At 49.8% G+C, this 138,862-nt stretch overlaps 6 protein-coding genes across 50 annotated transcripts in view; 3 read left to right on the plus strand and 3 right to left on the minus strand.

Moving 5' to 3' along the window:
- Positions 1-6,193: 6,193 nt before the first annotated feature.
- Positions 6,194-43,094, plus strand: CRY2 (cryptochrome circadian regulator 2). Of its 2 annotated transcripts, XM_004050996.5 has the most exons (12): positions 6,194-6,520; positions 14,807-14,915; positions 17,553-17,695; positions 19,691-19,875; positions 20,905-20,993; positions 27,484-27,624; positions 29,373-29,684; positions 29,920-30,071; positions 30,197-30,399; positions 30,709-30,801; positions 31,949-32,090; positions 40,765-43,094. In XM_004050996.5, exons 1-11 carry the CDS (start codon positions 6,243-6,245, stop codon positions 32,086-32,088), a joined length of 1,845 nt encoding a protein of 614 aa, XP_004051044.1. In that variant the 5' UTR covers positions 6,194-6,242; the 3' UTR covers positions 32,089-32,090; positions 40,765-43,094. The 2 variants fall into 2 exon arrangements, with proteins under 2 accessions (XP_004051044.1, XP_055210718.1); XM_055354743.2 differs by lacking the exon at positions 40,765-43,094 and having other exon boundaries at positions 6,201-6,520; positions 31,949-39,098.
- Positions 43,095-45,449: 2,355 nt separating this feature from the next.
- Positions 45,450-66,372, plus strand: MAPK8IP1 (mitogen-activated protein kinase 8 interacting protein 1). Of its 2 annotated transcripts, none has more exons than XM_031016242.3 (12): positions 45,450-45,771; positions 58,002-58,107; positions 60,072-60,386; positions 61,914-61,995; positions 62,306-63,118; positions 63,299-63,374; positions 63,923-64,095; positions 64,389-64,498; positions 64,652-64,768; positions 64,906-64,976; positions 65,086-65,184; positions 65,570-66,372. In XM_031016242.3, exons 1-12 carry the CDS (start codon positions 45,671-45,673, stop codon positions 65,640-65,642), a joined length of 2,136 nt encoding a protein of 711 aa, XP_030872102.3. In that variant the 5' UTR covers positions 45,450-45,670; the 3' UTR covers positions 65,643-66,372. The 2 variants fall into 2 exon arrangements, with proteins under 2 accessions (XP_030872102.3, XP_030872103.3); XM_031016243.3 differs by lacking the exon at positions 45,450-45,771 and adding an exon at positions 56,482-56,853.
- Positions 66,373-66,463: 91 nt separating this feature from the next.
- FREY1 (Frey regulator of sperm-oocyte fusion 1) lies at positions 66,464-67,539 on the minus strand. Its single transcript, XM_004050999.4, has 3 exons — positions 67,054-67,539; positions 66,776-66,849; positions 66,464-66,597 (listed from the first exon to the last, which is right to left on the minus strand). Exons 1-3 carry the CDS (start codon positions 67,152-67,154, stop codon positions 66,476-66,478), a joined length of 297 nt encoding a protein of 98 aa, XP_004051047.1. The 5' UTR covers positions 67,155-67,539; the 3' UTR covers positions 66,464-66,475.
- Positions 67,540-69,590: 2,051 nt separating this feature from the next.
- Positions 69,591-78,774, minus strand: PEX16 (peroxisomal biogenesis factor 16). Of its 3 annotated transcripts, none has more exons than XM_004051001.5 (11): positions 77,629-78,738; positions 77,387-77,422; positions 76,145-76,221; positions 75,621-75,754; positions 75,386-75,486; positions 74,522-74,602; positions 74,234-74,386; positions 74,049-74,121; positions 73,737-73,856; positions 70,819-70,883; positions 69,591-70,090 (listed from the first exon to the last, which is right to left on the minus strand). In XM_004051001.5, the coding sequence occupies exons 1-11, from the start codon at positions 77,738-77,740 to the stop codon at positions 70,002-70,004; spliced, it is 1,041 nt and encodes a 346-aa protein (XP_004051049.1). In that variant the 5' UTR covers positions 77,741-78,738; the 3' UTR covers positions 69,591-70,001. The 3 variants fall into 3 exon arrangements, 2 of the variants coding, with proteins under 2 accessions (XP_004051049.1, XP_004051048.1); XM_004051000.5 differs by having other exon boundaries at positions 70,088-70,225; positions 77,629-78,774; XR_008669464.2 differs by lacking the exon at positions 69,591-70,090 and adding an exon at positions 71,820-72,113 and having other exon boundaries at positions 70,818-70,883; positions 77,629-78,739.
- Positions 78,775-82,361: 3,587 nt separating this feature from the next.
- Positions 82,362-88,697, plus strand: LARGE2 (LARGE xylosyl- and glucuronyltransferase 2). Of its 7 annotated transcripts, none has more exons than XM_063711091.1 (15): positions 82,511-82,662; positions 82,755-82,898; positions 82,992-83,101; positions 83,491-83,627; positions 83,762-83,885; positions 84,112-84,283; positions 84,391-84,495; positions 85,641-85,753; positions 85,824-85,949; positions 86,044-86,199; positions 86,313-86,473; positions 86,917-87,195; positions 87,522-87,671; positions 87,779-87,974; positions 88,232-88,697. In XM_063711091.1, exons 2-15 carry the CDS (start codon positions 82,817-82,819, stop codon positions 88,445-88,447), a joined length of 2,127 nt encoding a protein of 708 aa, XP_063567161.1. In that variant the 5' UTR covers positions 82,511-82,662; positions 82,755-82,816; the 3' UTR covers positions 88,448-88,697. The 7 variants fall into 7 exon arrangements, with proteins under 7 accessions (XP_055210729.1, XP_055210722.1, XP_063567161.1 ...); XM_019037757.3 differs by lacking the exon at positions 83,491-83,627 and adding an exon at positions 83,408-83,490 and having other exon boundaries at positions 82,527-82,662; XM_055354747.2 differs by having other exon boundaries at positions 82,506-82,662; positions 82,755-83,101.
- A 3,461-nt stretch (positions 88,698-92,158) lies between these two features.
- Positions 92,159-138,862, minus strand: part of PHF21A (PHD finger protein 21A) — a 188,472-nt gene continuing 141,768 nt past the window's right edge. For 12 of the 35 annotated variants that reach the window (XM_019037307.4, XM_019037306.4, XM_063711095.1 and 9 more), the window contains 12 exons: positions 130,718-130,969; positions 129,415-129,504; positions 124,918-125,211; positions 113,156-113,254; positions 109,793-109,844; positions 108,987-109,066; positions 108,471-108,531; positions 105,431-105,594; positions 97,761-97,916; positions 96,097-96,172; positions 95,238-95,341; positions 92,159-93,823 (listed from right to left, as the gene is read on the minus strand). In XM_019037307.4, coding sequence (XP_018892852.1) covers positions 93,566-93,823; positions 95,238-95,341; positions 96,097-96,172; positions 97,761-97,916; positions 105,431-105,594; positions 108,471-108,531; positions 108,987-109,066; positions 109,793-109,844; positions 113,156-113,254; positions 124,918-125,211; positions 129,415-129,504; positions 130,718-130,969 — 1,686 coding nt within the window. In that variant the 3' untranslated portion in view covers positions 92,159-93,565. Of the gene's footprint in view, positions 93,824-94,722; positions 94,849-95,237; positions 95,342-96,096; positions 96,173-97,760; positions 97,917-105,430; positions 105,595-105,666; positions 105,690-108,470; positions 108,532-108,986; positions 109,067-109,792; positions 109,845-113,155; positions 113,255-124,917; positions 125,212-129,414; positions 129,505-130,717; positions 130,970-138,862 lie in introns of all 35 variants that reach the window. The other 23 variants (XM_055354767.2, XM_055354768.2, XM_063711099.1 and 20 more) reach the window with 7 other exon arrangements.

Consider the following 138,862-nt stretch of genomic DNA (forward strand, 5'->3'; position numbering starts at 1 on the left):
GGACGGGGCGGCTGGCCGGGCTGAGGGGCTCCTCACTTCCCAGTAGGGGCGGCCGGGCAGAGGCGCCCCTCACCTCCCGGAGGGGGCGGCTTGCTTGGCGGGGGGCTGACCCCCCCACCTCCCTCCCGGACGGGGCGGCTGGCCGGGCGGGGGGGGCTCCTCACTTCCCAGTAGGGGCGGCCGGGCAGAGGTGCCCCTCACCTCCCGGACGGGGCGGCTGGCCAGGCGGGGGGTTGACCCCCCCACCTCCCTTCCGGACGGGGTGGCTGGCCGGGCGGGGGGCTGACCCCCCCACCTCCCTTCCGGACGGGGTGGCTGGCCGGGCAGAGGGGCTCCTCACTTCCCAGTAGGGGCGGACGGGCAGAGGCGCCCCTCACCTCTCGGACCGGATGGCCGGCCAGGCGGGGGGCCGAACCCCCACCTCCCTCCTGGACAGGGCGGCAGGCTGGGCGGTGGGCTAACCCCCCCACCTCCCTTCCGGACGGGGCGGCTCGCCGGGCGGGGGGCTGGCCCCCCCACCTCCCTCCCGGACGGGGCGGCTGGCCGGGCGGGGGACTGACCCCCCCCCCACCTCCCTCCTGGACGGGTTGGCTGGCCGGGCGGGGGGCTGACCCCCCCACCTCCCTCCCGGACGGAGCGGCTGGCCGGGCAGAGGGGCTCCTCACTTCCCAGTAGGGGTGGCCGGGCAGAGGCGCCCCTCACCTCCCGGACAGGGTGGCTGGCCGGGCGGGGGGCTGATCCCTCCACCTCCCTCCCGGACGAGGTGGCTGCCGGGCGGAGACACTCCTCACTTCCCAGACGGGGTGGCTGCTGGGCGGAGGGGCTCCTCACTTCTCGGGCGGGGTGGCTGCCGGGCGGAGGGGCTCCTCACTTCTCAGACGGGGCGGTTGCCAGGCAGCGGGTCTCCTCACTTCTCAGACGGGGCGGCCGGGCAGAGACGTTCCTCACATCCCGGACTGGGCGGCAGGGCAGAGGTGCTCCCCACATCTCAGAGGATGGGCGGCCGGGCAGAGAGGCTCCTCACTTCCCAGATGTGATGGCGGCTGGGAAGAGGCGCTCCTTGTTTCCTAGATGGGATGGCGGCCGGGCAGAGAAGCTCCTCACTTTCCAGACTGGGCAGCCAGGCAGAGGGGCTCCTCACATCCCGGACGATGGGCGGCCAGGCGGAGACGCTCCTCACTTCCCAGACGGGGCGGCAGCCGGGCAGAGGCTGCAATCTCGGCACTTTGGGAGGCCAAGGCAGGCGGCTGGGAGGTGGTTGTAGTGGGCCAAGATCACGCCACTGCACTCCAGCCTGGGCACCATTGAGCACTGAGTTAACCAGACTCTGTCTGCAATCCCGGCACCTCGGGAGGCCGAGGCTGGCTGATCACTCGCGGTTAGGAGCTGGAGACCAGCCCAGCCAACACAGCGAAACCGCGTCTCCACCAAAAAAATACGAAAACCAGTCAGGCGGGGCGGTGCGCACCTGCAATCGCAGGCACTCGGCAGGCAGAGGCAGGAGAATCAGGCAGGGAGGTTGCAGTGAGCTGAGATGGCAGCAGTACCGTCCAGCTTCGGCTCGGCATCAGAGGGAGACCGTGGAAAGAGGGGAGAGGGGAGAGGGGAGAGGGGAGAGGGGAGAGGGGAGAGGGGAGAGGGAGAGCACAATCTTCTTAAATCTTTATTGTTTTACCCCTCACATTAAGCATATAATCTACCTGGAATTGATTTGTATGTTGTGAGATGGAGTCAAGTTTCACTTTTTTACAATGGAATATCTGATTGACCCATTACTTTCCCCACTTCTTTACGGAGACATCTTTGTCGTGAATAAAATGTCCAGATTCATGGGACCTGTTTCTGGATTCTCAATTCTGACTCATTAGTCTATTCACCTTTCCCTAATTTCATACTGTACTTTTATTATAAGTATCATCATCCCCATTTTACAAATGAGGAAACTAAGGCACAGAGAGGTTAAGTAGCTCGCCCAATTAAGTAATTTGCTGGTTAATGTCAGATCTGGAAATGGAACCCAGGGAGTTTAGTTTTACGGTCTGTGCTCTCGATAAGCTTTACTGCTTCTCAAGCTCAACAGTTCCAAGAACAAACATTTTACGTCACTACATCAAAATAGGCTTTGCATGAAGCCTTGGGAACAGGGATTGGTCCTGGTGTTCCCCGCCCAGCCGCAAACCGAACCGCCGCTGTCCCAGTCCTACCACTAGAGGGCGCGGGTAACTTAAACTGGCCGGGGACTTCCCTCCCGCCGCGCCTGGTTACCTTCAGCCAATCATCAAATATTTACCCAAAGCGCAGTTCAAAGCCAAAGTAGAAAGTTGTCTAATACAGTCTCCATGCAGGACATTAACAAAAAGAGACAAAACAGGACTGATCTATCTGCGTAAGTATCTTCGGGGGAGAAAGACGCCACTCAGTTCCTGGCTAATTCATCTCATCCTTAAAGCACCTTATCCTAAGAAGTCTCTCCAATCTTTCACTCTTCCTAGTGTAAACTAGGTTGTTCGGCATCCTCATGATAACCACTCTTTGGAGGTACTTTTTACAAGGTGTACACTAGAGTGCATTATTATGAGATCAAAAATTAGCTTTTATTTCTCTCGAAGAGACAGTAGTACCCCATTACATTTCACTTCCTTAGCAATGTACAGGTTTCTTTGGTCTCTGTCCAATTTCTCTGTGTCCCTTTTAAAGTGTAAAAACCCAAAGTGGACTTTGCACTCTAGTATTCTATCTAGTGTCAGATTTATTTCCCGATTCTTTTTTTTTTTTTTTTCCGAAGTCTCACTTCGCCACTCAGACTGAAGTGTGGTGGCGTGATCTTGGTTCACTGTAATCTCCACCTCCCGGGTTCAAGTAATTCTGCTGCCTCAGCCTCCTGAGTAGCTGGGATTACAGGCACGCGCCACCACACCTGGCTACTTTTTGTATTTTTAGTAGAGACGGGGCTTCACCATGTTGGCCAATCAACTCCTGACCTCAAATGATCCTCCTGCCTCGGCCTCCCAAAGTGCTGGGATTACAGGCGTGAGCCACTGCACCCAGCCTACTTCCCGATTCTTGAATGTTACACTGTTAATATACTGAAGCAATATGCAATTATTCAGTGAAGTATTAATAGTTCATCTTTATCAACTTGACAACACAAACCACAAAAAAACACAAAAGTAATGATGCAGCAATATACAACATGCTTAATATTTTAAGTTTTAAAAAAGCTGGGCCGGGTGCAATGGCTCATGCCTATAATCCCAGCACTTTGGGAGCCCAAAGAGGGAGGATCGATTGAGGCTAGGAGTTGATTACTTCAAGACCAGCCTGGGCAACATAGCAAGACCCCTGTTTTTACCAAGAAAAAAATGTTTTTTAAATTAGCTGGGCATGGTAGTGTGTGCCTGTAGTCCTAGCTACTCAGGAGGCTGAGGCAGGAGGATCCCTTGAGCCCAGGAGTTTGAAAATGTATTGAACTAGGGTCACAGCACTGCACTCCAGCTTGGGTGACAGAACAAGACCCTGTCTCAAAAAAAAAAAAAAAAAAAGAACAGGCTGGACACGGTCGGTGGCTCACACCTGTAATCCCAGCACTTTGAGAGGCCAAGGCAGGTGGATTGCCTGAGGTCAGGAGTTCAAGACCAGCCTGATCAATATGGTGAAACCCTGACTCTACTAAAAATACAAAAATTAGCCCAGCGTGGTGGCTCCCACCTATACTCCCAGCTACTTGGGAGGCTGACGCACGAGAATTGCTTGAGCCCAGGAGGCAGAGGTTGCAGTGAGCTCAGATCATGCCACTGCACTCCAGCCTGGGTGACAGAGCAAGACTCCATCTCAAATTAAAAAAAAAAAAAAAACCCACAACCCAGGGAGCACTGAACCTCTGCTTTGATTAAAGTTTTAAAACTTAGATGTTTGTGGACAAAGTCTAGAAGGCAACATGAAGATAAGAAATAATTGATTTGTTAGGTTTTGGGAACTGAGGTTGATTACTTGTTTTTTCATTATTGGCAGAATTTCAAGGACTTTAAAAAATGAGTAAAATATTTTATGTAGTCAGCAACTTATGGAGCCCACATTACATGTAAGACCCAGGGCTGAGCATTACAAGGAAGACAAAACCAGACACAGGTCCTGCTGTTCAGAATAACAGTAGCTGACACAGTACAAATGCTTACTATATCCTAAGTGCTATTATCACCCTATTGCAAAGATTAAGAAAGTGAGGAACAGAGAGGTTAACTAGCTTATCCAAGGTCACAGAGAATAAAAGCAGAACTAGAATTTGAACTCAGCAACTCCAATGTGCAAAGCCTCACGTTTAACCATTACACCACACTGCCTCTCATGATAGCTTAATAAGAGAGCGAGGGGAGGGGAGGGAAGTGACTTTTGATCATTCAATAAATGTTTTTTGAGCACCTACTATATGTTAGGTACCAGAGTACCAGCTGAGAAGACACTGAAAAGTAAGACAAGCACAGTCCCTGCCTCACAGGGCTCACAGAATACAGATATAGCATTATGGGAATTTAGAGGAGAAAAAGGGAAGAGGACCCATCTCTGAGGTTAAGGGAGAACCACCTCCTTACACTCTGTTTCATTCCTAGCAAAGCACCAACCTTGTGGAGAGAAGAGGGGATAGGAGAGGGGGAACACAAAACCTTAAAATAAAAGTAATGAAAGATTGCATCGATTTATTCAGCAAGCATTTGGAAAGGAAATTCAAAAATAAGGAAAGGGTCAGGTAAGGGGACTAGGATAAACCTTTAAGAGCCTGCCAGTATGAGACTCTAGTTCAATTTTTACTCAAATAATCCTTGAGCATTAGGTGCCAAGCCCTGAGCTAGACTTCAGACATACAACCGTATGTAAATAAGCCACAGCCCCTGCTCTCCAGGAGTTTATACTCTAATGGGGCAGAAAGACTTTTAAGCAAGAAATTCCAGTATCGTGTGCCAAGACAAGTGACCAAAAAGAAGCACAGAATAAGATGGGGCACTATTCAGGTTGGGATCAGACAGCAAGAAGGTGACATCTATACTGAACAATGATACAGAGCAAACTGGAGTTAGAAACAAAGACAGAAGAGGGAGTGTGATCTAAACTGCTGGAACAGCTCGTGAAAAGCCCTGGAAATGATAGAGAATGCCTAGGATTGCAGTGACACTGGTTTAGAGAGTGGTGCCAATTAATGCCACTAAATTGCAGACTAAATTACTAAATGCTTTCATCACTCTGTCCCAGGTCCAGGAAGGGTTCCAAGCATGGGCTCAACCTAGGGTCAAGTTGAAACAGACTGTTTTCCACCTGATAACCCCAAAGCTGCAGCTTGACTAAGCCATCTTAGCCCAAGAGGGTTCCACCTGGCGTCCCAGAAGAATGGGGACAGTGTCCTCCACATCTCTGAACCCTACCCGGAATCCAGTACAGTGCTTTGCACACACTGGATCTACTAAACAGACTAAAAGAAAATAAATTCATCTGATGGCATAATTACGATCTCAATTCAAGTCCCCCACATTCCCAGTCCTTACTCCCAAATCCTCTGCTGCTGCATATTAGGGCACTCCTTCCCCGTCCTTAGACTCTGCCACTTGGAATTACCAAGGATCTTCGCACAAAGAGAAGTATAGCTTCGTGGATAAAAGCAGAAATTTCGAAATCAGAATAATCTGGGTGAAATCCTCTTAGCAGCTTTATGATATTGAATAAGTCACTCAACCTGCGGCACCCTCCGTTTTCTTCATCTGTGAAACGAAAACAACAGCAGCTTTTTCACTGGGGTTCGCTAAATGAATGTAACTGGGCTGAGTTGAGAATAGTAAATGAGACCGTCTACGTAAGGAGATGATCATGTCTCTTGCCATATAAAGTGCACTTAATAAATGGCAGCTGTAGTAGAATGATGTAGATGGTGATGGTGACGATGTTGGTGATAATAGGAAGGCAGCTTCTTCTAGAAGCAGGCCCTGAACAGGACGTGGGTAAGAGATCCGCTGTCCCTCGAGACTTGGCCTACTCCCGGCCCTCCGCGGACAGCCCCAGCCTGCGTCACTTGTCCGCATGCCAGCTCCACCCGGGCGGACCCACACATGGTAGGAACGTGAGGGGGCGGGGCCTGTTCCGGCGCCTCTGGGCCAATCGCCGGGTGGGAGGCACTCAGCCAATGGCAGAGGGGCTCTGGGGCCCTGTGGGCGGGGACTAAGGGAGGAGTTGCGGCGTCATAGGTCACTGGGCGGGCTATGGGCGGGGTCCACGTCGCCTACCGGGGCGGAGCGGGGGTGGCCGGAGCAGTCTGGACAGTCATGGCGGCGACTGTGGCGACGGCGGCAGCTGTGGCCCCGGCGCCAGCGCCCGGCACGGACGGCGCCTCTTCAGTGCACTGGTTCCGCAAAGGGCTGCGACTCCACGACAACCCGGCGTTGCTGGCGGCCGTGCGCGGGGCGCGCTGCGTGCGCTGCGTTTACATTCTCGACCCGTGGTTCGCGGCCTCCTCCTCAGTCGGGATCAACCGATGGAGGTGAGGGGACCCGGGGCTGGGTGGCGGGGACGCAGCCAGGACCCTGACCCTGGGGTGACCGGCGAACAACACGATCCCCCCAACCCCGCCACGGCTGGAAGGCCAGAGGGGAGAAGCCGAGACCGGGGAAGTAATTCGTCATGGTCCTAACGCGCCGGTGGGCCAGGGTTCAGCCTCTGACAAAGCGCGTTCGCACTGTTACCCCTTTGAGCCTCACAACTGCCTGTGGAACGGAGATCATGATCCACGTTGTACAGATGAGACCCTTGAGCCCTGGAGACCCAAAGTCAACCTGCCCAAGGACTTGTAGCCAGTGAGTGGCAGAACAGGGGCTCCTGGTCTAGGGCTCTTACGGTCTACTTAGGGAGGGGCGGAAGGGAGATACCGTAGTGTGAGGGCGGGACGGGTTTTTGCTCGCATTCTTCAAGAGCCCATTGCTGGGCTCGGGGAGATCACTCCGAAGCCTCTGGCTCGTTTGAATCCGCCCTACTACCCGTCCTGGCTACCCTGCACCCAGACTGTCCTGCCTCTAGGGGTGTCAGGTGACCCTGGCTTAGCATTAAATAAGGTCTTCTCCCCTATATTATAAATAAAGAAGCCAAAGGCGTCTTCAGGTGGAGTCACTTTGTGTTCAAAGCTCCAGAGAATCCAGGGGATTCTCCAAAATGTTTTAAGCCCTGCTCTGGAGCTTTGACCTCGATAGAAAAATTTAAAAGAATCCAAAGTGTCACCCCGTCATCCTCTTGTCATGATTTTAGAGGACAGTAGAGCCATTAGAGATGAGACTTTTATGAACTGTTGTGGTAAGGTTAGGGAGCAGGAAAGCCATGATATCAAGAGCCCCTCTGATGACCCCCCAGGAGATGGAGTCGACATGATCATGGAAAAAGATGAACAGGTCGTTAGTGTATTTTCACTGTAAACAGTATTCAAACTAAAGAGTTTTGAGACATAATGTACCCATCGCTCTTCAGAACACCTAGTGGCAGTCGCTCGGTTTGTTTGCATTGTTCTGGGGAATGTTTGCTTGTGGCCTTGTTGCATCGATGGACAGGGTTATTTCCAGGATACCGTGGCTCTCGGCACACCATTCTTTTCTCTCCAAGGTGTGTGCCCTGCTAAGAGAGTGAGTGCTGCTAGCAGTGGGCCTGTTCAGTGTCCCCTCCTGCCCAGAAGGAACAACTAAGGAGTCCTGTGGAGAGCCTGCCCACAGTTTTCAGGCTGCCTTATTGCTCTGTCTCTGCTCCAGTTTTCTACAGATAGGAGGTTGGGTTTGACAAGCATCATCAAATGACCATCCCTAGTGTGCACATTAAGCCGAGCCTCAGACTTTGCCCTGCACCAGTCGGAGCCAGGCAAATGAAATCCGACTACCTTCTTGTTACATTGTCACAGAGTTTCTTCTTTTATTGGGTTTTCGGGGACATTGCATAGTACTGCCTACTCTTTTTTGATAGGGAAGATTAAAAATCAACAATAAAATTCCTGTTGATCAAACTCCAGTTTGCTAGGAACCAGGTGTTTATGGATTTTCGTGGGTCATCGTTTTGTGATTGTGCTATCAATCTAGTGAAGAAGAAAAGGAATGTGGCTCAGATGCCTGAGTCAAATCCTGAAGTCAGAGGCTGTGTAAGAATGCAGATATTAATTGATCACTTAATGAGTGCCTAATATCTGCCAGGTACTGCTCTAGATGTTGCTAGGGATACAGCAGTGAATAAGCAGATGTGTCTGTGCTCCAGAACTCCTGGAGCCTACATTTTATTGAAGGAAGACCAACAAACAACCATAATTTAGTGAAACGAAGTGCCATGAGAAACATAAGGGGACAGACTAGAGCAGTGGTTCTCAATCTTGGCTGCTGTGCATTGGAATCCCATAAGGGTCTTTAAAAGATACCTGGGCCCCTTTCCCCCAGTTCTTTTTTTTTTTTTTTTTTTTTTTGAGACGGAGTTTTGTTCTTGTTGCCCAGGCTAGAGTACAATGGCGCAGTCTGGACTCACTGCAACCTCCGCCTCCCGGGTTCAGGCAATTCTCCTGCCTCAGTCTCCCAAGTAGCCAGGATTACAGGCGGCCATCGCCACACCTGGCTAATTTTTTTGTATTTTTAGTAGAGACAGGGTTTCACCATGTTGGCTAGGCTGGTCTCAAACTCCTGACCTCAGGTGATCTGCCCGCCTTGGTCTCCCAAACTGCTGGGATTACAGGGCGTGAGCCACTGTGCCCAGCCCCTTTCCCCCAGTTCTGTTAAAATTGTTCTGGGTTATGGCCTGGGCATTAAGGTTTGGGGGTTTTTTGTTTTGTTTTGTTTTTTGGTTGTTTTTTTTTTTTGAGACGGGGTCCTGCTCAAGTGACAACCCAAGCTGAAATGCAGTGGCATGGTCATAGCTCACTGCAGCCTTGACCTCCTGGGCTCAGCGATCCTCCTGCCTTAGCCTCCCAAGTAGCTGGGACTGCAGGCATGCACCACCATGCCTGGCTAATTTTTGTATTTTTTGTAGAGATGGGGTTTCACCATGTTCTTCAGGCTGGTCTTGAACTCATGGGCTTAAGCAATCACCTGCCTCAACCTCCCAAAGTGCTGTGATTGCAAGTATGAGCCACTGTGCCCGGCCTTGGGCATTAAGATTTTTAAAGCTCTTATTGCAGCAAAGCTTGAGAAGCACTGGACTAGAGAACCTCAGTCCTGAGACGGGCAACCTAGGAAGTATGTTGCAGTGCATTGGCAGGAAGTCTAATTAATGTTGGCATTCAGAAGAAAGAGATGAAGTAACACAAACAGATTGAATATAATAACTGCTCCTGGGCCTGGAAACAGACACACTCCTACCACCTCCACCATTCTGCTTGCTTCCTGGATCAGTTGAAGGCAGAGCTGCATTCTCTTTTGTGCACAAAGTTGGGGATAGAGGGGAGGGCTGGAGCCAGCCATATCTTAACATGACTGTAGTATGTGTAATCGTCCCGTGGTTGTTTCTGGATTCCAAGAGTGGTCTAAGAGAATTGTGCTGCAGCATAACGTCCTAGCTCTGCAACTGCTTAAGTTGTCTCTGAGAAGCCTCCCTGGGAAGGGCAAGGGACCATCTGCAAGGAGGGGAGGACCCAAAATCTGTGACTCTGTTTCCCTCCTGCTCCTTCTACACTGACTCCCACACAGTGTTTTTCTGCAGAGGAAATCAGATTAAAATAACTATGAATGGCACTAAGAGTAAAAACGGACAGAGAAATGCAACCAAGAAATACACATATTGATTAGCAAGAAGAAGCCTAGCATACTTCTTGCCTTGGTGATGGTGGGAAGTTTATGGGCTAATTGTAGCTATATGAGCCTCAGGACTTTTTTTTTTTTCCAAGTGCTACTTGGCTAAGTGCTTTCGCATTTTCCCCAGCCTCACCTTCCCCAAATTTGCTACATCTGGAAGGAGGTACTGCAGCAAGAAGATAAACTAAAGGAAGATGTGAGCAGTTCCTAGATTTTAAAATGGCCTCTGTGGTTTTTCATTACCTTTCTTTCCCCACTGCAACTTGGGTAGGTGTTAGCAACAGTTCCTCTTCCACTTTATTTAAATCATTTTGTCCCTGGCTCTGTGCTGCGCCTCTTTCAGGAGCTTCTGGGACAGAGGGAATTTGTAGAAATAAAATATGTTCCCTCTCAGCCCATTTCTCTCAGAATTGGTAAATGAGGTAAACTGGGAACTTCCCAGGATGCCCCATGAGAACAAGTGTGTCTCTCTTCCCAGATGCTGAAAGCTGAACACTGTTGGACTGTTGGGAAGTGGATTGAGAACTGTAGTCTACTGGCAGGGAAACAGGAGCTTCTCTGAGCTATTCACATTGGTACCTGAGAGAGGCACTTTACCGTTCTGCTGCCAAGGAAATGTTTCTGTTTGCCCAAAGGGGATAAAAACCTTCATCTTTTTCTTTGAAATTAGGAAAGAATAAATATATTTTTAAAATAATAAGAATTTAATATTTAAGTATTTCTCAATATCACTCAGATACTTAGAAATAAATCCCTGCCAGAGATTGTGAGTTTAGGTTATCCTTTTCCATGGGGCTTAAGCTCTCTTAATTACTTAGGAAAAATTAATTTCTATTAATATCCTATGTAGCCAATCTGTGCCAGCCAATGGTATCATCATCGTTGTTAGATAACCTTGCCTTGAAGCAGAAGAACTTGGTCAAGGACAGCCTGGACCCAAAAGAATTCACTGTTATCCTCCCTCCCCCCATTAACAACAAATAAATAAAATATTCCTCAACACAGGATCAGCCATTCCTAGAGAAGGCCCTCCCTAAATATGAGTACTTAATCAAAGGATCTGCTTGTTTTATTCTAAAAGGCTAGCCTTGTAGAGTCCCTGAGTTATAGTGTCCTCTCTGTATTTTTGGAAATCCCAGTCTGGTTTTCTCCAGTTCTGCCTGCCTCTGGCTCCAGAGCACTTACATAATAATGTAATTCAGTTGCACATGTTGTCTAATCCAAAGGGTAAGCTTTGCTCTCCCAGGACCATGTGCTCTGAATTTTGGCCATGCGAGCTCAGCTAAGAGCTGCCAAGGGTGAAGTGCCAGCCCCCAACACCACCATCTCCAATGCCCAGGCCAGTTTCCTTCAGAGTCCCCTCATTGGAGTAAAGAGAAATTGTAGTAAAGAGGAGGGTTCTAAGGGACCACAGAAGGCCCAAGGTTCTCTCTGGTGAAAGAATGCATATACCTGCCCACTGAGCCTTTGCCCAGTCGCAGCACTGCTCCAAATGTGATGGACAGCTGTCACCTGGCAGGCCTCAAAGGTAGTACCCTAGTGGTGGCTTCTCATTCTCTGCATTCTCTGGCTGCCTGGAGTCTGGAGATACTGGGGACCCTCCTCACATCTCTGCCTGTTACCTCCGTGTGGTGGCTGTCCTGAGCCCTCCCTTCCCGGGTTGACTTGGGAGGGAAGTTGGAAGAAGCAGAGCATTTCTAGCAGGCCAAAGGGGAGGCAGAAATATGGATGCTCAAGAGAGAAAGTTTAGTACAAACAAACTAGAAGCAAAGAAAGGCAACTTGTAACAGAGGCTAGAAGTAAAGTTCAGTTTTCTAGAGTAGTGCTTGTGAAACTTCAATATGCAAATGAATCACCAGGGGATCTTGCTAAAATACAGATTCTAATTTTGGAGGTCTGGGTTAGAGCCTGAGATTCTGCATTTCAACAGACTCCTGGGTGTTTCACAGCCAATGCTGCTGATTGTCAGACCACATTCAGAGGAGGAAAGATCTGGCAGCAGAGGTGTTGCTGGCCTTTGAGTTGGCCTGTGGTGCTCCCTAATGGCTGAGCCCTGGGCAGCACAGCCTCGGTGCTCTGTTTGTTGAGAGGCAGTGGCTGGCTAAAAACGAACATGTCAAGCCTGACAGATTGCCTGGTTTGAATTCTGGCCACTTACTAGGTATATGATGTTGGGCAAGTTTCATAATCTCTCTATGCCTCAGTTCCCTCATCTATAAAATGGGAATGATAATATTACCTACTTGATTGGGCTGTTTGAGAATTAAATGAGGTAATGTATGTGAAACAAGTAGAATAGTGCCTGTCATTGTAAATGCTTATTAAATGTTAGTCATTGCCATTATTGTCATTATTTTTATTTAGTTGCTGGGTTCAGAGTTGGGCCTTCTACCAGCCTCACATCTCTGCTTCCTGCTATAAACATCTTTTGTGAAAGAAGAAAAGGGCTCTCATAGGATTAGCTGTACTTTAGAGATGCTACGAGGAATCTCTCCTTTTAGTAAATGAGGTCTAAAAATAAAGTTCTATAGAAGGCAGATTGCTACATGTTCTGGAACCTAGATTTCATGTGCATTCCAACCTTATTTATAGCTTCAAATCAAAGTCCTGTGCAGCCTGGTGGACTGTGAAGGAAAAGGCCCCCAAAGCGCACGGCAAGGACACTCCTGGGAGCTGCAGATGGAGGACCCTGTGTCCTGGGGTTATGAAATTTAAATCACTGCTCCTAGCCCTAGGCATTCTACCTGGCAGGGTCCAGGTTTCAGATGGCATGAGACCATTTGCATGGATTTCTCTTCTTTTCCTTCCAGAAGAGTGGTGAGGCTTGGGGGAGGCCAACACAAGTGACGCACTTGCAGCTCCCTGTTCCTTTTCTGGAGGTGTCAATTTTTCAAAAACAGAAATTCACAGAGGTGGAGCTTTTGGTTTGCATAAAGCAGCATTCAACCTGTTTGTCTTCCATCCCAACCTCTCAGAGAGTCTTCCTCATGCTCTTTTGCAAACATGATGCTTTGAGCCGAGCCCAGGGCTCAGCCCATGCTAGAATGTGGGTCGGTGGCATTGGCCGTGGGAGTGTGTCAAGTTGTGTACGTCAGAGGCAGCAGTGGGGGCTGGTTCTAGTTGGCAGCCTGGGAATAGTCACTGCTTCTGTAAGCCTCCAGTAGTCAGGGAATGTGACTGTGATGTGCCATTCCTATTGTTGACAGAGAAGAATGCTGGGGATGGGTGGAGACCCAGGGGGTAGATAGCAGGTGCCTCAGAGGTATCTGTGACATATGCAGATTGACCTGTGGGTTCTTGAAGAAGAAGATAAGAATGCCAGTGGATTACCTGTAGCCACATTGCTATTAGAGAAAAGGATTCCAAATTCCTGAGGGCCTGCAGAATCTCAGCCCCTGGAGCAGAGTTGGTGTGCAACTAGAAATCTTTAGAAATGGGGCACAGAGCCCTCACGGTGGCTCACGCCTGTAATCCCAGCACTTTGGATGGCTGAGGAGGGCGGATCACTTGAGGTCAGGAGTTCAAGACCAACCTGGCCAACATGGTGAAACCACATCTCTACTAAAAATATTGTTTAAAAAATTAATTGGGTGTGGTGCACATACCTGTAACCCCAGCTACTCGGAAAGCTGAGGCAGGAGAATCGCTTGAACCTGGGATGGGGAGGTTGCAGTGAGCCGAGATCACACCACTGCACTCCAGCCTGGGCGACAGAGCGAGACTCTGTCTCAAAAAGTAAATAAATAAATAAAAAAGGGCACAGAGAGGAAAATGTGGGTTTCAGAGTGACCACCCTAGGTTCCTGAATCCCCAGCTTTGTCACTTAACAGGTATGGTCTTAGGCAAATTAATTCACCTCTGAGTGTCTCAGTTTCCTCGTCTATAAAATAAGGATGGTACTATTTCCTTCAAAATAGTTGAGAGAATTAAATGCAGAAATGCACTTAAAAAGCATGACAGAACTAAAATCCCATTGATAACCTTGGTTGCCTCTGGGGAGGGAGGGAGGGGAAAACCCTTTTTACTATGTACCGCTTTGTCACTGGAATTTTGAGCTACATGAATAGTTTATCTGGTTATAATGTTAATTTAATTTAAAAATAAAACGCTGAAGGCACTCAGCAAATGTTAATGTCCTTTCCCTTTCCCCTGGTGATCCAGGTCTCCTGCTGAAGTTCTTGCCTAGCTGCGGTCTTCCCCACCCCCCACCCCCACAAAAATGTGAAGATAGCTATTGAGAAGTACCTTTTAAGGCCTTCTCCCTCTTGGGATGAGAACCTGATCACCAGAGCCCTGGAGAGGCCTGGAGAGTGAGCCAACTGCCAAACAAAGCTCTGGGAACTAGGGACCCATTGCAGGCTGTGAGGCTGTGGCAGCAGAAATACGCATGGCCCAGAGCATGCATGCAGAAAGTCAAGGAGTCTTTTCCACCAGAGTAAGGAGGATTTTCCCAGCTATGGCAGTCTAGTCCTCTGCTAAGAGGACCTTAATGCTTCATACCACAGTATTGCACTGGCTTTTCAGATGGCTCCCATGTGAGTCTCACAACAACCTCGTGCTGGGCAGATACTTATATCTAGCCCCAGAGACTGCGAGGGAGTAAGTGACTTGCCTCTGATCACACAGAAACACCACACTAGGAACAGCTCACATTTATCTCATGATGTCTGTGTGCCAGGCACAGTGCTAAATGTTTTTCACACATTATTCGATTTTCTTTTCTTAGCAATTTTATGAGATGGGTACTAACATCAGCTTCACATTACCGGCGAGAAAACAGGCAAAGAAGTTAGGTTATTGCCTAAAGTCACACAGCTAGTAAGTGGCAAGGCCAGGGTTTGAAGCAGAGCAGCGCTGATCCACTACCACATCCCTCCTGGGCTGGAACCCGGGCCTCTCCAACTCTAGTGATCATGAGGCTGCCTGTTGGGCATAAACAGCGAACCAGTTTCTCCCTGCTTTGTTAGGAAAGAGAGCCACTCTTCATGATGTTATCACTAACAAGGCCTGTGTGGACTCTGCAGGTTCCTACTTCAGTCTCTGGAAGATTTGGACACAAGTTTAAGGAAACTGAACTCCCGCTTGTTTGTAGTCCGGGGACAGCCAGCCGACGTGTTCCCAAGGCTGTTCAAGGTAAGCGTGCAGAGCCCCAGAGAAGACAGTGAGATTCTGTCCCTGAGGGTTTCCCCACAGCCTGAGTGATATGATATTCCGACTGAGGGAATGGAAACATCAGGGCTGGTCTGGCTGTTGCTGCTAGAGAAGTTGGGAGCAAAGGCAGCCAGTTAGCTTGCTCTTGGAATGGAAACTGTGTTAAGGAAAAAAATTCTGGGAAACCAGTGTCTTGTTGGAAAGCTCTCAGCTCAGTCCAGACATAGGATGTGGTAAGTCATTCCACTCTGGATGCCACTGGCTTCCTTCAATGTTTTCTTGGCTCAAGCCAGCCAGATTTATTAGGGTTCCTTCTAGGCCAAGACTTTGAGGGTGGGGTTTCATGTCTAGCAAGGTACATTTCCCATCTTGCTTTGCTCTGCTTATTGGGAAAAGTCAGCCTTTTCTGCCGGGCGAGGTAGCTCACACCTGTAATCCCAGCACTTTGGGAGGCCGAGGCAGGCGGATCACGAGGTCAGGAGATCGAGGCCATCCTGGCTAACACGGTGAAGCCCCGTCTCTACTAAAAATACAAAAAATTAGCTGGGCATGTTGGCCGGTGCCTGTAGTCCCAGCTACTCGAGAGGCTGAGGCAGGAGAATGGCATGAACCCGGGAGGCAGAGCTTGCAGTGAGCCGAGATTGCGCCACTGCACTCCAGCGTGGGCAACAGAACGAGACTCCGTCTCAAAAAAAAGGTCAGCCTTTCTGAAGAAGCTTTCTTGTTTCCCATGGGGTAAATGATTGATAGAAATCTTCATTTTGGTGCCACATAGGTTTCTGTTTGCAGTAACAGGGGGCCAGTCCACTTTTCCCTCAATCCCTTTAAAAAGTATATTCTAAGGCCCACATAGAAGCACAGGAACTCATGGACAGAGGGCTCTGGGACAGACTGCCATCACCCTCAGCAGCACACAATGATTGTCATGCCCCTCCCCACCCTAACTCCGAGACAAAAGGAAAAGTCATGTCAAGGCAAACAGCTTAGTGAATACATCATCCTTCAATTCCCCTCCCCGTACCCCCACACATAATTGTGCATACATGTACAAATCACACAGTGCTAGTAATTGCCCACATTCATTGAGGGCTGCCTATGAGTCAAGCGCTGTTCCCAGTGTTTGTTTACATCAACTGAGTTCTTCCTCACAGCAGGCCTAAGAGGTGGCTACTGCTATCCCGATTTACAGGAGAGGAAACAATCATTGGTTGTGAAGTTAATAAGTGACGATCTTGGATTCTGACTCTAGAGCTGTATCCTTACCCACCATACCATATAAATACATTTGCCTCCCTTCTCCCCTCGACATTGCCCTTTTTCTCCCCCAGCAACTCAGAGGCCAACCCACTTATATCCCAGAGATATAGCTAGGTCATCCATTCAGTCATTTAATGTATTTTTATTGAGCTTCTGCTAGGTACTAGGCCCCATACTAGGTATAAGGGTAATGATGATGAGTGAGACAACATGGTTTCTGCTCTGAGAGTTCACACTAATAGGGGAAACAGGCAAGTGTATCATTGTCATATAATACATGCTGCAGTGGAAAAAAGACAAGGTGCAGAAGAATTATATTGAAGGAGGAGGTCAAGAAGGCTTCTTGGAGAAAATGTCATTTAATAATATTGTTATCATTCACAGGTTACAATGAGTATTCAATGATGTAATCTATATGAACTATAAGCATGGTACCTGGCATATAGCAAGGGCTCAATCAAAGTTTAATGCTGATATCCTCGAATGAGGGATAACTGGCCCTGCTAAGGACCGAGTCCCCGGGCAGGGCTGAGTCAGGACCAGACCAGCCTGTGCATGGCTAGGACATTTGCCCCTGTGGTTCAGAGCTTTCAGAGACTATGAGCAGAGGCTTTGGAGAATGTGTTTTTCTTCTTGCAAGTTGCATGCTCTAGGGCTTTCTGTGGGTTGACTGTACAACCATTCACTGGGCCAGCTTGCTATGAGATCTAGAAATTCCTACCAGAAATGACTAAAGGCTTAGGAAAGAACTTCCTCCTTTTCAACATGTAGCCCCTCTGGTCAGTTTCCTCTGACCTCCAGACTAAGGATCGCTTCCCCTTTCCTGACTCTCTCAGGGCTGGAACCTATTAGCTCTGTTTGCTATTGGCCTCAGGAGTGTTGCTGTGGAAACAATTAAGACACTTCACATAGCACAACTCTGCCAAGAAAACTAGGCCACAAGTCTGCAGGGCTGTGAGAAGCTCTGGGAAAAGCTTGCTGAGCAGGCAGAAGGCTGTGGTCCTGTCCCACCTGTGAGTCAGTGCCACTCTCTGGGACTGGGGGTTTCCCAGGAGCGTTGTATTTATGGCCTCCTGCCGCATTCTCCTACCTCAAGGACACAGCAAGTGTACAAGGCTGCCTACCTCTCTCCCAACTCCACTGTTGCTGTGCTGTTGGCTTCGCCACACTGCCTGCCCTCCTCAAACTTTCTGAACCTCAGCTTGTTTGCTTTCCAGATCAAATCCCTGTTCCTAGTTTGTTCTGCTGCCCATCAGACAGGTCTCTAGACTAGCTCTGTTCTTTCCCAGGAAGGAACTGAGAGTCCAGCTTCCCCCTCCTCCCCAAACACAGTGTTGAGCATAACAGATCCTCTCCCCACAGGAATGGGGAGTGACCCGCTTGACCTTTGAATATGACTCTGAACCCTTTGGGAAAGAACGGGATGCAGCCATCATGAAGATGGCCAAGGAGGCTGGTGTGGAAGTAGTGACCGAGAATTCTCATACCCTCTATGACCTGGACAGGTAAGAGATGGGGCCCAGGGATCAGGTTACCAATTGTGAGAGTTAGTAATTTGGGCCCCTGCTGAGCGGAACTCGGAGAGGTTCAGCATTAGGGCCACCTGACCCAGGAGGCATGGCATCTTCTAGAAGCTGGAGGAGAATAGGCCAGAGTCAGGACCTGTAGAACAGGTTTACCCCATTGAGCTTTAGCCCATTGAGGTGGCAGAGAGGCTTGTTAGGCCCAAGGCATGGAAGCAGTGAGGACCCACACTCAGGGTATTTACAAATCTGCTCCTAGTATGCCTGAGTCCCACCTGTGCCTCATACTCCCACTTCCATCCTGCTCAACAGCTGCCTTTTGACCTCAGTGGACCCTGTCTGTTACCCCTCCAACAGACCTCTGTTCACACAGGTCCAGTTTTTGTACCTAAGATGAGTTCTAGGCTGGGCATGCTGGCTCATGCCTGTAATCCCAGCACTTTGAGAGGCCAAAGTGAGAGGATCGCATGAGTCCATGAGTTCAAGATCAGCCTGGGCAACATAGTGAGACCCCCGTCTCTACTAAAAATAAATATATTAGCCATGCATGGTGGGACATGCCTGTAGTCCCAGTTACTGAAGAGGCTGAGGTTGAAGGATCACTTGAGCCCAGGGGCTTGAGGCTGCCATGAGCTGTGATCATGCCACATCACTCCAGCCTGGGTGACAGAGCAAGATCCTGTGTCAAAAAAAAAAAAAAAAGAGTTCCCCAGGTTCTATGACTATCTGGGTTTCCAGGCCATGTTGCTTGGTGGTGGGGAGGGCTCTAGAGATCCCTGCAGGGAGCTGCTAACTACAGAGGAGTCTCCTCCCCTGGTGACAGCCTCTGTGCTTTCAGAGATTCTAGGAGGAAATCCTCTCCTCCCCTTCCCCTGCCATGCCAGAGCTGTCACCCTCCTGCTGCTGCTGCTGCTGTTGCTGCTGCTGCCAAGCCAGCAGCCGCCGCCGCTCCCCACCCCCACTTCCCAACCCAGTGCTGGCTGCCAAGAAGCCAGGTCACACAGCTGTGCACGTGAGCCGGGCCCTCAGGAGGAGAGGCTGGGTGTGGAGATCCTCCTCCTGCTGCGTGCCAGAGGAGGGGGAGGCATAGCAGAGGCAGCAGCCGACCATATATCTCCACTAACGTGGGGAGAGCAAACTGAGAAATGAACTCACCCAGCCAGATGGGCCTTGCGTAAGCTACTTCTTGGCCAAGAAGAGCCCCGGGAATGTGGCTCCATACCATCCCAATTCATCCTTATATAAACAGCCTCCGTTCTCTTCTTCGCCCTCTGATACTCCTTCCTTCTTGCATGAGTGCAGTTATGTTTTCCCTGGTCATGAAAAATACTTTGTAAACTACAAGACTCTCTTTAAGTATCAGTTGTGGCTATGAACTCTAGCTCCAATCTCTGAATTTGGGAGGATAAGCTGTCTTCCACCTCTCTGTTCAATGTTCTAATAAATGGAGGCTAAGAAGGGGATGATTTTCCAAGAAAGGAACATGTCTGCTATTCCTTATGATGTTAGAGTTAAAAAAAAAAAAAAAAAAAAAAACGTGTCTTCAGCTCTTATCAAAGAACTTTCTCCAGGGCTTACACGGGTGGTAGAGGCCTATGGGGATTCCCTTAGCTTGGACAGATAGGCCAAGTGCCAAGCAGGCTAGTAGGGATTTTTCTGTGATTAGAGATTTGGTCAGTCTCTGTCTTTAGGCGGCTCTGCGTCAACACCAGGGAGCCCGGAATTGAGTCCCAGCTCTGTCCCTGCCTTGCTCCATTACTGAGGCACCTGCTTCAGCTCTCTGGGCTTTATTTTCCCTCTCGGTAAAATGGAGATGCGGCCTCCCTTGCCGCCTCCTTTCCACTCAGGCGTGGGACCTGTGAGTGGATGAGGAAAGCCACCCTCAAAGCCTTCAGAGTCTGGGTTCTTTTTTGGGTGGGCAGGGACCCACATCACAGGGCCTTGTGGGTAACACTAGCTGTGCTTTGGGCTCCCCAGGATCATTGAGCTGAATGGGCAGAAGCCACCCCTTACATACAAGCGCTTTCAGGCCATCATCAGCCGCATGGAGCTGCCCAAGAAGCCAGTGGGCTCGGTGACCAGCCAGCAGATGGAGAGCTGCAGGGCCGAGATCCAGGAGAACCACGACGAGACCTACGGCGTGCCCTCCCTGGAGGAGCTGGGTGCGTACTTCCTGCCCAGAGCCGCTTGTGCTGGTGCCTGCTTTTGTGTAAAGAAATTCTTTGTGAAAGTAATGCATGTCATTATAGAAAGGTTAGAAAGCACAGGAAAACAAAAATGGAAATGGCAGTCACTATTACTCCACCACTCAGAGGTAACCACAATTAATTTTAAACTATGTCCTTCTAGTATTTGTTCTGTTCATACTCATACATGTAATCTTCTGTTTCTGGTTCTAGATCATGCCTCTATTTTTGTACTAACCTCTCACAGACAATACAGGCACTGCCTGGTGCTGGTGTCTGTGGGCTTCTCAGTAACAAGATAGCTAGTATTGCTTCTGTTTAAAGCAGGGAATCTGTCAGCCTCTCAGATTACTAACTACACTCTTTCACCCCTCCCTCTTTCTTGCCTTTTTTTTTTTTCTTTTTGAGACGGAGTCTGGCTCTGTTGCCCAGTCTGGAGTGCAGTGGCACAGTCTTGGCTCACTGCAACCTCCACCTCCCGGGTTCAAGCAATTCTGCTGCCCCAGCCTCCTGAGTAGCTGGGACTACAGGCGCCTGCCATCACGCCCAGCTAATATTTGTATTTTTAGTAGAGACAGGGTTTCACCATGTTGGCCAGGCTGGTCTTGAACTGGTGACCTTGAGTGATCCACCCACATCGGCCTCCCAAAGTGCTGGGATGACAGACGTGAGCCACACCTCCAGTCATTTCATCTGAACAAAGCTATTAGCCTTTTTCACCTGAAAACCACAGTTGTTGCCAGCTAATCTGAAAAGGCAGGAGGTCCGGGATTGTTGTCATCTACCTGGAGCGATGAGGGTGCAGGGGAAAGCAGAGGAAATAGTGACTGTGGGAAGAGAACCAAGTTGACCTAGAAAACGCTAAAACTTTAAGGATTATCTAACCCCCAGTAGCACCGAGACACTGTGGTTCAGTTCTCATAAAGTTCAAATAACAGAACAGCCGTGCCGGGCTATCACTGAAATGGTCAAACCTCCTGTCTTGTGACCTTTCCTTCTCTTCAGGGTTCCCCACTGAAGGACTTGGTCCGGCTGTCTGGCAGGGAGGAGAGACAGAAGCTCTGGCCCGCCTGGATAAGCACTTGGAACGGAAGGTATGGGCCGTTTCTGAGACACAGAGCTGCAGATACTGATATCCACACAGCAGGAGATACAGGTCATGTCCATGTCCTTTAGTCCCTCTTAGCTCACATTGGTTGGAAAATGAAAAATCCTCCTATCCTCCTGATGGCCATAACAACAGCAACACTAACAGCAACTACCATTTAGAGAGTACTTACCATGTGCTGGTCACTAGGCTCAGCATTTCTGGGTTAAGCACCTGCTGGCATTTCTTTTAATCTTTCCAACAGCCCTGCAAGGTAGGTACAAAGCTGTTCATTCTACAGATTACAAAATTGAGGCTTAGAGAGATTAAGTAACTTGCCTGAGGTCACAAAGTTAGTAATTACAGGTTGAGTATCCCTTATCCAAAGTGCTTGGGACCAAAAGTGTTTCAGATTTTAGATTCTTGAATTAGGAATGCTCACCTTATAACACAGTAAGACCTTGTTCTGTGTTATTCTAAAGCTATGTCGGATTGCTTTTCTTTCATCTGTGGGCAGGTTCCCCCTACTAAGAGGATATCTGGTTAGTAAAATCTATAAGATTATTTTGTGTTGATGTGTCTCCGCACCTTTTTGCTGGAACTCTTTCAGCGTGTTGATTTCCATTTGCTTGGACACAGAGCAAATGGCCCACCTCCCAGTGCAGTGAGAACTGGGGAGGAAAGAAGCCCAGGCCTCAGAGGCACAGTGTCACAAAATCCTCACTCCCCTGCAGCTAGAGGAGCAGAGAAAGTTCTCATGTCCGAGAACAGTCAGCTCCTAGTTTCCTGCCCCCCTGCAGCTGGTTTATAAAATCTCAGCTTTTTCTATGCCTGCTAAGATGGCTAGGTATTTTGCCTAGCAGCCAGATGATGACAATAATAGAACAAGGAGGCCAAGGCAAATCTACTTGGGAAGAATGTTCTCCAGCCCTGGAGGTGTCCAGTCAACAGTGAAGGCCCACAGCCTCGATATTTCTACCTGGTTGTTTCCTTCAGCCTGGGACGAAAGCAAGCCCCACAGACTTAAAGGATGAGACCAGCTATCTCTGTCCACATCAAAAGGTTCACCTAGAGATTCTTGGGCCCAGTTTGAAGACAAAGGTTCTGCCAAGGGGCAGAAGGGTGGAGATGACAAATGGGATTGCAGGAGTAGAATAAGGCTTAAACCTGTAAAGAGCTATCATCTATGGTTAGTTTTTATCAGCTGGAGAACATTTTGTAGAAGGATGTCCCTTAGGTCACCGACAGGAGCTCCTTTTCCACATACCCCCAGCGGGCGGGCCCCTTCTCTCAAGGGCCCTTATGCCATGGACACATTCAGACTCAGTGGTGCCCAGAGGAAATACTGTGTCCTGCACATCTGGGAGAACAAATGGTGCTAGAGATACAGGAGTTGAACCTGATTTCAGGATGTTTATTTTAGCTTCCTTCAGTTCTCCAAATCTGAAGGGAGCACCTACTCATGCCAGTTTAGCAATACTAGATAGAAGAAGGTATGTGCCTCTTTTCCGAAAGCACCAGGAAAAGTCCCAAGGCATGTTTTCATTGGCCTGGTTTGGGTCATGTGACTGTCCCTGACTCAATGACTGTGGCCAGGTATAGGAGGTGGTGCTTTCCCTGGCCAGACTTGCATCATGAGTCCGCTCCCAGAACTGGAAGGTAGGTTTAGCTCTGCTTTATCCACTCGGACTAGGATCAGGGAAGGCTGATTCTCCACAGGAATATGAGATGCTGTTACTGAAAAGCAGAGGAAGCTACATGATCTTTACCACTGGGTTACTCAATAGTAGATGAGGGCAAGCATCTCTCTATAAAAGTATTCTGATTATTAAATTAAAAAGGAATGATGGAATTTGAATACCACCATTTTGTAACTCTCAATGATGATGCATTATGTATTGGTGACTGCTGACACCATAGAAGGAGGCAAGCATTATGTGCCCCCTGTAGTCTTGTCAAAGGGATCAAACCTGAGTCCAGTCCAGTTTCTGGTACCAGCCACCAATGTGCAGGTGATACACAGGACACAGCACTTGTTGAACTGCACCATGAGTATACAGTCAGCAAAATCCAGACTGTGGGAGTCTTGGCAAGTCAGATAGCCTGGGTTCTTTCCCAGAACAATGGAAAGGAAAAGAAAAAAATGGCAGAAAATGTGCAGATTAAAAGAAAATTAAATAACATATTAAAGTTTTTTTTAAGGCCAGGCACGGTGACTCACACCTGTAATCTCAGCACTTTGGGAGGCCAAGGCAGGAGGATCTCTTGAACCTAGGAGTTCAAAACCAGCCTGGGCAACATGACAAGCCCTCATCTCTAAACAGAAACAAATTAGCCGGGTGTGGCAGCATGTGCCTGTAGTGCCAACTACTTGGGAGGCTGAGGTGGGAGAATCACTTAAGCCCAGGAAGTCATGCCACTGCACTCCTGCCTGGGTGACAGAGAGTGGGGTCTCAGAAATAAAAGAAAAAGAATCCCAGCACTTTGGGAGGCCGAGGCAGGTGGAGCACTTGAAGTCAGGAGTTCGAGACCAGCCTGGCCAACATAGTGAAACCTCATCTCTACTAAAAATACAAAAACTAGTTAGGCATGGTGGCGAGTTCCTGTAATCCCAGCTACTTGGGAGGTTGAGGCATGAGAATCGCTTGAACCTGGGAGGCGGAGGTTGCAGTGAGACAAGATCATGCCACTGCACTCCAGCCTGGTTGACAGAATGAGACTCTGTCTCAAAAAAAAAAAAAAAGAAAACTGAGTAGCTGGGATTACAGGCTCCCACAATCATGCCTGGCTAATTGTTGTCTTTTTAGTAGAGACAGGGTTTCACCCTGTTGGCCTGACTGGTCTCAAACTCCTGACCGCAAGTGATCCTCCTGCCTCAGCCTCCCAAAGTGCTGGAATTACAGGCATGAGCCACCACACCCGGGCAGAAATAAAGTTTTTTAAATGGCCAAGACTAAATTGTAACACCTAGGAATGCACATTTGGGTAAAAAAAAAGAAGCTACTTAAACACAAAGAATAACTGTGAAAAGATAAAGTCCTTCCTTTCAAACGTTTTGCAAAAATAGAAAAATGTAAACATTTCAGAAATGCAGAACGTGTTTATTATAAAAGCTGAGGTAGGGGTTGCATATACTGGGGGGCAGGAGGGAACTATTCCTAGGATGAGCACATAGACTCTTGGGGTGGCTGTCAAAGCTCTGTTTCCCAAACCTTGGTGGCGATTGCGTGGATGTTTGCCTTAGAATAATTCATTAAGTCACACATTTGTGTGATTTTCTGTATCCAAGTTTCATTTAAAATAAAAATATTTTAAAAGTTGGGGGCTAGCAAGGGTGTGTACATGCAAAAATACCTAGTGTCTGTTAGAAGTACTTAACCTGATACCACAGGGGTTACCTGCAGAGGAGGAAGCCTTGAGGTTGTGACTTGAAGGAAGAGTCTCAGTTAACCAGGTGAAGGTGAGGGAAGGGAAGACAGTGGTCCAGAGGCAGCTGCTTGTGCAGAGGCAAAGGCCAGTGAGAGCAGATGCGTAAAGAAGAGGGGCAGCAGGAGGCGGAGGGTACAGTGAGCCGAGATCACACCACTGCAGTACACCCTGACCCTGTCTCAAAAAAAAGGGGCAAGAGACAGAGCTGGAAAGGCCTGGGTGCTGGGGAGCCACAGAAGCTTTCATGAAGATTTGGGCTCTGTCCTCAGAGCAACAGGAAGCCCACTGTGTACATTATCCTGAGCAACAGTCATTACATCACTCTGGTCCCAGCGTGGAGAATGAGTTAGCAGGGGATGGGAGTGGATGCAGGGAGGCCAGTCAGGAGGCTGCCACAGTTGTCCAGTCTAGATATGACCTTAGCCTGAACCAGGTTGGTGGCAGCAGGGAATGGAAAGAAAAGGACAGATTTGGGAAATATTTAGGCAGTAGAATTGACAGGACTTGGTGAGGGGACAAAGGTGATGGCTAGGATTGTGCCTTGGGCAGCTAGGTAGCTAGCAGTATATTATCTGAGGTAGGGAGGTCAATGGAAGGGTGGGTTAAAAGAAAAGGGCGCATCTCCCTTGAGCTGCCGGAGAGGCAGCCAAGTAGAGGTTTCTAGCAGGCAGCTGGGTGGAGCAATCTGGGCTAGAGCTATGGATGTGGTGGTTGTCTGCAAAGGGGCGGAACTGGAAGCCATGGGCCTGGATGAGCTTGCTGAGGCACACAGTTGAGTAGAGAACCTAGAGCTGAGCCCTGGGTACCCACATTTAAGGGAGAGGCAGAGGAGGTGGAGCTGGTGAAAGACCAAGAGCGCCAGGCAGCTGGGAGATACCAGGAGATGTGGAGTCACAGAGGCCAAGGAATCAAGAGGATAAGACAGCACAGTCGGCAGGTATAGCGCTGCTGAGAGATACCAAAATACAAGGTCAGAAAGTGCCTGCAGGACTCAGTGGCACAGAAGTCACGGGAGCTTCTTGTGGGAACCAGCCTTGTGGTCAAGGAAGAAACCAGGATGGGGTTGGCAAGAAATTGGAGGTAGGGGAGGGGAAATGCAGAGAGGCAAGCTGTGAAGGAGGAAAAAGGACCCAAGTCTACAGGGTTGCCAGAAGCCCTTTGTTTTTATTTTGTTGTCTTTGTAAAGAGGAGAAATGAGATTATTTTCTCAATGTTTAGGGAGTGAAGACTATAGGAAGAAAGAGGTTGAAAATGCAAGAGAAGGAAGAGGGGGGCTTCCAGAGCAGCCGAAGGCCTTGGCCTTGGGAAGGGTCACAGGAGGGGAGGAGAAAGAGGGGTAGGTGTGGGTGCAGGTGAGTTTGTAGATTTAGTGGCTGAAAGCAGAGGTGTTTCCCACCTGATGGCTTCCATTTCCAGGAAAGTGTGGAGCAGGAGGCCTGAAGAGAGTCAAGGTTGTGAAACAGTATCATGGAGAGGAGGAGAGGATGTTGGGAGTTAAGAAAGTGAAAATAGGCCGGGTGCGGTGGCTCACGCCTATAATCCTAGCACTTTGGGAGGCCGAGGTGGGCGGATCACCTGAGGTCGGGAGTTCAAGATCAGCCTGGCCAACATGGTGAAACCCCATCTCTACTAAAAATACAAAAATTAGCAAGACGCGGTGTTGCACACCTGTAATCCTAGCTACTCTGGAGGCTGAGGCTGGAGAATAGCTTGAACCCTGGAGGTGGAGGTTGCAGTGAGCCAAGATCGCGCCACTGCACTCCAGACTGGGCGACAAAGCGAGACTCCATCTTAAAAAAAAAAAAAAAAAAGAAAGTGAAAATAGTTACTTGATGTATTGGAAAGAGAATAGAATCTGGAGTCAGAAGACAAGTTCACCCCAAGCCCTGTCTCTTACCATCTCAGTAACCCCCAAGAGAGTCATAGAACCCTTTGAACTTGGCTTCCTTATTTTCAAAAGGAGGTAGTGATAAATGATGCTTCAGAGGATTGTTAAGATCACGTGAGACTGGGTGTGATGCCTCACGCCTGTAATCCCAACACTTTGGGAGGCTAAGGTGAGTGGATCACCTGAGGTCAGGAATTCGAGACCAGCCTGGCCAACATGGCGAAACCCCATGTCTACTAAAAATACAAAAATTAGCCAGGTGTGGTGGCAGGTGCCTATAATCCCAGCTACTCGGGAGGCTGAAGAGAGTCAAGGTTGTGAAACAGTATCATGGAGAGGAGGAGAGGATGTTGGGAATTAAGAAAGTGAAAATAGGCCAGGCACGGTGGCTCACACCTATAATCCCAGCACTTTGGGAGGCCGAGGTGGGCGATCAGGAGAATCCCTTGAACCCGGGAGGTGGAGGTTGCGGTGAGCCGAGATCGCGCCACTGCACTCCAGCCTGGGCGACGAGCAAAACTCTGTCTCAAAAAAGAAAAAATAAATAAAAAAGTCATGAGAGACTGCATGGAACAGCAAGTCAGGAAAGTAAAGTCCTATGCCAGCAACGAGTGATGATAAAAACATGACCAGTAATGTTATATGACACATGGCCCCAGAAATGAATGATTCCACTGGTCCCCAGGAATGGATTGGAAGTTTCCTCCTTCCCCAGCTGCTGTTGAACAATAATGCAAAGTCCCTGGTGTCCGTGATACAACCTCAGGGCCGCTAGTGACTAGAGAAGGGACTGAGATATTCTTTTCTGTAACATAGAAGCCGTGTTTCCTGCTGTATAATTAGAGAGTTCATTCAGTGCTTTCAGAATTCTTTCATATCTCATTTTAATCCACAGAAGATTGGAAATTTTGTTCTTATTTAATAGATACGTAGCTGAGGGAAGTAACAACGTGTTCACAGTCACCCCACAAATTAAAGAGCAAGTCAGAGAATGACATAGACTCGTTGTTTGGTCTGATGGTGGTTCCGTCTCAAAATCGGCTGGACAAGCACAGTGTTCCATGGCTCCATGGCTGGCTGTTCTGTGACCGTAGGCAGATTCCTTAACCACCCAATGCCTCCATTTTTTCCTCTGTTACATCCAAGCCTTTCCTTTTGCCACCTTCTCTTTCTGCTGTAGGCCTGGGTTGCCAACTATGAGAGACCCCGAATGAACGCCAACTCCCTCCTGGCCAGCCCCACAGGCCTCAGCCCCTACCTGCGCTTTGGTTGTCTCTCCTGCCGCCTCTTCTACTACCGCCTGTGGGACCTGTATAAAAAGGTAAGGGGGACATACCTGCCCACATTGCAGCTAAGGCCTGCAGCCAGGCCTTTTGGGCTTGTCAGTCACCCTAAAAAAGGCACTGGTGGGTGGGGGTTTGGCTGTGGCCCCTGGAAGGGCCTAAGTGTGTGTGGATAGTCCAGAGGAAGAGAGAAGACTCAATATCCAAGAGGGCAGAGCCAAGCACAGAGTGAACTGCCCACCAGAATGAAGCCCAGACCATCATGTAGAGCAGAAGGATAGGCAGAAAAGCAGGCCTCAGGTGTCACCCTAGAGGTGGCATATCCTCTGGCAGCTGGTGGACAGGGGCGAGGTCCCCAGGGTGAGAGGCATGGAGAGGGTGAGGCTGGAGCCAGTCTGAAGTGGAAGAGCATAGCTGCCCGCTCTGGGGCTGTGTCCACAGCATTCAAAAGGGGAGTCCAGGAACAGCAGTTGCCCATCAGTGATGGAGGGAGTGGTCTGGAGGGGCTGCACACAGGGCTGTGCTATACAGACAAGAAGCAAATAAGCCTGTGTTAACTGTCCCCAGAAGGAGAGAGGGCAACACAGTCAGCATTCAGAGGGATCACCTCATCTTGTGCCTGTGTTTTTTGTTTCTGTTGTTTATTTAAGAGACAAAGTCTAGCTGTGTTACCCAGGCTAGAGTGTAGTGTGGCCTGATCACAGCTCACTGAAACCTCAGACTCCTCAGAGCAATCCCTCTGCCTCAGCCTCTCAAGTAGAGCTAATTTTTTACATTCTTTGTAGAGATAGGGTCTTGCTATGTTGCCCAGGCTGGTCTCAAACTCCTGGGCATAAGCAATTGTCCTGCCTTGGCCTCCCACAGTGTTGGGATTACAGCCGTGAGCCACCATGCCTAGCCGTTGTGTCTACGTTTGTTTTTTTGTTTGTTTTTGAGACAGGATCTCATTCTGTCACCCACGCTGGAGTACAGTGGTATGATCACAGCTCACTGCAGCCACAACCTTTCAGGCTCAGGTGATCCTCCTACCTCAGCCTCCCCAGCAGTTGGGATTATAGGTGCATGCCACCACACCTGGCTAATTTTTTGTATTTTTTGTAGAAACTGGGTTTTGCCATGTTGCTCAGGCTGATCTCAAACTCCTGGGCTCAGGCCATCCACCCACCTCAGCCTCTCAAAGTGACAGATGCGAGCCACCACACCTGGCTGTATCTAGGTTTTTAAATGTTATCTCCTCATCCTTGCCATTATTGAGATTTTGTGGCATGGGATAGCTTTGCCAGTTTGGTGAGTAATCTTGTGACTTTAGGGAAGTCATTATTTGCTTGGAGGTCTGACTTCTTAATTACCTTATGGCCCCAGGTCCAGGCTGTGTGTATAATTTATTCAACCAGAATCTAGACTGAGCATTTTTCATGTGTGCTGATAGGAAAATTCCTTTTGACTTTCTAGAAGGTGGAGCCAAACAGGGAACTCTTGAGGACAAGGAACATGACCAGTCTTGGGAAGTTTGAATCCTAGTGCAGAGTCCTGTGGTGAGGCCCCTTCCCACTGCCTGGCCCTCTGTAGCTTTCTTCTTGCTCTGAGCAGTGGCACAGTGCAGGCAGGGCCTGGGTGTTTCACATGCAGGCACGCTGTGCCACTTCTAGGGGATAGTCCCTCCACATCTGGGAGCTGAGCCACTAGGTCTTTGGAGGGCCCAGATTCCTTTGTAGAAGAGACCTGAGAGGCACCATGCTAAGAGCTGGGCGAGTGTTTGTATCCATGTGCCACCCCTACCTCTCAGGTGAAGCGGAACAGCACACCTCCCCTCTCCCTATTTGGGCAACTCCTATGGCGAGAGTTCTTCTACACGGCAGCTACCAACAACCCCAGGTTTGACCGCATGGAGGGGAACCCCATCTGCATCCAGATCCCCTGGGACCGCAATCCTGAGGCCCTGGCCAAGTGGGCTGAGGGCAAGACAGGCTTCCCTTGGATTGATGCCATCATGACCCAACTGAGGCAGGAGGGCTGGATCCACCACCTGGCCCGGCATGCCGTGGCCTGCTTCCTGACCCGCGGGGACCTCTGGGTCAGCTGGGAGAGCGGGGTCCGGGTGAGTGCTCTCTCAATGAAAAGCTGGCCTGTACCCTCTGGTCAGGCCCATCAAAGGGCAGCCCCCTTCTGGGCTAAGGGATGGGGTGGGATTTCTGGGTCCAGGAGATCCCCTCCAGATCCTCTGTGGCTTGCCTTCAGTGGAAGGGTTTTGGCTCCTGGGGGCACTGTGGTGACTTGGGAAAAAACATGGCTGCATGTCCCCAAGGAGGCTGATCATCCCCTCCCCTATCTAGGTATTTGATGAGCTGCTCCTGGATGCAGATTTCAGCGTGAACGCAGGCAGCTGGATGTGGCTGTCCTGCAGTGCTTTCTTCCAGCAGTTCTTCCACTGCTACTGCCCTGTGGGCTTTGGCCGTCGCACGGACCCCAGTGGAGACTACATCAGGTGAGGATACAGACCAGGCTCTCTGGCCTCTGACCACTGTGGCCTCCTACTAGGATGGGATACCCTGGGCCTTTTGAAGGAGGGTCTAGGTATGCTGACGGGTCATCTGGTGTATCTTATTTAAGGCGATACCTGCCCAAATTGAAAGCATTCCCCTCTCGATACATCTATGAGCCCTGGAATGCCCCAGAGTCAATTCAGAAGGCAGCCAAGTGCATCATTGGTGTGGACTACCCACGGCCCATCGTCAACCATGCCGAGACCAGCCGGCTTAACATTGAACGAATGAAGCAGATTTACCAGCAGCTCTCGCGCTACCGGGGACTCTGTAAGGAGACAAACACCTAGCTCACTGAAGGGAAGGACAGCACCTACAGGCTCAGGGGGCCAGATGGGGATGTCCAGATACTTGCAAAGGGAGGCTGAGTGCTGTCTTTCGGGTTGACACCTTCGCGGGGTATGGGACACTGCAGGCTGGGATGAACTGGGCCTCCCTGAGTAGTTGTGGGGCTGTGGGAAGAAATGGAACCTCACTGTCTTGCTCCTACCCTCCCCACCCCCGCTTGCTTCATCCTGCCCTGTAGCCCTCTGCAATCCTGCGAGACGGCACTCTGATTACTCCTCGCCTCTCTCCCAGGTCTACTGGCATCTGTCCCTTCCTGTGTGGAAGACCTCAGTCACCCTGTGGCAGAGCCCAGCTCAAGCCAGGCTGGCAGCGTGAGCAGTGCAGGTGAGCAGCAGCAGCCAACCTCCTGTGGCCTCCTGTGGCCTGTGCCACCACTTCAGTCATTCAGGACTGAGGCCAGAAGGAGGCCTTGCCCAGTGCAGCTTATATTCCACCTGGGGCAGTCAGATAGTAAAGAAACCAAGTTGGATCATTTCAGATAACAAGTGCTTTGGAGGAAAAGAAAGTTGAGTGTCTTGACAGAGGGACTGGGAAAGAAGGATTTCTTCTGCATCACTTGAGATTGGAGCAGTCAGGGAACACCTCTGTAAGCAGAGACCCACGTCATGAGCAGGAGCCAGCCCTGCCACACACTGAGAAAATAACATTCCAGACAAAGGGAGTAGCAAGAAAAAGCTCACAAACAGTACCGAGCTTAGTCCCTTCAAGGAACCGAAGGGAGGTCAGTGTAGCGGCATGTCCCAGTGAGGAGCTGGAATGAGATGAGGACAAGATACAGCATGAGCAGCATGTGGCAGGCCTGATGTCCGAGACGACGACTAGGATTCAGCCTTCAGTGCACTGAAGGATGTGCAGGGCATGATTGGACTTAGGTGTGAAAAAGCTCCCTGGCCTGCTGGATGGAGATTGGACAGTGTAGGCCGGAGCGGGCACAGGGAGGCCAGAGAGGAGGCAGCACAGACAGGGTGGTGGCCGCAAGGAGAAAGACTGGACAGATTCGCTGCATTCGGAGCCTCCTCCCTTCCTGGGGATGAAGATGAGTAACATGAGATGGGAAGAACACGGTTTTTCTAGTTGGCCCAGCTAGGCTGCCTCCATGGGCAGCATGACTCCTCCACAGGGGCCCTGCTCTTTGCTGCTTGGGGAGGCTGATTCAGGGTTGCAGAGGGAATGCCTCACCTTCAAAGCAGGACAGCAGGCAGGCCAAATCAGTCTCTGGCCACAGCCCATGCCATTTGGGGCCCAAAAGCTGGTCCTGCTACCAGCAGGCCTGCTTGGTCATGTCCTCCTTGGACATTTCCAGGCAAAGTCACTGCTGATAGCAAGGCTGAGGGGCAGGTCTGAGGAGCAGCATGCTGGCATTCCATTGATAAGTGTGCTCCCTGTCCCCTAAAGAGCTGCTGCTGCATAGTGTGGGATCATTTTGGCTGCATGCACAGTCTGTGTGACCCTTTGACACGCTTCCCTACAGGCCCAAGACCACTACCCAGTGGCCCAGCATCCCCCAAACGCAAACTGGAAGCAGCCGAGGAACCACCTGGTGAAGAACTCAGCAAACGGGCCAGGGTGGCAGAGTTGCCAACCCCAGAGCTGCCGAGCAAGGATGCCTGAGAGTGAGTGACAGCAGTCTAGATTCAACCTCAGGAAGGAAGTTGGGAGTGGGGGGGCCTATTGCCCTGCCAGCTGCAGGTTGAAACATAGCAAACTAGATGAAAATCTGGTGGGACCACCCAATGCTCAGCCACTAAAGCTTTACCATTTTACAGTGGTAGCCGGGTTCCATCCTGGCTTAGGGAATGAGTACTTTCTGGTTGATATCTGTGTGACCTTTACCACTGGGCCGGCTGTGGTGGCTCATGTATGTAATCCCAGCACTTTGGGAGGCCAAGGTGGGAGGATCGCTTGAGGTCAGGAGTACAAGACCAACCTGGCCAAACCAACATAGTGAGACTCCATCTCTAAAAACATAATAATAATAATAATAATCTGGTGGGACTGCATGACTTTTAGGATTTCAGCTCAAAAATCCCACCATTCTGACTTTTATCAGAGATTTAAAAGTCAAGCCCTTTTCTATTTTTTTGCCAGCTAAGGGAAAAAGGGAGGCATGGGGGCTGAGGGGTGGCACTTTCTACCTATTAAAATGAGTCACACTCAAGAGAAAGAAAGCTGAGACCTGTGTGTGAAGCAGCGGGGAAAAGGCCCATTGCAGGGTCTGAGGCTGCTCCAGGCCCCCTGCTCTCCGACAGGCTGAGTTCTATAGGCCAGCCAGTGGAGGGCAGCACTGACCTTGAGAAGCCTGGACAGAGGGCTGTGCTGTGTCTTACTTGGCCCAGCCCTGCCTGAGGACCAGTAGACCCAGTCTGTCATCATCTTTGCCTTTTGCGGCCTGTCCTCCCTTCTCACCCATCCTGTGGCCTCAGCTCTGCACCTCCCTGGCAGCGCTCATCTTGGAAGCCTCCTGAATGTCATCAAAACACTGGCTTCTCCTTTCCCAAGGGAGGAAGGGCCTTTTATGCCACTCTTGGGGAAATGTAAATTCCTGTCCCCTCTGAGTCATCATCTCAAGCTGTTCCTTATGCACCATGTCTTCGTCATTAGATTGGAGGGTGATTTTTCTCCATGGAGCTGATAGGTTCTTTTTATCAGATCCCTCTTACTTCAGGGCCAGGCCACGGCCATCTGGTTTGAGTGTCTGGATTTGTGTGCTCACTGAGATGGGCATTTGATGCCTGCACCCTTCACCTTTCCTGGGCTCTTTGACATAGACATTGCTGATGGACAGATGTGTGCTATCTTGTTCCTGGGAGTACCAGCAACCTACTACTCTCTCAGTTATCTCTTAGCTCTGTGATACTAAGCAAAGTTCATCCTGTATTACAAATTTGGAACTTGCCAGGCTGACACTCTGATTTTCGGATGAGAAGACCAAAGAACAGAGAGGTTAAATGTCTGGGTCAAGGTTGCTCAGTAAGCTAATGGTGTCCAATTCAACATGAAATTGTTGCCAGCAGGTGGGTGAAGAAGGGGGAGCATTAAACATATAAAATGTGATGTGCTGTCCATCCATAAGGATTGAACAGTCTGCTTAGATAAAAAGAAGCAATAACCTAGAATTCCTGGACAAATGATACAGACTATACAAGCTTAGCAGAAGGGAGCTGGTGTGGTCTGGAACAATCAGGGAACATATCACAGAAGTTTGCGCTAGGGGGCCTGAAAAGTGAATTGGATTCAGGCAGTGAGCAGGGCGCTTAGGACAAGAAAAACAGCTGAAGGTTTATGTGATCTTGTACAAATGACTTAACTGCTATGAGACTCAGTTTCCTCACCTATAAATTAGGTTGCTGTTGCAACAATTAAATGATTAAATCTGGGCCGGGCGCAGTGGCTCATACCTATAATCCCAGCACTTTGGGAGGCCGAGGTGGGCGGATCACCTGAGGTTGGGGGTTCGAGATCAGCCTCATCCGCTTGGAGAAACCCCGTCTCTACTAAAAATACAAAATTAGCTGGCATGGTGACGTATGCCTGTAATTCCAGCTACTCGGGAGGCTGGGGCAAGAGAATCACTTGAACCCCGGAGGCAGAGGTTGCAGTGAGCCGAGATCGTGCCATTGCACTCCAGCCTGGGTGACAAGAGCAAAACTCTGTCTAAAAAAAAAAAAAGATTAAATCTGTGTGTGTCAGCTAGAAATGTGGGGGTCTATTAATAATAGCTCAATTACTGTGGCTAAAACAAATAGGGGCTTATTTTTCTTACCTAACAAGGGGCCCAGAAATAGTGTTGCTGGTCTGGGCTTGGGTGGCAGCCCCAGCTTCAGCCATCAATTCTTGATCAAAGAGGAAAGAGAAGGGACAGCAAGGGCAGCTGCACTCCTTCCGTACACATATCAAGAGCTCATGCTTTGCCAGACACCATTCCACGCATTGGGGGTATGGTTGTATACAAGACTGGCAGTATCACTTCCCCCTTGGGTGCATATTAGTGGAAGGAGACAGACAGTAAACAAATAAATATTTAAAATTTCAAGAGGCCAGCCGGGCGTGGTGGCTCACACTTGTAATCCCAGCACTTTGGGAGGCTGAGGCAGATGGATCACGAGGTCAGGAGTTCGAGACCAGCCTGGCCAACATGGTGAAATCCTGTCTCTACTAAAAATACAAAAATTAGCCAGGCGTGGTGGCAGGTGCCTGTAGTCCCAGCTACTTGGGAGGCTGAGGCAGGAGAATCAGTTGAACCCGGGAGGCAGAGGTTGCAGTGAGCCAAGATCGTACCACTGCACTCCAGCCTGGGTGACAGAGCTAGACTCAGTCTCACAAAAAAAAGTTTCAGGAGGCCATCAGTGCTATGAAAACAATAAAATAAAGTTGAGTAAGAAAGTAAGTTTGGGGCACAGAAGAGGCTGCAGTTCTGTATTATAAGGGTTGCTGGTCCAGGGACCATACTTGGAGAATCACTGACTTAGACCAATCATAATCCGTTTTCTGGGCGAAGCCCATTGCCTCCTGAACACATTTTAGGTTCTGTTAACCAGGAAGTGTGGATACTGGTAGACAGCTAATGGTGACTGCTTTATAGGCAAGACACTTACTCAAGTGTGTGGGTCATGAGTGCTTGGTAAGCAGTAGTTATTATTGTAGGTATTGTTATTATTGTAGAAGACACAAGGTTACAGTTGGGTCTGTTTATGGAGGGTTGTAAATGGCAGGCACATGAGTCTGCTAGTGTACTCTTTGGGAGTGAAGAAACATTTTGGAACAGGAATGATCAAACTGGCATTTTGGGAGGATGAATTAGGCATTGGGCTGGGACCTGCAGAGGAACAGGTTGGGGAGAGAAAGTCAGCTGAGAGGCTTGACAGTGATTCCAAGGGAAGACATGACAAGGATGCAGAGGTAAGTGCCCATCTCTTGCCCTGGAGTCGAGAAGATTGTCAGCCTACTGGGATTTTAAGGACTGATTCTTGAGGTTTACTCTGCCCTCCACTGGTGGCTCAATGGGGAGTTAGGCCAGGCTAGACTGTGAAGGTTGGGGGTGCAGAGGTCAGAGGATCTGGGGTGGTGCAGACTTCCCTCCAAGACAGACTAGGGAGGAACAGCTGTGTTCTTTGGAAATCCTGAGAGAAGAAGAGTACACCATGTCTCACCATGTGCTGGCAGAGGCACCTGGGCCTAAAGATGCTTAGCATCCTCAGCTGTAAAATGGTGATAATAGCATCTTGTCACCTGCCCTACCCATCGAAAAAGTCTTTGAATATGTAAAACGCACTATGCAAATGGAATCACATTATCATCTTGCACTTTCTTCTCTGGGTGTCTTTGATTATGTTGGTGTTACTTCAGTCAGAGCCAGCACCCTAAGCTGAATGGACCACAGAGCTGTGGCTATGTAGCCCAAATTGGTATCATATTATATTGGGTCGGGGGAGGGGGGTGGCAGGGAGACTTGTCCCTTTTTCCTCCATTTCCTCTGTCATTTTTAATTGTGTGACTTTGGGCTGGATCCATAGCCTTTCTGCCATGCTTTAGGTGTAAGATGTGAATAGTCATTCTTCATCAGCCTGAAGGCTACATCCTGGGCCTTTTGAGGTCTCCTTTAGCTCTGAGCTCTATAGTTCTGGATTCTGTTTTTCTAATGCCTCAGGCCTGTGGCAGTGTACAGGGTGGACAGTCACTTAAAATTTAAACTGATCTGGTAGGAAAGCATGGCCTCCAATCAGTAGGTTCTACACTTACCTCAAATCCACACCAGCTATCTGTTCTGCATTAAGTTTTATTTTACAGCATTCACTAAACTGAAAAACAAGCCAGCCCCCAAGTAGCTATTGTTTCAAATGGTTCCCCATAATCCCCAAAGCTGCTGACTGCTCCGGATTCCATTAGCCTTGAATTGTGTACAGATTTCTCTCATTGGTCCAATTATTTTGCCATGGGGAGAACAGCTCACGTGTTCCATTTGCCCTTCTGCTGGTACAGACTGATCTGTGGAGAGAAGCCCCACTGAATACAAAAGGTTCCCGGCCAAGGATCACCTCTTCCCCTCCCCCGCCGGCTTTTGTTAGCTCTGCAGTAAGCCTGACTGGGTAAATCATCGAGTAAAACCTGACTTCTGGATTCTCCTTGATGTCTTTTTGACACTAGTTTAGTTGTATACTCTGTCCTTGTAAGGTGAAAGGCACTAGCAATTGGTAAAATGCTAAATAGTGGAAGTGAAGGCAGTGTGGCATTGGCCAGAGAGCCCTGCGTTACACTCAGACTAGTGTCTGCATCCCAGACCTGCCAGCATTACACTCAGACTAGTGTCTGTGTCCCAGACCTGCCACTTGCCTCTTGTGAGACTCCACCCAAATAGTCTCACCTCTCTGTTCCTGCCTTTAAAATCAGAGGCAGGATTCTCAGTTCATGCCTTTAAAATCAGAAGTTTAGACTCATATCCCCTAGCGCTTTCCCTGGCACTTCATAAGTAGGCGTTGACTGATGGCTGTCCCTTCCACTTTCTTGCATGATCTGCATGCTGTGGGAAGGGTAAAGGTGTGGTTGACCTGAGGAATGAGATTGAGCTCAGAGCTTCAGCTCTCTCCCCCATCCAGGCCCAGCTGTACTTCCCTGACCCTCACTTGGAAGCAGGTAGCGAACCCTCTGCCTTTCTCAAGCTCTTGGGCACTGTGCCTTGCCCAATATGATGGGGAGAGGGAAACATTGAGACTCTGTGACAGTCTGCAAACAAAGTTTCCTCCAAACCATCAGCTGTTGTGGACCCTCTGCCAGCATAAACTCATGCCTGCACACGTGCATCCACCCCTCCAGGGCGAGGAGCATAGGGACGGGCAGACTTATACACTTGGGTTCTTGATAGCATCTAATGGATGGGAAGGGGTGTGAGGGCAAAGGTACCCAGGAGGCCATGCTAACTAACATTGGGTTGCAGAGGGAGACAGTCGTTACGCTTTTTGTTCTAGCCACCACTGTGTTTCTTGTATTAATGACAGGTTGAAAGAGTTGGACAACTAAGAGATTGATTTTTCAGTGAATGTTTTATGAGTTGATTTTCCCTTGGTGCCTCCCCCTTGGCTGTTCTTCCCTTCCCTTTAGTCCTGCTGTCATCATTTTTCTGCAAGACCTCATTTGATTTCCCCAGACCCCTTTTTCTACAGACGCACGCCCTAGCTTGAGGACAAGAGCACGGCACCAACTAGTTATCTGCTGATCAAGCAGCTTGAGTAACTAGTTGAACAGGCCTTTAGCTAGCTTTATAGGCGAGGCCAAGTTGGTTCTTCTAAACCTTGGTTTTCTGCGTTGGTAGCTTTGAAACCATCATAGAGGGACTTGGGTGACTAGGGCTTATCTGAGTCCAGGACACTGCCCCCTCCTTTCATGAGCCTGCCCAAAACTAACTGGTGCCGAAGTCAACATATGTCTGAATTGTTATCATTATATCCACCTGACTGTACCTCACCCTCTTATCTTCTAAGCTTAGGCATTGGTTCTTAAACCCTGTTTGGGTTACTCCCCACTTTGGAAAGTCGATGGAGGATGGAACCCATACCCAGAAAACTGCATATGTTCACACACACAGAGGAATGTGCACATCACTCCAGAGGCTCCATGGACTGCCCCAAAGCCTATCCTTGGGCTCCTTAAGGCCCAGGAACCCCAGATTAACAGCAGTTATTCTAAGGAATCTTCATGCACTCTTTATCTTCCCCCATCCCTGAAAATGGATAAAACACACACAAAAAAAATGGAGGTGTTGGGCAAGGAGAACCTTTTGTAGTATATCCTGCAATCCTGAAAGTTTTCTATTTCAGAAGACTAGCCATATCTTTAGTTTAACAACAGGGGCCAGAGAGAGCCCTGTGTGTGGAGTATATACTAACAATCAGCATATTTCAATAAATACATGTACACCTTAATAATACATACATTTGTAGCAAAAAAAATGGCTAGGTTATTATAGTACAAGCTTAAAGGGAAAAATTATTGAAAATAACACACATTTTAAAGAATAAAACACACAGCCAGGTGCGGTGGCTCACGCCTGTAATCCCAGCACTTTGGGAGGCTGAGGGGGGCGGATCACCTGAGATCAGGAGTTCAAGACCAGCCTGGGCAACATGGTGAAACCCCATCTCTACTAAAAGTACAAAAATTAGTTGTGGTGGCAGGTGTCTGTAATCTCAGCCACTTGGGAGGCCAAGGCAGGAGAATTGCTTGAACCCAGGAGGCAGAAGTTGCAGTGAGCCGAGATTGCGCCACTGCACTCTAGCCTGGGCAACAGAACAAGACTCTATTAAAAAAAAAAAAAGAAAAAGTCGGGCTCGGTGGCTCACTCCTGTAATCCCAGCACTTTGGGAGGCCGAAGCGGGTGGATCACCTGAGGTCAGGAGTTAGAGACCAGCCTGACCAACATGGAGAAACCCCATCTCTACTAAAAATACAAAATTAGCCAGGTGTGGTGGCACATGCCTGTAATCCCAGCTACTCAGGAGGCTGAGGCAGGAGAATCGCTTGAACCTGGGAGGCAGAGGTTGCAGTGAGCCAAGATCACTCCATTGCACTCCAGCCTGGGCAACAAGAGTGAAACTCTGTCTCAAAAAAAAAAAAAAAAAAAAGAATAAGACACACAGTACTGACCTATACAGGCACCCACTCTTATGTCTGCTCTTTATTTTGCCCAGCTTCCAGATATAATTATCATCAGATAAAATCTGCTTCAGATTTACCATGCGGCCTTAAAAGCATTGCATGATACTGAATCCTTGTCTCCAATGTCTTTGACTTTAAGAGCATTTTCCCTTTTCTAATAACAGCTTAATTCACATGTATGTCTGTTGGATATTAGTCTTCATGCTGCCATGTTGAATTTCTTCTAAAAGTCTTCTTCTCTAAAAGTCTTCATGAGCAATACTATCGTATAGATATTACTTGCTAGTAAAAAGACAGATTTGAGAATCAGACAGATGTGGATTTCCTTTTTTGGCTCTGCCACTTATGAATGCTGTTGTCCTGGGCAAGTTCCTTCTCCTCTCTGTTTTCTGTTTTCTCATCTACAAAAATGGAGGGCAAGCTTCAAGGTTTCTGGGATCTCAAGTTGTGTTAGTCTGCTCAGGCTGCCATGACAAAGTATCACAGACTGGGTGGCTTAATCAAGAGAAATGTGTCCTCTCACTGTTCTGGAGGCTGGAAGTCTAAGATCAAAATGTTGCCAGGGTTGGCTTCTTTTCTTCTGAGGCTCCTCTCTGTGGCTTATAAACAGCCATCTTCTCCCTGTGTCTTCACATGGTCTTCCCTCTGTACTGTCTGGGTCTAAATTTCCTCTTCCTTTAAGGACACCAGTCATATTGGATTAGGGCCCACACTAATGACCTCATTTAACTTAATTACCTCTTTAAAGACCCTGTCTCCAAGTACAGTCACCTTCTGGGGTACTGGGGGTTAGGACTTCAACATAAGAATTTTGTGGGGGACAGAATTCAGCCACAGCACAAGTGTATAGTACCTGACCCACGGCAGGCTTAGGAAGCCTACTTATTATCTACCTCACCCACATTTAAACTGCACAAACTTTTAATGGGACGCTGTGTGTCTCTGTAGACTCTCAGACACACTAAACCTATTTAAACAGACAACTCAGCATTGTGACAGGTGCACTCTGTCCTTCCTTTATTATCAGGGATGAAGCTGTTTCTTCTCTTTGCCCCAGATTCCGGATGTCATAAATCTTTAAAATGAGTCATCCTTGTGTCTCCTCTCTCCCTCCTGCCCCCACAATCTTCCAGCACTGTGCCAGGGTGCTTTCATCTATATGTGGAAATGTGCTCACCTGCTGATTGTAAACTCAGTCATTGCCTTACTCTTCAAAATTACTCGTCCCAGCGGGCTTCTCTTCCAGCCATTTTTTCCTGATTCTCCATCTCTGGCAGCAGCTGCTGTGCCTTGATTCAGAAGCTGCCCTTGTCATATCTGAGCAAGTATCCCCCAGGGCTTCACGTGACTCTCACATAGCCTTGTCCTCCTCCTCCTCTGCTGTCCGCAGCCCTGGGTGGAGGGCCTGCAGTGGGGAGCTTGTCCTGCATCAGCACCTCAGAGGGGCAGTATTCCCTCATCCCAGTGGCATCCCAGCAACAACCTGTCCCCAGGTACCGTGGCCCTTTCAGCTCACTCTTTCAGCTCTTCTCAGGTCCCGCTCTGAATGTCCCCAGAGAAGCAGCCAGAGGAGCTTGTGTCCCTGGGCAACTGAGCAGCCTCCTGAATGCTCCTTTTGCACTTGTTTTTCTCTTCCAGCTGCAGAGCCCTTGCTCCGTGAGCAAAGCCTGGGTGCCCAAGCAGCCACCGCAGCAGCAGAGTACAACCTGCAGAGAAGCTGATCACCGGGCAATGATAGAGCGAGCATGTGTGTGTGTGTGCGCGTGTGCAGAGGAGGGAGTGGTGTGCCTGTTTGCGTGTGCATGCATCTGTTGACACTCATGATTCTGAATGTTGCCTGGGCTGGGGGAGTACCTGTAGCACGCCAGTGCTGTTTCCCAGCCTCCAGACACAAGGCTCGAGGTTATGGCAGTGACTTTCAGCTGAGACCTGTTCCTGCAAGCCAGCTGCCTTGTCTGAACAGAACGTAGTGGTAGGACCCTAGCTGGGATTCTGGCATCTGCCTCCCTAGACCTCCTTCCCTCCCTCGTCACGTCAGACTGTGGAGCAGGAGCACAGCAGTTCTGGCTGTTGTCCAAAGCATGGGATTCTGGAGGCAGCCAGAGCCCTGCTGAGTTCCTGCTTTCTGACCTGGAGGCTGAGCAGGCCGGAGTGGATGGATGCTGTCCAGACGTAGCCACCTGGCCTCTGTTTCTTATTTTAAAATTCTATGCTACTGGGCTCAGTCCCAGGCCCTTCCTTGGGCTTCTGGGACTGAGCATGAGGCCATAGACAGATCTAAAAAGTTTCCACCACCCTACAGAAGTACACACAGATACCTGACTGGTGTGGGGTATGCCTGGTACTGTAATAGGAGCCTAAGACAGCACACCTACCTTTTCAGGATTTAGAACCTAAAATTAGAAAGAGAATCCCAGCTGTCATTGTTCCTTCCCCAGAAGCTGAGAGCCAGCCTCAGAGCTTACCCAGGAGCTGTGGAGGGGCAAGGGTCAAACTGACTCACGCTACCAGGAGGAGACCAGGTTGCAGTGGCATAAGGCCCCCTGGTTTCTCTGGCCACACTCCAAAGCACCACAGTGCTGCCAGTGAGGACAGCTGACACCCAGCCAGGGAAACCATTCTAGTCTTTATTCTGTTGGCTTCCAGGGCCTGCCCTGGACTTGTCAGCATCCAGACTGCCATGTCAGCTATCCCAGTAGCTGAGCTCCAAGGACTCAGGCAGAGGGACTCAGGGATGGGGACTGCCAGGGGCAGTTGGCAAAAGTCCAAGTAGAGATTACACCCAGCACACCATTCCTTCCAGGAGCAGTAGGTGGGAGGTTTGACCCAGAGAAGCCAAGCCTTGCATTCCAGGAGTGGCCTGCGCCTCCCACCTCTTCCTTCCCACTGCCAAAGGCCTGTGTTGAGAAAGATGTCATGCAAAAGGACGACGGTGGCCAACTAAAGCAAGTCTTCCTTCCACCCTGTGGCCTGCACTTGAGCCACAAAGTGTGTGTGTGTGTGTGTGGTACGTGTGTGTGTGTGTGTGGCTATGAGGCTGATTCCTGTTTGGATTTTTGTCCTCACATGTATCATTAAGCTGGCCTTTGGGCCTTTTCCTTTCTACCTCCCCTGTGACCTTTCCTAGCCTCAGATCTGTTAATCCTTTTGGCCCCAGCCCTGTCCCTCACTGTCCTCTGTCCTTGGACCAGAACCCTGGGGTCAGACCCATCTCCTGTAGCTGTCCATCACACTGACAGGCTTCTTCCTGAGATATCCTCAGGTTTTCTCAGCCAGAGAGCTGCCTTTAGAGTCCAACTGTTGTATGTATGTCACCCTCACTAGAAATGTCCCATCATCGTGGGAGGGGAGCAGGGCACAGGGGATGGTGTGCATTCAGAGCATTGGGTTGGGGGCTTCCCTGTTCCCTCAGCCCCAGCCGAGAGGAAAGAGAATCAGGGGCCACTGCCAGAAAGAGAGTCAAGCAAACCTGGAAGGGCAAATCTGAGACCCTGGGAAGGCCAAAGGCCGAGGCCCAGATTTAGTATTCACTAGCAGTGCCTTCGGGTAGCAGGATGATTCCTTTTCCTGCCTGTCTGCTGCTGGCTCTCTTCCCTAAGGTACAGGTTGGCAGGACCACCTCCGCCTACTTCTCCACCATCCCTAGCATGCCAACCCGCTCCCAGATCAACCTGCCAGTGGAGTCAGGCAGTGCACTCCTGGAGCCAAGAGGGAAGGGCAGGGTAGAGAGGGTATGTCCAGTAGCCTGGAGCTCCATGGTGGCTTCATGCCTCCCTTCTCCCAGCTCAGGTGGCCCTGAGGGCTCCCTCGGAACAGTGCCCCAAATCCTGACCCAAGGGCCAGCATGGGGAAGAGATGGTTGCAGGCAAAATGCACTTTATAGAGATTTTCTATTGCTGGGAAGGTGTGTTTCTCCCACAATTTGTTTGTGAATATTCACTTGTTTTATAAATGTCTGACCTGTCTGAGTAAGGTTGTGCTGTCGTCAATCTTGTGGGAGGCCTGGGAACCAGGGTTTTGGTAAGCCTGAGCCTGAATGAAGCTGTCGGCCACCCCATCTTGGTTCTGTGGGAGTCAGGAGCCTCCTATTCCTCCTTAGGAAGGGGGAGCAGCCAGAGCAGACTGGAGCAGCTTGGTCAAGAGTTGGTCCAGAGCTTGGTCAAGAGTTGGGGGTCAATTGGCCAAAATAGTATAGAGCACTCTGGCCCAGAGTGAGGGTCCTAAGTGCCATCCTGCAGTGCCACCCAGCCTCGCAGCCCACTTAAACCCCCTCCCAGGCTGGGGGTCAGTCAGTGCAGGGCCTGCTCCAGGCCCTCAATCCATCCTTTAATTCAATGCAGCCACTTAAGCTGCAGCCTGTGGTGAGGAGGGGATGCAGGCTCTCTGGCTGTGACTAGGTGGTTGAGATCTGCCCACAGCCAAGCCTAGGGCGCCTGGATGCTGGCTTTGTCTCCTGGCCAGAGAATGGCCCCTCTCTGTGCAGTGTGCCCTGCTTCCATGCTAGGGGATGCTAGCCTTGGACTGAAAGCTTTATTAGCTCACACCCCAACTTTGTGGGAAGGGGCCCAGGCAAGGCCCAAGAATATCACAGTCTGGCCTGCACAGAGTGAAGAAGGAGAAAAGGGGAGGAACCTGCCTTGGGGACTTGTCTAATTCTTGGCTCTGCTCTGAAGCTCCTGCTGGCCTCCCTCATACCAAGACCTGGGCCTGCCTTTCCTTCTTGCCCTTCTGGCTTCTCTCTAATAATGGCTTTGGGTTGGTCTTTGGAGCTAAGATACCTTTGCTCTTGAACAAAAGGTTCTGGAAGAGGGAGTTGTCCTTTACATCCACCCCTGACCTGCTAAGGATGTTCCCTAGCTGAGGCAAGTCTACATTCTAAGGAACGATTAGTAGCCATGATGGCAAGACTACTTTCCTGAGAGGAAAAGCCAGGCACCATGGCAGCAGATGATTACCGTGAGGGCCCAGTGAAAGGGGCCTGATCACGAAAGCTGAGAAAGTAGTGGCCACCCCTCTGGGCCCCAGGGACAGGGAAAAGAGAAGCAGCCATGACCTTTGGCTCTAGGTATTGGGATATTCTTAGGGCTGGTGGTCGGAGGTTGCCTTCTGCACGGCAGGTGCCTCCAGCTCCTTGCTAGGTGCCGCACTGAAGGAAAGGGGCCAGCATGACTGGTCAGCAGTCCAGATTTGCAAATAGGACTCCACGAGTTGTGGCACAGTTTGCTCTGCACGTTTTCTGCCCTGTGGACAGGGTCTCTAGGGTTCTCTTGAGAGACCAGAGAAGCCAATGAGGTTTGACCAGAGGCTCTATGACCCAGCAAAGCTAAGGCCTTAGCCTTGGCAGTCTGTACTCTGAAATAACTCAATCGGGAAACTCAGGGACTTGAAGACCTGGAAGCCCAGGAATAACACCCTCTCGAGGGAGAGACAATGAGGAAGAAGCCATGGCCAAAGCCTAGCAGGGATGGAGGTGCCAGAGGGAACAGAAACAACCAAAATGATCCCAAGAAGTCAACAGTGGGAGCAGAGGGAAAGGCGCCAAGTCTTAGAATGTGTGTCTGTGGGTGCAGAAGAGGGGTGCTCTGCAGGAAATGCAATTGAGGCGCTAAGAAGGAGAATGCTGGGAAGGTCCTGGCGAGAGACCGAGAAGCCCGGAGGGCTCAATTCACCACGAGTAGCTGTTTGGGGCTGAAGAGAGATTTGGGTCAATCTTTAGAGAAGACAGCCTCTAGGGAGAGTCTTTGGGAGGGTCCCCTCAAAGTAAAGGGACAGGACTGGGGTGAGGCCTGGATCCCAGCGCAGGAGGTGGAGTGTTTCTGGGTCTCAGGCAACACATTTGTGTTACGTTACATTCTCACAACAACCATGAGAGGAACCGCTATTGTCCCATTTCACAGATAAGAAGACCAAACCTTAGTGCTCTGAAGTCACTAATGCAAGGCCCCGCTGCCCAGTCACTTGTGGAGCCAGTGAATTCACACCACCTGACTCCAAACCTGTACGCTTTAAGAGCCCACTGACATCCTGTCCTTTCTCTGCCTTCCTCCACGACCCTCCTTTTCCGCCTGCCTTCTTGGTCTCTGCTGCGGGGGGCCAACCTGGACCTTGGGGTCCAGTGTCCTGCCATTAGTCATCTGATACCCGGGCACTAAGCCCAACCGGAAGGACAAAGCCCACACCGGCCACGGGGTGGAGGAGAGTCGATGTCGGATTTAGGGCGGGGCTGAACCAAGCCCAGGGCCGCGGGGTCCGTGGCTTCAGCACCGCGGAGAGCGCCATCCCCGGGGGCGGGGCTGGCGGGGTGGGGGCGGGGCCTGGGCGGGGCGCGCCAGACCCCGGCCGGGTCCCCGGGGCGCGCGCGGGGCGCTCTCGCCAGTCCCGCGGGCCGTGCGCGGTGCTGTGCCGCGCCCTGCCAGACACAGGTGCGCCCGCCTAGCCCGAACCCCGCGGCGGCGGCTGCCCTCTCGCCGCGCCTCCGCCTCCTTCGCAGCCGCCGCCTCCTCCGCGCCGCGCTCCGCCCGGATGGCCAGGGCTGTGCCCGAGAATGGCGGAGCGAGAAAGCGGCGGCCTGGGCGGGGGGGCCGCGTCCCCGCCTGCCGCCTCCCCGTTCCTGGGGCTGCACATCGCTTCGCCTCCCAATTTCAGGTGAGAGTCCCCGGCCGCCGCGCGCCTCGCCCTTCAGCGGGGACTGAGCCGCCTTGGCTGCCCTGCCCGCCCCCCACCCCAGAACCTCGGGAACCCGGGAACGAAAGGGCTGCGTGGGAATGGGGTCTCTTCCCGGGACAGAGCCCCCCCGCCCCCACCAGAAGCCCCGCCAGCCTCAAGTCCGGACTGGTAGCCGTTGCATGTTCACGAGGCTGTTCCCTCCGCCATTCCTGGTCCTAGGCTGGGAGGTCTGCGCTGGAATTGGAGGAGGGGGCGCGGAGGCCTCATTCTCCCCAACCTCCGGGCTGCGGCAGGGTCTGGGGTCGGGGTTGCGATCCCGCAGCGGGCAGGCAGGCTGCATCTTAGCCTGTGCCCAGTCCGAAGATTTCTGAATAGAGCTGGGAACAGCCTGGAGGGGCGCGGGTCGCAGTTTCCTGGAGCAACGACATTGTTGGCGCTGGGAGGAGGATGTTTTGAGCCCCTCCCCGAGCCCTGCCTGGCCAGATGGGCCTACCTGCCAGGCCTGGCGTGGCCGGGCCCCTCTCTGGATTGGGCAGCACCGACCTAGGCAGGTGTGTCTCTCAGGGCGGGCGCTGAAGGCTCAGCCTCAACCAGGGGAATCCTAGGCCCGGCTGCGGGAAGGGAAGTCGGCTCGGCTCGGGAGTAGCCAGGGCCAGCGAGGGTGTCGAGGGGGATCCCTGTTGGGGTAAATACCCAGAACCCTGACCTGAGCTCCCATTCCACCACCCCCACCCCCCAATCTCGTGTTAGGCCCGATGCATTTCAGAGAAGTGAGGGGTGAGTGTTGTGTGGAGGAGGAATAGATGTACCTCCCCCGTAATTCTGAACCCTAGTTGGTGGGGAGGAAGAGGCCGAAGTCACTGCTCCCGGCCTAGAGAGGGAGGCTTAGACATACCCCAGTGTTTCCCCATCTCAAGAACTGGCGCCTTCCCCTCTCCTGGGGCACCACCCCAGCCAGGCTGCAGCTGGGCTGTGGTGCCAGCCCCTCCTGGGAGCAAGGGGTCACTGGTTCCCAGGTCCTCAGGTGGGCAGAGACCCCTGGGGATCTCTAATGGCATCATCAAACTCAGAAACCTTCCCCGAGGCCCTGGGCTGAGCTGGGAGGACCAGAGAGGGCCAGATGGAGGAGGCCAGGCCTGAAGGCTCCAGGGCTGCAGCTCTCTGATAATGCCTTAGACTGAGGTCTGAGACTCCACCTGGCATGGTGCATGAGGCCTCCATGCAAATACTGCCTCCCCACCTGGAGGCCTCTGCAGTGGAAGCACATGGGGCTTAGAGGGACCTGCGTTCAAATCCTAGCTCCACTACTTTCTAACTGCATGACCCAGGCAGGTTTTTGTCGTCTCTGGGTGCTATCTGTTAAGTGGGCTAATTAATATTGATTCTTGCCTGGAAAGGAGAAAAAGCGCATCAGGTCAGTGTTCAACAAGTGTCAGCCCCCACACTAGCAGACAACACTACGGCTCGCTGCTGTCCAGAGTGTCTTCCCAAGGCCCCTCCTTTAACCCTCATAACTGCCCCAAGAGAGGGTAATGATCTGCCCATTTTATAGATAAGGTGATTGAGATTAACAAAGGCAGGGTGGCTCATCTGGGGACTACAAAATAGTCAGAGGCTAAGGCTACACTGGGACCCAGGTCTGTGCGTGTTCAGTCCACTCTACCTCCTAGCCCTGCCTCTGTCACAGTGGGCAGCTTTTCTTCCTCGACCTGCTTCCCCAGGTGTCATAGATGCTTTAATGAGAGGAACTGAGGAAGCAGACACCAGCCAGTGAATGTGTGGCCAGCTCTGCGGCATGTGGGACAAGGGTGGCAGTAGGCCACGAGGTTGAGGTGTGGGCCAGCACTCCAGGACATGGTGGCCTGGCTGCGGAGACAAGGCCAGTGCGTGGGAATAATAAGCGTCAGTGTCTCAGGCCCTGCCGGCCTGTCCTGCTGCTCCCAAAGCCCCCACTGCCCTTTCTCCTGGCCCGCCTCTCACTGTGCTTGGCCAGGCTCCACTTAACCCTGGGTGGGTAGATAGTGCTTTCTTGTGGCTCTTTGGTGGAGTCATATATCCAACTGGCCTGGGTTTGAATCCTGGCTGGCCCTTCTTACCTGTGTGCCCTGACACTGGGCACTTAAGCCCTCTGAGCCTCTGAGATGCCAGCACTGGCCCCTGCTCAGGATGGTCCTAAGAATCAGATGAGATAACATGTGTTGAGTGTTTCAAGGGCTGAGGAGAGCCGCCTGTAGGCAGGGCTGTGTGTGTGCACACACACACAGGCGCCTTGACCCCCAGTGCCAGTGTCAGCTCCCAGAAAATAAAGGGGGTCTGTACCCAAACTTTGGTATCCCCATTGCTCAGCACAGGATAGTTACTCAATAACAGTGGTAAGCGCTGACATTTGGAAGGCACTCAGTTCGCCCAGGCACCATTCTAAGAGTTTCCTATGTGCAAGAGTATTTACTCCTCGCAATAACTGTATCAACAGAGCATTGTTATTATCCACACTTGCATGAAGAAACTGAGGCAGAGGGAGGTTAGGTTAAGTGGCAGAGCTTGTAAGTGGCAGGCAGTCTGATGTCAGAGCCACCCCAAAAAGAAAGAGCCCTGGAGTACTGGAAGAGCATGTGCGGAGGGGGCGAGCATGTGGACCTGACCTGAAGGGGTGGGAGCATTCGTTTGTTTGTAGTAGGTTAAATACATGTTAATTTTTGTTCTGATTATAGCTCCAGCTGTTTATAGTGGTTGGTTACCTTTGGGTATGGTATGGGGTGAGGGATTTTTACTTCTTATTTTACATACTTTTTTTTTTTTTTGAGACAGAGTCGCACTCTGTTGCCCAGGCTGGAGGTTGGAGTGCAGTGGCATGATCTAGGCTCACTTCAACCTCTGTATTCTGGGTTCAAGCGGTTCTCCTGCCTCAGCTTCCCAAGTAGCTGGGATTACAGGTGCCCACCACCACACCTGGCTAATTTTTGTATTTTTAGTAGAGACGGGGTTTCAACATGTTGGCCAGGCTGGTCTTGAACTCCTGACCTCAGGTGATCCACCCATCTCAGCCTCCCAAAGTGCTGGAATTACAGGCGTGAGCCACCATGCCCAGTGTCATACTTTTATATTACAGGTTGAGTATGCCTTATCTGACATGCTTTGGACCAGAAGTGTTTCAGATTTCTACTTTTTTTGGATTTTGGAATATTTGCATATGCATAACGAAATAGCTTGGGGATGGGAACCCAAGTCTAAAAATGAAATTGATTTTTTCTTATATATCTTATACATGTAGTCTAAAGGTAATTTTATACAATAGTTTAAATAACTGTGTGCATGAAACAAAGTTTTGATTACAACCTGTCATGTGGAGTCAGGTGTGGAATTTACAGCCTGTGCTGTTATGTTGGTGCTCAAACATTTAGGATTTTGGAGCATTTCAGATTTCAGGTTTTTGGATTAGGGCTGCTCACCTGTATTTGACTTCTTATTTTATAATGAGTATAGGTTACTTTTGTGTCTTACAAAATAATAAAAGAAAATTCAAAATTAAAGTGATACATGTTCATTATAAAGAAAACTCTAGAAAAGAGAATTTAGAAATTTACACAGTGGAGACATTGGCGCTGGGTAGGTGGGACAAAGAGGAGGGGCAGAAGGACAGTTCACATGGGAGGAACAGCAGAGACAAAGGGGGTTTCATGGGCAAGAAGGGAGCGAGCGGCCTGTCTGGGGTGTGTAGAAGGGGAATCATGGATCTGAGAGACCTTAGAGACCAGCTCGTCCAACCAGCTCCCTCCCCTTATGAGGAAACAAGAGAGGGCGAGTGGCTCCCCCAAGAGCACACAGCAAATTAGTGGCAAAGCTGGGACAGAGCCAGGCCATGGCTGCCTGGATGGTTGCCATCTGCCCCAGCACCCTGCCTCAGGGATGAGAGATGGGGCCACCGAGAGGCTTCTTCCTTCATTCACTCAACAAACATTTGCACTTCGCCTAGGTCACCAGGGAAACACTGCAAAGGCCCGGACGTGGGCCTGGCCATCATGCTCTTGGTGTTGTAGAAGGGAGACAGACAGACAGACGGCTTTACAGCTGGGCTGGTCGGTGTGATGATGGCTCAGGTCAAGGGACCCAGGCTCAGCGGGTCTGGACAGGCCCCCCAGAGGCAGGGACATTTCAGCTTAGGCCTGGTGGACGCATAAAAATATCACCCAAGGGTGTCGCTGGAGTGAAGGGCGGAGACCAGAGCGGGTGGGCAGGGTGCCTGGTGCCCAGTCTGGCAGGAGGGTGGAGAGCAGGATGTGCAGGAACTTGTAGGCCATGTGAGGATGCCGACCTCTTCACCAACAGCCAAAGGAGCTGGCAGGGAGTTAGGAAAGGAATGACAGGGTCAGACAGATCCTCTAGGACAGGGGTGTCCAATCTTTTGGCTTCCCTGGGCCACACTGGAAGAAGAATTGTCTTGGGCCACACGTAAAATACACTAACACTAACGATAGCTGATGAGCTAAAACACAAAAACATCTCATAATATTTCAAAAAAGTTTATGAATTTGTGTTGGGCCGCATTCAGAGCCGTCCTGAGGCTCACGCACCCATGGGCCATGGGTTAGACAAGCTTGCTCTAGGAGGATCACCTGGGTGCTGGGTAGAGAGCGGCCAGGGGACTAGCCATCCTGCTGGTAAGAAGGAGGGACAGGTTCAGGGTGTGAGGAAGAGTTAGGGGGCAGATTAGCCTGCTTGGTGAGGGATACAGAATAGGGAGTGGGGAGGCAGGAGTCTAGGATGATGCTGGGGCTCCTTGGTGGGTGGGGTGTCCAGTGGGAGACCAGAGGGTGGTGGGCAGGGTGTGAAAATCATGTGGGGACCTGCTGAATTTGAGACTGGGGATCATTGGGGGACCCAATTGGAGGATTCATACAGTCAGTCAGTTTTGGGTCTGGAGCTCAGAGGAGAGGATAGGGCTGGGGCCAAAGACCCTGGGAGTCTGAGTTTGGAGGGATGGCCACTGAAGCCTCAGAGAGGACATCACTGCCCAGGGAGACTGAGCAGAGGGCAGGAAGATGGCTGGCCAGTGGCCTGTTCAGCCAACCATGTTTCGGTGGAGGTGGGGAGGTGCTGCTGGAGCTGCCTCATGCCCAGTACTGCCTTGGCCTGGCTCCTGATGGACCTTTGATGTGGCGGCAGAGAGTGTTGACTTGCCTCACACAGCCCGGCAGTGGCCAGGGCAGAATTTCAGCCCCAGCTCGTTGATGGCAGAGCGTTAAAGTTCGTCTCTGCATTGCTGGAAATGGGCCACAACACACTTCTAGCTTGGGGCCCCCATGGTTCCCACAAATTGGGTCACAGCCACCATCCACACGTAGTTCTTAACCATTCTATGATGCCATCTTTGTTCCCTGGCCCCACTCTTGTATTCATTCCAAAATAGCAGGAGCGTCTCTGGGTGCTTCGCCTTGTTCCGCCACTGGAGATGCCAGTGGAGAGCTCATGGCTCCTGCTGTCATGTTGCTTGCAGTGCCTCTTTAATAGGCACTGATTTAGCACCTATGGTGTGCAGGGTTTTGGGCTTTGTGCATAGATTGGAGCAAAGGTAGGGAGTCAGTGCCCAGGTGAGTATGATGACCCTGCCCTCAGGAAACTTGCAGCTCTGGGGAGGGCAGGCAGCCCAGCAGCAGACGGGGAGCCCACGCTAGGCTGGCATGACCCAAGATGAAAGTCTGTGAAGGAGAGCAAAGGAGAAAAGAGTGCCCCAGATTCTACCCCATCTCACAACTCTGTGTCCACGTGAGTGTTTCTTCCTGTGTGCGATATCATCCTGGGGAGACCACTGGATCATATATGCTGTCTTTTTGCTCATTTTATTAGTTGTCACCTTAATACACAGACTTTGTAATGTTGATTCCAAAAGACTGCATCACATTTCATCTGCTGATGGCCACGATGGAACCAGCCCCCTGGTGCTGGGTGACACAGGTGTTTTCAGTTGTTTGCTGTGATGAGGAATGAACATGCTGTGTGTAACGGTTCTTCTCCAAACAATGTGGGATTGTTTCCTCGAAGCAGTTTCCCAAAAGTCGAACAACTGGATCCCAGAGTTCTTGCAATGTATTGGCATGAAGATGTTTAAACAGATCAAACACGTTATAACCGCAAGTGGGGTTGTCCCTCGGGGCTCATTTCTTTGGTTGGATTCAGTTTTCGTTGGAGATGACCCCCATATGGAGGTGGTCAGGAAGGGAATTCTGACCCAAAGAACAAACCCAGCCCAACCCCATGTTCACCCAGAGCTGGGTGGTGGGGGTAGAGCGAGGGCCTGAGAGGGATGCTGGGTCTGGCTCATCCCCACCCCACCGTTTCAGCCAGCACCATCTTCCCAGAGGACCTGACATCCTAGCCCAGACTCCGGTGTAGGTGGGGACACAGGAAGTTGATTGGAAAAGTGGACTAACTTAGAGATTTCCAAGGCAAATCCAGAGAGCCCTGGGACACCTGTGGTTAATTCATTCAGCATTTGTTAAGTACCTATTAGGCACCACACATGTTGATCAAAACAGATATGATCCCACCCATATGGATTAACTGACTCCAAGGGGAGGCTACCGCGGGCCGCATAACCCAAAGGTAAAATTACAGTGATACAGAACCACAGCCAGGAGGGACTCCAAGAGCCCATAGCAGGGCGGTTTGGCTTGGTCCCAGAGGTCAGAGAAGGCTTGCAGAGGAGACCATGCTACTGCTTTGGGAGCTGCGCTATTGAAGGAGGAGATAAAGGTGGGAGGTGGGGGGAATGAGGGGAAATGATACTGGTTGGAGGGAAAGGAGGCTTTACAGAGCCTTCAGGCCACAGATGAGAATTTGGGCCCCTTCCCCTAAGGACCAGGGGAAGCTATTAAAGGGCTTTGAGCTGGGAAGAGTGACCAGACCAGATTTGTAATTCAGAGGTCAGCTTTGCTGTCATTACCTGGTGGAGAGTGGCTGGTAGAGGAACCAGAGGGAAATCGGGAACCCACTTAGGGTTGAGCGGCCAGTCAACAGGTGTCCTGAGAACTCACTGGGAGCCAGCTTCGTTCTCGGCACTTAGAGGGCTGCAAAGAGGCAGGCTGGATCCCTGGACCACACGTGCCCTCTGTCACAAGAGAGGCTTGTGGGGCATTGTGGCCAGGACCCAAGGTCAATCAGCTGGCATCCTTACCTCTTCACCACAGCACAGCCAGGAACGCAAAGGCCCAAGAATGACATCCGAACAGCCAATGCCTGGCTCAGATTCGGCCTTGCTCAGCTAAAGCCTCAGCACTTTACCACTTAACCTTTGCTTTACATACACTTCTAACTCAGCCTACTACGGAGCTGAAATAGTCCGTTAGAAAGGGCAGGACTGCAGTTGGTGGAAATGTGACCCGGCAAGGCAGGGGAAAAGGGCCTGACAACATCAGAACACAAAAGGCATGTTTGTTCAGGGCCATTTAGGAAAGTGCAGCTCAGGGTGGGGTGGGAGCAGGAGCTGGTATGGCCAGAACAGTGAGGAGCTGGCGGGGCCAAAAGCAAGGACTGAGGCAGCAGAGTAGGAGGGATCAGGTGAATGCAGGAACAGGGCCTCAGGTAGAAAGGTCAGGGCGGTCTCCAGAGACCAAACTCACAGCTCAGAGCCACCAAACGTTAATATGGATGACGTCTCAGGGATCACAGCATCCAGGATAGACAAGCAGGTCTGATGGGTGGGCAGGGGCTGCTTCTACAGGAGACTGCTGAAACTTCCAGACCCAGAGGTGAGGGAGGCCGGCCTGCGGAGGGCCGTAGGATTCAGTTTGGAGGCCTCCTGGTGCTAAGGCTGCCATGAGCAGGGTGGATCAGGCGGGACAGGAGGGAACCGCCGTCTTTTCCCCTTCTTCCCCTCCCTTCTCCCCTCCATCTTTTCCTCCCTCCTCCTTTCCCTCCTTCCTTCCCCACATTGACCTTCCATGAGCCTTCAGGGACCAAGTGTCTGTTTAGCCTTCTCTCCATAAAGGGACCCCCCAAGGTTTTAGCTGGGAGGCCAGAATATCTGGTGCCTGGAAAAGAGGAAAGGGCAGAGTCTTGGATGGGGGGTGACTTGCACAGGGTACTCTTTGACCAATCAGTCCCCCTTGATCCTTGGTAGTGACCTCCTACTCACACAAACTCCATTCTGCTAACCCTCACCAGCCCTCTGAGGTGGGTGGGCAGGGATTGGTGGCTTCATCCTGTATGTGGGAAACTGAAGCATAAGGCACCTTTGTGTCTAAGCCTTAGTGTTCCTCATCTGTAAAATGGGAAAAATGGAACAAACCCTCTCCCAAGGTTGTTGCAATGAGGATTAAGAGATGCATGGCATAAATGTTGGGGCCAGGATGGGGCAGCTTCAATGTGAAAGAGTCAGGATTTATTTCAGGCCTCCTGCTTCCAAGCCTGATATGGTGATCATTCTTCCATCCTGCCTTACTTATGAGAGGCACCTAAAAAGTCAGACAAAGCATCCCCCTTAACCCACCCCAGTAGAGCCAGGGATTAGGCATAGGTTCTCTGACCCCCAGCCTAGTATTCTTTCTAGCATTGCCCAATTAAAGCCCAGTGCCCTCAGCTGTACAGGAAGAATGCTGCTGTCCTTGCCCCACCCAGACCTATTATCCAAGGAAGTGGGAATATCAGGTGATGTTGAGGGTGTAGAATTGAACTGAGAAGCCTCTAACCCAGGTCTAAGCCAGACCCTGCAGGCCCTGCTCCAGCCTGCAGTTCAAGAGGAGCAGGTGGAGGCAGAGGCTGTCCTGTGACAGACATCTGGCAGGCTCATGCTGAGGACACAGTGTATGCAGGATGAACTCGCCAGCTCTGCCCTCCAGGAGCAAGGGGAGGAAGGGATCTTGATCACCTGCTGGGTACAGTATAGGGTCATCAATCAGGGTGCTGGATACAGGCCCCATCCATCTTTGGAGCAGCCAGGGGGTGGGAAGTGGGTGTTTCTGAGGGAGGGCTGGCCCTGTCTGCTGCACACACTACTGTACATCCAGGCAGGTAGTGACATCAGCCACATGCAAGGGCTGGGAGGGCTTCCTGGAGGAATGAGCTTAACTGAGCACTCTTCCAGCAAGCATGGTTTGAGAGTCTGCCACGTGCTCCGTCTGAGCACTGGGTTTGGCACTGGGGAGACACAGTGCCCACGCGGACTACGCATGGAGCTGGAGGCCTTGCCTGCAGGCACAGGAACCTGCTGCTAGTGGAGAGCCTTGAGGGTTCCAAGTGGGGCGGGAGGGATGATGGCATTTCTGGCAGTTTTGCCTGATAGTGGCAGGTGGAGTGGGATGGTGCAGGCATAGGGAGACTGAGGCAGACAGGCCAGTGGGGACATCTGGGAGGGCAGAGGCAGGAGCTGGACTAGGGCTCGACAGTGAGGAAGAGGAGCCATGTGTGAGGAGACACAGATGTGTGCAGGGGGGCTGGGCACCATGGCTCATGCCTGCAATCCCAGCACTTTGGGAAGCCGAGGCGAGCAGATCACCTGAGGTCAGGAGTTCAAGACTAGCCTGGCCAACATGGTGAAACCCTGTCTCTACTAAAAATACAAAAATTAACCAGGTGTGGTGATGCACACCTGCAATCCCAGCTACTGAAGAGGCTGAGGCAGGAGAATCACTTGAACCCAGGTGGCGGAGGCTGTGGTGAGCCAAGATCATGTCATTGCTCTCCAGCCTGGGTGACAGAGCGAAAGGCCGTCTCAAAAAAAAAAAAAAAAAAAAAAAAAAAATATATATATATATATATATATATATATGTGCAGAGGTCACTGGCAGAGCAGGGGCATTTCAGGGCACCTCTGGGTCAGCGGTCCTGCAGCTCTCCCATGCCATCTGAGTCCCAGGGGCTCCCTTTTGCACCACTGGCCTTCTCGGTGACCATCTGGGCAACCAGTGTGAATTGAACACTTACTTGGTGCTGGCCACTGGGTTCTTGTCCCTGAGCCAGAAATGCCACCCTGCCCTGGCCAGACAGAGGAGGGCTGCTCTGGCTTCTGGGCCAGGCCCTCCTCCCCACTTCCACCCCAGCTGGCCAGCCACACCCTCCCCATGGCCTGGGGAACCACCACCCTTGGGCTGCAGGTCAGACGTGACCCTACAGGGCACCTTGTCCATCCAGCCCCCATTCCCCACCCCTCTGTGCAGTGCCCTCCAGGGGCCTCCAGGTTCTGTTTATGTCACTCCAAAGGGAGAGGAAGCTCATTACCACACAGCAGCCCTTCCAGCTCTGCTCTAAGGGCCCAAACACCGGCCTGCCCTTAGCTGTGGCTCTGGTGCCTCCTGCTTCCATAGGCCCTGCCTTCCTGGGTCCTGAAGGCTCAAGCCCTGGCTGCAGAAGGAGGCAGCCCAGATCAAACCCAGTTTGGATGCAGCCTGGGCCCACAGAAGCCTCTCTGATGAGGTTGGGGGGTGCTGAGCCTATGGCAGTGCAAACCGAGTGTTCATTCTTGGGGTGTTTGGGAAGCCCCCCCCCCCCTTCATCTCCCACCTGGCACCCTGACTGGGGCACTGGCCCTTTAAAGCCAACCAAGGGCTGGCTTTTAGGGGGAAACATCCTCGATTTCTGCCATCTACTTACAAGCCTGGGCCAGGGAGGGGGGGCCACCTCAGCCCCCGACAGGGGCATTGGAAGGGCAGGTGGAGCCAGTGGCATTGATTGCAGTAACCTGATCCCGTGAGGGAGGCGGCCACAGCGGCAGCAGCGCAAGGGCCAGGCCAGCCGGGAGGAAGGTGCCTGCAGCTGAGGGCTGCGCTGGGAAGAGCTGGGGCTGGGACCCGGGTCGGCAGCTGCAGCCTCCTCTCCCGGCCTATCTATTTTTAATGAGCTCCCCAGGCTTCTGCAGCAGGCAGGACGCAGAAAGACAGGCCCAAGCAGTGGAGGCCAGAGGCCCCCAGCCCTGCCTTGAGCCCTGGCCCCCCCACCCTTCCGGGCATGAGAGGGCAGCCCTGGGGCCCCGCAGCCCCCCGGCCGGGCAGGGCTCTCCATGCAGCTGGTGCTGAAGATGGATTCGAGCCCAGACAATGACAGCTGGTTGGAGGATCAATGGGAGCGCTGGTAGGGGCTACCGGGGCTGGCGGGGGTGGAGACCGAGTTGGGGTGAGCTCCGTCGAGCTCAGCGTCTCTGGTCTGAATGAGGCGAGCGGCAGGGAGTCTGGGCCTCCTAGGTTCCCCTGGGGGCTAAGCCACCATCTCTCCTGGGTGACCTTGAACTAGTGGGTTTCCCTTGCTCTGTGCCTCAATTTCTTGGACTTATTTGGGAAAAGGCTCATACATTCTCCCCAACTTCCCAAATGTTCTACCCCCCCCCTACCCCCCCAGCAAGCCAGGCAGAGTGCCCAGGACTAGAGGTGAGCAAGAGACAGGCTGCCTTGCAGTGGCTGGCCCAGCCCTGCATTCTGAGGTGGGGACTCAGGGCTGGCCTAGGGAGAGGGGGGTTCTAGTGGAGCTGGTTAGTGTTCTGGTGCCCTGGTGCTCTGAGCTGTCTCCTGAGGTTGTAACACCTCTGGTCCCACCTGGGCCTTTTCCTGACCCCATCTGTGCATCCTCCTGTTCAGGGTCCTTACTCAGGGTCCTTACACTGGATAAGGAGAAGATTTTGTGGTTGAAGAGATGAGATCACCAAGTGCACAGCATGAGGCTGGAGTCCTTTCTGGAATAGGCTGAAACTACCCACATTGACACCAGATTTTCCTTCGCTTGTTCCCTGGGCTCAAGGGGCATGAGTCTTCCTGAGCTGGGGCGTGGGGCACTCCTCTGAGGCTGCTGCCGGCGCCTCGGGTCTTGCTACTGTGGGGATTGCACTGGGAGCTCCCCTACTCCAGGCTGCTCTTCTCAAGTCCACATTCTCCATGTGAACTGGCCTTGGCACCTGCCTTGACCCTGGGAGGAGGCTCTGACCAGTTGGGCCTTCTAAGCACTGCCTGCTGGTTGGCAACAGAATGACAGCTCCCTGGGAGGAGCCAGAGTGACCTGGAGCCTCCTCTTCCACTGCCACCCTAGGAGGACTGCCTTTTGGCACAAGCCCCTCGCTCTTTCCCTGCCTGCTGACCACCCCCTGCATTGATACAGATGGACCCCAAATCCTGTCCTCTGGGGGCTGTGTTTGGCCTTCAAGAGGCTGCCCCCTGCAAGAGGTAACAGGGAGATGTGAGCAGGCATAGCAGTGCCCCTGAGTTGTAACTTTGGCTTCCTGTCCCCACCAGGCTCACCCATGACATCAGCCTGGAGGAGTTTGAGGATGAAGACCTCTCAGAGATCACTGATGAGTGTGGCATCAGCTTACAGTGCAAAGACACCCTGTCCTTACGGGTAAGGGCAAGCTCCCAGGAGCTCCTGAGTGGGGTGGCAGGAAGGCTAGGGACAGGGGTAAGGGTATCCCCATAGTGACAAAGGGGGTTTCAGGTCTGTGCTGGCACCCTCATGAAATGAAATGATGTGCAAGAAACATAGGTATACTGCTTGGCACGTCTTGAGTGTACAATCAGAATTTTATTTGGTATTATTATCATTACTGCTGTCGGGGACTGAGACAGGAAGTAGCTCCTTCAACTGCCCACAAGATGAGAGAGGCCAGGAAGTCTTGAGACCTAGGGCAGTAACAATTAGGACCAGACTTAAGGGAGACTCAGGGCTACCCCTGAATCCTTTTGGGAGCAGCCCTGGCAGAGGGCCTGAGGCAGACAGGGTGGAGTCTGGTGGAATCTGCAGTGCTTTAGGGCAGGAAGAAACAGCCAAGGCACCCCTGGAATAGCTCCTGTGGCTGCTGGCTGCTATTACACCAGACAGATGGCACCACGCGGCCTCCCAGACCCTCTCCGGCCCATAGTCCTAAAGGCCCCCACTGAGGGGTTTGCCCAGCATTGCTGCTGGTTTGGGCCCCTTGGCTTTGTCATAGGGAAGATGGCTCTCTCCTGTCACTAAAGATCTGAATGCTGCCAGGAGGTCCCCAGCACCTGGGTAACTGGGGTCAGATGGGGATCCCAACTATGTCTTTTCAGAACAGGAAGAAGGGGCCGGCTTGCCAGGAAATGGAGGACAGAGCACAGGGCTACGTTTTACAGCCCAGAGCTCCTCTGAGCCCCCAAGAGGGCGGGTAGCCAGATATGGTGTCAGGAGAGTGGTTACCATAGGAGCATGAGGTGTGCCTTGGGTAGGGAGTGCCTGTCTCTGTGTTGACCTCCTGCTACTCCCAGAGACTCAGTAAGCTCTGCAAGACTCAGTAAGCTCTGCAAGAGGAAACCAAGGGGTGAGGATAATCCCCTAGTCCCCAGTACCCCAACCTTCCACTCTCTGGCCAGGCCAGGAAGAGGCAGAGGCCTCTAGATTTGGGGAATGGTCTCAGGGCCCTGACTTAGCTTCTCAGAGGTCAGGCACCTGTTCTGGACTCTCACCCTGCCCTCTCCCCCAACTGCACCAGCAGAGCCTTGGAGAGGGTTGCCTCCGAGCTAGGCAGGGGCCCCAGACACTACTGGCCAGAGGTGTGCCCCTAAGGGGCCTCAGACAAGCTCCAGCGGGCTTCACACACGTTCCAGTGAATACTCAGCTCTCTTGGAGGCTGGGAGGCAGTAGTGTTATCCCCACTCAACTGATGAGGGGGCCTGAAGGATCAGGGGACCTGTCCAAGGTGCCAGGGAGTTGGCGGCAGAACTGGAGCTAGGATGGGGCTCTGCATCCTCAAGGCAGGCTCGTGGAGGACCGATCATAGGGCTGGAGGGGCCCGGGCCGGCTGGCTTAGGGCGCGGCTGCCACCGCCTTGGTTCCGGGCCCCCGCTCGCCCCTCCCCCTCGGTGTCTCCTTCCCATCCCTCTCAGGTCTCCGCCGTTCCTTGCTTGGCTGAGCCTCAGTTTTTCCAGTTTTCCTCAAGACCCCTTCAAATACTATTTCCCCAACCCCCATCCCTTGCCCACCCCACCCCGAACTCCTTGGCGACCACTGAGTCCCCATAGCAACAGCGGTGACTTCACTCTGGGCTCGGCTTACAACCCCGGTGAGGTCACCTTCCGTTGCCAGGGGAACGGGAGGGCGCAAGGAGTCCGGGGTGGGGACTGTGGGGAGGTGCAGGCCGTCAGAGGCACGGCTGGATCGGGGAGGCGGCGGCCTCGCGCTTCCTCGCGAGGGACGTGCGAGAGCGCCCCAGTCTCCGGCGGCCCCTGCTCGGCTCCCCTTGTGCCCCCTTCGCGCCGCAGAATGGACTCGCCCGGGCGGGGGGCGGTGCAAGCGGCCTCGGCCCCGCCCCGGCCCCGCCCCCTGACGCCCCTCCGTGCGCCGCGCAGCCCCCGCGCGCCGGGCTGCTCTCTGCGGGCGGCGGCGGCGCGGGGAGCCGGTTGCAGGCGGAGATGCTGCAGATGGACCTGATCGACGCGACGGGGGACACTCCCGGGGCCGAGGACGACGAGGAGGACGACGACGAGGAGCGCGCGGCCCGGCGGCCGGGAGCGGGGCCGCCCAAGGCCGAGTCCGGCCAGGAGCCGGCGTCCCGCGGCCAGGGCCAGAGCCAAGGCCAGAGCCAGGGCCCGGGCAGCGGGGACACTTACCGGCCCAAGCGGCCCACCACGCTCAACCTCTTTCCGCAGGTGCCGCGGTCTCAGGTGAGGCGCCAACGCGGGGGGCGGCGCCCTGGGCCGCCGCGGAGATGTGAGGGGGAGCGCAGAGGGGCTGCAGCGGGAAGGGGCACCCACGGGTCCAGTGCCTGGGGACAGCGCCTGCATAGGGGCCGCGGTGGCTCGCTCCCGGTGTTGGGATCCGAGGAGCGGGCAGAACCATCCTTACGAAGAGGGGGCTGAGTCCAGCTGGCCGGGCTTGGAGCCTTGAGGCGGGATTGAAGGAGGGAAGGACTGGGGTTAGGAGAGGAGTAGGGAATTAAGAGAATGAGGCTTTGAGGGGTTCGAAGGGTTTGGAGCATGGGACCTCAGGCTGTGACAGGGTTTCTCCTTTAGGGTATGGGGCTCCTGGTGAAAGTGGGGCAGGAGCAGGGCCTGGAGAAAAGGGCATCTGAAATGGTCATCGTGGGGGAGGCCATGGGAGATCGTGGCGAGGTGGGGATGGGAAGCTCAGGGGCCACAGCCAGTTTGAGATCTGGGCAGCTGTGAATTCCCAGAAGGCAGGGTAGAGGAATGGGAGATGGAGCTGCTTGGCTAAGTTGGGGACCTAGGGCCCCTGGGAGGGTGGCTGGATGCCAAGGAGAGTTGAATAGGGTTGGGGGAGCTGGCTGTGGCCCTTTGTCTTCCAAGCCCATTGGGAGCGGTGCAGGCAAGGAGCTCCTGGGAGGTGGGGCGGCTGGGGCTGCAGGGAAAGGCTTGGTCCCTTTCCCAGGATCCTGTGAATGGCTTTTGGCAGCCCGGCTCAGGAACGTGAGGGCTTGGGAGAGAGCTCCCAGGGGAGGGAGCCTTCGTGGAGTGGAGGGAGCCCCGTGTGGGCATTGTGGGGAGGGGTCCTGGGGCTGAGAATGTAGAATGGGCAGCCCAGGAGATCCAGGAAGGAGGGCTGCTGACAACTGCATCTGTCACTCCTCAGTCACGTGCCACTGTGGTGGGGGGTGCAGGAAAACTCTGTTATGAATTTGTCACTGGGATGATTCATCCTGGTCCCCCAGGCCAGCTGCTGGGGAGACCCTTCCTTGTGCTTTTTCCAGGCTCTACCAGAAGGTCCTCACCCCTTCTAGGCCATAACTTCCCAAGCTCCAGAGCAGAGAGTCACCTGTCTCTGACTTGGGCTGGATTTGAGCATTTTCCAAGTAACCCTCAGTACCTGGGACTGGGGGTCTGACTGTGTCTCCAGAGAGCTCCTGCTTCTCTTCTCCCCCGCCTCCTCCCCCTCTTGCCACCACACACATTGGCCATCACCACCTTTGTTAAGGCTGATAAGAGCATCTCCCTGAGGGTTGGCCAGCTTCCCTGAGCAAGGCGGAGGGCCATCCAGAGCCGGCAGGCCTGGATGTGACTTGCCACCCTTCCTGCCTGCTCCAGAGGAGAGTTACGAGTGAGGCCTTTGACAGTGGAGGCAGGGTGGACACAGCAAATGGCCCTAGGGATGGCCTGAGGGGGCAGGGCCGGGGCCTCCCTGTGCCGGGCACTGTTGACCACTTCCATCACAAGAGCCTTTTGTTCCCTGCACAGGACACACTGAATAATAATTCTCTGGGCAAAAAGCACAGTTGGCAGGATCGGGTGTCTCGATCATCCTCACCCCTGAAGACAGGTAAGTCAGGGCCCTCTTTCTTACCTGGACCTCCGCCTGCCCTGACTCAGTCCCCACTACAGAGAGCAAACCCTACAGTCTCCAAAGGGTTGAGTAGAGGTGAACTGCCCACCCACATCCCTGCACGAGCCCATCCAGGGGCTGAGATCAGTGATGGCATGAGTGAGTTGACTGGCCTCAGAGCCTGCGAAGGGCCTGTTGCCCAGGGAGGCTTTGTCTTGGTTTCTGTGTCACCAAGCTGAGAGTGGCAGGTGCAGGTAGCTGGGAGTTGGGAGAGAGCCCCTGCCTTCATGACCTGCCTGCTCTCCAGGGGAGCAGACACCACCGCATGAACACATCTGCCTGAGCGATGAGCTGCCCCCCCAGAGCAGCCCCGCCCCCACCACAGATCGAGGCACCTCCACCGACAGCCCTTGCCGCCGCAGCACAGCCACCCAGATGGCACCTCCGGGTGGTGCCCCTGCTGCCCCGCCTGGGGGTCGGGGCCACTCGCATCGAGACCGAATCCACTACCAGGCCGATGTGCGACTAGAGGCCACTGAGGAGATCTACCTGACCCCAGTGCAGAGGCCCCCAGACCCTGCAGAGCCCACCTCCGCCTTCCTGCCGCCCACTGAGAGCCGGATGTCGGTCAGCTCCGATCCAGACCCTGCCGCCTACCCCTCCACGGCAGGGCGGCCGCACCCCTCCATCAGTGAAGAGGAGGAGGGCTTCAACTGCCTGTCGTCCCCAGAGCGGGCTGAGCCCCCAGGCGGAGGGTGGCGGGGGAGCCTGGGGGAGCCGCCGCCACCTCCACGGGCCTCTCTGAGCTCGGACACCAGCGCCCTGTCCTACGACTCTGTCAAGTACACGCTGGTGGTAGATGAGCATGCACAGCTGGAGCTGGTGAGCCTGCGGCCGTGCTTCGGAGACTACAGTGACGAGAGTGACTCTGCCACCGTCTACGACAACTGTGCCTCCGTCTCCTCGCCCTATGAGTCGGCCATCGGAGAGGAATATGAGGAGGCCCCCCGGCCCCAGCCCCCTGCCTGCCTCTCCGAGGACTCCACGCCTGACGAACCCGACGTCCATTTCTCCAAGAAGTTCTTGAACGTCTTCATGAGTGGCCGCTCCCGCTCCTCCAGTGAGTCAGCAAGGGGAAGCAGTGGGGTGGGGGGGGTCCCTGGGGGGGCAGAGCCAAAATGCAAAGTGTTCTGGGAGGCGACCCCAGGCCCCACCTGGTTAGGACTGAGGCTTCTACCTGCCCCACTAAACCTGGATCAGAGCTGCGAGCCCCCATCCAGCCACACCCCCTCACCTGCAGGTGCCGAGTCCTTCGGGCTGTTCTCCTGCATCATCAATGGGGAGGAGCAGGAGCAGACCCACCGGGCCATATTCAGGTGAGAGCCATGGGCTGACTGGGCCTAGCCAGGCAGCAGTTTGGGCCACACACCACCCTCTACTTGTCACCCCTACATGGCCTCAGCCTAACCCCTGCCATCAGCATTCATTTATCCGCTCAGCCCTGGGAGGACAGTGTCCACTCTCTAGGGACTCAGAGTATGGTGACAAAGAGGATGACTACAGTGAGGGATCCCAGAACTGTACACCTAGTCTGGCCAGGGGCAGGGCACCTAGGAGGGTGACCAGGAGGATGCTTGCCCACACCCCACCTGACCCTTCTCTAGACAAAAGCCTGCACTTCCCACAGCCTCTCCATTTTAGAGGGGGCCCTGCCCGCACCCTCCCTTGGCCTGTGTTTCCTCAATGGCAGATGCATGTCTGCTTGACCTTGCTCTCCCCTGGGGTTAGTACTGCAACAGGCGCACAGGATGCTTTTGCAAATGTTTACTGAAATAACAATGCTGCTGTGGCTCCCATACCCCAGAGTAGGCCTGGCTGGACAGGCCTTGGTGCCAAATTTCTCACCTGTCCTTGCTGGGGACAGGTTTGTGCCTCGACACGAAGACGAACTTGAGCTGGAAGTGGATGACCCTCTGCTAGTGGAGCTCCAGGCTGAAGACTACTGGTACGAGGCCTACAACATGCGCACTGGTGCCCGGGGCGTCTTTCCTGCCTATTACGCCATCGAGGTCACCAAGGAGCCCGAGCACATGGCAGGTAGTGTTCCCTCCCTGGCCTGTGCCCCCAGCCACCACATCTGTCTGCCCCAACTTGCTGCTGGGTGAACGTGTACTCCAGATCTCAGCCAGCCAGGTGGGGGGCTGAGTGGAAGTGATTTTAGGTCCTTTTCACAATCGAGCAAAGTGAGGCCCGGCCAAGTTGGGCAGCCAGGGATTGTGGCAGCCTCTGTGGGCTCTGCCATTCCCCGTGCCTCACCTGCCCTCCTTCACTTGGCTGCTCAGCTCCCTCCTGCTGTTTCTGCCCCTCCTCAATTCACGCTTGCTTTCCAGCCCTGGCCAAAAACAGTGACTGGGTGGACCAGTTCCGGGTGAAGTTCCTGGGCTCAGTCCAGGTTCCCTATCACAAGGGCAATGACGTCCTCTGTGCTGCTATGCAAAAGGTACCTGAGCCCTCTCCCTTCTCCTCCCTTGGATGGATCCCTGGGGCAGAGGGACGCAGGTGTCTAGAGGCAGTAAAGGGCTCAGGCCCTGGGACAGGAGGGATCAGCAGAGGAACAGACAGCAGCTGATGTGGCTCCATTCGTCACGTGTAGATTGCCACCACCCGCCGGCTCACCGTGCACTTTAACCCGCCCTCCAGCTGTGTCCTGGAGATCAGCGTGCGGGGTGTGAAGATAGGCGTCAAGGCCGATGACTCCCAGGAGGCCAAGGTGACTTCTTCCAACCCAGCCCCTTCCTTCCATGGCCCCAAGCCCTCCCCCAAGACTTGCGATGAAGAGGCCATCTCCTGTCACCCTCACTGCAGGCCAGGTGACCGCCCTCTTGCTATCTTTTCTCCCTCCTGTAGGGGAATAAATGTAGCCACTTTTTCCAGTTAAAAAACATCTCTTTCTGCGGATATCATCCAAAGAACAACAAGTAAGTGGGGGTGGGATGGCAGTGGAGGAGGCACGGGTGGTCTGCAGCCTTGAGGTGGGTGGGTGTGGGCCGAGCCCCCGTCTCAGCACAGACAGACCTGTCCCTGCAGGTACTTTGGGTTCATCACCAAGCACCCCGCCGACCACCGGTTTGCCTGCCACGTCTTTGTGTCTGAAGACTCCACCAAAGCCCTGGCAGAGTCCGTGGGGTACGTGTACATCCTGCTGAGCACCCAGCCCAATCCCAGGCCCTGGGGCTGCTTCCTGGTGCTCAGCTTTGCCCCTCGGTTTCCCCCGCAGCTCTGGAGAACTATCTCCGGACCCCAGTGCAGGTGGCCTGGAGGGAGGGTGGCGGGGCAGGGTGAGCCTGAGGAGCAGCTTCCAAGCTTGGTAGCTGTTGGGCCATGTCTTAAACTGACATCTTACTGGGAAATGCGATGGCACTTCTGTAGAGAACAGAGCCAAGTGGCCCCAGCCAGAGGAACCAGAGCTGCACTTGGGCCCCAAGGCTCCAGTGGGAAAACCCTGGGTCGGGATCCTGTTCCTCCCCTGCCAGTGGCGATCTGAGCCATCTGTGTGTCCCCTGGCTTCTAGGAGAGCATTCCAGCAGTTCTACAAGCAGTTTGTGGAGTACACCTGCCCCACAGAAGATATCTACCTGGAGTAGCTGTGCAGCCCCGCCCTCTGCGTCCCCCAGCCCTCAGGCCAGTGCCAGGACAGCTGGCTGCTGACAGGATGTGGCACTGCTTGAGGAGGGGCACCTGCCAGCGCCAGAGGACAAGGAAGTGGGGGCCGCTGGCCCAGGGTAGGGGAGGGTGGGGCAATGGGGAGAGGCAAATGCAGTTTATTGTAATATATGGGATTAGATTCATCTATGGAGGGCAGAGTGGGCTGCCTGGGGATTGGGAGGGACAGGGCTTGGGGAGCAGGTCTCTGGCAGAGAAGGATGTCCGTTCCAGGAGCACACGGTCCTGCCCCATCCTGGGCCTTACCTCCCCTGCCAGGGCTCGGGCGCTGTGGCTCCTGCCTTGATGAAGCCCGTGTCCTGCCTTGATGAAGCCTGTGCCACCTGCAAGTGCCCGCCCTGCCCCTGCCCCAACCCCCACCGAAGAGCCCTGAGCTCAGGCTGAGCCCAGCCACCTCCCAAGGACTTTCCAGTGAGGAAATGGCAACACGTGGAGGTGAAGTCCCTGTTCTCAGCTCCGTCATCTGCGGGGCTTCTGGGTGGCTCCTGCCACTGACCTCACCGGCATGTGGCCTGTGGCAGGCCTAGGACCTCAGGCGGGGAGGAGGCCCTGTCCCAGCAGAAGAGGGAGGCTTCCTGACTGACACAGGCCAGCCCCATCTTGGTCCTGTCACCCTGGCCCCAACTATTAAAGTGCCATTTCCTGTCTGGACTGCAGTGGATATATCTGCGTGGACCCCTCCCGTCCCCGTCTCGCTCCCAGCCCAGGAAAGCCAAGCCTTTGTCACACATAGTATCTTTATGAGGGCCTTGGCTCATAGGTGTGCATCGTAGTAATACTCGGCAAGGTCGGGCCCGTCCCGCTTGCGCTGCTGGGCCCTAGACAGGAGGGGTCGAGGCCCTTGCGGCCATGGGTGCTTGGGGAGGATGCCATAGTCTAAAGAGAGAAAAGAGGGCATGGGTGGTAGGGGGTAGCTGGCTCTGATGGAACTGAAGTCACCCTTGAACAGATGTGGTTTGGGATGACAAGCCCCTGAAGGCTGGACTTGGGGCACCTCTTAGGGGCGTCTCCACTGTCAGGGAGGGGTAGGGGAAGGGGACAAGAGAGATACTACCATCCACCAGGCCGGAAAGTGGCTGTGAGAGTTCCAGGGGGGCGGAAAATGCCTCAGGAACAGACCGCTGAGACCTGTGGGAGATGTCGGGGTGCTCGGCCCTGGCCCAGAAGGCCACCGCCACCTCCTTGTGAATGGGGGGATGGCTCAGTGTGGGGGCACTTAGCAAGCCCTCGAACGCCCAGGGTACCAGGGCCAGCCCCACTCCAGAGAGGGGAGGGGCAGCACCTCCACCATCCAGCCCAAGTGCCCCTGCCCCTCTGTGCCCCAGGAGTCACCTCAGAGGCTGGGAGCGAAGCAATGCCACTGCCAGGATGAGGTGGAGGAAGAGGCTGAGCCCAACCCGGGGGTGCTGAGCCTCTAGCATCGCGAGAACCATCTCCTACACGGGTCCTGGCTCCTGTCGTCCCTATCCTGGCAGGACGGAACCCGTTGCCGGCTCCCAGGGCCACCTCACAAAGGGCCTTCATTCCAAGCCTGCGTCAGCACCTGCCCTGGCGCAGGGCCAGCAATCTCCCCCCTAAGGCTTGTTTTTGTTCTTGTTGATGCTGTTGGCTAATAGGTGCCAAACCCGATCTTGTTCTAGTGTTGCTGCCCAAGGAATAAGAGCACACACTGTGGAGTCAGATCTCAGTTGAGGTCCTGACCTTGCCTCTTACTAGCCGGACAAGTCACTTCATCTCTGTGTGCCGGAGTTTCCTCATCTGTGATGTAGTCCATTACACACCCTACAGACATAGGCCCTCCAAAGAGGGCAGGGGATCCTCACCACCCAGAGCCCCAGCCATTCCTACAGCCCCCCCACCCCCCACCCCCGCTGGCATGGCAGGAGGTCCGGGCAGGTCCCGCCAGCTGAGGAGCCCAGAGTGGCTCTCTCAGCCCTGCCCGTCTCAGGGTCTACGTGACAGGGAGTGTGCAGGCTCCCTGTGTCCCCAGCTCAGGGCCTTTCCCTCTCCACTCCCTGCAACTTACAGCGGCCTGAGGCTGGATGGAGGGCTTCCAGACATATGGTGGCAGAGCTCTCGACCTGCCCCTCAAGTGCAGGCTTCAGGAGGGCAGGGAGGGCTTTGTTCACTGGAATCTGCAGCCCTGGACCCCTGGTAGGCGCCCAGCGAGCCTGTACAGCTCGGCCCTGCACTGGACACCGTCTCCTCACAGGCCTGGGCTCAGCTGCAGGTGCCACCAGAAGGCCTCTGGCTGGCTCGTGGTTCTCCACTCGGCAGCCAGGCTCAGCCCACTTATACCTGCAGTGCGAACCTGGCTCACCAGAACCATGGCAAGCCTTCAAAACAAAATCCCCGGCCCCACCCCAGATCTGTAGTATCAGAACCTGAGGGCCTAGCCCAGGGCTCTGGAGCTTTGGTAATCCAGTTGCTTGAGATGGCCAACCTGCCGGCTGGCCCAGCCGCTCTCCTCTGACAGCTGAGGGGCCCAGGGAGGGAAGTCCCTTGTTTCCAACCCTGGCTCCTCCAGTGGCCTCATTCATGCTCCTGGTCCTGAGTACCCGAGGCTGACAAGTTCTGGCGGTTCCTTCAGCCCCGTCACCCCCTGCATGTTGTTCCCGCACTCACTTCCCGGTGGCCACCTCCCTTTATAAGTCCTGGAGACAACACGTCTCCACGAGCCTGCCTCAGCATCCTGTGCCCACCAAGGCTTGCCCTGCCAGGAACCTGGAATTCCGTCCACTCTGTCTAACCCCAAAGCCCCTCGTCCTTCCTGCTCCTCGTCTCCTAGACACCACCCTCTTCCTCCACACCAGTCCCCAAGACTAGCTGGGGTTACCGTTAATCTCCCTATCTCTGCTGCCACTGCCATTGCCCCTCCCACTGCTACAGACCACTGCCTCCAATGTCACGGCCCCCATTCTTCCACCTCTGCCCACCAAAGCATCCTCCAGCAGGCTGCTGGAATATTTACAAACACAGACCCCTCCCCACCTACCATAGACCAGGTCCAAGTTTCTCCCCTGGATATGTGATGCTATGTTCAGTTTGGCCCTGACCTTCCCCTCCAGCGTCCAGCTCCCACCTCCCATGGCTCCACAGAGCTGTGACCCCGGGCACACAGCGGCCCCTTGCAGGCTGTCTACCGAAAAACTGGAAAGTTCTACCGGTTTCAAGCCTGCCTGAGTCAAGGCTTGGCCAATGGAGCCCGATGAAACCCTTCACCTCTGTCACCACTGCAGGTAGGCAGTCGCCATTACCGGGGCACCCCCAAGCTAGATCCCGCTCTGGACATGCCACCTCCTGCCAAGTCCCCAGTGTGGTGCCTGCATCCACATGCCTGTCTCCTCCGTTGGTGAGAGGCGGAGGGCAGGGGACTGTGCTTCACTGCCGGTTTCTGATGGCCAGGCATGTGCCCAGAAACGCCTGTTCCACTAAGCTGGAGGCCACGGGAGCCCAGGCAGCCCCTTCCCCTGCCTGTGGGTGAGGACCTGGGTGGCGCTCCTCAGAGGGCCCTGGGGAAAGCAGTGTGTCTGGGAGGAGCTGAGGCATGGAGGACCAAGGTGTAGATGGAGCCCTCTCTGTGGGTTTGAAACTCTAGCATGAGAGGCTGGCTCTTCACAGGGCCAGCGGCTGAGGACAGGCTAAGTTCAGGGAGAAGAAGACCAGCCTGCAGCCCACCCTGTCCAGGCCCTCCCCCATAGCAGCTTGCATGGCTCCAGGTGGACCCGGCCTCTGGAGCCTGCAGGGCAAGCGTGGAGAAACCCCAGCTCATACCCCCTGAACTGGCCCCGGCTTCCTCCCCGAGCCTGTCCGGCTCCCACTCCCTCCCCAGTGCTGGCCAGTGCCTGATGTCCTTTTTCTAAGGGAGAAAAGCCTTTTACTCTCAACCGAGGATGCAGGGCTTGAAGTGCCACTTGCCTGGGAGCCAGGCTCACTGTTCACCAGGCTCTGTCACAGGGAGGCTGGCAACGCCATGGCCTGGGGCTGCCAGAGCCACAGGGCCCTGCGGAGAAGGGGCAGACGGAGGGCCCCAGCCAGAAGACACGCTGGGCAGCGTTCAGCCATCACCCGGGTTCAGGCTTCCTGTCCTCACCAGGGGCCAGCGAGAGAGCAGCAGTGTTCGCTCCTATGGCTGCCGAGGCGAGCGGCTTCCCCGGCTCCATGAGGTGAAGTCACCGCTTTCGGTGGGAGAGGAGCCTGGATCCCACTCCTAGTGAAGGCTTCTTGGCCCAGCAGTGACAAGGTGCGGGCTGCAGTGGCATCATCACAGGAGAGCGCAGTCAAGGGGGTCCTGGGAGGAACGCTGGTGGTGACCAGGGCTGTGTGTGGGGCCTGGCCGGTAGGCACGGAGAGGCCGCACGCTGGGACGCTGCCGGAGTCAGTTTTATTAGGGAAGAGGGGCTCCCTGCCCCACCCCTCCCCACACCCTCCTTCCGGGAGGTCTGTCAGCCCCAACTGTAGAAGTAGATTTTCTGCCAGGTGGGCAAGTAATCCATGAGCGGCCCTGCAGTGGGAGAGGGACACATCAGGGCAGGCCAGACCCCAACCTGCGCTGTGGCGCCACATACAGCACCTCACCCCTGCGGCCCAGGAGCCAGCCCAGCTGGCTGTCTTGCCCTGCCCCTAGGAGGCAGCACTGCAGGGGACTCTGGCACCATTTACAAAGACCCTCAGGCCCAGAGAGGCTCAGCCAGGGTAGGCACTGAGGGGCCTGAGTCAGGTCCAGTCACCCAACCCAAGCCCAGTGGGCCTCTGCTGAGGGAGGATCTCAGCAGCCCGGTGGACCCCTTCTCTGCCATTGAATCCCCCCAAGATGAGATGGTCCCGTATCGCTCCAGGATACTGTGACCAGAAAAAAGCTGGCAGCTGATGTGGCCTAACAGTCCCCCCACCACTGGACACCCTCCTTCCAGCCATCCCTGGCTCCTCAGGCCACCCTGGCCTATGCCCAGGGGCAGTCCCACCCAATCCTGACTTCCCGACTTCCTCTCCTGACTGTGCCAAGAATCAAATCGCAAGGAGACAGAGGAGTCAGGGAGATGCTTGCATGCATGCGCCTTCCAGCACTACAGTCATCCCGTCCCCACCCCTGCTTACTTGTGACCAGGCCAACGCCAGGGACGTGGTCGGCCAGCAACTGGAGCAGGAAGAGGATCCTGGCCCTGGGGGAGGCAATAAATGGGAAGCAAGCTGAGTGGGGTGGGGGTGGGTCCCTGAAAACCAGGAGGCCCAGAGGCCTTCACTGACCACCGTGCCGAATGCAGCGCATTCCAGAAAACAAAGGTGACTTTCTTGGGAGCTAGGACAAAGCCCGGTACACAATGGCAAGACCTCTGGGGTTGGCTCTGGCCTCCACCCTCCACCAGCTCAGCTTCGGGGTGGCCGCTGACCCACAACACCTCCTCCCATTCCTCTTTCCCCTTCCACCGACATCCAACACTGAAGGCCTCTAGAGGGTCGCATGTGGAGCGGCGCCCTGGCAGTATGGTGGAGGGTCCAGGGAGGACAACCCCACCCTGCCCTCGGGAAGCCCCCCAGTCTGGCAGAAGTGCTGGGCTGCATGGAAACCTCACAAGCCACCAATGAGAGTAGTCAGGACCTTGGTAGGGGACACAGTACTGAAGAGGGCACACTTTGGTTCAGGGGAAGGGGCAAGGCCCAAGGCCCTGATTTTTAAGACAGCAGGGTTTTCCACAGGGGAACTCGGGTGAGATGAGGATGCTGATGACAATACATAGCGCTACGTGCTTACTACACCCCATGCACTGCTGTACGCGTTAGTCACTGAACCCCTACAAAGTGGGTACTGTCATCATCCCCATCTTATAGGTGAGGAAATGAGGCACAGGCACATCAAATAACTTGCCCAAGGCCACACATCTGGAAGGCGGCCTGGCTCCTTATGTGTCTGTCTGAGCAGCAAGAAAAGAGGAAGCCTGGGGGCCGGGTGCGGTGGCTCACGCCTATAATCCCAGCACTTTGGGAGGCCGAGGCGGGCAGATCAATTGTGGTCAGGAGTTCGAGACGAGCCTGACCAACATGGAGAAACCCCATCTCTACTAAAAAATACAAAATTAGCCGGGCGTGGTGGCGCGCACCTGTAATCCCAGCTACTTGGGAAGCTGAGGCAGGAGAATTGCTTGAACCCGGGAGGCAGAGGTTGCGGTGAGCCGAGATCACGCCATTGCATTCCAGCCTGGGCAACATGAGTGAAACTCCGTCCCAAAAAACAAAAGAAAAGAAAAGAAGAAGGCTGGCTGGGTGCAGTGGCTCCACCTATAATCCCAGCACTTTAGGAGGCCAAGGCGGGCCTTTGTTTCCCTAAAGGACAGGGAGCAGGGTCCAGAGAGGTGCCAGGGTGTGGTCCAGAAGGAGCAGCCTTACTCTTTTTTCTGTTTTAAAAAAAAGATGGTGTCAGGCCAGGCGCGGTGGCTCACGCCTGTAATCCCAGAACTTTGGGAGGCTGAGGCAGGCGGATCACGAGGTCAGGAGATCGAGACCATCCTGGCTAACACGGTGAAACCCCATCACTACTAGAAAATTGAAAAAAATTAGCCAGGCATGGTAATGGGCGCCTATAGTCCCAGCTACTCGGGAGTTGACACAGTAGAATGGCATGAACCCGGGAGGCGGAGCTTGCAGTGAGCCAAGATTGCACCACTACACTCCAGCCTAGGCAACAGAGCCAGACTCCGTCTCAAAAAAAAGAAAAAAAAAAAAGACAGTGTCTCGCTCTGTCACCCAAACTGGAGTGCAGTCACGCGATCTCGACTCACTGCAACCTCTGCCTCCTGGGTTCAAGCGATTCTCCTGCCTCAGCCTCCTGAGTAGCTGGGACTACAGGTGTGTGCCATCACACCTGGCTAATTTTTGTATTTTTAGTAAAGACGGGGTTTCACCATGTTAGCCAGGATGGTCTCTATCTCCCGACCTTGTGATCCGCCCACCTCGGCCTCCCAAAGTGTTGGGATTACAGGTGTGAGGCATCATGCCTGGCTAAACTATGCCAGTTTTGTTTTGTTTTTTTCTGTTTTGTTTTTTTGAGACAGGGACTTACTCTGTCACCCAGGCTAGAGTGGGATGGAGTGATCATAACTCACTGCAGCCTCAGCCTCCTGGCCTGATCCTCATGCCTCAGCTTCCTGAATAGCTGGGACTTACAGGCGCACACCACCATGTCTGGCTAATTATTATTATTATTTTTTTTTTTTGTAGAATTGGGTTGCCCAGGCTGGTCTCAAACTCCTGGCCTCAAGCCAGCCTCCTGCCTTGGCCTCCTAAAGTGCTAGGATTATAGGTGTGAGCCACTGCTGCCCAGCCTATGCTAGTTTTTAAGCTGTTATTAGGTCCTAGACAAAGGGGGTCCCGGGAGCCTTGTCTGCCTCACAGTCCCAGCCACTGCACAGGGTTTCCCCCTGTCAGACTGTGGTCTAACCTCAAGGAGTCATAGTGGCAGGCTTGTGGAAGAACTGGTCCCAAGCTGCCCCCTGCTCAACCCAGCAGGCCTCTCTGAGGCTGGGAGCTCTGGACCCTCGCAGGTGACTGAGTGGGGGCCGGGCCAGGCAGGGAAGGCCAGGGGAGATCCTGGGTTTGGGATCTAGCTCTACCACTGGCTAGCTGGGTGTCTTTAAGTTGCCCAACCTCCTTGAACCTCCAGGTCCTCCTCTGAGAAGTGAGGATAAGCCAAACTATTTGGCAGGAAGAAGTGGAAATGAGCTAGAGGCCATGGGCGCCCGCCCTGTCGCCATCCCTGTGGGCCACCTGGCAATGCCCTCAGCCCTGCCCTCAGTGCCTCTCCTGCCAACCAATGTTTAAGTTCCTGCTCAAGTGGCCTGATGGCCCAGAGAGCCCTGCGGGCGGGACTGGGCTGGCATCTGGTGACTGCCACCCGGACAACACACAGTGCTTGGTGAACCCTGGATGAGGCGTGGGGAAGGGAAGGCGCCAGCAGGGACCGGAGCACCAGTGCCCGCTTGCCAGCCCTCTCCCTGGCTCAGGGTGTCCTGGGTGCTTACTCGGAGAAGCGATCGTAGAAAGGAGAGCGCAGCAGGTAGTAGAGCAGCAGGATGGTCCGGCGCCGCAGCTCCCGCCGCTCCCTCCGGGTCAGGCCCTTTCTGTCACTCAGGAGGCTCAGGCTGGGAGGCAGGGAGGACATGGTCAGGGCCAGGGGCATGATCTAGGCCCACGGAAGGGGAGGAGCCATGGGCTGGGTGTCCAGAGGGGCAGCAACAGGAGGAGCAGGGGCCACTGCCACCCCGCCTATGTGAGGCCAGGACTGTAGCAGAAAGCCCAGTGGAAAGTGAAGCCCCAGGCAGGCCCAGGCTCACCTGGTCACGTCCACAACACCAGCCAAGAGCCAGGGTTTCCATGACCTCTGACCCCACAGGCCCAGGCTGAGCACTGACGGCCAAGGCGTCAAGGATGTCTCCAGCACAGGGGCCTTGCTCGGCACACTCCCCACTCAACCCCCAGCCCACAGTGCCAGCCCTATCCTGCCCCGTGCTAAGGATACAGTGCAGCAGCGGCCGGGCAATGTACAAAAACTCTGCGATGGTCTCCTGCAGCCCCAGGGGGGTGGGGGTCACATTCAGCTCCTCGTGATGCTGCTGCTGCCGTCCCTCCCGCTGCTGGGGAGCTCCCCAGTGCCTGGAGTGCAGGGACGGCGCTAGAACACAAGGGCAGCAGATGAGCGAGCCAGGCCCAGGCTGGGGCAGGGGAAGGTGGCTGCTGACCAAAGCCAGTCCCTCAAGCCCAGGCAGACAGCACCTAGGTGCCCAGGCCAGCCACATCCTCCACTTACTGTTCTGGAGGGTTCGCACCACCCGGTTTGACCGCTTCCCCACGTAGGACCGCTCATGGCTGCCAGGGCTGTGGTCACCATCTAGCAGGGATAGACAGAAGGCCATACAGTCAGAGGGACATGCTTCCAGCGGAGCCTGCAAAGAACATGTGTGCAGTGAATGCTCAGGAGCTAAGGGGAGAACAGATGAGCTTGTACTATGGCAACAGCTGAGTCAAGGGAACTACAAGCAGGGTGGCGGCTCAGCACGAGACCCGTCCACAGAGGAAAGCACTCTGTAGCCCTCCCTGGCCTGGGGAAAGCTCAGCATAGGTGGCCAGAGCCAGCCTCCCGGAACCCATGGACAGGCAAGGCAGGGAAGGCCCAGCCTGACCACATCTACGGGGACCACAGCACCAGAGGGGCCGTCTCCTCTCAATCCTTTGCCTTCAAAACAATCATGATGAGAGGCAATGAATGGCCCCAACTCAATGTCCAGAGAGTGAGGCCCAGAAGCTGACGGAATGGGCCCAAAGCCCTGAAGGGACAGATGTGGCGCGTGCCCTGCCTCCTGCCTCTAGAGGCTATGGTTCTGGACACAGAACCAGGCTCAGAGGCGAGGTTGGCGGCATCTCATCTGTTCCCTCTTCCTGCAGGCTACAAAAATGAATGACTCTGGCCATCACAAGTACTGGGTTCGTGTTCTGATTTTGTCCCTAGCCGCATCATTCTCTTCTCTGTCGAATACAGGGCAATGAGAACACATAGTTGATAGGGACAGGCATGCTCCATAAACAGATACTACTGTATTCATGCTGGTTGGATCTAAATCCTCAAGTTAGTCCCATGGCCCATTCTGCTCCAGGGCTTGGGGAAGTAGCTCACCCGGGGGCTGTGCCTGGGTCTCTCTGTCCAGTGGAACGATAGGGGGTGAAGTCTGGAGGCCAGCCTTGAACCAGAGCAGCAGGAGCATCCGCAGTACAGCCCTGGGTCGGGGAGTATGTCAGGGCTGTGGGGAGGTGGCTAGCCGGCGGGAGGCCAGGGATGCTCTGCTGAGCACCATCTGTGTAGCTGGTCTGCGTCACCCCCACCCAGGACCCTCTCCACAATCCCAACCTACTTGGCCAGCTGGATGAGGGCGATGACAAGCCAGCGGCCCACTTCACCCCACACCTTGGCAGCTCCCATCTCCATGAACACCTCCACGCACTCCAGCACGCTCAGCCATGTCAGCAGCTTCTGCTGGGACAGCGACTGCAAGAACCCCAGGCCAAGAAGTCAGGGGGCCTGGGACTCCCTGTAGTCCCAGGCCCTTCTCCTAGGAGGGAGCTTCTCTGACAAGAGATGTGGACCTTCCCCTTTCCAAGCCTAACTGTGCAGGTGTGAGTTCAAACACCAACTCCACCATTAACAGGCTGGGGGACCTGAAACAGCTGACTCTACCTCTCTTCACCTGAGACAGTCTCTTCATCTAAGATGGGAATACTCACACTTTACAGGTCACCTAATGAGATGGTTTGAGGCTCAGATGGACATAGGCCTGTCTCATACTCCATGAGACATGTGCTGCACGCATGGGCTAGCTGCTACTATTTCATTCCTGAGTCCCCATGCTTCCCACCCTGTTCTTGGCAGAATTCTCACCACAGGCAACTTTTTCCGAAGCTCCTTCCGTAGGATCCCGTCATTGAGCAGCACAAGCAGGTTAGAGGCAGAGTACACTGAGGGGTAGAGTGTGGCCTTGAGAGGCTGGCTCTGCAGCCTCCATCCCTCTCACCTTCTCCCCAGAGCTGCAGGGATCACCTGTCACATGCTCTGCTCAGATATCCACAGACTATGTGGAAACCAACCTTCTTCTCCACCCACTTCCTCAGCACTCCCCTCTCCCCAACATGATCTCACAAGGGTGGCTGGACCAAGAAAGGATGGGTCAATCTCAGTGACAAGCCAGTTACTGCCCTGCTGGATGGCCCTGGTCATCCAGCTGCCCACAACTGCCCATCGCTCTCTGAACTACCACAGATACACGGTCCCACCTCCTGGCCCTTTCTCTCTTGGCAGCCTGTTCCTGAGGGTCTGTTTCACCTCCACTTTTCTTTTTTCTGTGTCAGAGTTTCACTCTTGTTGCCCAGGCTGGAGTGCAATGGCACAATCTCGGCTCACTGCAACCTCCGCCTCCCAGGTTCAAGCAATTCTCCTGCCTCAGCCTCTCAAGTAGCTGGGACTACAGGCACCTGCTACCATGCCCAGCTAATTTTTGTATTTTTAGTAGAGATGGGGTTTCACCATCTCACCATGTTGGCCAGGCTGGTCTGGAACTCCTGACCTCACGTGATCCACTCTGCCTCTGCCTCCCAAAGTGCTGGGATTACAAGTGTGAGCCACTGCACCTGGCCTCACCTCTGCTTTTCAAAACCCAGTGCATTCTTTCAGGACTGTGACAGCAGTCACTGGGAAAACACTTTTGAGGTAGTTACAATCTGGGAATCCTGGAATCTGGGAGATCTAGACTTGAATCTTGGTTCTGGGACCATCAGTGACTGTTCTCTAACCTCACTGAGCTTCTTCCTTAAATGGACAGTGATGACAATAACAGTACCACTTAATATGACTGTAGGGAGGATTAACAAGTAAAGGTAAGAAAGGCACTTAGTCCAGCGCCTGGCCAGTAGTGAATACTCAGATAAGGTCCCCAGACATGTCTCTTGACTTAGGGACATGGAGGGCCCAGGACAATGAACAACAGACCTTGTGCCGATTCAGTCATAGCACAAGGTGTGTAACGGGCAGCCCAGGTCCTCTGGCTGGGGTGCTCACCCTCTCTGGGGAACTCACCAGGGGCCAGGCAGCCGATCCCCCATCCCCCACCCCCAGAGCCCGGCTCACCCAGCTCTGACAGCTCGTGCGAATCGGCGAATCGACCTGGGGAGAGGGTACAGAAGGAGCTGTGAGTGAGCATCTGCCTCACATTTCGTCTTCGGGTCCCGGAAATCCCCTCCCTACGCCCTTTGGGAACCTGGATGGGTCTTCTCAAGCACAGCGATCACTACCCTGACTCCGCAGGGAAGGGGGCCACTGGGGTCACAGGTCAGGGCCCAGAAGGAACGGATCTAAGGTCAGGGTGGCACCTGCCAGCAGGTAACTGAAGCCCCGCACTGCTGTCTCCAGCTGGGCCGTGGCGGCCGGGTGACGAGTCACGTACTCCTGGTAGCGGAGGCCCAGGAGCCGCAGCTTCTCCATCGTGCCCTCGGCACCGACAGACCCACAGAAGGACCGTACGACAGGCTGCGGCGCCCTGCTTCCTGCGCCCTCCTTCCTGCTTCCGGTCTTAGGCCCGCCTCTTGGTTGCTTAACTTCCGCGGGCCAGAAGGCTGAGGACTTGGAGAGCCGGTGAACCACCCTTCACCCCATCTCTTGAACCGCTTCCCACTCGGGTAGCGCTTAGCAACTGAGGGCCCAAACCCGGCCCCCTACTCCCTCAAGTCATTGGTTAGCACGCTCTCCGCCCCTGACCCGCCCAACGCCGTCAGCACCCAGCTCTTCCGTTTACCGGGTTGGGTGCCCTTGCGCCTGCGCAGTTAACGTTCCGATAAAGCCGGGCGGCAGTCAGAGCAGTTCATTCTAGAGAAGGGAGCTGGAGCCCCGAGTCTTTCCAATGGAACGCCGAGAGACTCGAACGGCAGGGCCGGATTTTAAAGGGCTGAGAGATAGCGGGTGCTTGAAAAAAGGAGCCTCGATCAGATTTGGGGAGGTGCGGGGCGTCTAAATACAGTCGGACTGTGTCTCAGCAGGCGCGCGTTCGGCCAGTATCCCCATCTCCGTTTCCTCAACAAAGGTAGTGCTGGGGAAACTGAGGCAGTAAGGAGTCCAGCCCTCTAGTGCCGTCTCGATCCCCTAGACAGCACAGTTAGTGCTCCGGCTTCGGCCTCAGCTCCCGTATGGACTGTGCCCCCCAAGGGCTCGCGCCTGCATTCCCACATACGCGAAGAAAGCCCTGGCCCGGGCTTCTCTCGGCTCGGTGGCCCTTGGGCGGGAGTATCCCTTCTCTGGGTCTCGGATTTCCCGATCTGTAAAATGGTTTGAGGGCAGACTTGATCCTTGAACTCAGAATCGATCTCAGCTTTCTGGCCCTCGGACGCACCTCGCAGTCCTCAGCTGCGCCCCCAAGGGAAGGGGAGACCCCTGGGGAATATCTTCCCAAACCAAGCAGCCTCCCTGGAACGGGTGGTACCGGGAGATCTGCGGCGAGTGGTGGAGGGAACGGGCGCTCTGGGGAGGTAGCGCTGATTGGCTGCGGGGAAAGGGGCGTGACATGGGTGGAGCCGTGGGCCAGTGCCCTGAGGGAGCGGGCCGGCGGATTTATGGTACCCTGAGAATAGTAATACATTATTTTACCTAATCCTCTCCACCAGATATCTCCAGATGAAGAAAGCATCCTTTTAAGAACGCCCAGCCAAAATTTTGAGTGTTGGTCTTTTCTGACCTCAGAGACTAGGCGGTTTTTTTTAATTCTTTTTTTTTTTTTACTTTAATTTTATTTTTAGAGACCAGGTCTAAGCATCACACCTCACCAGGAAACCACAACCTTCCTTCCACTCCCTCACTCCACCCTACTCCACAGCTTACTTTTCTTCTCTGTCAGGTGGGGGATTAAAGCTGCCCTCTACTCACATCAAAGAACGAAGACCCAGGGAAAGGTGACCAGGGGCCTGAGGAGAGGCAAAGGTCTTGGAGAACAGAGGAGGTGGTCATGGGCATCGTCGACATCATTTCTGGCCACGCTCTGGGTTCCAGGCTTGCTTGCCCTCCTCCCAGCAGCCCCAAGTTGCTATGAACTGTTCACAGATGGGAAATTAGAGCCCAATAAGGAGGGGAAAGGATTTGTCCCACATGGCACAGCAAGGCACTGGCCAAACAGGCCACAGCGCAGGTCTCCAGTGGCAGTGCCCTCTCTCCTACTGCCCACAGCCCACAAAAGCTGTGACATGTTGAGGCTCCTTGGTCATAAGGCCAGTTAGCAACTGGGATTAGGACCTAGGCTCAGGGCCCTCAAGGTGAGGCTCCTTCTCCCTTCCTCTGCCCCACCTTGTTTTTTGTTTGTTTGTTTGTTTGTTTTTGAGACAGGAGTCTCACTGTCGCCCAGGCTGGAGTTCAATGGTGCAATCTCAGCTCACTGCAAACTTTGCCTCCCAGGTTCAAGCGATTCTCCTGCCTCAGCCTCCCGATTAGCTGGGCCTACAGGCGCCCGCCACCACGCCTGACTAATTTTTGTGTTTTTAGTAGAGACGAGGTTTCGCCATGTTGGCCAGGCTGGTCTCAAACTTCTGACCTCAGGTGATCCGCTTACCTCAGCCTCCTAAAGTGCTGGGATTATAGGTGTGAGCCACTGAGCCCTGCAGGGCCCTGCTGTGCACCAACACCTTAGTGAACTTGTTCCTCAAACCTCCAGGTTGGCCACTCCTCCAGCCCTCCCTCTGCAGCTGTGGAGAGGGTGCAGAGAGAGAATTTGAGGTTCTTCAGCACTCCTTGGGCTGGAGGTCCTGTTTCTGAGAGCAAGGTGTGGAGGGGAGAGGGGCAGACTCCCCAGGACAGAATAGGAAGGGGCTTGGGCTGGAACCAGTTTCTCCTCCCTCCCTGCAGAACTGGGAAGGGGAGCATGGGTCTAGCCAGGTTGGCAGCAGCAGGGCCGCCTGAATTTCCTCTCTAGATCCCAGGCTTGATTAGGCCCCAGAGACAAAGAGTTGCGGTGTGTGCAGGAGGCCCCTCCCCTGCTCCCTGGCCCCCTGCCTGGGCTTGGCCGTCTTTGTTGGGCTGGAAGGACCTTTGGGCAGATTGAGCTGTATCCTCTCTCCTTCAGTTTGCCCCAAGTCACAGGGGAAGAGAGGTAGACCAGTCCAACATGTACCTACGAGAGTACCAGAGGCCCAGAGAGGGAGCCTCACTGGTCTAATAGGGTCACACAGCAAAGTCCTGGGCAGAGCTGGGTCAAAATGGGTCTTAGGCCAAGAGGAACAGCACCTGTTTATATGCCCATACGTGTCCCTCTTTCTCCCTCCACGCCCCCAGAACAACCCCTTGGGGGCCTAGCAGGTATCTCAGCACTTCAGTTTCCCTGAGTGGTGAGGTTGAGCTAGAAGAAGGGCCAACATTGTGAGTGACCACAGTGAGATCTGCAGACCCAGCTTCCTGCACTGACTCCCCCAGCCCCTTTATTGAAGACTCATCCTGGGCCAGCACCCAGCTATGGATCCCACATGGTGTTTGTTTGTTTTTAGAGACAAGGTCTCACTCTGTCACCCAGGCTGGAGTGCAGTGGTGTGATTACAACTCACAGCAGCCTTGACCTCCTGGGTTCAGGTAGTCCTCCTACCTCAGCCTCCCAAGTACTAGGCACATGCCACCACGCCCAGCAATTTTTGTATGTTTTGCAGACATACAGTTTGGCCACATTGAGCAGGCTAGTCTCAAATTCCTGGGCTCAAGCAATCCACCTGCCTTGGCCTTCCAAAGTGCTGGGATTACAGGCATAAGCCACTGTTCTGGCCTGGTCTCACATGTTTAACCCCCACAAACCGTCTCTGTTGAGGGTCCTGGAGAGGGAATCACATTCCCCCACCCCAGATTTAGGCTACAGATGAAGATCAGGGAGGCTGGAGGCTCAAGCTCCAGACACCTGAGTGGTCAGTGCATGGCCCTTCTCAATTTCTGGGTGTACAAGGAGCCACCATCAGTCTCCATAGCAACCATTATCCCTGCCCTCCAGAGACCCAAAGCCTGACCTTCCCCATCTCCCAGAGAAAGGGGGTCTCAGGTTGGGCTGCTTTCCACAGCTTCTTTTGAGTTTGCCTCACTTTTTGCAGCCAGAAGTTGGGCAAAGGACACAGTCTGAGCCCCCTTTCCAGGTCATGGGAGGGGAGATTCTCATTCCAATCCACTTTCAACAGGTATTGAGCACTTAGTATGTGCAGGCCCTGGTTGGGCACTGGGGACTGGACAGACAAGGTTCCAGTCCGGTGAGCAGCTTACATTCTGGGAGGGAGACCTGCAATAAACAAGCAAACAACTTCAACTTTCCATGAGTGCTAGCCAGCCCTGGGAGGCTCCGCTGCCAGAAGGAACGTCAAGGGCAAGTCCTGGGGCGGGAGACCCTTCCGGAGGAGGAGCAAGAAAGCTGCTTCTGCAGCGCAGAGCCTGGGGAACGGAGTGGGGCCGCTTGAGACGGGAGGGGCCGGAGGGTGTTCCTGTCTAACAGGTCACTTAAACTCTCCGGGGGAGAATTAGCCCGCATCATGGGATTAATCGAGGGTGATTAAACCCTTAGCACAGGGCCTGGCACGCTGTTCTGGTTTAGGGTCCAGAGCGCCCCCCACCCCTTCCCTGGCCTGCTATGGGGTGCGCGGGGGAGAGGGAAGAAAGACAAGCTCCAGGCCGGTGCGCCCCGGCACAATCACGACGATCTGGACAAGAGTGGGGATCCCCGGCCCTGCCCAGACAGCCTAGGCCGCCCGCGTCTGGGGCCCCTCGCCAGCTCCCGGGCGGGAGGCGGCCTTCACAAGGGCGCTTTGTCCTGGCGGCGCCGGCAGGGCCCGGCCGGGCCACCTGGACTGAGAGTGGGGGAGTTAGGCGAAGGCTTCAGGTGCTCCGCGGCTCTGGGGCAGGTGTCGGCCGGCTCCGCCCCTGTCCCCAGAGCAGGTGTCCCAGACCCCTGCGGCCTGCATTCCGGCCCCCTCCCCCTCCCTCGTGTCGAGCTCCGGCAGTGTCTTTGATCCCGGGCCCGGGGACACTGGCCCCTCCCCTTGGGGAGTGAGGGGAGGAGACGCGGCCCCAGAGCGGGGGCAGGGCAGGGGGTCAGGGCAGGTAGCAGGGCCCGGGCCTTCGCGGGTGGCTGCTCCCGCTCCCCCAGCCCTCCCCGCGTCCTGGTGGGAAACTCAGCCCAGAAGGGGGCTTCGGGGACTCCTCGCGGGCTGGGGAACCGTCGGATGCCGGCGCAGGGGGCGGGGCCAGGACCCCGGAGGGGTCACCCCGCCCCTTCGCGCTCAGCCCCGCTGAGGTGAAACCTGAGCCCAGGTCGGGGGCGGGACCTGCCCGCGCCTCTCCCCTGGTTCCCGCACCCTGGCGGGCGGCTGCGAGCGCAGGGCCCAGCCCGGGAGCCGCTGGAGCAGGTGAGGCAGGCGGCTCGGCGCGAGCCGCACAACCCGGCCGTCGGGCCCCGCCGCCCAGGGCTGAGTCTCCCATCTCGCCCCTCGGTCCGCAGGGCCTGCGATGGAGCCTGCAGCCCCGGGTCGCGCCCCTCCCTGAGCGCCCCCGTCGGCGGCCATGCTGCCCCGAGGGCGCCCCCGGGCGCTGGGGGCCGCCGCGCTGTTGCTGCTGCTGCTGCTGCTCGGATTCCTCCTGTTCGGTGGGGACCTGGGGTGTGAGCGCCGCGAGCCTGGCGGGAGAGAGGGGGCCCCGGGATGCTTCCCCGGCCCGCTCATGCCACGTGTCCCCCCAGACGGGAGGCCGCGGAGAGCCGCCGCCCTCGACGGAGACCCGGGGGCCGGCCCCGGGGACCACAACCGCTCCGACTGCGGCCCGCAGCCGCCGCCGCCGCCCAAGTGCGAGGTAGGTGCGCGCGGCCCTGGCGGCGGGAGTCCCGGGGGCGCTGCCCCCGAGCCCGGCCTCTTGGACATCTGCGGGAATCACAGCACCTGGCGTCTGTCCAGCACTGGCCAGCCGGCTGGGGCGCACCTCGAACGTGCAGCTCCTCTGCTCCCTACCTCATTTCCCCATTTGAAATGAAGAGTTGGCTCCTGCTGCCCCCTCCGCACACTGTTCCGGGCTCTGCTGCGGGGTGGGGCAGCTTAACATGGGTCCTCACCGCCTAGCGGAGAAGGGGGGCCTGCTGCCGACCTGGGCGTCCCTCCCCAGCTCTTGCATGTGGCCATCGTGTGTGCGGGGCATAACTCCAGCCGAGACGTCATCACCCTGGTGAAGTCCATGCTCTTCTACAGGTACAGCCAGGTGTCCGTGGAGGAGGGTCAGGAGTGGGGAAGGGACAAAGCCCGGGACAGGCTGCTGGTCTCAGAGCTTCAGCTTCCTCATCTGTGACGCGGGGACAGTGTCCTCTTCCTCCCTTAGAAGGGCAGTTGTAAGAACATCCTGAGCCGGGCGTGGAAAAGCTCTTTGCAGATGGCGCTTCCATCTCTGCGCCCCTCGGGGTGGGGGCTGTCCCGTGTTGCTCCTGCTGGGGCCTCTCAGGCTTCCTCTCTGCCCACCCAAAAGGAAAAATCCACTGCACCTCCACTTGGTGACTGATGCCGTGGCCAGAAACATCCTGGAGACGCTCTTCCACACATGGATGGTGCCTGCTGTCCGTGTCAGCTTTTATCATGCCGACCAGCTCAAGGCAGGGGCCCAGCCCTTCCCGCCTCCCCTCAGCTGTGTCCACCGCTGTCCTCTCTCCAGGACCTGGTGGGGTTGGAGAAGAGAATCATCAGTCCCATCCACCTACTGAAGCGCAAACCCCTCTCTTTTGGGGGTTTACCCCCTCTCCTCTGTGTCACTGTAAGCATGTGTTCTGGTGCTCATAGGCCCCTCTCTGCCATCTCATCTCCTGCCTTTCCCCCACACAGCCCCAGGTCTCCTGGATCCCCAACAAGCACTACTCCGGCCTCTATGGGCTAATGAAGCTGGTGCTGCCCAGTGCTTTGCCCGCTGAGCTGGCCCGCGTCATTGTCCTGGACACGGATGTCACCTTCGCCTCTGACATCTTGGAGCTCTGGGCACTCTTTGCTCACTTTTCTGGTGAGAGGCCTGGGAGCCTGCCTGGCCTGCGGAGGATCCCTGCATCCAGCCCTGAGCCCAGGTCCTGTGGCAGCTTCAGACAGCTCCCTTATGCCCTCCCCTCCCAGACACGCAGGCGATCGGTCTTGTGGAGAACCAGAGTGACTGGTACCTGGGCAACCTCTGGAAGAACCACAGGCCCTGGCCTGCCTTGGGCCGGGGATTTAACACAGGTGGGGACAGTAGTGAGGGGAGGCAGGCGGGATGGTCTCTGGTCCTTGGGCCCCTGGGGCTGGGTGGGGCAAAGAATGCTAGGAAGTCCCCCAGGAAGAACATTGCTGTGAAAAGAACCCTGGATGAAGAGACAGACAGCAGTTCCAACAGTCCTGTGTGTGCTGGATGACTTTGGCCAGCTCTCGTGCTCCCTCTGAGCCTCAGTTTTCTCATCCATTAAATGGGGGATAATTTTAACAGCCCTGGGATCACCAAGTGTGAGAAGGCCATGGATGTGCTCTGTAAGCTGGACAGCGCCTCCTCTTCACCCCCGAGGATTGACTATTGACAAAAGTAGTCTACGAGCAAGCTGGGTGCAATGGCTCAGGCTTGTAATTCCAGCACTTTGGGAGGCTAAGGTGGGAGAATCGCTTGAGCCCAGGAGTTCGAGAACAGCCTTGGCAACATAGTGAGACCCTTGTCTCTACAAACATTAAAAAATTGACCAGTCGCGGTGGCTCACACCTGTAATCCCAGCACTTTGGGGGGCTGAGGCAGGCAGATTACTTGAGGTCAGGAGTTCAAGACCAACCTGGCCAACATGGTAAAACCCCGTCTACACTAAAAATACAAAAATTAGCCAGGGGTGGTATCACGTACCTGTAATCCCAGCTACTTGGGAGGCTGAGGAGGGAGAATCACTTGAACCCAGGAAGCAGAGGTTGCAGTGAGCCGAGTTCACACCACTGTACTCCAGCCTTGGCAATAGAGTGAGACTCTATCTCATACATAAATAAGTAAATAAATAAAAAATAAGTAAATAAATAAAAAGAATAGGTGTGGTGGCATGCCTGCAGTCCCAGCTACTCGGTGGGGGTTGTGGTGGGGTGCTGAGGTGGGAGGTTTGCTTGAGCCTGGGAAGTCGAGGCTGCAGTGAGCCATGATTTTGCCACTGCACCACTCCAGCCTGGGTGACAAAGCAAGACCCTGTCTCTAAAAAACAAAACAAAACAAACAACAACAACAAAAAACAAGTAGTCCATGATCATGTCTGAACAGTCAGAAAATACCAATAAGTCAAAAAACAAAGGACACCTTCATGACCCCCATGTCCCCCAGGAGCTGGTCGTCCCAGGTGGGCATGACAGCATCTCTTCATTGGCAGGTGTGATCCTGCTGCGGCTGGACCGGCTCCGGCAGGCTGACTGGGAGCAGATGTGGAAGCTGACGGCCAGGCGGGAGCTCCTTAGCCTGCCTGCCACCTCACTGGCTGACCAGGTCTGAGGAAGCCTTGCCGGGTGGGGTGTGGCAGGCTGGGGGCTGGGATGTGATGGGTGTCTCTGCTCAGGACATCTTCAACGCTGTGATCAAGGAGCACCCGGGGCTAGTGCAGCGTCTGCCTTGTGTCTGGAATGTGCAGCTGTCAGATCACACACTGGCCGAGCGCTGCTACTCTGAGGCATCTGACCTCAAGGTAAGTGGGACAAGAGGCTGCGTGGTGGTGGGAGGCCATGGATGGGGACTCCTGCTCCCTGCTCCCATGGCCCCAACACCCTCCCGGGTCCCAGGTGATCCACTGGAACTCACCAAAGAAGCTTCGGGTGAAGAACAAGCACGTGGAATTCTTCCGCAATTTCTACCTGACCTTCCTGGAGTACGATGGGAACCTGCTGCGGAGAGAGCTCTTTGTGTGCCCCAGCCAGCCCCCACCTGGTGCTGAGCAGGTGAGAAGGAGTCACCTTCCCCTGCCCCTCTCTGCTTTGGTGGGACCCAGCCTTGTCTGAGGGATGTGTTGTTCTGCCCTATCCCCGGTCCTTCTCACCCCTTGCCCCCTCAGTTGCAGCAGGCCCTGGCACAACTGGACGAGGAAGACCCCTGCTTTGAGTTCCGGCAGCAGCAGCTCACTGTGCACCGTGTGCACGTCACTTTCCTGCCCCATGAACCGCCACCCCCCCGGCCTCACGATGTCACCCTTGTGGCCCAGCTGTCCATGGACCGGTGAGGGTGCAGAGGGCAGCCCAGGGGGTATGGCATGGGCTGGGGTTGGACACTTCTGAGAGGAGGTTCCATCTGGCAGCCTGATGCTGTGGTAGTGAGCTACCTGTCCCTCAGGGAGTTCCAGAAGTTGGAGACATTGGATATGGTGGAAAGAGCTTGGGCTCTGGAGTCATTCAGATGCCCGGAGCTGCCCCTCAGTCGCTGTGGGACCATGGGCAAGTCTTCATATCTCTGGCCCCTAGTTTTCTCTCTCAAATGAGAAAGTACCTGCCTGGTGGGGGTAGTTGTGAAGATTCAATCAGACTGGCTCTAAAAGTATTTGAAAGGTGCTCAGTAAGTCACTTGAGGAGGTGGCAGCAGCAGCTAACTGGGGAGGTTTTCCAGGCCTCCCTGAGCTCCTGTGCAAGAGGGGCAGAGCTGTGCTGACCTCCCTCTCCCCATAGGCTGCAGATGTTGGAAGCCCTGTGCAGGCACTGGCCTGGCCCCATGAGCCTGGCCTTGTACCTGACAGACGCAGAAGCTCAGCAGTTCCTGCATTTCGTCGAGGCCTCACCAGTGCTTGCTGCCCGGCAGGACGTGGCCTACCATGTGGTGTACCGTGAGGGGCCCCTATACCCTGTCAACCAGCTTCGCAACGTGGCCTTGGCCCAGGCCCTCACGCCTTACGTCTTCCTCAGTGACATTGACTTCCTGCCTGCCTATTCTCTCTACGACTACCTCAGGTGGGCCTGCAGGCAGGGAGGGGAACAGTATATGGGGTGGATGTGGACGGGGCACGCATGGGACCCCAGGCTTCCATGTCCCTGCTCCTTTCTGGGCCTCAGTGGCCTCTGTCAAGTGGGGTTTGTATTAGGCTGTTTCTCTGGGCTGTCAACAGGGAGGCCAGGGCCTGCTTCAACAGCAGCTCCACCTGTGGTTGTGCCCACCCGTCGCATCAGGCAAGATGGCCCATGGTGGTCTAGTCCTGTGGCTAATGCCCTGATGAGTGTCACTGGCCCAGTCCTAGAGGCCCCGCTCTTCTCCCCTGCTCATGGGTGCTCCTCCTCAGGGCCTCCATTGAGCAGCTGGGGCTGGGCAGCCGGCGCAAGGCAGCACTGGTGGTGCCGGCATTCGAGACCCTGCGCTACCGCTTCAGCTTCCCACATTCCAAGGTGGAGCTGCTGGCCTTGCTAGATGCGGGCACTCTCTACACCTTCAGGTAGGAGAGGCTACTTCTCTGCCCACTCCACTCACTTGCCCACACTGGCCCCCACTACCCACGAGCTCCTAGCCTCAGCCTGGCTCCCACCCGACCCTGCTGCACAGGTACCACGAGTGGCCCCGGGGCCACGCACCCACAGACTATGCCCGCTGGCGGGAGGCTCAGGCCCCGTACCGTGTGCAATGGGCGGCCGACTATGAACCCTACGTGGTGGTGCCACGAGACTGTCCCCGCTATGATCCTCGCTTTGTGGGCTTCGGCTGGAACAAAGTGGCCCACATTGTGGAGCTGGATGCCCAGGTGAGGAGGGCACCTTGCTGCCTCCACCTTTGATTCGAGCACCTCCAGGTCCAGGGAACTCACGACACCTGCATGGGGGACCACACCACTAGGCAACACTGTTAGAAATGTCCCCCTTCTGTGGAATTAAAATCATCTGCCCTTTGGCCCTTGCTTTAGCTCTCAGGGGCTACAGGGTAAGCCTGTTCTCTGGAGCTGCACCTTCCCCGCAGGCCAGGCAAGCCAGGCAGCCACTGCTCCTCTGCCCCACCCTGCAGGAATATGAGCTCCTGGTGCTGCCCGAGGCCTTCACCATCCATCTGCCCCACGCTCCAAGCCTGGACATCTCCCGCTTCCGCTCCAGCCCCACCTACCGTGACTGCCTCCAGGCCCTCAAGGACGAATTCCACCAGGACTTGTCCCGCCACCATGGGGCTGCTGCCCTCAAATACCTCCCGGCCCTGCAGCAGCCCCAGAGCCCTGCCCGAGGCTGAGGCTGGGCCGGCGCTGCCCCTCATCTTAGCATTGGGCAGACACCAGGGCAACCTGCCCTCCGCCATCCCTGCTATTTAAATTATTTAAGGTCTCTGGGAAGGGCTGGGGCAGAGCGTCTGTGGGGTGGGATCTTCCCCTTGCTGCTATTGTATGGCTGGGGACTGGTCTCTCTCTGCCCCGCCAGTTTGGGGCTGGTTCCCCCATCTTGAATTGTTTATCCCTTTTTCATAATTAAAGTTTTAAAACATCTTTTTTGTGTTCCTGGTTTGGGGGAGCAAGGGCACTCTAGGGCTAGGGCGTCAGTGCACAAGGGAGGTGCTACATCCAGCTGGGGTCACAGGAGGGCCTGGGCCCTTAAGGGCAAGCACCCCCCCCACCCCCCACCCCCAGACAGCCAGTCAGGGAGGGCAGAGGCTGGGACTGGAATGTGTCCTGCCCACCCTCCCCTGCCCCAAACCCAACACCATGAGGCTGAGAGGCTTTATTTGGCTTTATTTAGTAAAATGTTAAAATAAATAAATACAAATTGATCAGCTGCTCTGTATCCCCCCCACCCCCTCAAAACAAAAACCAAACAAACAAAAACAAAAACTTTGAAGCACAAAACTCCAAATACAAGTCTACCAAGACTGAAATCACAAAGGGCATGAACAAGAGACAGGGTTGGGGTCTGGCTGGCTCTTCTCTGCTAGGAGCTGGCTGACCTCTGGCCTGCCCGTCCCATCCCGCCTGACTGCAGCTCACCCTGGGCTGAGGACCCACGGACACTGGAGAGAGGTGAGGGTCCAAAGGCTGCTGGGGAAGGGGTAGGGGGGTGGAGTCCTCAGGGAGGAAGGGCCTTGTGGGAGGGGGCGCCAAGTGGAACTGGAGAGCCCTGCTTCCGTTTAGAGGAGCTATTTTTCAGAGTTCCTACCCCGGCTTTCTGGAGGGCAGCCCCAGCTTCCTGCCCCTCACTTTAGCAAGGGGCCAGAAGACTGCCCAGGGCTGCCCACTCCTGTCTTGGAGAGGAGCTGACTCAGAGGACAGTCTAAGTCAGGGTGAGGATGGGAGTCCTGCTTCCTGCCAGGGGTGCCCGGCAGAGGGACGGGGGCGAGGTTCACACAGAGCAAAGTTGCCTCCACTCAACAGAAGCCACGGGATCTGGAGAACCCAGGCCCTGGAAAATGCACCTGGGCCGCCATCCATCTCATTACCCTAAGAGCCTTCTGCCCCTGGGTAAAAAGTCTCCTAAATTCAGCCCTTTAGATAAATAAGAAGGACCACGCCCTATAAGAGAATGAAGGGAGGAAACCACTAAGAGTGTGTGTGAGCTGGGAGGTGACAGCCCAAGGGAGGCTCTGATGGCCCCAAGAGAGAAATATCAGAGGTGGCTGGAGAGGCAGCCATGCATGCGGAGACGGAAGTGTGCTGCAGACACGGTCACCCTCATGGAAACAGCTGTGTGCAACCACCTCCATGCACGCTGCCTGTTGGGCCTGAGCCAAGCAGCAGCAGGGACGGAGAGGCAGGTGTTGCAGGGAAACCAGGCACACAATGGTGCCAGCTGGAGGCTGCCAGGGCGGCCCCACCAGGGACTGCCCCTAACTGCCTCCCTATGTCAGGTACAACCAGCAGGCTTACCCCAAAGGGCCTGATAAGGAAGGAAGAAATCAACCCCAGATGAGCTCAGCACAGGTGAGACAAGACCCAGCAGGCTCCATGAAAGAAAAAGGACCCACAGGCAGCAAGAATGCAGAGGTGGAGATGACAGCAACATGGCCTCACTGTCACCAGGATGCAGCGCCTGGACAGGAGCTGGCAGGGGACTCCCAGTCATCACTGCCACCAGGGTGCAGCACCTGATCAGGAGCTGGCAGGGGACTCCCAGTCAGGGCCCAGTGGGCAGCCGCTCCAGCTCTCTGAAGTGACTGCAAAGCCAGCTGGTCTCAAAAGTGGCTGTCAGAGCAGCTAAATTCTGGGCCATGGGGAAAGAGCAGTGGAGGGAAGGAGGAGGAAGCAAGTGGAGGTGGCTGGGGTGGGGCAGTGTCACAAGCGTATGTCTCAGGTGGTCACAGGCCCCCCCCCCCCCCCCGCCCAGGTCTGAGGGGACAGTGAAGGACAGGGAGATTGGGTGCCAGGGGCCTCTTCTTTACAGTAAAGCAGTGTTTTGGAATTTGAGTGCAGAATGTAGGTTTGGGGGCTGGGTTGCATCTCGTACTCCATACTAGCTGACTCCCTAAACAGCTCACATCTGAATGTCAGGAAGAATCCACAGCCCAGCTGCAGGCAAGCTCAGAATGTACCCGACACTGCTGAGGGTGGCAGGCAAAGCCCTGGTCAATTCCTAGCCCCGTCCCCCGACCCGAGACTCATCAGGCAGCTCCTCTCTGAGCAAAGGCCTCTAGTGATGATGGTTTCCCAACTTCTTTCAGGAAAAGGTAAGTTAGGTGTTGTGTGGCAACCCCCAGATGGGCCCAGACAAGTTGAGGGGAAGAGCTCTAGACAGGGCAGACAGCCTGCTGCTGGTCTCTGATCCTCTGCCAACGATTCCTCCAACTAGTCCAGGCATCTCCAAGGCTCCCTGACTAGACACAGCACCTTGGTTGCTGAATGAGAAAAGGGAACTCTTTCCCCCTCAGCCAATCAAGCAGCCAGGGCCTAACTCTGAGGCCTGTTCAGCCAAACTTAATTCCTTCTTCTGAGGCCCTTGGGAAGATGAATGGCGATGGCTGATAGAGATGAGACACATTTTACTCTAAGAAGTGTCTCTTCTCTGTTGCATTTGCTTTCAGATCTGTCTTTGTCTCTCTGGGCCTAATCGGGTGGGAGAGAAGCTGATAGGATCGTTTCTACCTCTCCTAGACTCTGGCCATTCCCAGGGCCTGGAGTGGGCTTGGGGGAGATGCTCCAGCAGGGCCAGGGTACAGAGCCTCCACCGCCCTCCCATCGGCCAGGGGCACGCAAGGGGCAAAGGTCTCCAGCGAGAGCACAAATCTGACACAATTTACTTCTGACAAGGCAAGATGAGAGAATGGTCTGAGTCTTTCACAACCCTGGTTTTCTCAAGGAGAGGCCACAACCGGCCAAGCCGAGGCAAGCGCAGCAATTCTAGCCCAGGGTCACCCAGGAGGCTTGTGGGTGGGTGGAGTGGAGTAAATTTCTGGTGCCTGGAGCCAACAGGCAGAGAAAGGAGTGGGAGCTTCAGACCTCTCCCCAAAGGCAAGACAGAGCGAAGGCCACGCTGGGGCTCTGTCTCAGAGACGTACCCTCAAAACATGTCACTCCTCCTCTGTTCTAAGCACCAAGGGCTGATGCAGCCAGCCGGTACTCCCGCACCCTCCTGTCACGGCCAGGGTGTGTGCGCACCACAGAGCTCCGCTGGCCAGTTCCCTCGGAGGTGTCCCCCAGGCACTCATAATGCTGGTGGCTGAAAGACCAAAAGCAGCACCAAAGGAAGGGATCTTATTTAGGCATCAGCCTTTTGCTCTAGCAGAATCTGAGAAGACCACGGGTAGGGCCCTGATACCATCCACACTTCCATTTGGGCTTCACAACAGGAGACAAGATCCCTGCACCAAGAAGAGAGCACGGTCTTTTCTGAGGAGAGAGAAGGGTGGGGAGCTCCGCCTCTGTCCTTCAAGGAGACTGGCCCACCAGTCTAGAGACACACACACGGCAAAATGTCATCGTGATCAGCAGGGTCTGTGCTAAAAAATTATAACTACACGGCATTTTCTCCAGTTCTGACACCTTTTTAATAGAAATCACTGTTTTTAGGAAACAAATAGCACTTTTGTAATTTTTTTTTTACAATGTTTCTTACCTTGATCTTAATTTAAGTAACACTAGGAAGACCTCAATCTTTTATTTTCCTTTTTAATTTAAAAAAAAGGTTTTTTTCCCCAGATACAAAGATTTTTGCCCTTGCATAAAAAAACAGTGCCCGAACGATGACACAAGGACTCACAAAGACTCACGGGACCTCACTGACACTATGATTCCTACTCTACCATGCAAGGTCTCGGCTACCCTTAATTGGACTGTCAGCCTGAAAAACAGCTTTTCTATTCCTTATTTTAGTTTTTGTTACCAAGAAAGTAAAATGAACAGTAAAATAAAACTTTCCTTAAAGAAAAAAAGAACAAAAACAAAAATTAAAGAAAGAGAAAAGAAACGTCTCCATTCAATTCACACACACCTGGGTCGCGTGCTGCTTCACTCAAGATCTTCTCTTCTTATAAATATAGAAAAGGGATGGAGCTTGTTTTCAAGTAAAATCACTGATCCACCTTTTTTTCCTTCCTGGACACACACATCCTTCTTCCCTGCCTTGGGCAAGGGCCAGTGGCCCGGGCTCTGCTTGTTCTTGGAGAGGAGACAGCGGGATAACCACGGAGATGCGCGATTCACCAAGCAGGGAAGGAAGGAGACTGGGCAGGCTTCAGGAGTGGTGGGGTTACCGCGCAGGGAGCAGAGCAGAGGGGAGAAGAACCTACTGGCTGTTCTTGGTGTCAGTCTCCCCTTGCACGAGGCCCCCACCAGAGGTGATTAAATACTGCTTATTTGATACACTGTCACACCCCCTGCTCCCTCCAGCCACTCCCCTTCCCTCTTCTGGGCACTGGGGTTGGTGAAATCTCAATTCCTTTTTTTGGTTTTATAGTAGCGAAAGTTTAGAAACAGGAAAGCCCACACACTCTTTGGACTTGTCTTCTCTACCTAAACAAACGGCTCGGCAAGTAAGGATCTGAAACCTGCTCTCCTCCCTCCGCCCGTCCCTGCTCCCCACCCAAGAAAACAGAAACAAACCCATCGTGGCTGTGGAGGCTGCTGCAGGCACACACTGGTGTATAATAGAGAGAGTAAATATATTATTTCACTTGGCATGGTGCTGGCAAAGAACCTCCAGCTGGCACTATTTCATGTAACATGGTCCAATCTTTGCATGTACACACAGAATAAGAAGGATCAATTGGCAAACTCTGGTGCCACCTGGCACAAGCATCTTCTCTCTCTCTGGAACCAAAGAACCAAAAGAATTCTGCACTTTCCAGAAATCCGGCTTTGCTTTTCTAGAGTCTTCAGTGTTCTGCTCTCCTTGCCGCCGGGATCCCGTGGCTTCTCCTAGAGGGGCTCTGTTATTTAGTCTCTTCCCCCTGGTTACAGTTCGCTGTGCAGCTCTGGGAGGAGGGGGAAGGGGCCGGCGTGGAGGTGGCGGCATTGGCAGGGGGGGTGCAGTCCGGGCCATTGGAGATGGCCCCCACAGTGGCCTCAGAGTCTACAGGTTTGGAGAGGTCGATGCCGTGGATGAGGCGAATCAGCTGTTTTACCTTCTCCAGGGAGCTGTGCATCTCCTTCTGCCGGGCCAGGATGGTGTTCTTCATTTCCATGCATTTCTGCAGCAAATGACAAGGGCAGTGGCACTGAGCCGCCTGGTTTCTAACAGGCCTGGCAGCCCCTGAGAGCAGAGCGCCTTCTCTCTGCCCAGGGAGAAGAAGCTCTGCTGGCTGCTGTGCAGCCCCTGGGCCTTGCTTGCTGTGTTCCTCAGTGGAGTGGGTGGCTACCACCTAAGGAACAGGGCGGGTGGAGTGGGTAGGCTGGGGGGTCCCAGGTCCCAGAGGCAACAGAGGGAGAAAGAGCATGCGGGCACCAACACACAGGAGTACTAACGCTTAAAAACAAACTGGCAGAGCCGCCATCAGACTTCCAAACAAAGGTTGTTTAAAAAAAAAAAAAAAGTTCCCACAGCTGTCCTGCAGCCTGTTTAGGCAGGTTTTGATACGCTTCTGTCACGCTAACTGGGGAGCCTTCAGGACTGGACTGAGCTCTCCAGGGTGGAAAACACGCAGTGCTATCTGGATTCCATCTGAGGGCAGCAGGAAGTGAGACGACAGGCCAGCAGCATTTAGGAGGATCGAAGCCCCAAGGACAAAGGCCTGCAGCCAGTACACCTTCTGCTCAGCCGGGGACTTGGAGTCTTTTGCCCTTTTGCCCTCAGCTTCCCACACCTGCTGGCTTCTATTTTAGGCAGGGAAAGAGAGGAAAGAGGTGTTAAATCTGCATGCCATGGGTAGGTATGGTGAGGAGGAGAAAGCAGGTAAGCAGGACAGTTCAACTGCCACCAAGTACAAGGCACCAGCTGGTATCCATAAGGGCTGAGGTCACTTCACTCCAACAAGGGTGACCTACTCAATGGAAAAGAAGACTGGCTCCTTGCCTGGGAGAAGCCTCCGTCCCCCTGCTGCAAATACAACCCTCTTTCCCACTTGGACAGGCCGGGCTGGGCAGTACTTACTTCCAATACTTGTCTCTAGAAAGCCCGCTTCCTCACACTGGTCAGGAAAACCGGGAAATGCAATCAGCATGGTGTGGAAGAAAGAGCGAGGGAGGGCCGTATGGATGGGCCCACTCGCTCAGGTGACTAGGAAGAATCACACGAGGGGACCTGGTCTGTGTCTGCTCAGTGTCAGGTGAGGCGCTACGCTCCCCCCACACACTGTCAGGAATACGCAGGGCCGTGGCTACACTGTTGTAGCTGTTACTTATTCAGCCTGAAGACTGAAAATCCTCTCTCTGATTAAAGCCAAGAGGATGTTACAGAGCTTGGGTAAGGCACCACCTACCAACTGGCCGCCTGTACCTGAGGTCTGAACTCTAACTGGATGGCAAACTGCATTTGCCCAAGTTAATCACGTTAATAAACAGAAGGACCTGAAGCAGCCTGGGGCCCACACGTACCGTTATATATATTGGAAAGGCCTAGGTCTCTGCACCTATGTATCGACTGCTGAAGGCATGAGGTTTACTTACACTTATGGAATTGCTGAGCTGTTTCACCTTTTGCTCTAGTTGTTCTCGTTCTTGTTTTAAATCTGAACTCCATTTAAGTAACTTCTGTTTCTCTTCTTCTTTTGCTAAAAAAAAAAAAAAAAAAAAAGGAACGGTTTTTGACAATTAATTCTTTGAAATGTCCTCTGTGCTCAGAATGCCTGCCAAAGGAGGTATTTTCCCCAGAGCTCCCGTGAGTCCTACAACCCAGTGCAGAGAATCTGCCCACCTGGACTTTTCCTTTTTCTGTGTACAGTATGCTAAGAAAACTGTCGGTGGCTTGGGTCTGGCTTTACATAAATGAGATACCACATCTCATTTTCTTCCCCCAAGAAGTGCTACAGGCCAGGCATGATGGCTCATGCCTGTACTCCTAGGACTTTGGGAGGCCAAGGCAGGTGAATCACTTGAGCCCAGGAGTTCGAGACCAGCCTGGGTGACGTGGCGAAACCTGTCTCCACCAAAAAATACTAAAGTTAACTGGTCATGGTAGTACACACCTATAGTCTCAGCTATTTGGGAGGCTGAGGTAGGAGGATCGATTGGGCCCAGGAGGAGGAAGCTGCAGTGGGCTGTGATCATGCCACAACACCCGAGCCTGGGTTGATACAGTGAGACCTTGTCTCAAAAAATAAATGAATAATAATAATTAAAAATGCTACAGAAGTTTTCCACTTTATCCAATAAAACGTTTTCATTTGCTTTGTTTCCTCCAATAGTTAAGGGCAAAAGGCTTTCATTTTTAAATTTAAATTCCCTTTTGAGAATAAAACAAATACTGCCAGTATTTTTTTCAAACAAGGGGAAGCTTACAAAAAAGTAGGTATGGATAACTCCTTACCTGCTTTGTAGGCAATATAGGAATGAACAATTGCTAAAGTTCCAGGCCATGGAATTGCTTCTTCCTTCTTCAGCATCTGAAAAGATTTTTAGAATTTTACCTTGAGAAGGAGGTTTAAACACACATCCTCTATGTAACAGCTAGCAGTGGTATCTGTGGCTACTGGCAGATAAAATCCAGGAAGGATTTATGGTAGCAGTGTTGCAAAACCCTGGTCTATAGTTTCTGGACTAAAAAGTTCCAAATATCAGCTTAGGAGAATCAAGTGTCCAGGCAGGAAGAGCCAGGACACTTGAGCCCAGGCTTAGAAGGAGCTGGGACTTGGCTGAGCATTCCTATCTTTTCACACACGCCACATGACGCCCAACCACTCCCGACAGCTAGAACCACCAACACAAAAGCTGCACATCAGCATGATGGCAGCAGCCACTGGCAGTTTCGTCCTTGACCTGACATGGGCTGCCTGTCTCAATTTTAGATTTCGATGTCCCTCAAAGACAGCCTGACCAAGGAAATTAAATATTAGTTCCAAATACTAAAGTATAATCTAGACCCTATGTCAAAAATCGTCAGAAGGTCACAAAGCAGCATCAGGAGGAGGACAGTGAGAGAAGTGTTCCGCTGCACCACAGGCTGCAGGATGAGGACAATATTACAAGGGAAAACCAGAATTTGTTCAAAGCAGGATTCCAAAGAACTGAGCAGAATCCCAGTACTTGCTGAGCTATTGGGTTTGCTTATTTATTATTTATACTTTGCCTACCTCTAAAAAAGACTTGAGACAGCTTATAATAAAATCATAAAGACATAAATATACATGCATAGTTGAGAAAAGGCGACCAGAAACCAAAGAGAGAAGGAGGGAGGCTAGGACAGTTACTAATATGTTTGCCTTTTAAGTCTATAAAATATCGACAGCACTTTACACTTAGTTCTCTGAGCCTGATATAACAAAATAGGTTAAAAGTGAAATGGGTGTTGTTTTATTATTACTATTATTTTTTTGAGACAGAGTCTCGCTCTTGTCACCCAGGCTGGAGTGCAGTGGTGTGACCTCCGCTCACTGCAGCCTCCACCTCCTGGGTTCAAGCGATTCTCCTGCCTCAGCTTCCCAAGTAGCTGGGATTACAGGCGCCTGCCACCATGCCCGGCTAATTTTTATATTTTTAGTAGAGATGGGGTTTTGCCATGTTGGCCAGGCTGGTCTCGAACTCCTGACCTTAGGTGACCTGCCCGCCTTGGCCTCCCAAAGTGCTGAGATTACAGGCCTGAGTCACCACGCCTGGCCCAGGGTATTATTTTAATTAATCAACTGGGCAATTTCCCTTAATTTTATTCCCAAAGAAGAGTTTTAAAACCATATACTTGGTCTGGACCATTCCGAGAGAATGAGGCACACTGGACTTTAAAGGGTCTTGACTTTTAAAGAGAAGACAAGTCATTTCAAATACAAGGAAGCATCTTTCCAGCTCAGTAATATGGCAGAGGGTTTCTGAGGGAATGAAGGCCGTGCGCCTGCGTGCTGTGTCATGAACAGGGAAGATGCAGCCTGGAGACGGACTGGGAGAGAGAAGAGACTGCCATTTCCCTGGGAAAGGAATTCCTCCTGATGGCCGTGTCTTTGTCCTCCTTGGCCCCTCCCCTGTTGGACCCACCCACAGTACCTGGTCCTGACATCTGGGACAGATCCACATGCCCTTGGGAATTGTTTTCAGAGGGGGATCTAAGCAGTCCAAATGATATACACGGGAACATGTGTCGCACATCAGTAACTGGCCACTTTTTCTGCAAACGCTGCAAAAATCCTCATGAATATCACCCTATAAAGTTGAGAGGAAAGGTAAGAAAAAGGACAAAAAAGGTAAAATTTTAATGTTAACATGCACATTCTAGATGCATATAAATGTTTTAGGACAGTCAGCTGCCTCGTTCCAGGAGTACTCAAGAGAAGCAGGAATCACCAATAGCACATGCCCCTACTCACTCCACATAGCTAAGGCTCCCTGGGTGGGGACAGTACAATAGTCCCCCCTTATCCTTGGGGAATATGTTCCAAGACCCCTAGTGGATGCCTGAAACCTCCGTACTGAACCCTATATATATGTTTTTCTATACACGGAGACCCACAATAAAGTTTAATTTATAAGTTAGGCACAATAAGAGATTAACAACAGTGACTAAGAAAACAGAACAATTATAACGATATACTGTAATAAAAGATGGGAATGAGGTCTGTCTTCTTTTTTCTTTATCAAAACATCTTAATATTTTCATACTGCAGTTGAGTATGCGTAACTGAAACAATAAGAAGTGAACTTCAGATAAGGGGGAGACTAGTGTATTCTTTTTTTTTTTTTTTTTTGAGACAGAGTCTCGCTCTGTCACCCAGGCTGGAGTGCAGTGGCGCGATCTCGGCTCACTGCAAGCTCCGCCTCCCAGGTTCACGCCATTCTCCTGCCTCTGCCTCCAGAGTAGCTGGGACCACAGGTGCCTGCCACCACCCCCGACTAATTTTTTGTATTTTTAGTAGAGACGGGGTTTCACGTGTTAGCCAGGATTGTCTCGATCTCCTGACCTGGCCATCTGCCTGCCTCAGCCTCCCAAAGTGCTGGGATTACAGGCGTGAGCCACCGCACCTGGCCGGGACTACTGTATTCTTAGAGTTTACAGGAGAGGTCTATAGTCGTCTAGGCCAAAATTAACATTATAGGCGATACCTAAGAGTTTTATTATGTTTTGGTAGAGGACAACCTACATATCATAAATCTTACAGGTACGGAAATCCATTCATCAAAGTGTTTCACAATATGATACAAACAATTCTCATCACCTATCAATTCTAGGGGGAGTTTAGAAGGACTGGGAAAGAAGACAGACAAAAATTGGAGTTTTCCTGAATTTGCTTGCTCAAGAAGAAAAAAATACAGTGAAAGTTCAAATGGGAAAATATTAAGTCAGAAACAAATTAAATTCATATGTGAGTTCTTTCTAAAATGAAGAATTTAAAAAGCCAAAGCAACAGCTGACAATGTTCTCCTAAAACCAGTATTTTGTGTTTGCTGTTCAATGGGCCATTCTATTCTGGGAGGCTTTATCCCTATAAAAACTTCACCAGCTGGAAAAAGACGAGCAGCCCCAGTCTGTTCTGCTGGTCCTGTCTCTCTACCACCCCCATCACAGTGATAGTGTTAGGACTCAGGTAAGTCTGCTGGAGCCTCTGAACAGAAGGCATCATCAGAATAAAGCAGATCTACTTAAAATTGGAAGAGGAGAACATAGCCAAAAAAAAAAAAAAAAAAAAAAGAGCTATTAAAGAGGTCTTTTCCAGAGAGTCAATGCCTAGCTCATTCTCTGGATGGGATTAAATCCACTGATAAGAACACCAGGGAAGGGAAGACTGAAGGGAAGTGCTGGAGGTGACCCAGCAAGTCAAGCCAATGTGCTGCTGTGGATTTCCTGGCTATTCTGCCAGAAGGTCTAATACAGAAATTGTGCACAGGAAGCAATAATAGAGAGGAATGTGAATCCTTCCTTTCTATGATGTAATCCCTCCACCACCACCAGTGAAGGAACACATCGTCATGGACCTACAATTTCACTCCAAGGGAAACCTGCTCTGTAATCCACTAGGGTATCTGGCAGCCCAGAAAAGAGGCTACACAAGTTTTAAGATACATCATAGTGTGGATGGATTTTAATCTTTTTCTTTTTTTTTTTTTAGACGGAGTCTCTTGCTCTGTTGCCTAGGCTGGAGGGCAGGGGCGCGATCTCGGCTCACTGCAACCTCTGCCTCCTGGATTCAAGCGATTCTCCTGCCTCAGACTCCTGAGTAGCTGGGATTACAGGCGCCCACCACCACGCCTGGCTAACTTTTATATTTTTAGTAGAAACAGGGTTTCACCATGTTGGTCAGGCTGGTCTCGAACTCCTGACCTCATGATCTGCCCACCTCGGCCTCCCAAAGTGCTGTGATTACAAGTGTGAGCCACTGCGCCTGGCAGATTTTAATGTTTCTTAGTAGGAAAATGTGACCACTGGACTGTAAAAAAGATAACATATGTTCTAAAATATTACACGTGAATGTAGCCTAATAGTTTAACTTCTAAGCACCAAAAGAGGTAAGGTTTCATCCCTAGATTAACTATGATTTTCTTCCTTCATTATTAAAATCAGGCTGAGGGCTACTCTTCTTCTCTAGAGGGTCAGCCTTTCTTGAACTTTATCCCTAAGTGGTGAGTCTGAAAGTTTATTTAAAATGTGTGATTTTAGAGACTGTTTTATGTGAACTACAGAAAAAATTATCAGTGATGGAGTGAATGAGACAAACTGGGCATCTTATTCAGAGGGACTTGGGATAAATGAAGAGGCGTTCACTTTCCTTTGCTCCTGAGCAAGGAGCACATCAAGAAACAGAAGGCAGAAAGACAGAAAATAAAAATTAAATAATTTATTTAAGTTCCCAAAGGAAACTTCCTATCTGGTTTATATACCCTATAATTTTTGGTGTTAAGATCCCTTTTCACTCTTAAAGTTACTGAGGATCCCAGAGAGCTTTTATATGAGTTATATCTATTAATATTTACTGTTAATAGCAGTTAAAAAACAATTTTTTTTTGAGACCGGGTCTGGCTCTGTCACCCAGGCTGGAGTGCAGTGCTGTGATCTTGGCTTCCTGCAGCCTCGACCTCCCAGGCTCAGGTAATCCTCCCACCTCAGCCTCCCAAGTAGTTGGGACTACAAGTGCGTACCACCATGCCCGGCTAATTTTTTTATTTTTTGTAGAGATGGGGGTCTCCCTTTATTACCCAGGCTGGTAAAAACTTTCAATTCTGAATTACAGAACCATGAAAAATTACAAACAAAGTATATTAAAACATTTTTAAACTCCAAAACACAGAGGTACACATTCCATTAGCTGCCAGAGTGACATCATCACACATCATGCAATATCTGGTAAACCCCACTGTTCGGTCTTGAGAGAATGAGAATGAAAATGGCAAATGATGGTTTAGTATCATTATGAAAATAGTTTTGATTTTATGACTCCCTGAAAGAGTCTCGGGGACTCCCAGACTACACTTTGAGAACTGCTGCCCATACAAATGAATATAAAATGCCAAAACATTTTACCCATACAGAACCGGCTCTTTGCCTAAAAAGAGCAGAGGAAGTCCTACGGAGGCACCATACCAGGTCAAAATGCTTAGGCTTTGATGACTGAACAAATTATTACTATAAACCAGATGGTAGGTAAGTTAAAAAACAGCTGGCCCATGATGCTTTGCTAGGTGCTGAGGACGTATGTTTTTAGGAAGCACTCTGGCAATACCAACTGCAATTTCATCATGTGCTAAACAATTTTTATAATTATGTTAACCTATCTTCCCTTCTCATAAAAATGATGATAGTGGCAACAAGGTACATCCAGAGGATTAGTGTCTGGTAGGTTTTGTATTATACCAAGTCCCTCAAAATGGTTATTGATCCCTAGAAATGCCTGCCTCTCAAGTGTTATTGTTTAATTAATGTTGTTGGAACTTATGCTACCCAGCAGCAAACATACAGAGACCTGTGTGTTGATTTTAATCACTGCCACTACTGGGATACTGTAAAAGGAGAAGTCAATTATCTTAAAAATACCTTCTGCTGAGTTTAACTTAGGGAGTTCTTTAGAAAAGCTTTCTTTTACCTGTAGATTTCTGAAAAGAAAAAGAATGTTTCAATTTTAAAAAAAACCTGGCAGAAGCTCTTAGTTTGTGAGTTGATGAGTGGATCCTTTGGGTTCAATCTTTCAAAGAAAACCATAATCCCAACTGACCCAAAAAATACAACAAAAACAACACTGTTTAGGAGAGAGACTCACATGCAGAACCATAAAATCATCTGTCCCCTAGCATTTCTGTACCACCCTAGAGGGAGAGCTCTACCAAGAGGCCAATGAGCTGGTGATCCTTTGGCAATACTTCAACTGAGAAAAAGTTGGGACAATCTTTGGCGCTAGCAAACAAGATTTCTGAGAGAGACCCTGCTGCTCATTAACAGGACAGTTAGGAAACCTGTGTCAATTATTAATGCCAAAAGTCAGGAAAGCGAGACAAAACGCTGAATCTTTAGAGAATGATGAATCTGTAACCACCAGCGACGTCTAAGGAAGGAAACAAGAAAACCTGTCAAGAGAACAGAATTCTTCTATGACCCTAGTCCTCCAAAGGTAACACTTTCTTTGTTACCTCTGGAATTTTAACTCAGAATATTCATATGGTATTCTGCTGCTCCTTGGAGAGGGGTGTGCCACTAGTAGGTTCTGAGAACCTTCAAGTTCAAGGGACATTTTATCTTAGGATGGTCAATGACAAGCTCTGTAATTCACCAAATAACTGGAACATGTGTGAAATGAAACTCTTTATTTCCCTCCTCAGATCTGCTCCTCTCTTAATCTTTAGTAAATGGAATCTTCATCTTTCTAGTCATTTAGGCCAAAAACTTTGGTTTTCTCCTTGACCATTCTTTTTCTCATAACCTATATTCAATCCTGATGGGTCTTCAAAATATATGCAGACGTGATCACTTTTCTCCATCTCTGCTTCTTCCAGGCTATCATCATCATCTTTCTTTCCTTTTTTTTTTTTTTTGAGACAGGGTCTTGTTCTGTCACCCAGGCCGGAGTGCAGTGGCGCAATCATGGCTCACTGCAGCTTCAGCCTCCCATGCTCAAGTGATCCTCCTACCTCAGCCTTGCAAGCAGCTGTGACTAAAGGGGCACACCAGTATGCCCGGCTAATTTTTGTATATTTAGTAGAGACGGGGTTTCACTATGTTGCCATCACACCTGGCTAATTTTTTAATGTTTTGTAGAGACAGGGGTCTTGCCATGTTGTCCAGGCTGGTCTTGAACTCCTGGGCTCAAGGAATCCGCCCACCTCAGCCTCCCAAAGTGTTGGGATTTACAGGCGTGAGCCACCGTGCCTGCCAATCATCATCTCTTGCCTGGACAACTGCAAAAGCCTCTTAACTGGTCTTCCTGCTTCCATCCTATTTTCCCTATAGGCCCTTTTCTTCTGCATATTTTAGACACAGTGATCCTTTTTAAAATCCAAGTTGATTTTGCATACATCTTAAAAATAATAAATGCAAGCAAGAATCATTAAAGGATGCTAACATCATTAGATAACAGTTTGTTGGGAGACTGGATATTCATACAGACTCAAAGCTATCTCCACCACAGGAAAAAGGCACATTTACAGGTAGAAAAATCTGACAGAAACTATCTTAGGAGATGAAAGTTAACATCACCAACAACAGAAGAGACTGACAACATGTGCCTCCTGCTGTGATGCCCTGATAATGACCCATCGTCACTTATTAGTGCTCCTGCAAAAATGCATACCCTGAATCTACTGCTGAGAAAAAAAATCAGACAATCCAAACGGAGAGGCATTCTACAGAAGAACTGGCTATCTTTTTAAAAATGTCAATGTTATGAAAGACAAAGGCTGAGAAACTCTTCCAAAATAAAGGATTACCAAACAGACAATATCATGACAATAAATGTCAAGAGTAATCTTGAATTGGACCCTGGAGCAGGAAAAACAAAGTGTCACAAAAGCAAGTAAGGGACAAATGGAGCAATCTGAATATGGACTGTATATTTTATATAGTAATATTTTATTAGTGTTAAATTTCCTCAATTTGACAAATGCATTGTACCTACATAAGAGAGTATCTTTGCTCTTATGAGATATGTAGCAAAATATTTTAGGGTGAAGATTCATGAAGTCTGCAACTTCTTGTTACCTTGTTCCCCTAAAATAAGTGTGTATGGTAGGTGAGAAGCATATGCAAAATGTTAACAACTGATGAATCAATGTGAAGGATATACATTGGTTCTTTGTACCATTATTGTAACTTTTCTGTAGGTTTGAAAATTTTCAAAATAAATGCTGAAAAATTATGTCACTCCTCTGCCCAAAACCCTGTAATGGTCTCCCATTTTACTGAGAATGAAAGCCACAAAGCCCTGCGCAACTGGCCCGGCCACTTCTGAGGCCTCATTTCCCACCACCCTGGCCAGCTTGCTCTGCCCCCGCTATCCTGGCCCTCTTGCTTTTCTTTCAAGATGCCATGTACACTCCCACCTCAGGACTTTGCACTGCTGTTCCCTCTGCCTGGCAGGCTCTTCCCCCAGATCCTCCCGAGGCTTCACCACTCTTCATAAACATCAGCCTCCTGCCAGTATGCTATATGCCCTTAAATCCATTCCATTTTTGTTTTCTTTTTAGAGATGGAGTCTCACTCTTGTCACCCAGGCTGGAGTGCAGTGGCACAACCTCTGCTCACTGCAACCTCCGCCTCCTGGGTTCCAGGGATTCTCCTGCCTCAGCCTCCAGAGTAACTGGGATTACAGGAGCACGCCATGCCCGGCTAATTTTTGTGTTTTTGTAGAGACCAGGTTTCGCCATGTTGGCCAGGCTGGTCTTGAACTCCTGACTTCAGATGATCTGCCTGCCTCGGCCTCCCAAAGTGTTGGGATTACAGGCATAAGCCACCATGCCCGGCCCCATTTTTCTTCATAGCACTTATCATTACCTGACATTATATATTCACTTTCTTATTATCTGCCTCTTCAGATGAGCTCCTTGAGGACGGGGAGTTGGTTTTGTTCCCTGCTGTATCCCCAGCCTCAAGAATAGCACTTGCTCAGCAGAGTAGTGCTCAGTGAGTATCTGCTGAGTGAATTCTGAGCTTTGTTGAGGTTCATTTAAACATTTAGAGCACTAGTTCACATTCCTGCAGTTTGTGGGTGAAGGGCTACTAAGTATTTGACAGTTTTTCCGGAACCTGTTTCTGATCAACTCTGCTCTTTAGAGCAGAGTTTCTGCTCAACAGTGTCTGATCAACAGTTGCTCTAAAGAAAACTTCCCTCTTTTGGAATTGTATTTGAAGCAGCAAACAAGGGCTGCTGGGGGACTGTATGTCTTGTTCATTTTCCCCACTCCCAAAACACTGATGATAGAAACCTGCACACCTCTCAACTGTATGAGCTGATCTCCCCACCCCATCTGTTTTCTGAGAACTCATTCACAGTAGATCAAATTCAGACTCTGAAGGCTGGCTGAGTTCCATGAGGTTATATTTAACATGTTTCTCAAGGACATGGAAGGCCTGGAAACTCAGAAGAAAGCTGCCTTACATGGCATAAAAAGCATTCTATAGTGTTTAATTGCTGTTCCAGGGTTAGTCAAGAAGGTGCAAGTCGATAAGGAGACAACATATGATAACGCTTTTCCCAATTTAAGCTCTCAGAAAGACAGTGTGCTTTTCCCAAGTTACTTACGTCTGTGGAGGTGGGGCTGGGCAGGGACACAGGCTGAACAGGTGCAGGGAAAGTGAATGTGGTCTCTGTCTTTTCATTTTCAGGGGAGTCAGGATGACTGGATTGGGGGGATGTTGGGGTAAGGGCTCCAAACCCCAGCACTGCATTGTATTTTGGAGGACGACCTATATACCAAGAGAAGGGAACAAAAGGGAAAAAGGGGGAGGGAAAGAGAGGGGGAAAATGATCTTACATACCTTTGGCCAGTGTTCCTCATTGGCTAGCATGGAAAAGGAAGTGAGGTAGCAGACAGAAGGTTAATTCAACAGTCCCAAAGGAAGGAAGAGAAGCAAAGATTTAAATGTCATTAGAAACAACTATATGACTCTCAAGAGAAGGGAGGATAAGAGAGCTCTGGAGAATGACAGAAGGTGCTGGCTAATGTAGAAAGACCTCACCTTGGGCAGATTGTGGTGAAGTTCCTGGACTATTGCAATTTGAGATTTCTAGTGCAAGAACCAAGATGTCAAAGCCCAGTGGGAGCCAGGGCCAGGAATGAGTTTATTTTATTTATTTATTTTTTGAGACAGAATCTCGCTCTGTCACCCAGGCTGGAGTGCTGTGGCACGATCTCGGCTCACTGCAACCTCCGCCTCCTGGGTTCAAGCCATTCTCCTGCCTCAGCCTCCCACATAGCTGGGACAACAGGCATGTGCCCAGCTAATTTTTTGTATTTTTAGCAGGGACGGGGTTTCATCGTGTTAGCCAGGATGGTCTCGATCTCCTGACCTCATGATCTGCCCATCTTGGCCTCCCAAAGTGCTGGGATTACAGGTGTGAGGCACCGCACCCGGCCGAATTTATTATTTTTTCATATCTTGCATACTGTTCTCTAAGGTTTCTCTGCAATCAGCATTCTCACAATACTATTAATGATTCTCAGTTCCCACAAACTGATTTATTTAGGATTTCTGCTTTTCCTTCTCTATTCTGTCTGCATTTTATGAGGGTGGAGACAGGCAAAGCAAGGAGGCAAAATTCAAGTTAACTATTCTTATCCCTTGCTTTTAGAGCTATTGAGAGGCATGTTCTGGGACTAGCTGAAACCTAAGAGCTTAAAAGATGCTCTGGGCTTAGCAATTAATTTTTAAGTATTTCTGTCCCTGGATACCCTCCCCAGTTGACTGGCAGCTGTCTCCCCACTTTACATGACAAACATCCTGATAAACTACATCTCTAAAAATTGGGGCTGTTTAAAAGTCTCAGGAAAGGCCCTCCCATCAGCACTCCTAACTGAGAGACCTGATTTGTGTAAGAGCATTTTGACTCAAACTTCAAGGCTACTAAGGAACTTAAATGAGCCCTGTGGGTACAGAAAGTCTAGGTCAGCCACTCTTGCCTTACCACATGTCTAAGTCAGGGCCCTTGTCTTCTAGGGGCAAGGTCATTGCTTCTAAGCTATGAGTGATCAAAAGTATATGCCCAACACACCAAAGGAAAAAAAAAGGGCCAGAGAGGTACGAAACTGCCTATAAGCACCGGTAAATGGTATGTAGGATCATGACTTTGCCAACAGTTATCATTTATATTAGGATTATGCACAAGAGTCATGATTCTGTCAGATGTTACAAAAACATTACCTCTCTGTGTTAAATTGGTGATGCCTATAGTACAAAGACAGATCGTACTGGTTTATCTTTTCTAGGGAGTTCAGTGCTGTTGGAAGGGGAAGAACAAGATGAATGCTCTCTTGTTTACCCACAAAAGGCATATCCTAGGCACTGTGGATGCAGGCTTTTATCCTCTGACCTTAGCAAGAGATGCCAAGGTCTTTCTGGCTCATTTAACCCCTGTCCTCTTAGCAGATACTGCCCACTATCAGGCCAATTATTGTGGCTTCTGGCTGGGGGGCTCCTTTCCGAGAATTGCATCGGGGTCACTAAAAAAATCACCAAGCACAAAACAAAACAAAACAAAAATAACTTAGAGTACTGGTTACTGTGGCCCAGGAATCAATATAAAGCCATGACTTAGGGTTTCCCATCTAAATATTTTTGAGTGCTTGAAGGACAGGACTGATGAAACATTAGAATGGGTTACTAAGGGTGGGTATATCTCTTTTGTGCAGAGGGAATGGTAATAGTGTAGTCCTGCCTAAGGCAGACAAAGGGTCAGGATGACCTCCTGAGCTTCCAGTAGCTCTGAGACTGTGTGTGCACATGCAAAAATTAGTATGCTACTCCACTCACTCTGCAACCTTTCTAGCCTGGAACTATAATTCAGGGACACATTACCACGTGGAGAAAAGGACCTTGGGATGTATTACTGACATCAAAGAAAAATTTCAGTACCTTGTTTATGAGCTCAAACCCTGAGCTGTTAAGACCTATTTAGACCTGCATGGTAAGAGACACTGCTGCTGCTACTGCTGTTTTTCTGCTCTGCCTAAGAGTAAGATTCTGGAATGTCCATGGGAAGGTCTGAAATATGGGATTGGAGCTCTTTAGGAATCTGTTCTTTAGGGAGCCTGTTTTGAGAGTGACCTTTTCTTCCTTAGTTGGAGATGCCCTCTTCTTAAAGATTCTAAGTTCTCAAGTGTGGCTACCTCGTTCCTTCCTGGAAAGTCTGCAGCTCCAAGAAACTCAGCGTCACACTCTGGCCTTGCCGGCAGCAGGACAACCAAGACGCTATTAGGAACACCTTGGCAACGGCAGTGCTCTGTTCTGCTTAATGACGCTCAAATGCTTCCTTTTACATGGGGTTCTGTTCACTGTGCTATTCATGGATGGCCTGGCAGGCTTGGGGCAGAAATGCTACATTAAGCCATTCCCCTGAGTCAGCTTTGCCAGAATCCTAGTAAAGTCAGTTTTTGATTCAGCATACAGAACTCTAATAAGAAATCTCATTCTCTTTTCTCTCCCATTCTCAGAGAACAACAACAAAACTATTTTCAAAGGATAGAGGAGTTAGGTCCTATAATGACGGGAGGAGGGAAGGAGAAGAAACACACACAGAAAGCAAAAGCAACAGCAGCAAGGGAGACATACAAAAAGGTCCTCACCTCTCTTCCGGGTCCCAGGGTGCATTGTGCTGTTTAGGTATGTCACTGCACTCTTCTTACGCTTTGAGGATTGAAGGAGGAAAGGTGACTGTTGAGTAGCGTGGTTATTACTAATACTGGCACAAGCTAAAGACCAAGCATGGCATGACTGTCAACATGCCGACTAGTTAGTGCTAATCATCCTAAGGTCTCAATGCTCAAGGGTTTTATTGTATGTACTTGGCTCTCAGAGACTCTCTCAGAGAAGTCTGCCTCTGTTGCCGATGACAGCTGTATTGAAGTCAGGATGAATTAAAATTTTAAGGTAGGCATGTATCTGCTGAAACTTAGGAAAAAAACCTAAGGGGTAAGCAGTGACTAATAAAAATGATAAGTCAAAAAAAATCTACCACTTCACAGAACTGGCCAAGTACAATCAGGGTGCTGCTCTTCAGCAGGTTTTCAGAGGGGAGGCACTGAACAGCTCATAAATAAAACTGGAACATGAGGGAAGGGCCAGATGCTGGCCAGTAATACCTCTGGCTCAAAGACTGCTCCACTGTAGACCGGATTTGCTGTTGTTCTTCTTTTTCGCTCTTGCCTCTTGCTTTGGATTTCTTGAGAGAAGAAAAGGTTTTGATTAGCAGAGAGGCATGGAGAACCTAAAAAACTTAACTTCATTGTTTTATCTATTGGTTTTCCCATAAGAAATCAGAATCAGGGACAAGTCTCTGTTTCACTGAAGCCTCAGCAGAGGCAAGCACACTACTGGAAGCAAATATGTACGACCATCTACTCTCACCTGCAAGACCACGCTGTCCTACACGTGGTTCTCTGTTGAGAGTTTAACAATAGACAACACTTGTAAACAAGTTGTCATGATTTTTAGACTGCTATGTATATATAGGTCTGGATGAGCTTTATCCATAAGACTTAAACTGAGTAACCAAAGTTCATCATTCTTGAATTAAATAATCAGGACAGGTACAGCTTTGTAACTGTTGTCAACATTCTGATAACCTGGAGTGACCAGAAAATATAAAGGCTTGTCAGAAGAGCACTTTGCTGTGCTGTTCAGAAAAAGAAGAGCTCCCCTAAATGAACAGAAGTCACCTGAATTTAGGCAACTGGGGAGGTTTTCTCAGGACAGTAGTGTGGATAATGATAGGAACATTAGACAGAGGGAAGGCAATTTTCCCACTAAACGAAATAAAGTCCACACTGGCTGAATCATACTCTATTTGTGTTCCAATTTTCTATTCCAGGAATTCAATCAAACATCATTTTCAGGAACAAAGCTGTGAGCCAGAAAAAAAGGCAGTGCCAAGAATATCTTCTCTTACCTTCTAGATGGTCATGTGTTACCAACCCTAGAGACACCATGAAGGCAAGTTTCTGTGCCAGAGAAACAAAAGAAGAATATGCTTCAGTCTGGGTTCTCACAAAGCCAATTGCCAGTTCCTAGTAGGACATTAGGGAAAGCCAGCCCAATGGGCGGGTCTCATGAATGCACAAGAGCAGGCATTCTCTAAGCAGCCATGGAGATCCTCTACAGCAGGGGTGTCCAAGCTCTTGGCTTCCTTCAATGTGGGCCACATTGGAAGAAGAAGAATTGTCTCGAGCCACACATAAAATACACTAACACTAATGATAGCTGATGAGCTTCAAAAAAAAAATCACAAAAAAAACTCATGATGTTTTAAGGAAGTTTATGAATTTGTGTGGGGCCGCATTCAAAGCCATCCTGGGCCACAGGTTAGAAAGTTTGCTCTAGAGGCTCTCTGGTCTAACAGGGCCAAAAGAGAAGGACTGGGGTCTACATCTTCTTTCTCAATGACAGAAATCAGTATCTTGTGTGATCCGAGTGACCCGCCCCACAGAAAAATCCTCTTAAAAAGAAGAGGATTTCACACTCACAAAACATGCAGAGAGTTTTAAAGAGCCTCCCATTTAACAAGCTCCAAATCCTGAGTGTTTCACTTGTCACGACTAGGTCAGTTTCTCACATTTATACTGCCACAATGCTAACTCACAGCTAAATGATTTTTAGGACAATGCTAACTCACAGCTAAATGATTTTCAGGAATGACAGCAGGTGTTTCTGCTGAGTACTATGATTTTTCAATCACACATGAACCTAAAAATTATGGAGCAATTTCTCTCTGAAGACCACTCTTAGGGCTCCATCAGAAACTAAGCTGGTCAAAATACTGGGCCCTGAAGATGGAACGTTAAGACTCTTCAAGCCAGAGAGGGAAACAAATTGATTTCTATTCTTTTCTTTGCTTGCATGTGGTCTGAAAAGTGTGTCTTCATTTTCTGTTGTACTACTGCATGCAGTTTCTAAATATGCCAAATAATACATTGTCAATTTATTTTTCTGATGAATAAAGAACATCCTCAATTGTAAAAGACATACTCCTGTAGAGTTATTTATACCACAATTTGATCTTTAAAAGTCCTGACATCTTATCCTCGATATTATGCTACTTTGGCCTGAAGTGATAGGTTCAGCCTATTTGAAAATAAACTTCTTCAGCAAGCCACTTGAGAACATAGAAATGTCCTTTACTGGTAACTTCAGAGTCCTGAAGAAATGTTTTTATATTATTTCTTATTTCAAAAACTGAGATGGGCACCTATCCCCTTGACAGCCAGATTAGTCTGGTAAGAAAAAGCAATCTTGGACTTTCCTGTTTTCTAAACTGTATGTTGAAATGACATACACTTTGTGGTTGCCAACTAACTACATTCCTAATTTTCACTATTCCTTAGAAATATAATCAAGATCAAGAGGCTTTCCCCTAACTGTTGTTCTTTTGATGAAGCAGTGTGTGGACTGATATTCAGATGCACCCTCTTTTAAGCAAGTAACAGCACCCTTATTGGCCACTCACACCCAAATCATCTTTGCCAGTTTAGATCAAGCTCATAAAATAATTAAGTGAAAAAAAATTTCCTCTCTTGTGGAATAATTTTTTTTTTTTTTTTTTTTTTTGAGACAGAGTCTCACTCTGTCACCCAGGCTGCAATGCAGTGGCACAATCTCGGCTCACTGCAACCTCTGCCTCCTGGGTTCAAGCGATTCTCCAGCCTCAGCCTCCCGAGTACCTGGGACTATAGGCACGCATCACTGCATCCAGCTAATTTTTGTATTTTTAGTAGAGACAGAGTTTCACCATTGGCCGGGCTGGTCTCAAACTCCTGACCTCAGGTGATCCGCCCGCCTCAGCCTCCCAAAGTGGTGGGATTACAGGCGTGAGCCACCGCGCCCAGCCTAAATTTTTGATGATAGAATAAAAAGCCGTCAAAAACTTTTACCTCATATATGTATCCCACATATGCCAAGAGCAATTTACTTTGTTTATGGCAGTGATTCTGTCCAACTAGAAGGTGAACTATCTGCTACTACACATGATGGTACTTGCTTGCCCACACTGGGTCTAGCTCCATCACCTAGGCTGGAGTGCAGTGGCACCATCTCAGCTCGCTGCAGCCTAGACCTCCCGGGCTCAAGTGATCCTCCCACCTCAGCCTCCTGGGTAGCTGGGACTACAGACATGTGCTGCCACACCTGGCTAATTTTGTTTATTTTTTGCAGAAACAAGGTCTCACTATGTTTGCCCGGGCTGGATCCTTCAGTTTCCTTTGATAGGGAAATTTTGCTCAATTTTTCCTTCTCAGAGCATAATACTTGTCATTAATTCTGTGGATGATTTCACAAGTTCCTCAGCAATTTTTGTGACTAGTACTTCTTTTTGGCTCAAGTTTTGGTCCTCTTTTTCAAGATAAAATTAAAAATTCATTCATTTCATATCAGAAAGAATTACATTTCGTACTTGTTTTAGGAAACCTGAACTGGCTCAATAAATCACTGCTTTAAAAAAAAATGGCATGAAGCTTTGATGGCTTTATGCCACTATTTCACATGGTTTCATTATGAAGAAAGCACTAAGGATAGGGGCAAGTGAATTACTGGCCAAATGAAATCTAACTGTCAGATATTCATCATCATATTACCTGTCTACATTTTCCATTTATAGCTGCCTATGCAAAAACATCAAACTGAAAAAATTTGCTTGTCTAAGGACATACAGATTCACATTCTACATTTTTATCAGGGTCTTCTTTGCTATTTATGTTTATAATTCTATCCTAAATTATAGTATAGATGTTACTATTTTCATCCCTACTTTTATGCTTCAATGGATTACTTCTGAGCTACTGATTCATTTGGGGTTTGGGGTTCTAATGTAATACAATGGTTGTAACAAAAACGCACACTTAATAACTGCAATTGATAATATAAATACACATTAGCTGAGTGAACTAGATATCTTATAAATGTTGGCTGAGACAAACTGAACACAGTAATGATTAGGAATGTAATGGGACAGCTGGGAAAATCATCGTTCATCTTAACATTTCGAATTTGTAACATGCATATGAAGAATAACATTTTAAAAAACTTTTCCTTTGATACAATCAAAATGCCTATGTACTAGTGCATGGACCCTCAAGACTACAGTCTAAGAATTCCACTCTAGACCAATCTGACTTGGCAATAACATTGCTGAATAATAAAAGTGCATAAGAAAATGAACATCAAGTTCATTTCATCATTCAGAGAGCAGGTGCCCCTCCTGGTACATGAGAATAAACCACACACCATAGACTGAGACCTGCCTTTGGAAACATAGGCCTACCTGAGGGTTCTCCTCCCGTTTTGGTTTGGGTGCAGCAGGTGGGGTGATGGTGCGGCTCTCTGTTTGTTTCTCATCTGTTTCTGTGTGAGATTTAACTGTCTAGGAGAGAAAAATTAAATAAAAATTCAGAATTCATTTTTTATTAAAAGGATGAAGCAATCAGAAGTTTAATAGTAGTAGTCAAGAAGAAAGAAGACAACATAATCAAATGTGGAACATATTAATAAAAAGGTTAGTATTATAGATTTCATTGGGGAAGGGGAAACTAAAATGTAAAGCCCCAGTTGAAGTTATTAAATTGCATGGCTAGAGTAAATATGAATCTATAAATACGAGTCTAAATAAGGTATACGAAAAGAAAAGTATGGTTTAATTCCTAAGTATAGAAATACGGTACAGGTTGTCCTTTCTGATTTCCATGTATTTTAGAATGTGGGGATAGTTGCCCAGAAGCAAGCCTGCTATTTGTTGTTGTTGTTGTTGTTGTTGTTGTTTTGAGACGGAGTTTTGCTCTCGTTGCCCAGGCTGGAGTGCAATGGCATGATTTCAGTTCACTGCAACCTCTGCCTCCTGGGTTCAAGCAATTCTCCTGCCTCAGCCTCCCTAGTACCTGGGATTACAGGCACCCGCTACCACACCCAGCTAATTTTTGTATTTGTAGTAGAGACGGGGTTTCACCATGTTGGTCAGGCTGGTCTTGAACTCCCGACCTCAGGTGATCCACCCACCTCAGCCTCCCAAAGTGCTGGGATTACAGGCATGAGCCACCATGCCCGGCCCACTGTTTTTATATTATAGGTCAAGCTCCAGCCCACAACCTGCTTAAGATCAGAATGATGTTAAAAACATCTCACATACACAGTCTCCTATTTCGGAACAATTCCAGTCATAATCTCAGAGAGACTGCAGAACCACCCTTACATGGAATATTAAAAATCTGTCTATATAATCCATCAGAGGAGAGATGCAATTGCTAAGAGTGGGCCATCTTGCAAGAGGCTGACTTCCTAATTTTTCCAAGCCTCTTCTTCCAGAAGCCTCTTCTCAAGCAGTTGATTACCATCTTCAAACACAAAAGGTAGCTAGCATACTGGTAGACTGGGCTTGCATTACTATTCTTACCATGACCAATGGCTAACTCATTTTATGAAGCTCTCCGTAAATACCGAAATAATTTTAAAACAGAAAATATCAAACTATAAACACAAACCTAATTTACTTTTTCAAAATTAGAAAAAATGTGGAAGTAATGCTCCTTTCATATGGCAACAATAATTAAATAAGTGAGAATAAAACTGATTATTGATGGGCAGGGGCTACATGAGACTTTGGTCCTACAAACAAGACATCTAAAGCTCTCAAAAATCATTATGATGGAAATATTTTACTAGATCTGAAAAACACAAGCACACAGATCTTTTTCTTTCCTGGCCACTTCCATATTTTCCTTCTGCTTTTATAAGATTACATAAAGACAGCGTAAACATCTGCCTTATCAATACTGTGGCAACCAGTGCTCTGGGGCACAAATGCGGCTTTGTATTTTTCCCCCACTGGTGTTCTCTCATATTTCCCCCTTTATACTAAACGCTATGTAAGAGTGGGAATTGTTTTATGCACCTCTTGTTTTTGCATCCCTTTGTGCCTATGATGGTACTTCATGCAGAGCGGGTGTATAGTAAAGAGCTGATTGGTCTTCTGGGTGAAGAGTATGATCTAAGCGAGAATCACTCAAGTCTTTTTCTCTCCAACACACACACACACACACACACACACACAGTTTTTAATCAAAAAGGACACATTTCCTCCATAAAACAAAACACCAGTGGGGAAGTAGTTTACAGTGACATTTTAAAGTCCTGGATGCCCAGAAATCTTATTTTCATGTCTCTTTGAATAGGAAGGAGAGAAGTATGATGGAGGAGGGAGAAAAGAAGGTCAACTATAAGGGTGTGCTGTTCCATTCCAAGGCTGTGTGAAGTCTCTTGGAGTCTCTTACTTCCATTTCTAAGGCTGAGTAAAGCAATTAGCAGCAGTGCTTTTAAGGAAGGGCAAATCAATTCCTTTCCACTAAAAAATTACCCATGGTTCAAATTTCTCTCTCTCATGCAAGAAAAAGTACAATTATCTCAGTGTTATATAAATAATACCAAAAGGATCCAAAAACAAAAATACAAATAAAACAATCAAAACATTGGTGGTGGTGGAGGGTGTCTTTCCTTCGTGGATCTCTTGCTCCGGGGGAAGCCAGCTGCCACGTTGTGAGCAGCACTATGGAGAGGCCCAGGTGTGAGGAACGGAACCTCCAGCCAACAGCCAGTGAAGAAGTGAGGTCTGCCAACAACCATGTGATGAGCTCAGATGTGGATTATTAAGCTGTAGCACAGCCTTAAAATTACTGCAGCTCTAGCCAACTAGTTTGACTGTAAACTTGTGAAGGACTATCAGCCAGAACTAAGTTGCAGACCAGAAGGAAATGGGTTAATATATTTAAAGTGCTGAGCAAAAAAACCCCTATCAACCAAGAATTCTATATCCTGCAAAACTATTCTTCAAAAATGGAGAAATTAAGACATTCCCAGATAAACAAAACCAGAGGACATTCACTGCTAGTATACCAGTTCTAAAAGATATGTTAAAGGGAGTCCCTTCAGGCTGAAATGAAAGGACACTAGACAGTAACTCAAAGCCCTATAAAGAAACAAGAACTCCAATAAAGCTAACTAGATGACTAAATATAAAAGCTAGTGTTATTATTTTTTTATTTTTAACTTCTCTTTTTGTTTCCTACATGACTTAAAAGACAAATGCACAAAGTAATTATATATCTATATTAGTGGGCACACAATGTATAAGATATAATTTGTGACAGTAACAACATAAAGGAGGGGCAGAGCTGTATAGGAGCAGAGCTTCTTTTTCCTTCATTGTCACTGGCAAAGCTTTTATTTTTTATTTATTTATTTATTTTTATTTTAGATTTGAGGGTACAGTGCAGGTTTGTTACATGGATATATTGCATGACGCTGAGATTGGGGCTTCAACTGAAACCATACAAGCAGGGTTTTAAAAATCTAAGCTGGGGTTAATTCAAACTAGATTGTTAAAAATGTATGAATGTTTACTGTAATCCCCATGGTAATCACTAAGAAAATAATTATATACAGAAACAGAAATGAGGAAAGCATGAAAATGACACACTAAGAAAAAAAAATCAAACAAAAAAGGCAGTATTAGAGGAAATGAAGAACAAAAAACGTAAGATATACAGAAAACAAACAGCAAAATGGCATAAGTCCTTCCTTACCAGTAATCACTTAAATGTAACTGGATTAAACTCACCAATTAAAAGACAGACTGGCAGAATGAACAAAACACATGATCTAATGATATGCTGTAAGAGAGACTCATTTTAGAGAAAAAGACACAAAAAGGTTGAAAGTGAAAGGATGTTTATAATGAATGGCTATAGTACTATTAGACAAAAGTGACTTAAAGTCAACAACTGTTACAAGAGACAAAGAACCTCATTATATAATATACTGACAAAAGGGTCAATTCAAAAAGATGATATAACAGTTATAATCATATATGTACCAGACAACAGAGCCCCAAAATATATGAAGAAACTATTGAAAGGATTGAGGACAGAAATAAACAGTTCTACAATAATAAATGGAGACTTCAATATCCCTCTTTAAGTAATGGATAAAACTTGTGCAGAGATTAAAAAGGACATAGGGAACTTGAACAACACTATACACCAATTAGACCTGTCAGGCATACAAAGAATACTGCACTCCACAAGAGCAGCATGCATATTTTTATGAAGTGTACATGAAACATTCTCCAGGACAGATTATATGTTAGGCCACAAAACAAATATTAATAAATTTAGAAAGACTAGAATCACATAAAATCTCTTCACCAACCACAATGGAAAAAAACTAGAAATTAATGACAGCAGAAAAACTAGAAAACTCACAAGTGTATGGAAATTAAACAACACATTCTTAAACAAGCAATGGGTAAAAGAAGAAATCACTAGGGAAATTAGAAAATACTTTGAGAGAAATGAAAGCAAGGCCACAACATACCAAAACTTATGCGATGCTGTGAAAGCAGTACTGAGGGAAACTTATAGCTGCTAACAGTCTATATTAAAAAAGAAGAAAGAGCTCAAATCAATAACCTAACTTTACACCTTAAGAAACAGAAAAAGAACTAAATTCAAAGCAAAAAAAGAAAAGAAAAAAGAAAATAAAGACTAGGATGAAGATAAATGAAATAGAGAAGAACAACAGACTCAACAAAACCAAAAGGTGAATCTTCGAAAAGAATAACAAAATTGACAAACCTCTGGTTTAGACTAAGAAAATAAGAACATACAAATAACTAAAACCAAAAATGAAACTGAGGACATTACATCTCACAGAATTCAAAAGGATTATAGGAGAGTATACTGAAAAACTGTACACCAACAAACTAGACAACATAGATGCAATGGAAAACTCCTAAAAACACACACATTACCAAAATTGACTCAAGATAAAGAAAATCTCAACAGACCTGTAAGAACTAGTGATTGAAACAGTAATCAAAATTCTCCCCGAAAAGAAAAAGTACAGGATCAGATGGTTTTATTAGTGAATTCTACCAAACATTTAAAGAATTAGCACCAATCTGTCTCAAATTCCAGAAAATACACTCTTAAATCATTCTATGAGGCCAGCACTACTCTGATACCAAAGCCAAAGACACCAAAGAATAGAAAATGGGCTGGGTGTGGTGGCTCACTTTGAGAGGCCAAGGCAGGCAGATAGCTTGAGCTCAGGGGTTCAAGACCAGCCTGAGCAACATGACAAAACCTGGTCTCAAAAAAAAAAAAAAAAAAAAAATATATATATATATATACACACACACATATATATTAGCCAGGCATGGTGGTGCGCAACTGTAGTCCCAGCTACTTGGGAAGCTGAGGCGGGAGGATCACTTGAGCCGAAATCATGCCACTGTACTCCAGCCTGGGTGACAGAGCAAGATTCTGCCCTGTCTCCAAAAAATAACGAAAAAAATTGAATTATTGACCAGGCTTGGTGCTCATGCCTATAATCCCAACACTTTGGGAAGCCAAGGTCGGGGGATCACTTGAGTCCACGAGTTCGAGACCAGCCTGGGCAAGAAAGTGAGACCCCATCTCTACATAAAATTTAACAAAATTAGCCAGGGATGGTGGTGCATGCCTATAGTCCTAGTTACTTGGGAGGCTGAAATGGGAGGATCACCTGAGCCTGGGAGGTTGAGGCTGCAGTGAGCTGCAATTGTACCACTACACTCCAGTCTGGGTAACACAGCAAGACCCTGCCTCCAAAAAAACAAAAACCAAAAGAATAGAAAATTACAGACCAATATCCCTTATGAATATAGATGCAAAAACCCTCAACAACAACAAAAATTCCTCAACAAAATACCAGCAAACTGAATCCAAGAGCATATTAAAAGGATGATACACTATGACAAAGCCAGATTTATCCCAAGAGTGGAAGGGTGGTTCAATGTAAGAAAATCAATATAATATACCACATTAAAAGAACCAAGGGGGAAAAAAAAACATGGTATCTCAACTGGTGTAGAAAAAGCATTTGTCAAAATCTAGCACCCCACTACACACAAAAAAAAGGTTAACTATGTGAGGAGATAGATATATTAATTAGCTTGATTATAGTAATCATTTCACTATGTATATGTATATCCAACCATCATATTGTATACCTTATACACATACAGTTTTTATTTTAAAAATTCCAGTTATCTATTCATAAAAACACTCAGAAAGCTTGGAATAAAAGGGAATTTCCTTGACTTTATAAAAAACATTTATGAAAACACAGCTAACATCATACTCAGTGGTGAAAGCTTTCCACTTGAGATCAACAACAAGACAAGAATGTTTGCTTTCACCATTGCTATTTGATATTGTACTCGAAGTTTAGGCCAGAGCAATCAGGCAAGAAAAAGAAAAGGCACCCAAATTGGAAAGGAAGATGTAAATCTCTATTTGCAGATGACGTGATCCTACACAGAAAAAAACTCAAAGAATCCATAAAACAAATACTAGAGCTAATAAACAAATTCAGCAAAGTTGTAGGGTACAAGATCAAGACAAAAATCAGCTGTGTATCAAAGGACTGTATTAAGAAAGCAAAAAGGCAAACTACGGAACAGGAGAAAATATTTGCAAATCATGTAACTGCTAAGGGTCTAGTATCCAGATTATATAAAGAACTCTTACAACTCAACAACAGAAAAATAACCCAATTTAAAAATTGGCAAAGGATTTGAATAGACCTTTTTCCATGGATGTACAAATGGCCAACAAGCACATGAAAAGATGCTCAGCATCATTAGTCATTAGGGAAATGCACATCAACACTACTTTGCACCCACTGAAATGGCTATAAATAAAACAAAAAGGAAAGTAATAGGTGTGGTAAGGATGCGGAGACAATGGAATGCTCATGTACTGCCGTTGGGAATGGAAAATGATTCAGCTGCTGTGGAAAACAGTTTGGCAGTTCTTCAAATAGTTGAGCAGAATTACTGTATGACCCAGCAATTTCTACTCCTAGGTATATACCCCAAAGAACTGAAAACAAGTAGTCATACAAATGCTTGCACATGAATGTTCACAGCAGAACTATGCACAATAGCCAAAAAGTGGAACCAACCAATGTCTTATGATTTCCTAGGTCTACCAAGAGATGAATGAATAAACACATTGTGGTATATACATGTCATGGAATACTATTAAGCCATTTAAAATACAAGGGGGCACTGATATGTATTACCATATTGATGACTCTCAAAAACATGCTAAGTGAAAGCAGCCATAAGAGATCATATATTGTATGATTCTATGTATATGAAATATCCAGAACAGGCAAATCTATGGAGACAGAAAGCAGACTGGTGATTGCCAGCGGCAGAGGGCAAAAGTTAAATAATTGCTTAATGGATACTGGGTTTTATTTTGGGGTAATGAAAATGTTGTGTAACTTAATAGAAGTGATGGTTGCACAATACTGTGAATATACTAAATGCCACTGAACTGTTATTTTAAAATGATTAATTTTATGTGATTTTACCTCACATAAAAATTAAAATTCAATTAAAAAAACACTGGATTTAGAAAACAAAAAAGAATTCATGGATATCCCTTCGATGAATCTAAAGTTTGGTCTCTATCTGAGATTATAAACCATTATGCAGACTCGAAATTGTCTTGCAGATGTTATTTTCTGCCTATATGGTGTTTAAACAGTTACCAGTATTTTAACAACTTGGCAACTTTTAAAAACATCTGGATTTCAGGCTTTTCTTGAAGAAGTCTCCATGTGATAAAAGTTTGTTATTGCCAAGAAGCAGCTGCTTCCTTGAGATGAAGCATATTACTGTGCAGTTTGCCACAGTTTCTTCCATTTTCTATTATCAATTATTATCATGCTTGTCTTACTTATTATTTTAAAGGGGAATTAAGAATAAAAGCAGGATATCTCTTATACTCACGTTCCCACTGAAAGTGGAAAAATAAATAAAAAGTCCGGTTGTTTACTCCTAGCCTGTTTCACTCACTTACATCTCCTCTTCGAACCCACGGTTGTTAGAATTTGCAACTACTGTTCTTTTTGGTATAATAAAAGAATCCAAAAACTCTGCACAAACCTAGAATGAAGTTAATCAAGTATACTTTATATACTTGTCTGCATGAAAAATCAAAGGTAGGCAGGTGCAAATAAATGTCCAAATAATTTCGTTAGTCAAGGTTAAATAGATTGGGATTGAAGGCAAAGCAAAATCCATGGTTTGGTCACTTGGAACTATTTTCTCTACTATAGCACCAGTATTAAAATGGGGTAAGGGGAGGCATCAGCTCTGGCTGACTAACAGGGAAAACAGAAATTTGAAGATAATACATTGGATAATATTATTATCTTGTAAGTACTCCTCTTTAGAAGATACTGTGCAGATTCCTATGAAAAATATTTATGGTAACGTGGCAATTTTTTTCCCCACAGAACCTTGGGATTTTTTTCAGTAGCTCTGAATTGACGACATACATAGAAGTCTTTGTTGCAGGGTGGCAGTGGGGTGGAGAAGAAACATAATTCCTGAGAACTCCATCAGGCATAGCCTAATAAACATTAAATACCTGACTTCATTTCATCACCAACAGGTGTTAGCCCCATTTTAGAGCGCTGGAGAGGACAAGGACAGGGGAGGTGATGTGAAGGCTATATCGTAAGTCTTCTGGCTTCATCTACTTTTCTGTCTAAAACGAGTCTTCAGCTTCAAAGATTTTTAACCCTATCACTTGTTTTCTCAGAGCCACAGTGTAATGTGGTTTCTAATAAGGGATAAAATCTCTTATCTGGGGTAGATAAGGAAGTTGGTTATGTCTGACAGGGGAAGGACACGTGAGACCACTGCTGTTATAACTGGCATTGCCTTCTCCCATTCCTATGCCAATGTGGGAGGCCATGCTTCCTTCCCTGGAGACACAGCCTCAGTGCCTGCTCCAAACACACTAGAAACTGAGTTCCGTGAGGGTACGGGCTTTAGTTTATCCACCTTATATATAGACATCACATGCAGCATAGCAACTGGTACTTAACACATTTTTATTAAATGAATGATGTTATAATCTAAAGGGAATAGCAGAAAGCAAAAGGGAACCTATTTAGCCCGGTCATAGAGAGAACGTTGGATATGGGTTTGGTAACTCTGTGAACAGGTGTGAACAGGTTCTTCCATGGCTACATACATTACATTGTTTTACCTTTAGCTCTATGATCTATGAGATCTCTTACTGGTTATAAATGTGATACTGGAAATGAAATATAAATAGAAAACAAGGATAGTTGAAAGATGTGAAGTAAGAGAATCCTGAGAATGCAATCTAGTCTAAAGAGAGTCTCTGCTGATCGGGCTTGGTAACCTCTAACACTATTATGCCAGGCTGCCCAGCAAACTAAAATAACAATGACTGAATTCCTTTATTAGACCAAAAAGAAGAGAGAACATTGGCCGGGCGTGGTGGCTCATCCCTGTAATCCCAGCACTTTGGGAGGCCGAGGCAGGAGGATCACGAGGTCAGGAGATCGAGACCATCCTGGCTAACATGGTGAAACCCCATCTCTACTAAAAATACAAAAAATTAGCCGGGCATGGTGGCAGGCACATGTAGTCCCAGCTACTTGGGAGGTTGAGGCAGGAGAATGGCATGAACCCGGGAGGCGGAGCTTGCAGTGAGCCGGGATCGCGCCACTGCACTCCAGCCTGGGCAACAGAGCGAGACTCTGTCTCAAAAAAGAGAAGAGAGAACATGAAATTTACTGCTACAAAAGAAATTATTTTAGTTCTTAAAATTTCAAGGATATCTTTTTATAATATTATAATTAAAATAAAAAGCTCTATCAACGTAAAGTCCACGACAGGAAAAGATGCTTAAGATCTATTAAAGTACGGAAAAAACCAAATTACAAAATACATAGTTTGATTTTGGTTTTTGCTTTAAAAATGTTTTACATGTACATAGAAAATATCTGGGGGCCGGGTGTGGTGGCTCACACCTGTAATCCCACCACTTTGGGAGGCCAAGGCAGGTGGGTCGCCTGAGGTCAGGAGTCTGAGACCAGCGTGGCCAACATGGTGAAACTCCGTCTCTACTAAAAATACAAAAATTAGCTGGGTGAGATGGCGGGCACCTGTAATCTCAGCTACTTGGGAGGCTGAGGCAGGAGAATTGTTTGAATCCGGGAGGTGGAGGTTGCAGTGAGCTGAGATCCTACCATTGCACTCCAGCCTGGGTGACAAGAGTAAAACTCTGTGTCAAAAAAAAAAAAGAAAAAAGAAAAAAAAATCTGTAAGAATATAATCTAAACTGTTAATAGTAATTAACTCCTGGGGGTAAAAGTATGATAAAAGTTTACTCTCTCTTTAGATTACGGGGAAAAGCACTTTCTACAATTTATATTTTTGTAATGTTTGAATCTGTTTTAAAAATGAACTTGTACTATCTTTGTAATCAGAAAAGAAATGTAAAAATAAAATGAAACCAAAACAATTTGTCTCCTAAAAATATCTTTATCAAAAAAAGAGGTAAAGAGAAATAATATTTAATAACCTAAAATAGTGTTGTGAAACCAGGTTCCGTGGAACACTGAGGCTCCTCAGAGGTTCTTTGAGAGCCAGTGCAAAACAACAGGTCCCCACCCAAACTCCTAAGCTTGAGCATCTGACTCCCAGTAGTTTAATACCAAAGTTCTGCTGTCAATAAGTTTGAAATTTTCTGTGTTAAAATATGTGTAAATAATTTATTTCTGGGCTGGGCGTGGTGGCTCATGCCTGTAATTCCACCACTTTGGGAGGCTGAGGCAGGCAGGTCACTTGAGGTTGGGAGTTTGAGATCAGCTGACCAACATGGAGAAACCCCGTCTCTACTAAAAATACAAAATTAGCCAGGCATGGTGGCTCACGCCTGTAATCCCAGCTACTCAGGAGGCTGAGGCAAGGAGAATCACTTGAACCTGGGAGGCGGAGGTTGCAGTGAGCCGAGATCGTGCCATTGCACTCCAGCCTGGGCAACAAGAGTGAAACTCCATCTCAAAATACTAATAATAATAATTTATTTCTGAATGTTTCTCAAAGCACTTCCTGGGGTTTGAATAGGTTCCCCAGGAATTGAGATGTGTTCTTGTGTTTCCTAAGCACAGATTTTGATAACTAGCTTCTTGAGTGCAAGGTCTGCCTCATTTGTGAGCTGCCTGGGTTTAAGGCCTAGTACCCTATGCATAGGTTCCTCTGCTCAAGAAGACTAAGGCAGCAGGCAGCATCTGAACAGCCTCTCTGAATCATGGTCCATCCAGAAGCAGAAGATTCAGGATCACCACAGACTATTTTCAGATAAATGAGAAGTCAAAACTGAACAATTAGAAATAGGTCGATGACTTTTTAAAGCAACTTTCTTGAGAGAGAATGCTTTTCTTTGCCAAATTCTTTCTCATCACTAGTCGTTTTTCAAATAGGATACGGTGACTGCCTATAAATCCTTCTTGTTGTTTTCAGAGGTCTTTCTGCTACAGAACCTTCAAGTATTTTTGCAGGTTACTTGTATGTCTCTAGCCTCGTTTTTTAAGATAAAATCTGACTTCAGGAAATATAAATGAAATGTTTCAATATTTGAGCTAAAATATCTGCATCCTCTAAAGTTAAAGAATGCTTTTTGGAAATTTTAATTTTTTTTGTTTGGCTCCCCATTATCTGTAACAATCAAAGAAAAGTCTTTGAAATGAAATCCCTTTCCCTGTTTTGTTTATTCTTCCTGACTTTCACAGTCCTATCTTCATCTGGATTCTTATTGGGCCGAAACTAACATGGCGTTTTCTGTTTACTACCTCATCTGTGCTTACTGACGGAGGGCAGCAGAGCCTGTCTGTGAATTTCCACATCAGAACCACCAGGGGGAGCTCACTCACACAGGAATCCCAGCCCATCTACAAGGGGATGGTGGGAAAAGCAAACCAACTTTCTTCAGTTAGAATGACCCTTCTGCACGTGGATGAATTATCGCACATAAGCGACTTACTGACAATGGTGGTGAGATGAAGAGCCCTTGAGAAAATGTATTTAGAGAAAGCCCAGCAGCCATATGCCTCAACGACAAGGCTACTGCCCAGAGCAGGTACATACTCTGCCTGTACCTGTTTTTCAAGACTTGGCTTGCTAAGCTGTACAGTTTGAGGTCCAGCGAGTCTGGTCCCTGGAGTAGCTATCACAATGCTGGTGAGCTGGGCCATGGGGAACGTTTTGGCTATGGTTGCAGTCTGCCCATTGACGACACGGACGGGGTGGATGGAATTCTGGGATGTGGGAAGGGTTGTGGGGGTGAACTTGGTCAGCATGACGGGCCTCTGGATAAGCTGAGGAGCTGCGAGCATGGGAGGTGGTGCTGGGGCAATAGGAATGTTATTCTGGGCCACAGGCTTGGGTCGAACCTATAGGGGAAAGAGAGAATAATTATTGTATTACTTAAGCTGCTCAAGTCCTATAAAAGCAAATCTTCCACACTCTATGTGTGAAATGGTGTTTAATACATTTATTAATGTTCATTTTGGTATATTAATTCTATAGACCTCAGGGCATATAATCTTACACAAGACTCATCAGCTCTTGAGGTCCAAACCTCACCCTAGAACATAGCTTTTGATTCTAAACCCTGAGCTCCCTCTTCTACACCATGCCACCTCTTCTAGCTGAGGTCAAAGGCCTAATCCAGAGACTGGTCCCACCCAGAACTTGTGCACAGTATAGTCATAATGTTGCCAATAGCCTTAACTCGCATTTGAAATTTCTTCATATCCACAGCTTCAGTGCACCCCCATTTCTGGCCCTCTAACTCCCTGTTCTTGGCCACTCCTCCTCTCAGTCTCCTTTGTGGGCTTACTCTTCCTCTGCCTCATCCTAAATGTGAGTATTTCTTAGGATTTTTTTCCCTGGCACCCCTTTTCTTCCCAATGTTCTCATTATTCCTAGGAGCTTTTGCCCATCTCATGGCTTCAATTACCATCTATGTACTGAAGACTTTCACACTTTTACCTCAGAACCTGAGACACTTCCTGAACTTCAGAATTATACAATACTTGAATATCTCAAAAGTTCAAAATCAACATGTCTAAGACTCATCAATTTCTTCTTCCAATCTTCTCTTCCTCCGATAATTGCCTCAGTAAGTGCCCTTTTCTTGACAAATTTTGGAATCACTCTTGATGATTCCTACCCCACCCTCTACTCTCTAAATACTTCTCAAATCTGTCTACTTCTATCCTCACTCCACTATCTACTATCCTAGCTTATGTTTGGCTCACTAAAAACAGTGAAAAAAAGTTACAGTTAAAAACATGAGGTCAGCTTTGCTTGGGTTCAAATCCTGGTTCTACCACTCACTAGCTGTGTAACCTGAGGTAACATACTTGATTTTTAATAGCCAGTTTTTGTTTTTTTGTTTGTTGTTGTTGTTGTTGTTGTTTGAGATGGAGTCTCGCTCTGTTGCCAGGCTGGAGTGCAGTGGCGCGATCTCGGCTCACAGCAGCCTCCGCCTCCCAGGTTCAAGTGATTCTCCTGCCCCAGCCTCCCGAGTAGCTGGGGCTACAGGCACATGCCAGCACGCCCAGCTAATTTTGTATTTTTAGTAGAGACAGGGTTTCATCATGTTGGCCAGGATGGTATCAATCTTCTGACCTCGGGATCCACCCACCTTGGCCTCCCAGAGTGCTGGGATTACAGATGTGAGCCACTGCACCCAGCCATAAGCCAGTATTTTTCAAACTTCTAAAACTGTGACCCTGTGGGCAAAACGCTTTCCCCTTATGCATGAAGCTTGACCTTCAATTAACTCTTTAGCTCTGCTCTCCTGGAAATAAGAATGTCAACTATATTACCAGGCAACACTGCTTATGATAAAAATGACCCTTTCCTGGCCGGGCACAGTGGCTCACACCTGTAATCCCAACACTTCGGGAGGCTGAGGCTGGTGGATCACTTGAGGCCAGGAGTTTGAGACCAGCCTGGCCAACATAGTGAAACCCGTCTCTACTAAAAATACAAACATTAGCCAGGCATGGTGGCACACACTTGTAATCCCAGCTACTTGAGAGGCTGAGACATAAGGATTGCTTGAACCTGGGACGTGGAGGTTGCAGTGAGCTGAGATAGCGCCACTGCACTCCAGCCTGGGTGATAGAGTGAGACCCTGTCTTAAAAAAAAAAAAAAAAATCCCTTATTGCTAAATCAAATCTGGATGGGCTTGAGGGGACCCCATGATTTGGGCTTCCCTAAGTGGGGTGACTCTCATAACTTGGGCACATCCATTGTGGGGACCTTGAAGCCATGCCTATGTAGTTTTTATAAGATACATTGGCTCCTGTGGGCATAAGGCTTCTATGCCAAGGTGGCTTTCCCACTGTCTTAGATAAGGAGCTTATTTCTTTACACCTGAGCTATCCTTGGACAGCTGTAGGGACTGCTGTATGGACTCATTGAAGACAAATGTCTGATGCTATCTTGCTCACAAGCTGTGGTTTCTGTCCTGTATCATTCCAAGTAGACTGGTGCCAAGTGTGGCCCATGAAAGTCTTGTCGGTATGAATGTCTGACTGAACTTAAAACGACCCTGTGGTGGGTGCTACTGACTTAACAATAAGAAATATATTTTACTCTGTCATCAGCATGTGCCTATAGACATGTATCTCTAAAACAAAAACTTTCTGAAATAGAGAACACAGTATGTGCTATGTACTCTTAATAGTTCATATTCTATTCTATTCTATTCATTTTATTTAAACACTCTGGTTACAATCTACTAGACTGCTTTCACAACAAGTGGGTCATGATCCACTGTTTGAAAAACATGGACTAAACCTTAGATTCCTTACCCTAAAAAGAGTAATACCTATTTGCATAGGGTTGTTGTAACAATTAAAATGGATACTCCATGTAAAGTGCCTAGCATAGTACCTAGTATGTAGCAAGATTCTCTCAACATTGGTTATTACCATTATTGACAATGTCTTAACTGTTCTTCCTGCCCACAGTCTTGACCATCCCCAACTTATTCTCTGCACAGAGGCAAGAAGGAATTTTCTAAAACATAAATCTGACCACATCAAGTGCTTGCTTGAAAATGCTTTAATGAATGCCTGCTGCTCCTAGGATAAGGCCCAGGTTCTTGCATAGCCTACAAGGTTCCACCAGCTCTGGCCCTAGTGGACTTCTCCAACCTCAACTCTAACTAAGTCTAGCCTGCATGAGCCACATGGCCCTCTGTGCTCAGCCACAGCAAACCTCCTTTGGTTCTTTAAACTTAACATATTTCTCCACCCTGGAACTACATACATGTTCTGTCCTCTGCCTGGGACATTTTTATTCTTCTTTCAAAATTTTATCAGGCTAACTCAGCTAGGATTTTAGGTCAGACTGAATGTCAACTCATCAAAGAAAGCTTGAAGGAACCTTCTCTAATACTCTTAAAAATAGGCAGGTAGGCCGGGCATGGTGGCTCAGGCCTGTAATCCCAGCACTTTGGGAGGCCGAGGCAGGTGGATCACCCTGAGGTCAGGAGTTTGAAACATTCCTGACCAACATGACAAAACCCCGTCTCTACTAAAAATACAAAAATTAGCCGGGCGTGGTGGCACATGCATGTAATCCCCAACTACCTGGAAGGCTGAGGAAGGAGAATTGCTTGAACCTGGTGGGTGGAGGTTGCAGTGAGCCTAGATCGTGCCACTGCACTCCAGCCTGTGCGATGGGAGCAAGACTCCATTGCAAAAAAAAAAAAAAAAAAAAATAGGCAGGCATCCCTCCCATGTGCTCTCAGACTACCCTCTGAGGTATTTATTAGGGATTTATCTGATAAACAAATGAAATCATCTTATCTCATATTAGCACTGCCCATCCTTCTCCCCAGAGGCTATTTGGAAATCATTTACACTACTGACCACAAAACTCCTTCTTCTTCTCCCTTTGTCTGAAAACTAGGGCTTCAGATAGGAACTCTCAGCCTTCCTACCAAGGAAGTCAACACTCCTCAAGGTCCAGAATTGGGAAATCTTGACATTTTGCACTGGGAATGGTGAAAGTTAGCTTAATTGCTGGAAGAACACTCTCAGGAGAGTATGGTCATGCAGAGCTGCTCGGGCCTAGGGAGAAAGTCCTCTGTACAGACCCCTAGCCTAAGCCTTTAGAAGCAAGGCTTTCCCTTTAAGCATGATTCTCAAAACCATCACTTTCCAGGGTAGAACTGAAGAATAGTTTCTACTAGTTGGTTTAGCTGTTGTTTCCTTCCCTGCTCTTTTTGGCATGTAGGAAAGAAATAAGAAGTGTTAATTGCATTCTTTCCCCACTGCCAGGCAGACTTTGGCTAAATTCTTCTAGTAAGTTTAAGGTTTATAATGGTTTTAATTATTTTAAATTTAGAAAATGTTCCCTTTACTTCCCCCTGCTACTGCCTTTGGTCATTGCTAATAAACCATGATGACAAAATAAACTTCTTCATAGTACAGAAATCAACAGTCAGAATGTTTAGCTAAGCGGGATAGACAGCTAGGCTGACAAGCCCCATTACAGGCTACTTAGAAAGAGCCTATGAGGATTTTTGTCCCATCTAACCTATCATTGAGCTTGTCATTGGTTTACTCACCTGTGGAAGAAAGTTTGGACGTGGAGTGAGTCTAGGAGGGGGGATAAACTGTGGTACTTTGATGGGCTGAGGAGGTGTTGCCTGAACCTGCTAAAAAATGAGGAAGATAAATAAACCAGAGAGAACAATTACTCTTCAATGTCAAAGCTAGTATTTTTAGCATCACTATTCTTTGGATCAGACAATATTTTCTACAAGCTTTCATCGTAAGTTAATCATCTGAATTAACACTGCATTAGGAAACTTTTTAACTCTCCCACCTGCGTGCTTTACCCTATAAAATGAACCAACCACACTTCTGTTTCCTCCTACACCTAATGGAGAACATAGCAGGCTCAGTAAATCTTAGACAATTTTCTTTGACACTCAAGAACTTTTGCATTAACATATTTTAAAAGTCAAGACTGGATCCAAAGCAAAATCAAACTTGCTGCTTAGCCAAATAGGCTTTTTCCTGATATAAGCTAACAGTGAATGGCTTTATTCCTATAGAAAATTTTCTAACTCTCAGTATCTGGTTGAGTGACCTCGTTGCTTCTCTAAGGATTCCTGGGTAAGCGGTGAACCTTCACTTTATTGCTCTCTAGTTTCACTCACCACTGGTATTATTCAAAAGCCACCGAGAGCTCTTAGGTGCCATTTTAAGGGAATTTTACATCAAAATTTAGATATATTTCTCCCAAGCTTCTGAGAATATCAGTTTTCTAAATGGCTTGATCCTAGAACTCTCATGAAAATTCTTGTTCAAGTACTTCCTCCTTAAAGGGATTTTTTTTTTTTTTCCTGAACAAAACTTGGGCACTGACACGGTTAATTTGTGAGTTTCTTGAATATTTTTAAAGTGCCTCAACTAACTCCAGTTCTTTCTGGGTACAATCAATTTAAAGAGATATTAAAACTAAAAGAATTATCAGGGAGTTTTCACCAAGGCAGTAATACAGCACAAGAGAGTTTAAGCACTCAAGTTTCACAGGAAAACACTGTAGAGAGAGTGAAGGGAGAGGGAGACATAAATGAAACAGTGTGTATGCCTCTGTGAAGGAGACCTTCCCCCTAAAATCAAGTCATACTTTGACCTCAGATAATGCACTGAATTTAGTCCTTGGTGTCAGGACGCTTCTGTAGTGATTTGAGCAGATAGCAGAAATGCCATATTCCCTTGTCAGCCCCAAAGGGGAATTTGGTATGCCAGAAGAATGATGGAAACTGAGAAATCCAGCAGGAGCCTAGAAGGGATATACTATACAAATGCGTATCCTAACCTTCTCATGTGATCACACATGAGGAGCAGCTGCTGGCTTACCAGAGTGACTGTGTTTTTTGCCACAATTTGGACAGCCTCTGCCCCAGGCCCAGTGACCTTACTAGACGTCTGGAGGTTGACTGGTGTGTTCTGCACATCAGTGCTGAGCACAGCCTTCTGACTGTTGATGGCGGTCACCATAGCAATGGTAGGTCTCTGGCCCACCACAGAGGCAGGCATGGTCGCAGTTGCTGCTTTCAAGACGAGAGGTAGTGTCTTTGTGGTAATCATAGAAGCTGTAGTTACAGTCTTCTAGGAGACAGGGAAAACAGATATTAGGACACTAAATCTAAACTAAATAATAAACTAAATCCCACTAAACAATATGCTGCTTAACCTTGGAAGAAAACAAAACAATAATTCTCATAATCAAGTTTCTCTGTAGAACAACATTTCTTTTGTGTACATACAGCACACTCCTTACTACAGAGAAAGGCAATCTCTAGTTTTCAAGAGTTCTCATATTGGTGTCACTTGTAAATGGGTAAGTTCATAGTAATAACTGCAGACTAATTCAGGCACAGGGTTTTCAACAACAAAGGGGGTAGGTATACAGATACAGAATGTGAGTATACTTAATTCTTTTAGTTTTTCTAATTCTTTGCTTGCTGTCAATTAATTTAAACTTTGTACTAGTTGCAAATCAATGAGGTACATGTCATTTCTATCCTCACCAATATGAAGAAAGCCACCATACAGTTCTGGATATCTGCTTCCTGAGACACAAAGGCTGGGGTAAAAGAACAGTGTCTTTTTCTTTCTTTCTTTCTTTTTTTTTTTTTTTTTTTTATGGTGTCACCCTGGAGAGAAGGAAGGGAAACTCACATAAGGATTAGCATGTCGCCTCTGAGGTAGTTACCCTGGAGGCAATGAGTCCCAAAGCTCCAGATAATGAAACATGTTAGCCAATGAGTATATAGTAAATACCAGTTCTTGATACTAAAGGGATATTATGAGTTACTACCTATAATCTTTTCTCTGGAGAACTGCTGCAGAAGTGATCAAAGATGCAATGAAACATGACAAGGTGAAAACAAACATCTGAGTTTTAAAAGCCTGAGAGATCAGAAGATGAACTGAGGTGAGAGGACTTGACTGATGCTCCTTAAGTGCTATTGCAGCTTTGAAGCTGTACTTTTCTAGACTTTTTACTAGAATAATTAAAGGAATCAGTTACAAAACAAACAAAAAAATATAAACAAACTCATTACATGGCCTAAACATCTATCTGGAGATAGATCGACATTTCAGGAACATGAAAATTTATCTGGTCAAACTCATTGATTCTGATTTTGATACTACTCCACCTTTACTGTATATTTGCACTGTCTGATTTGGCAGCCACTAGCCACAAGTTGCTATTTAAAAGGAAATAATTGGCCAGGCGCAGTGGCTCACACATGTAATCCCAGCACTTTGGGAAACCGAGGCAGGTGGATCATCTGAGGTCAGGAGTTCGAGACTAGCCTGGTCAACAGGGCGAAAGCCCGTCTCTACTAAGAATATAAAAAGTAGACCAGGTGCGGTGGCTCGTGCCTGTAATCCCAGCACTTTGGGAGGCCGATGCGGGCGGATCGCCTGAGGTCAGGAGTTCGAGACCAGCCTGGCCAACATGGTGAAACCCCATCTCTACTAAAAATACAAAAATCAGCCAGGCCTGGTGGCAGGCACCTGTAATCCCAGCTACTCGGGAGGCTGAGGCAAGAGAATTGCTTGAACCCGGGAGGCGGAGGTTGCAGTGAGCAGAAATTGTGCCACTGCACTCAGCCTGGCGAGAGAGCAACTCTCCGTCTCAAAAAGAAAAAAAAAAAATTAGCCAGGTGTGGTGGCAGGCGCCTGTAATCCCAGCTACTCGGGAGGCTGAGGGAGGGGAATCACTTGAACCCGTGAGGCAGAGGCTGCAGTGAGCCGAGATCACATCATTGCACTCCAGCCTGGGCGACAAGAGTGAGACTTCGTCTCAAAAAAAATAAATAAATAAAAATAAAAACTAAATTAATTAAATGTAATTAATTAAAACAAAAACAAAATTAAAACATCAGCTCCTCAGTTGCACTAGCCACATTTCAAATGTCAAAAGTCACATGTGGTTAGTGGTGACCAAACTGGACAGTGGAGATAGACGGTATTTCCAACATCACAGAAAGTTCTATCACTGTGCCATACCAGTGAAAAGTACCTCTATTCTCTCAGAAACACATCTGGACAACTTCCCTTATGAATTTCTATTTCAGTGTCTATGCTTTTCTACTTTGGGGTATTAAGTTGTTTGCTTCTAGGGAATTACTTATCTCTATTTTTCTGCCTTATGCGCATATACACATATTATCTAATCTTTTAAGATCATCATCCAAATCTTTGTTTCCTCTTCGCTAAGTGGCTTATTCTCTTTGCCATTGCCTCCTTAAATGTGAAATGAGAGTAAACGCGGAACACTGATATTTATTTTGGGGTGCAGTGGATCATCTATCTTCGATCAGTGATGAAAACCAAATAAAAGCCAAATGCTATTTATTATTAGAAATGGTATATTAATAGTAGTGTAACAGCAAGGACTGACTGCATTATCAGCAATTTGTAGTAAGTGTTTTTACCACAGTGTATTAGCCCTTGTTTTCCATTTAAAACATGTCGATTTAAAGAACTTCTGAAGTGGTGATCCAGTCACACCAGATGGCGTTCAATCCAGTGCTATCGTGGATTGTGGGAGTAAAGCTCTAGTCAGAACTCACTGACATGGATTTTAAAGAAACGCATGTTGTTACTGCTTTAAGAGAAGTCAATGTACTTTTGTTTCAAGTAAATCATCAATATTTTGAATAACTCTAAACTGATGATTCTACAAAATACTGACTAAAGCCTCAAACTCACCTGAATTATATACTTACCATTAACCCAACACTTTAAAAACACTGAAACCTAACAAGTTTGTTCACATCTTAGGTTAGCAGTTTTATTTTACAACTATGGTTATGGCTGATTTCACTACATGATTTCTAGCATCTACATACCTGTTTGTCTAGTATACAGGCACAAGACCTAGTACTGTATACTTCAGTGAAAACTTTTTGAAGAATGTATTTACTATTTATTGACACCAAGACCCAGGTAGTGCTTAGATCTTTACCCCTACTCTGGTGCTTCTTCTTTCCCAAGTATTAAGGAACACAAACCAAACTCCTGGGTTTAGATGACAAAAGGAATTTAGAACTTTGAAATCCAAGTCTAATGAAAATGTCTGAACTGTTCTGGAAGGAGGAAGAAGAGACATAGAGAAGAAAGGTGTCCAACGACAAATTATTATTATTATTGTTGCTGTTTATTTATTTTTGAGACAGGGTCTTGCTCTGTCACCCAGGCTAGAGTGCAGTGGTGTAATCACAGCTCACTGCAGCCTTGACCTCCTGGGCTCAAGTAATCCTCCCACCTCATTCTCCTGAGTACCTTGGACTAAAGGCAGGTGCTACCACACCTGGCTAATTTTTTTATTTTTAGTAGAGACGTGATCTCGCTATGTTGCCTAGGCTGGTCTAGAACTCCTGCTCTCACGTAATCCTCTCACATCGGCCTCCCAAAGTGTTGGGATTACAGGCATGAGCCACCACACCCAACCAAGAGATTTATTTATATGAAAGCTGTGATTTGTTTTTAGCTAGTTAACAGTGTCTAAGTATGATCACCTTTAAGAGAAGGTAGCTGTTTCTCCACAGTTTCATGATGGGGTCCTTTATTTTGACAAAACCCAAATTGCATGAGCTAGAAGTTAATGCAGAAATACATGGCATGGCAAATACTGCCAATAGCAAAATCCTTTTTATTTATTTATTTATTTGCTAAGTCATTGTTGTCTGCCTGCCAAATATGAAGTATTGATTTAAAACAGATGGACTCAGGCTGGACACAGTGGGTCATGCCTATAATCCCAGCACTTTGGGAGGCTAAGATGGGCAGATCACTTAAGCCTAGGAGTTTGAGACCAGCCTTGGCAACATAGTGAAACTCCGCCTCTACAAAAAATATAAAAATTAGTTGGGCATGGTGACACACACCTGTAGTCCCAACTACTTGAGAGGCTGAGGTGGAAAGATCACCTAAGCCTGGGAGGTCAAGGCTGAGGTGAACCGTAATTGCACCACTGCACTCCAGCCTAGGTGATACAGTGAGACCCTGTCTCAAAGAAAACAAAAATAAAATAAAATAAAACAAAACAAAATAAAATAAAACAGATGAACTCCAATATACAAATCAGAATTTAAGGGATTATTACTATGGGATCTAACCTCCACATCTATTTTATATTATTTTGCTGGTTTAATTTTGAACGCAGTCATGTTGTATACTCAAACAACCACAAATAGAAATTTTCCCTTTTTTGTCTCCAAAGGTTTGTTTTCCATTTGGTTTTATTAACTGCTTTCTTCTTTACATTTGCATTATGCCATTAAAAATTAGAGGGCTGTGAATATAGGTTGGAGAGTATACCTGTATTTAACTGTTCTATTCTTTCACTTTTTCTGTAGATTGGAAAACTTTTAAAATATACCCATAAGCATGAGTTGACGTTAACTAAGTAAAGCAAACTGTTCCCATTCCCTCTCCCAAAAAGAATTCCTCACTGCTTTCTCTACGCCTTGGTATATGCCAATCACCCGACTTAGAATAAAAAACTTTCTCCTCTTAGCATCTCCTCCTGGCCCCGATTGCTACTTAATATTTAATTCTTTCTGAAGTTGTGTATTTAATATATGCCATATATAACCTCCCATTCGTCCTTGCCCTCATACATTAAATATATGTATTTAATATATGCCATATATAACCTCCCATTTGTCCTTGCCTTAGACTTCCCTATGACTGTTAAAAAACCCAGAAGCTTTGGCATGCTTTGGAGGGCTTGGCCTTACCTCCTCTCCATCGTTTCGTGGATCACACACTCCAACCACACCAGCCTACTTACGATTCCCAGGGCATACATTTACTACTTTGACTCCATCCTTTTGTTCATACTACTCTCTATACTTGTGAAGCTCTTTCCCCTTTGCTCTATCACTAAAATCCCATTCATCTGACAGGGCCCTGCTCAGATGCAACCCTCCTTGACAAGTACTTTCTGATCCCTCTAGTCAAAATTACTCTGCCCTCAAAATTTCTCTACATCTTAAATTTTTTTAATTCTTGAAAATAGAAACCCTCTGATTTGTGAATTTAGTCTCCACATTACCTAGAACAGTGCTTGCACACAGTAGGAACTCCACAAATATTTACAGAATGAATAAAAATTATTAATAATGATATACCAGACTTTTGGCAGGGACCACTGCTCTTTGTATACCAGAATCTACCACATAGATTGGTAGTACCAATAAATAGGTTAGTAGTGCCAAGTGCAGTGGCTCATGTCTGTAATCCCAACACTGTGGGAGACCGAGATGGGTGGATCACTTGAGCTCTGGAGTTTGAGACCAGCCTGGCAAACATGATGAAACCCTGTTTCTACAAAAAATACAAAAATTAGCTGGGCATGGTGGCCTGTGCCTGTAGTCCCAGCTACCCGGGAGGCTGAGGTGGGAGGATGGCTTGGGGCAGGGGTTTCAGTGAGCTGAGATTGTGCCACTGCACTCCAGCCTGGGTCAAGGAGCCAGATCCTGTCTAAAAAACAAACAAACAAACACCAAAAACCAGATTTGTAGTTTACCTGTAAACTCAAAAACCAAAAACTCAGAGGATCCTTTTGGTTTTTAACATTAAACATTTGCATTAAATAAAACAATATTTAAAAAAGGTTGGCAAAATCAATTAAATATATCAGGTGGGCTACTGGATGGAGAGGTGCTATACAACACTGTTTTGGAGGTAGCCCTGGGCCTCTTACCATCCACCATCCCAAAGCAACACAGACTACCAGGGAAAGGAAAAGCTATTATATTTTGGAAATGCTTCCTTTGATTTTTTTTTTTTTTTTGAGATGGAGTCTTGCTCTGTCGCCCAGCGTGGAGTGCAGTACGATCTCGGCTCACTGGAACCTCTGTTTCCCGGGTTCAAGTGATTCTCATGCCTCAGCCTCCTGAAGAGCTGGGATTACAGGTATATGTTACCTCGCATGGCTAATTTTTGTATTTTTAGTAGAGATGGAGTTTTGCCATGTTGGCCAGGCTGGTCTCAAAACTCCTGACCTAAAGTGATCCACCCACCTCGGCCTCCCAAAGTGTTGGGATTACAGGCGTGTGCCACTGTGCCTAGCCTCCTTTGATTTTTATAACATAAAATGTTACTTGAACAGGATGTTTCAATGGGTTAAGACAGGAAACTCCTATGTAACAGGAAACAATGAATTCTACCACACTCCTTTCAGATAAACATTTTCTGATCAACCTGTACTTTGGAAAGAGAACAACCTAACCCAATTCTGTTTAAAACTTAAACAAAAATTATCCTCTAAACATTCTTTCAGAACTAATACAAGTGCTGGTAAGGAGATTTTTAAAGTCAGTTTTGAATGCCTAATTTCCAAATAGCCTTGGGGTGGTGATTAGGGTAAAAATTTATGTAGGCTGTCCTAGCTATCTAATTTACAACAGGGATTTTTCTTTTTCCTTCTTTGGTTTTATACAGTATTCGTATTGCTTTTTTCTTTTTTTTCTTCTTCTTTTTTTTTTTTGGTATTGAATGGCAGTACAGAAGAGTAGTTGAATGGACATATTTTTCAGCCAGAACATCTAGGTTCAAATCTTAGCTCCATCACATACCACCCTCCGTGATCTTAGGTAAATTATGTAACCTCTCTGTGCCTTAGTTTTCTCTTCTAAAAAACAGAGATGGTGGGCCGGTTGCGGTGGCTCACACCTGTAATCCCAGCACTTTGGGAGGCCAAGGCGGGCAGACCACGAGGTCAGGAGTTCGAGACCAGCCTGGCCAATATGGTAAAACCCTGTCTCTACTAAAAATACAAAAATTAGCCAGGCATGGTGGCACGTGCCTGTAGTCCCAGCTACTCAGGAGGCTGAGGCAGAAGAATTGTTTGAACCCAAGACGGCGGAGGTTGCAGTGAGCCGAGACTGCGCCATTGCACTCCAGCCTGGGTGACACAGTGAGACTCCATCTCAAAAAAACAAAAACAAAAAAAAACAGAGATAGTAATAATAATAACTTCCTCTTAGGATTAGGGTGAGGAGTATGTCCATTATGTAAAACACTTAGGAGACTGCCAGTATACAGTAACCTCTATTAAATGTTAACTTATCTTTAGTGTTCTTATAAAAAATTCATTCTTTACTTGCAAAATGTTGCACATGAACCAGTCCAATGTCCATAAACAGTGAACAGCCAACTGAACGATACTCTTTTTCTCTATATATAAAGACACAGCAAAGACCTGGTGTTGGTTGTAAGAGGTATCCACGCTTAGGTTTCAGAGGATCCCAAAGTCCTTGAAGTGTGCAAAAATGAGTGTATTAAGTGTGAATGTATATTCTTCTGGAGAGGGATCTATAGCTTTCAACAGAGTCATAAAGGGATCTGTGACCTTCAAGGATCCAAGTATCATTTGGAATATCATTTCCAAATACGCCCTTTTTGTGTATCTTGATTGCCTCACGATTCTTAAATTGTATGCTTGTTTAAATGCCCTTTTTGGTAAAAACATTTGCACAGCTACACCAAGTTAGAATTTTATTAAGCTCCAATTTCTTTAGTTTTGACCTGTAGCTTTCATTTCAGATTCCCATCAGTGTATTAGAACAAATACATTTTCTCATAAATATGGGCTTAAAAATGAGTGTTTCTATGAATAGTGCAAATATAGCACTCTTCTTTTTTTTTTTTTTTTGAGACGGAGTTTTGCTCTGTTGCCCAGGCTGGAGTGCAGTGGTGTGATCTCAGCCCACTGCAGCCTCTGCCTCCTGGGTTCAAGTGATTCTCCTGCCTCAGCCTGCCGAGTAGCTGGGATTACAGGCGCCTGCTACCAGGCCTGGCTAATTTTTTTGTATTTTTAGTAGAAATGAAGTTTCACCATGTTGGCCAGGCTGGTCTCAAACTCCTGACCTCAAGTGATCTGCCCACCTCAGCCTCCCAAAGTGCTGGGATTACAGGCATGAGCTACTGAGCCCAGCCATAGCACCCTTCCAAATGCTTCTTTCTATCTGGTCC

The sequence above is a fragment of the Gorilla gorilla genome, chromosome 9 (genome assembly GCF_029281585.2).
Source record: "Gorilla gorilla gorilla isolate KB3781 chromosome 9, NHGRI_mGorGor1-v2.1_pri, whole genome shotgun sequence".
NCBI lineage: Eukaryota > Metazoa > Chordata > Mammalia > Primates > Hominidae > Gorilla > Gorilla gorilla.

Coding starts and splice junctions, on each gene's coding strand:
- CRY2 (XM_004050996.5), top strand. CDS start 6,243: ATGGGCGGGGTCCACGTCGCCTACCGGGGCGGAGCGGGGGTGGCCGGA. Junction 30,072..30,196: donor CCCAGTGGAGACTACATCAG/GTGAGGATACAG, acceptor ATCTTATTTAAG/GCGATACCTGCCCAAATTGA. Junction 30,400..30,708: donor CTCGCGCTACCGGGGACTCT/GTAAGGAGACAA, acceptor CCTCTCTCCCAG/GTCTACTGGCATCTGTCCCT.
- MAPK8IP1 (XM_031016242.3), top strand. CDS start 45,671: ATGGCGGAGCGAGAAAGCGGCGGCCTGGGCGGGGGGGCCGCGTCCCCG. Junction 45,772..58,001: donor GCTTCGCCTCCCAATTTCAG/GTGAGAGTCCCC, acceptor TGTCCCCACCAG/GCTCACCCATGACATCAGCC. Junction 63,375..63,922: donor ACCCACCGGGCCATATTCAG/GTGAGAGCCATG, acceptor TGCTGGGGACAG/GTTTGTGCCTCGACACGAAG.
- FREY1 (XM_004050999.4), bottom strand. CDS start 67,154: ATGGTTCTCGCGATGCTAGAGGCTCAGCACCCCCGGGTTGGGCTCAGC. Junction 66,850..67,053: donor CTTCGCTCCCAGCCTCTGAG/GTGACTCCTGGG, acceptor CATCTCCCACAG/GTCTCAGCGGTCTGTTCCTG. Junction 66,598..66,775: donor ACTTTCCGGCCTGGTGGATG/GTAGTATCTCTC, acceptor TTCTCTCTTTAG/ACTATGGCATCCTCCCCAAG.
- PEX16 (XM_004051001.5), bottom strand. CDS start 77,740: ATGGAGAAGCTGCGGCTCCTGGGCCTCCGCTACCAGGAGTACGTGACT. Junction 77,423..77,628: donor CTTCAGTTACCTGCTGGCAG/GTGCCACCCTGA, acceptor CCCTCTCCCCAG/GTCGATTCGCCGATTCGCAC. Junction 74,122..74,233: donor TGCCCGGCCGCTGCTGCACT/GTATCCTTAGCA, acceptor CTTGGCCGTCAG/TGCTCAGCCTGGGCCTGTGG.
- LARGE2 (XM_055354747.2), top strand. CDS start 82,817: ATGCTGCCCCGAGGGCGCCCCCGGGCGCTGGGGGCCGCCGCGCTGTTG. Junction 84,284..84,390: donor ACTCTTTGCTCACTTTTCTG/GTGAGAGGCCTG, acceptor CTCCCCTCCCAG/ACACGCAGGCGATCGGTCTT. Junction 85,950..86,043: donor CTGAGGCATCTGACCTCAAG/GTAAGTGGGACA, acceptor CCCGGGTCCCAG/GTGATCCACTGGAACTCACC.